At 42.2% G+C, this 144,179-nt stretch overlaps 3 protein-coding genes across 4 annotated transcripts; 1 reads left to right on the top strand and 2 right to left on the bottom strand.

Annotated features, from left to right (window-relative positions):
- Positions 1-42,219: 42,219 nt before the first annotated feature.
- Positions 42,220-47,305, top strand: sub1b (SUB1 regulator of transcription b). 2 transcript variants are annotated; one of them, XM_079270664.1, is made up of 5 exons: positions 42,220-42,305; positions 43,463-43,532; positions 44,402-44,521; positions 44,925-45,033; positions 46,766-47,305. In XM_079270664.1, the coding sequence occupies exons 2-5, from the start codon at positions 43,464-43,466 to the stop codon at positions 46,843-46,845; spliced, it is 378 nt and encodes a 125-aa protein (XP_079126790.1). In that variant the 5' UTR covers positions 42,220-42,305; position 43,463; the 3' UTR covers positions 46,846-47,305. The 2 variants fall into 2 exon arrangements, with proteins under 2 accessions (XP_079126790.1, XP_079126791.1); XM_079270665.1 differs by having other exon boundaries at positions 42,226-42,305; positions 43,460-43,532.
- Positions 47,306-65,481: 18,176 nt separating this feature from the next.
- On the bottom strand, positions 65,482-92,075 carry npr3 (natriuretic peptide receptor 3). Its single transcript, XM_079269972.1, has 8 exons — positions 91,143-92,075; positions 74,160-74,282; positions 73,108-73,283; positions 72,817-72,952; positions 69,773-69,867; positions 69,571-69,688; positions 69,375-69,459; positions 65,482-68,388 (listed from the first exon to the last, which is right to left on the bottom strand). Exons 1-8 carry the CDS (start codon positions 91,894-91,896, stop codon positions 68,277-68,279), a joined length of 1,599 nt encoding a protein of 532 aa, XP_079126098.1. The 5' UTR covers positions 91,897-92,075; the 3' UTR covers positions 65,482-68,276.
- Positions 92,076-95,911: 3,836 nt separating this feature from the next.
- On the bottom strand, positions 95,912-134,031 carry pdzd2 (PDZ domain containing 2; the record flags this gene model as incomplete). Its single annotated transcript, XM_079270605.1, has 25 exons — positions 95,912-96,342; positions 96,567-96,701; positions 96,810-97,080; positions 97,871-97,972; positions 98,082-98,199; positions 98,955-101,610; positions 105,232-105,376; positions 105,583-106,523; positions 107,953-108,118; positions 108,248-108,351; positions 108,504-108,591; positions 109,405-109,537; positions 110,434-110,551; positions 111,915-112,137; positions 113,028-113,101; positions 113,183-113,297; positions 113,748-113,867; positions 114,441-114,589; positions 114,767-114,866; positions 115,872-116,021; positions 117,732-117,864; positions 119,303-119,448; positions 127,386-127,896; positions 131,273-131,751; positions 133,912-134,031. The coding sequence occupies 25 exons, from the start codon at positions 134,029-134,031 to the stop codon at positions 96,149-96,151; spliced, it is 7,491 nt and encodes a 2,496-aa protein (XP_079126731.1). The 3' UTR covers positions 95,912-96,148.
- Positions 134,032-144,179: the final 10,148 nt, after the last annotated feature.

Genomic DNA, 144,179 nt, shown 5'->3' with positions numbered 1-144,179 from the left:
CCTGAACGCAGCACCTTGGACCGCTCGGCCATCCTGACTGAAAAAACCCTAAGTTTGCTTTGTTTTGCCATCTAATGAGCCTTTAAGTGCATTAATATGTTCCGCAAACACGACGTCTTGAATCAGTATTCATTGCCGTTGACCCCACTAACACAGCCCCTTGTGTTTTTTTAACACACAAATGGTTGGACACAGCCCCCATCTGACGTCGAAAAGCTGTGGGTGGATGGGGTTTCCAAAGCTGGTCGACCATCCAACAAGCACCTCTGATGGAGTATACGGGTCCCTTGATGACTCTAACGGTAAGAACCTGAGTTGAAATGTCAGTCAAACTTCTTTTTTTATGGGGATTACAAGACACAATACAAAGTGTGCATCCATGGTTCAAGTGGAAACCATTTTACTCCCTGACAACAGTACTTCATTCTTCGATCACTCCGGTGAAGGTCAAGACACTCCTCTCTGGTCACACTTGTACCTGAAGCAAGATGGCAACACCACTCCAACTTTTGCTGAGATGTGGAAATGTTGCATTTTTTGACCTTTACTCTAGCTTAAAATCAGGTTCCACTGAGATTTGAACTCAGATCACTGGATTCAGAGTCCAGAGTGCTGACCATTACTCAGTACGGAACCAGTGAAAAGCAATTGCTGTCAGAAGTGGGATTCGAACCCCCGCCTCCAGTGGAGACTGCGACCTAAACGCAGCGCCTCGGACCGCTCGGCCATCCTGACTGAAAAAACCCTAAATTTGCTTTGTTTTGCCATCTAATGAGCCTTTAAGTGCATTAATATGTTCCGCAAACACGACGTCTTGAATCAGTATTCATTGCCGTTGACCCCACTAACACAGCCCCTTGTGTTTTTTTAACACACAAATGGTTGGACACAGCCCCCATCTGACGTCGAAAAGCTGTGGGTGGATGGGGTTTCCAAAGCTGGTCGACCATCCAACAAGCACCTCTGATGGAGTATACGGGTCCCTTGATGACTCTAACGGTAAGAACCTGAGTTGAAATGTCAGTCAAACTTCTTTTTTTATGGGGATTACAAGACACAATACAAAGTGTGCATCCATGGTTCAAGTGGAAACCATTTTACTCCCTGACAACAGTACTTCATTCTTCGATCACTCCGGTGAAGGTCAAGACACTCCTCTCTGGTCACACTTGTACCTGAAGCAAGATGGCCACACCACTCCAACTTTTGCTGAGATGTGGAAAGGTTGCATTTTTTGACCTTTACTCTAGCTTAAAATCAGGTTCCACTGAGATTTGAACTCAGATCACTGGATTCAGAGTCCAGAGTGCTGACCATTACTCAGTACGGAACCAGTGAAAAGCAATTGCTGTCAGAAGTGGGATTCGAACCCACGCCACCAGTGGAGACTGCGACCTAAACGCAGCGCCTCTGACCGCTCGGCCATCCTGACTGAAAAAACCCTAAATTTGCTTTGTTTTGCCATCTAATGAGCCTTTAAGTGCATTAATATGTTCCGCAAACACGACGTCTTGAATCAGTATTCATTGCCGTTGACCCCACTAACACAGCCCCTTGTGTTTTTTTAACACACAAATGGTTGGACACAGCCCCCATCTGACGTCGAAAAGCTGTGGGTGGATGGGGTTTCCAAAGCTGGTCGACCATCCAACAAGCACCTCTGATGGAGTATACGGGTCCCTTGATGACTCTAACGGTAAGAACCTGAGTTGAAATGTCAGTCAAACTTCTTTTTTTATGGGGATTACAAGACACAATACAAAGTGTGCATCCATGGTTCAAGTGGAAACCATTTTACTCCCTGACAACAGTACTTCATTCTTCGATCACTCCGGTGAAGGTCAAGACACTCCTCTCTGGTCACACTTGTACCTGAAGCAAGATGGCAACACCACTCCAACTTTTGCTGAGATGTGGAAATGTTGCATTTTTTGACCTTTACTCTAGCTTAAAATCAGGTTCCACTGAGATTTGAACTCAGATCACTGGATTCAGAGTCCAGAGTGCTGACCATTACTCAGTACGGAACCAGTGAAAAGCAATTGCTGTCAGAAGTGGGATTCGAACCCCCGCCTCCAGTGGAGACTGCGACCTAAACGCAGCGCCTCGGACCGCTCGGCCATCCTGACTGAAAAAACCCTAAATTTGCTTTGTTTTGCCATCTAATGAGCCTTTAAGTGCATTAATATGTTCCGCAAACACGACGTCTTGAATCAGTATTCATTGCCGTTGACCCCACTAACACAGCCCCTTGTGTTTTTTTAACACACAAATGGTTGGACACAGCCCCCATCTGACGTCGAAAAGCTGTGGGTGGATGGGGTTTCCAAAGCTGGTCGACCATCCAACAAGCACCTCTGATGGAGTATACGGGTCCCTTGATGACTGTAACGGTAAGAACCTGAGTTGAAATGTCAGTCAAACTTCTTTTTTTATGGGGATTACAAGACACAATACAAAGTGTGCATCCATGGTTCAAGTGGAAACCATTTTACTCCCTGACAACAGTACTTCATTCTTCGATCACTCCGGTGAAGGTCAAGACACTCCTCTCTGGTCACACTTGTACCTGAAGCAAGATGGCCACACCACTCCAACTTTTGCTGAGATGTGGAAAGGTTGCATTTTTTGACCTTTACTCTAGCTTAAAATCAGGTTCCACTGAGATTTGAACTCAGATCACTGGATTCAGAGTCCAGAGTGCTGACCATTACTCAGTACGGAACCAGTGAAAAGCAATTGCTGTCAGAAGTGGGATTCGAACCCACGCCACCAGTGGAGACTGCGACCTAAACGCAGCGCCTCTGACCGCTCGGCCATCCTGACTGAAAAAACCCTAAATTTGCTTTGTTTTGCCATCTAATGAGCCTTTAAGTGCATTAATATGTTCCGCAAACACGACGTCTTGAATCAGTATTCATTGCCGTTGACCCCACTAACACAGCCCCTTGTGTTTTTTTAACACACAAATGGTTGGACACAGCCCCCATCTGACGTCGAAAAGCTGTGGGTGGATGGGGTTTCCAAAGCTGGTCGACCATCCAACAAGCACCTCTGATGGAGTATACCCTTGATGACTCTAACGGCAAGAACCTGAGTTGAAATGTCAGTCAAACTTCTTTTTTTATGGGGATTACAAGACACAATACAAAGTGTGCATCCATGGTTCAAGTGGAAACCATTTTACTCCCTGACAACAGTACTTCATTCTTAGATCACTCCTCTCTGGTCTCACTTGTACCTGAAGCAAGATGGACACACCACTCCAACTTTTGCTGAGATGTGGAAAGGTTGCATTTTTTTACCTTTACTCTAGCTTAAAATCAGGTTCCACTGAGATTTGAACTCAGATCACTGGAGTCAAAGTCCAGAGTGCTGACCATTACACCATGGAACCGCTATGCCCTACATTAATACACAGTTTTGGTAGACATTTTCTTATTTGGCATCCGCAAGTACGTTATCTGTGCAGGGAATAGGACATTGAAGGCATTCAACGGTACCAATGATAAAGAAGCTAACAAGACACAGAAACCGTTTCAGGCTAACTTCAAAATGTTCATAAGCTCAGCAGAGGATTTGGGAACTGACAAGTAAAGAAATTGTATTGAGAGACTTCCAACAAAGAATGAATTCAGCAACATATAGGCCAACAGTATTTTGTCAAATGCCTGCTCCTTAACACACAAAGCATTGCTAAGATTTCTTTCACAATATCATGTTACAGTCAACGGAACCAGTGAAAAGAAATTGCTGTCAGAAGTGGGATTCGAACCCACGCCTCCAGTGGAGACTGCGACCTGAACGCAGCGCCTTGGACCGCTCGACCATCCTGACTGAAAAAACCCTAAGTTTGCTTTGTTTTGCCATCTAATGAGCCTTTAAGTGCATTAATATGTTCCGCAAACACGACGTCTTGAATCAGTATTCATTGCCGTTGACCCCACTAACACAGCCCCTTGTGTTTTTTTAACACACAAATGGTTGGACACAGCCCCCATCTGACGTCGAAAAGCTGTGGGTGGATGGGGTTTCCAAAGCTGGTCGACCATCCAACAAGCACCTCTGATGGAGTATACGGGTCCCTTGATGACTCTAACGGCAAGAACCTGAGTTGAAATATCAGTCAAACTTCTTTTTTTATGGCGATTACAAGACACAATACAAAGTGTGCATGCATGGTTCAGTATAAACCATTTTACTCCCTGACAACAGTACTTCATTCTTAGATCACTCCTATCTGGTCTCACTTGTACCTGAAGCAAGATGGCCACACCACTCCAACTTTTGCTGAGATGTGGAAAGGTTGCATTTTTTGACCTTTACTCTAGCTTAAAATCAGGTTCCACTGAGATTTGAACTCAGATCACTGGATTCAGAGCCCAGAGTGCTGACCATTACTCAGTACGGAACCAGTGAAAAGCAATTGCTGTCAGAAGTGGGATTCGAACCCACGCCTCCAGTGGAGACTGCGACCTGAACGCAGCGCCTTGGACCGCTCGGCCATCCTGACTGAAAAAACCCTAAGTTTGCTTTGTTTTGCCATCTAATGAGCCTTTAAGTGCATTAATATGTTCCGCAAACACGACGTCTTGAATCAGTATTCATTGCCGTTGACCCCACTAACACGCCCCTTGCGAAAGCAGGAAGTGACTGGTGACAGGGATTTGTTTGGCACACGGCTCCTGCAGGAACTGTTTTTTTTTCTCTTTTTCCGGGGTTTTTTCTCAATGCCCTGAGAGGTTGTGTTGGTTGGACAAGGAGGGGGGTTTTTAGTACCCCCAGCAGTTTAAACTGTTTGGGGGGAAATCTTGGGTTGTGTTCCCGGGTGGATCTTACCTATCCCCCGGGTTGGAGGAAGGGGTGCTTTTTTTCCTGCAAAAATGTCTGACCAACAAAATGAACTGGCATGGAACGGACATCCTAAGATGACAGCTGACGAAGAGGGAGGGATGATGGCGAGTCTAAAAGAACTGGAGAAGAGGGTGAGAGTCGCTGAAGAAAGGAAAATAAACCAGAACTTGACAGTGAGTGTGGAGATAGAAGGAGAGGAAAATATCGGAGCCATGGAGATGATGAAATGTGTGCGGGAGCTGTGCGGAGGGCTGTTGGCGTGCCGGGTCATTGGAGAGAAGAAGTATGAAATGTCAATGAGCCATCCAAGAGGGAAGGAGAGGCTCCTCGATGGATTCAAGATCAGAGGGACCAGGGTCCACGCACGGGAACTCTGCAACGATGAGCTGGTGGTATCCTTCCTGAATATCCCGTTCTACACAGAGGACCGGGAAATCTTGGAGAAGCTGCAGGGCTGGGGAGTGTCGGCGGTGTCCCCGATCCGGAGAAGGATGTGGCCGGGAACGAAGATTGCTGACGGAACAAGGTTCCTGAAAGTCAAGTTTACTAACCAGGTTCAGTCCCTCCCATATTCAACTAAGTTTAGTACTGCCCTAGGTGCTGAGTATTTTAGGGTAATTCATGATAAGCAAGTAAAAGTATGCAGAATGTGTATTCAACCTGGTCACATACTAAGGGACTGTCCGGAGTTCCAGTGCTATAAGTGTGGGGTACAAGGGCATTTTTCCAGAGAGTGTGTGGGAAGGATAAAAAAATGCGGTCTGTGTTTTAATAGTTTGGCGGAGTGTATATGCAACAAAAGCGTTAATGAAGAGGAGGAATCAAATGCTGACCTATCTGGGCCGGAATTGGCAACGGGGGGGGAGAGCGAGAAAGGGAGAGCGAGTAGTGAGAGTGATGACGGTGATTTGGAGGAGGGCAGCAGGGAGGAAATGGCCGTGGAAGAGGCGGAAGGGCCGTCCATAGGGGTGGAAAGGGAGGGCATAGGCAGGGGGCTTGAAATACCGGGTCCAAGCCCGGGTGGAGAAGGGCTAGTGGTGGGAGAGCCTGTCAGCAAAGATGGAGGGATTATTGGGGTCAAAGTGCTCGAAAAAAGGGCGGACCCCCAACCTCCTCGCAATGCGGATGAAGCTGTAAAACCTGTGACCGTATTGGATAATGTGCCCCCGCAGGTACCTCTAGAATCACAAAGCAATATTCCAAATGAGCTCCCCCTGTCTACGGAAGGTTCGGACGTTGATATGTCCACAGCCCAAATCCTGGAAATTAGGAAAAGGGCGAGTGATGGGCAAAGGAAAGGCAAGACGAAAAGAGCAAAGGGAAAAGCAAAACAATTCTTATATTCCTCATAATGTGCACTACGGTTGCTTTCAAGATCGTTTCTCTCAATACGAATGGGCTTCGAAACACGGATAAAGCTCTCTCTATTTCAAATGACATTAAAGCAGATATAATATGTCTGCAGGAAACGAGATGGGACAGCAACTGTAAAATACAGGATCTAAAACAGTGGGGAGGGAAGATATACGCAAATCACGGGACCAGTAAATCGTGTGGAGTGGCGGCTGTTTTTAAAGTAAACATTTTCAGCAACATACAAGTTGTGCACAAAGATGAGGAGGGAAGGCATATTATAATTGATTTTTGCTTTCAAAAGAACTGCTACAGACTGATAAATGTTTATGCACCAAATAGTGAGGGTGATAGAAGGGATTTCTTTGCAAAATTGCATGGATGGTGCAATGAAAACACCATCCTCGTGGGTGACTTCAATGTGGCTTTGGGGAAAGAGGATGTCTCGAAAAATAACAAATTTCGGAATGATACAAGCAGACAAGCTTTAAAGAGGGTTATGGAAAGGAATAACTTAATTGATATTTCTAGTTTTTTCAATAAGGGGAAAACCTTGTTTTCAAGAAGGCAGACGGTTAAAGGAATCTTGAAGCAGTCAAGAATTGACCTCTGCTTAGTAGCGTCAAATGTAGTGAAACGGATCACGGAATTTAAATATGTTTTTAACCCCTGGAGCGATCACGCATACATGGCGCTGGGGGTGGGAGACTCAAAGCATAAAAAAGGAGGAGGGGTGTGGTGCCTGAACACCAGCATCTTAGAGGACACGGCTCTGACGGGGAAAATTGGGAACCTGCTAAACAATATGGGAACAGACCTGAACTTTGTAGACGATGTATGTGAATATTGGGAAGATGGGAAAGAAAGAATAAAAAGATTGTGTTTTCAGTACAGCAAAATAAAAAACTGGGAAATAAGGAGAGAAGAAAGGGAAATAAATGAACTTTTACAAAAGGAGGCTCTTAGTTGTGAATAGGACCCAAATCACAGCAGTGGGAATTTTAAAATGTATGAGGAAAAAATTAAGGAAATTGAAAAAAGAAAGTGCAGAGGAGCCATGGTAAGGAGTAGGGCAAAGCAAGTTTTGGAAGGGGAGAGATGTACGGCTTATTTTCTCGGATTGGAAAAAAGGAATCAAAAAAGAACATACATTGAAGAAATTGAAAATCAGAAGGGAGAAGTTGTGGACACACCAGAAGGGGTAATGAGGGAAATACAGTTGTTTTACCAAAAACTTTTTTCAAGGGAGGAAAATCTCATAACCGACGGAAATAAAGAAGTATTGAACAGTATAAAAACAACAATAAATGAAGAGGAAGCAAAATGGTGCGATTTGCCCATCTCGGGGGAAGAAATTGAAATTGCAATGGATGGACTAAATAAAAATAGAAGCCCAGGGGCGGATGGCCTCCCAGTAGAATTTTACTCAGCTTTTAAAAAGCCCTTAATGCCGATCTTAGCGAAGCTTTTTGAGAGCATGGATAAGGAGCATAAAGCTCCGGACTCCTTCGCGGATGGCTTAGTGACAATAATATATAAAAATAAAGGAAGCAAAACACATTTAAAAAATTACAGGCCGATCAGTTTACTAAATACGGATTATAAAATATTTACTAAAATACTTGCGAATAGATTAAAAGAGGTCATAGGCAAAGTAATTGGACAAACACAAACATATAGTATACCAGGAAGGGACATAGCGGACACAATACATACCATAAAGGATACTGTGGGGACTATGAACAGGGAAGGAGGAATTCTGCTGGGGGTGGATCTGGAAAAGGCTTTTGACAGGGTTGGTCATACTTTTTTGTGGGAGGTTTTAAAACGTTTTGGATTTGGGGAAAAGTATAGGGAATGGATAAAATTGGTTTACCAAGGCGCAAGGAGTAAAATAAAGTGCAATGGGGGGTTGACGGAGAGCATCCAAATAAATAGATCGGTGAGACAGGGCTGCCCATTGTCGCCACTCTTGTACAGCCTAGTAGCAGAGCCTTTGGCATGCGTAATACTGGGGGATAAAACTATTGAGGGTATAAAAACACCGGGGGGGAAGGAAATAAAAATAGTACAGTACGCTGATGATATAAATATATTTGTCAAGACAACGGAAAGCCTGGGTAAAGCACTGGAATATATAAATAGGTATGAGAGGGCTTCAGGAGCAAGAGTAAATAAAGACAAATCAGAAATAATGAGTTTCAAAATAAGTGACGCACCCAGTGACGCCTGGGGTTTCATTAAGGTAAAAGAGGACAGGAAAATCCTGGGGGTTTACATTGGAAGGGAGGAAAAAAAATCAAGTGACAAGACGTGGAAAGAAGTCCTGGGGAAAATACAAAGAGTTTTTAATCTATGGGCTGCCAGGGGTCTCAACCTGAAGGGAAAGGTAATAGTAACAAATGCCCTAATACTGTCCAAAATTAATCATATTTTGGGGTCCTGCGAGTTGCCAGAATGGGCTCTAAATTCGTTAAATAGCGCAATCTCCTCCTTCCTGTGGGGGGGAAGGGGGAATTCGATCGCTCGCAAGACATTAATCGCAAATAAAAGGGAGGGGGGATTAGCTCTGATGGATGTTTGTGCAAAAAGGGACGCACTAAGGATTAAATTGATAGGGAGATACTTGGATTTGACGAGGCAGCTGCCCTGGAAGGATTACCTGACGGGCCTCCTGGCAGAGTACGGTGAGAGAGGCTTGTACAATCTGTGCGCTTTCTCTCGCAGGAATGTCCGGGAGGGTCTGACGGGGTTCTACAGGGAAGTGCTGGAGGCATGGGACAAGATTCTGCCCTACCTCAGACCTGACTGTAAAAATAAAGAGCAGGTGATGAGATTACCTTTTCTTTCAACACCTTTCTTTACCTCGAAAGGTCATCCCCTGGTGTGTGGAAAGCTGAAGGAAGCGGGTTTAACGTCAATAGGAACAATTTGTAACAAGGATGGGGAATTTGATAGGGCGAAAACTATAGAGGGTCTAAAGAAAGCAAAACTGGTGATTAGGAATACACAATTAAAAGAAATAGGTGGGAAAATTGAGGTTTGTATTAAACAAGAGTGGAGGTCTGTAATGGGGCAAAACTGCACGACGCAGGGCGATGGGGTAGATTTTCTACTGTGCTTTGAGGGCAAAACAAAAGCAATATCGCAAGTAAAAACGAAAACCCTGTATGACATCCTTATACGGAAAATCAAGAAAAAACCGGCATCTGAGCAGGTCTGGAAAAGGTTGTTCCCAAGCAAACAGATACAGGTCATATGGGCAAATCTGGATTTGCAGCACATCCCCCCAGCAGTTTTTAACACAGATTTTAAAATAAGGCACAGGAGGATTTTTACCAGCATAGTCCTGCATCAAATGCATAAGGATAAGTTTGAGAGGGTTTGTACGGTCTGTGGGGTGGGAGATGAAGATTTTGAGCACTTGGTGCTTTACTGCCCTGCGCTAGCTGAATTCAAAGAATACATAAAAACCCTACTTAACAAGCACTATGGAGCACAGTTAGAAGTAGGCAGTGAATGGGACTGGACCTGGTTATTTGGCTTTCCGAAGAAGATGAAGGAGATGGACTGTTGTGCGATGAACTCGTTACTAGCTTTTGCTAGGCACGTGATCCTACTCAGGAGAAACAGAGCTCTTTTTGAGCGGAAGGGCATGGACCTGGAAGCAGTCTTTAGAAGCTGCGTCAAAGCACACTTTAGGCTGTTGTTTGAATATAAAAAGGATTCCTTCCTCGGGCTTTTTACACCCAATAATACACTATGTAAAGTAACTGAGGATGATTCTCTGGTTTTTGGCTTTTGAGGGGGGTTTTTTTTCTCCATGTGTGTGGGGTTGGGGTTTTTTTTGTCCCATCAACAGGGGTTTTTTATGTTTATTATAAATGTCATGAGGAGAATGTATATTTGTATATATGGAAAGAGTGGTCGGTTGGGAGGTTAAGTGGTATTATTGATAATAAAAAGACAAAAAAAAAAAAAAACACAGCCCCTTGTGTTTTTTTAACACACAAATGGTTGGACACAGCCCCCATCTGACGTCGAAAAGCTGTGGGTGGATGGGGTTTCCAAAGCTGGTCGACCATCCAACAAGCACCTCTGATGGAGTATACGGGTCCCTTGATGACTCTAACGGTAAGAACCTGAGTTGAAATGTCAGTCAAACTTCTTTTTTTATGGGGATTACAAGACACAATACAAAGTGTGCATCCATGGTTCAAGTGGAAACCATTTTACTCCCTGACAACAGAACTTCATTCTTAGATCACTCCTCTCTGGTCACACTTGTACCTGAAGCAAGATGGCCACACCACTCCAACTTTTGCTGAGATGTGGAAAGGTTGCATTTTTTGACCTTTACTCTAGCTTAAAATCAGGTTCCACTGAGATTTGAACTCAGATCACTGGAGTCAAAGTCCAGAGTGCTGACCATTACACCATGGAACCGCTATGCCCTACATTAATACACAGTTTTGGTAGACAGTTTCTTATTTGGCATCCGCAAGTACGTTATCTGTGCAGGGAATAGGACATTGAAGGCATTCAACGGTACCAATGATAAAGAAGCTAACAAGACACAGAAACCGTTTCAGGCTAACTTCAAAATGTTCATAAGCTCAGCAGAGGATTTGGGAACTGACAAGTAAAGAAATTGTTTTGAGAGACTTCCAACAAACAATGAATTCAGCAACATATAGGCCAACAGTATTTTGTCAAATGCCTGCTCCTTAACACACAAAGCATTGCACTGACCACATGAAAAGAGCTGGTCATTGCTGGGACCAAACACACTCCTCGCCACACTCCTCGACGGTTCCACAACCATCTTCTGTCTCCCCTACATGATAACGGAAATAATTGATATCTTCTGGGTCCAGGCTACAAGGCTAATGACACCAATGACTCTCTCCAGGAAAAGTCGGGGCCCTGTATGCAGCTAGCCGCTTCAATTCCTGTCCTGCAAGTTTATAGAAAAAGAAAGGTGAGGCTGCGAAGAAACAATAGTAAACATGCTAACTTATCAAACTTAGCATACATTCCTCGTCAGCCTGTCCAAATAAATTGGGCAAAGAAAGCTTTAACCACATTAAACTTAGCTTTATTAAATGTCAGGTCTCTGTCAGGAAAAACATTTTTAATCAATGATTTTATTGTTGGGCACAAACTGGACAATTTGTTTTTAACTGAAACTTGGTTAAATCAAGATAACAGTGCAGCTGTTCTTATTGAATCAACACCTCCCAACTTCAGTTTCATGAGCGAAACAAGAGCGCATAAGAAAGGAGGTGGAGTTGCTATTTTATTTAATGATTCTCTTCAATGCAAGCAGATGTCCTTTGGTCATTTTGGTTCTTTTGAATATGTGGCTCTGAATTCCACTCAATCTCTATTCCTAAACATTTACAGACCACCTAAATACTGTGCAACCTTCTTTGATGAGTTTACTGAACTGCTGTCTGTAATCTGTATTGATTTTGACTGTGTTGTTATTGTTGGTGATTTCAATATCCATGTTGATAATCCCCAGGACAGAGATTATATAGAACTATGTGGTGTCCTTGATAACTATGATCTGACTCAGCATGTGACAGGACCCACCCACAATAAGGGGCACACTCTGGACCTAATCATCACCAAAGGTGTAAACATTTCCAAGGTTGCTGTGACTGATGTTGCACTCTCTGATCATTTCTGTGTTTTCTTTGAGAGTGCAATCTCCTTGCACACAAATGTCCAAACCAAGGTTGTGACAAAGCGTTACATCTCTGAAAACACCAGTGAACTATTTATTCAGAAGTTCTCCTCCACACCAGCCCTCTCTTGCCTCTCAGTCAATGAGCTTGTAGATGGCTTCAATTTGAAAGTTAAAAATATTATTGATGCCATTGCACCCACTAAAGTGAAGGTTGTCTCGGGTAAGCAAAGATCTCCTTGGAGAAATGCTACGCTGGTCAAAATAGAGAAACGAGAGTGTCGGAAAGCTGAGCGCAGGTGGCGAAAAACTAATCTCCAGGTTCACTGTGACATCTATAAAGAGAGACTTCGCAATTATAATTTGGAACTTAGAAATGCAAGGCAGTCATTCTTCTCTGACATCATAACCAAAAACAAGAACAATACACGCGCCTTATTTGCAACCGTCGACAGGCTAACAAACCCTCCAGTGTCGGTAGCTGCTGAGCTCCAATCCACCTGGGCATGCAATCAATTTGCCTCCTTTTTTACTGACAAAATTCAGAAAATTAGACAAGCAGTCAGTGCCTCCACACCAACTACAGGATATGTGTTGTCCCGATCTCTGAATAACATCCATTCAAATATCATGACACAATTTCACTCAATCGACCGTAGAAGCCTAGAAGACATTATACAACATCTGAAGTCATCCTCCTGCTGCTTGGATATTCTACCAACACACTTTTTCAAAAATATTTCAAACTGCATGACCACTGATCTCTTACAAATTGTAAACACATCCCTTCTCTCAGGTGTCTTCCCACAAGCCCTAAAAACAGCAGTTATTAAACCGCTCCTAAAGAAGGCTAGTTTAGACTCCGCAACGATGAAAAATTATAGGCCAATATCAAACCTCCCATTTTTAAGTAAAATAATTGAAAAAGCGGTTTTCCAACAGCTGACCAACTTCTTGGCCGTAAATAACTGCTTTGATGTTTTCCAGTCAGGCTTTCGACAGCACCACAGCACTGAAACTGCTCTTGTTAAGGTTTTCAACGACATCCACTTAAACATAGACAATGGCAGAAGTTCAGTCTTAGTGTTACTGGATCTCAGTGCTGCATTCGACACGGTCGACCATGCCATACTCCTAGAAAGACTAAACATCTGGGTGGGACTCTCTGGCACAGCACTTAACTGGTTTGAATCCTACTTGAAGGACAGAGAATACTTTGTGTCTGTAGCTGATTACACATCAGAGCTGACTAAAATGACATGTGGTGTTCCCCAAGGTTCAATACTGGGGCCTCTTCTGTTCAACATCTACATGCTTCCACTAGCTCAGATTATGGAACGCAACAAAGTGTGTTATCATAACTATGCAGACGACACACAAATCTACATAACGATGTCACCAGGGGACTATAATCCCATACAAGGGCTGGGTAACTGCATTGAACAAATAAACATCTGGATGTGCCAGAATTTTCTTCAATTAAACAAAGATAAAACAGAAGTAATTGTTTTTGGTACCAAGGATGAACAATTGAAAATCACCGCTCAGCTTCAGTCACTGATGTTAAAACCCACAAACCAAGCCAGAAATCTAGGTGTAGTTATGGATTCAGACCTCAACCTGAACAGCCATATCAAGACAATTACAAAATCAGCCTACTATCACCTGAAGAATATATCAAGGATTAGAGGACTTATGTCTCAACAGGATTTGGAAAAACTTGTCCACGCATTTATCTTCAGCAGACTGGTCTACTGTAACGGTGTGTTTACAGGTCTCTGTAAAAAGTCCGTCAGAAAGCTGCAGCTGATTCAGAACGCTGCAGCTCGAGTCCTCACTAAGACCAGGAGGGTGGATCATATCACCCCAGTTCTGATGTCTTTGCACTGGCTTCCTGTCCAACAAAGAATTGACTTTAAAATCCTACTGTTGGTTTACAAAGCACTGAATGGTTTAGGGCCAAAATACATCTCTGATCTGCTGCTGCCTTACGAACCATCCCGACCCCTCAGGTCGTCTGGGACCGGTCTACTATCTGTTCCCAGAGTCAGAACTAAACATGGAGAAGCAGCGTTCAGTTTTGCTGCTCCACATATCTGGAACAAAGTCCCAGAAAGCTGCAGGTCTGCTGAGACCCTCAGCTCATTTAAATCAAGATTGAAGACTTTTCTGTTTGCTGCTGCCTTTAATTGAACCACATTCAATTAATATATTAATCAATTTCCTGCATTTCTGCATTTTACTATTGCATTTTATTTCTTACACTGTTCTTAATTGCTGTTAAATCTCCTTTTCGCCTTATGTTTTGATGCTTTTAATGGTTTTAAAAGGACTGCACAATATATCGCCATTTCCTCCGGGACCGAGTTCGTGCAAGGCGTACACTATAAAACGCAGATCGGCAGAGATCTTTTCCTGACGTGGTTTGTGTGCGAGTAATTGCAGAATTGCGGCAGTGTATGGTTGATTGCGTGCAGCGTAATGTCTCAGGGAGACATGTGAAAATTACCTTATCAAGACATCAAGTCTCCGGACACCAGGATTGTGGGTAGCGTCCAGTGAAAAAACATGATATCTCTGCTTAGAGTATCCTCGACGGAGTTTCTGTACGAGAGCGCAAATCTTGAGTTAACCGATGAATCGTTGATAACGGACGAAGTTTAAAAGAAAGTAGCAGAGGACAGGTCCAGAGCAGAGGCCTTGGCTACTTCAATTATTGTTTCAATGTATGTTTTAAATCTCCTCTACTTTTTGTGAAAATTACCTTATCAAGACATCAAGTCTCCGGACACCAGGATTGTGGGTAGCGTCCAGTGAAAAAACATGATATCTCTGCTTAGAGTATCCTTGACGGAGTTTCTGTACGAGAGCGCAAATCTTGAGTTAACCGATGAATCGTTGATAACGGGCGAAGTTTAAAAGAAAGTAGAAGAGGACAGGTCCAGAGCAGAGGCCTTGGCTACTTCAATTATTGTTTCAATGTATGTTTTAAATCTCCTCTACTTTTTATGACTGAATTTGATTTCTTACACTGTTTCTTTAATTGTTTTTAAATCTCCTTTTCTTTTGCCTTATGTTTTAATGCTTTTAATGGTTTTATGTGAAGCACTTTGAATTACCTTGTTGTTGAAATGTGCTATACAAATAAACTTGCCTTGCCTTGCCTTAAGATTTCTTTCACAATATCATGTTACAGTCAACGGAACCAGTGAAAAGCAATTGCTGTCAGAAGTGGGATTCGAACCCACGCCTCCAGTGGAGACTGCGACCTGAACGCAGCGCCTTGGACCGCTCGGCCATCCTGACTGAAAAAACACTAAATTTGCTTTGTTTTGCCATCTAATGAGCCTTTAAGTGCATTAATATGTTCCGCAAACACGAAGTCTTGAATCAGTATTCATTGCCGTTGACCCCACTAACACAGCCCCTTGTGTTTTTTTAACACACAAATGGTTGGACACAGCCCCCATCTGACGTCGAAAAGCTGTGGGTGGATGGGGTTTCCAAAGCTGGTCGACCATCCAACAAGCACCTCTGATGGAGTATACGGGTCCCATGATGACTCTAACGTTTGACTGAGTTGAAATGTCAGTCAAACTTCTTTTTTTATGGGGATTACAAGACACAATACAAAGTGTGCATCCATGGTTCAAGTGGAAACCATTTTACTCCCTGACAACAGTACTTCATTCTTCGATCACTCCGGTGAAGGTCAAGACACTCCTCTCTGGTCACACTTGTACCTGAAGCAAGATGGCCACACCACTCCAACTTTTGCTGAGATGTGGAAAGGTTGCATTTTTTTACCTTTACTCTAGCTTAAAATCAGGTTCCGCTGAGATTTGAACTCAGATCACTGGAGTCAAAGTCCAGAGTGCTGACCATTACACCATGGAACCTCTATGCCCTACATTAATACACAGTTTTGGTAGACAGTTTCTTATTTGGCAGCCGCAAGTACGTTATCTGTGCAGGGAATAGGACATTGAAGGCATTCAACGGTACCAATGACAAAGAAGCTAACAAGACACAGAAACCGTTTCAGGCTAACTTCAAAATGTTCATAAGCTCAGCAGAGGATTTGGGAACTGACAAGTAAAGAAATTGTTTTGAGAGACTTCCAACAAACAATGAATTCAGCAACATATAGGCCAACAGTATTTTGTCAAATGGCTGCTCCTTAACACACAAAGCATTGCTAAGATTTCTTTCACAATATCATGTTACAGTCAACAGAACCAGTGAAAGTAATTGCTGTCAGAAGTGGGATTCGAACCCACGCCTACAGTGGAGACTGCGACCTGAACGCAGCGCCTTGGACCGCTCGACCATCCTGACTGAAAAAACCCAAAATTTGCTTTGTTTTGCCATCTAATGAGCCTTTAAGTGCATTAATATGTTCCGCAAACACGACGTCTTGAATCAGTATTCATTGCCGTTGACCCCACTAACACAGCCCCTTGTGTTTTTTTAACACACAAATGGTTGGACACAGCCCCCATCTGACGTCGAAAAGCTGTGGGTGGATGGGGTTTCCAAAGCTGGTTGACCATCCAACAAGCACCTCTGATGGAGTATACGGGTCCCTTGATGACTCTAACGGCAAGAACCTGAGTTGAAATGTCAGTCAAACTTCTTTTTTTATGGGGATTACAAGACACAATACAAAGTGTGCATCCATGGTTCAAGTGGAAACCATTTTACTCCCTGACAACAGTACTTCATTCTTCGATCACTCCGGTGAAGGTCAAGACACTCCTCTCTGGTCACACTTGTACCTGAAGCAAGATGGCCACACCACTCCAACTTTTGCTGAGATGTGGAAAGGTTGCATTTTTTGACCTTTACTCTAGCTTAAAATCAGGTTCCACTGAGATTTCAACTCAGATCACTGGAGTCAAAGTCCAGAGTGCTGACCATTACACCATGGAACCGCTATGCCCTACATTAATACACAGTTTTGGTAGACAGTTTCTTATTTGGCAGCCGCAAGTACGTTATCTGTGCAGGGAATAGGACATTGAAGGCATTCAACGGTACCAATGACAAAGAAGCTAACAAGACACAGAAACCGTTTCAGGCTAACTTCAAAATGTTCATAAGCTCAGCAGAGGATTTGGGAACTGACAAGTAAAGAAATTGTTTTGAGAGACTTCCAACAAACAATGAATTCAGCAACATATAGGCCAACAGTATTTTGTCAAATGCCTGCTCCTTAACACACAAAGCATTGCTAAGATTTCTTTCACAATATCATGTTACAGTCAACAGAACCAGTGAAAAGCAATTGCTGTCAGAAGTGGGATTCGAACCCACGCCTCCAGTGGAGACTGCGACCTAAACGCAGCGCCTCGGACCGCTCGGCCATCCTGACTGAAAAAACCCTAAATTTGCTTTGTTTTGCCATCTAATGAGCCTTTAAGTGCATTAATATGTTCCGCAAACACGACGTCTTGAATCAGTATTCATTGCCGTTGACCCCACTAACACAGCCCCTTGTGTTTTTTTAACACACAAATGGTTGGACACAGCCCCCATCTGACGTCGAAAAGCTGTGGGTGGATGGGGTTTCCAAAGCTGGTCGACCATCCAACAAGCACCTCTGATGGAGTATACGGGTCCCTTGATGACTCTAACGGCAAGAACCTGAGTTGAAATGTCAGTCAAACTTCTTTTTTTATGGGGATTACAAGACACAATACAAAGTGTGCATCCATGGTTCAAGTGGAAACCATTTTACTCCCTGACAACAGAACTTCATTCTTAGATCACTCCTCTCTGGTCTCACTTGTACCTGAAGCAAGATGGCCACACCACTCCAACTTTTGCTGAGATGTGGAAAGGTTGCATTTTTTGACCTTTACTCTAGCTTAAAATCAGGTTCCACTGAGATTTGAACTCTGATCACTGGATTCAGAGTCCAGAGTGCTGACCATTACACCATGGAACCTCAATGCCTTATATAGATACACAGTTTTGGTAGACAGTTTCTTATTTGGCAGCCGCAAGTACGTTATCTGTGCAGGGAATAGGACATTGAAGGCATTCAACGGTACCAATGACAAAGAAGCTAACAAGACACAGAAACCGTTTCAGGCTAACTTCAAAATGTTCATAAGCTCAGCAGAGGATTTGGGAACTGACAAGTAAAGAAATTGTTTTGAGAGACTTCCAACAAACAATGAATTCAGCAACATATAGGCCAACAGTATTTTGTCAAATGCCTGCTCCTTAACACACAAAGCATTGCTAAGATTTCTTTCACAATATCATGTTACAGTCAACGGAACCAGTGAAAAGTAATTGCTGTCAGAAGTGGGATTCGAACCCACGCCTCCAGTGGAGACTGCGACCTGAACGCAGCGCCTTGGACCGCTCGGCCATCCTGACTGAAAAAACCCTAAGTTTGCTTTGTTTTGCCATCTAATGAGCCTTTAAGTGCATTAATATGTTCCGCAAACACGACGTCTTGAATCAGTATTCATTGCCGTTGACCCCACTAACACAGCCCCTTGTGTTTTTTTAACCGCCACACCACTCCAACTTTTGCTGAGATGTGGAAAGGTTGCATTTTTTGACCTTTACTCTAGCTTAAAATCAGGTTCCACTGAGATTTGAACTCAGAGTCCAGAGTGCTGACCATTACACCATGGAACCTCCATGACCTATAAAGATACACAGTTTTGGTAGACAGTTTCTTATTTGACATCCGCCAGTACGTTATCTGTGCAGGTAATAGGACATTGAAGGCATACAACGGTACCAATGACAAAGAAGCTAACAAGACACAGAAACCGTTTCAGGCTAACTTCAAAATGTTCGTAAGCTCAGCAGAGGATTTGGGAACTGACAAGTAAAGAATTTGTTTTGAGAGACTTCCAACAAACAATGAATTCAGCAACATATAGGCCAACAGTATTTTGTCAAATGCCTGCTCCTTAACTCCTTAACGAAAAGCTGTGGGTGGATGGGGTTTCGAAAGCTGGTCGACCATCCAACAAGCACCTCTGATGGAGTATACGGGTCCCTTGATGACTCTAACGGCAAGAACCTGAGTTGAAATGTCAGTCAAACTTCTTTTTTTATGGCGATTACAAGACACAATACAAAGTGTGCATGCATGGTTCAGTATAAACCATTTTACTCCCTGACAACAGTACTTCATTCTTAGATCACTCCTCTCTGGTCTCACTTGTACCTGAAGCAAGATGGCCACACCACTCCAACTTTTGCTGAGATGTGGAAAGGTTGCATTTTTTGACCTTTACTCTAGCTTAAAATCAGGTTCCACTGAGATTTGAACTCAGATCACTGGATACGCAAATCACGGGACCAGTAAATCGTGTGGAGTGGCGGCTGTTTTTAAAGTAAACATTTTCAGCAACATACAAGTTGTGCACAAAGATGAGGAGGGAAGGCATATTATAATTGATTTTTGCTTTCAAAAGAACTGCTACAGACTGATAAATGTTTATGCACCAAATAGTGAGGGTGATAGAAGGGATTTCTTTGCAAAATTGCATGGATGGTGCAATGAAAACACCATCCTCGTGGGTGACTTCAATGTGGCTTTGGGGAAAGAGGATGTCTCGAAAAATAACAAATTTCGGAATGATACAAGCAGACAAGCTTTAAAGAGGGTTATGGAAAGGAATAACTTAATTGATATTTCTAGTTTTTTCAATAAGGGGAAAACCTTGTTTTCAAGACGGCAGACGGTTAAAGGAATCTTGAAGCAGTCAAGAATTGACCTCTGCTTAGTAGCGTCAAATGTAGTGAAACGGATCACGGAATTTAAATATGTTTTTAACCCCTGGAGCGATCACGCATACATGGCGCTGGGGGTGGGAGACTCAAAGCATAAAAAAGGAGGAGGGGTGTGGTGCCTGAACACTAGCATCTTAGAGGACACGGCTCTGAGGGGGAAAATTGGGAACCTGCTAAACAATATGGGAACAGACCTGAACTTTGTAGACGATGTATGTGAATATTGGGAAGATGGGAAAGAAAGAATAAAAAGATTGTGTTTTAAGTACAGCAAAATAAAAAACTGGGAAATAAGGAGAGAAGAAAGGGAAATAAATGAACTTTTACAAAAGGAGGCTCTTATTTGTGAAGAGGACCCAAATCACAGCAGTGGGAATTTTAAAATGTATGAGGAAAAAATTAAGGAAATTGAAAAAAGAAAGTGCAGAGGAGCCATGGTAAGGAGTAGGGCAAAGCAAGTTTTGGAAGGGGAGAGATGTACGGCTTATTTTCTCGGATTGGAAAAAAGGAATCAAAAAAGAACATACATTGAAGAAATTGAAAATCAGAAGGGAGAAGTTGTGGACACACCAGAAGGGGTAATGAGGGAAATACAGTGGTTTTACCAAAAACTTTTTTCAAGGGAGGAAAATCTCATAACCGACGGAAATAAAGAAGTATTGAACAGTATAAAAACAACAATAAATGAAGAGGAAGCAAAATGGTGCGATTTGCCCATCTCGGGGGAAGAAATTGAAATGGCAATGGATGGACTAAATAAAAATAGAAGCCCAGGGGCGGATGGCCTCCCAGTAGAATTTTACTCAGCTTTTAAAAAGCCCTTAATGCCGATCTTAGCGAAGCTTTTTGAGAGCATGGATAAGGAGCATAAAGCTCCGGACTCCTTCGCGGATGGCTTAGTGACAATAATATATAAAAATAAAGGAAGCAAAACACATTTAAAAAATTACAGGCCGATCAGTTTACTAAATACGGATTATAAAATATTTACTAAAATACTTGCGAATAGATTAAAAGAGGTCATAGGCAAAGTAATTGGACAAACACAAACATATAGTATACCAGGAAGGGACATAGCGGACACAATACATACCATAAAGGATACTGTGGGGACTATGAACAGGGAAGGAGGAATTCTGCTGGGGGTGGATCTGGAAAAGGCTTTTGACAGGGTTGGTCATACTTTTTTGTGGGAGGTTTTAAAACGTTTTGGATTTGGGGAAAAGTATAGGGAATGGATAAAATTGGTTTACCAAGGCGCAAGGAGTAAAATAAAGTGCAATGGGGGGTTGACGGAGAGCATCCAAATAAATAGATCGGTGAGACAGGGCTGCACATTGTCGCCACTCTTGTACAGCCTAGTAGCAGAGCCTTTGGCATGCTTAATACTGGGGGATAAAACTATTGAGGGTATAAAAACACCGGGGGGGAAGGAAATAAAAATAGTACAGTACGCTGATGATATAAATATATTTGTCAAGACAACGGAAAGCCTGGGTAAAGCACTGGAATATATAAATAGGTATGAGAGGGCTTCAGGAGCAAGAGTAAATAAAGACAAATCAGAAATAATGAGTTTCAAAATAAGTGACGCACCCAGTGACGCCTGGGGTTTCATTAAGGTAAAAGAGGACAGGAAAATCCTGGGGGTTTACATTGGAAGGGAGGAAAAAAAATCAAGTGACAAGACGTGGAAAGAAGTCCTGGGGAAAATACAAAGAGTTTTTAATCTATGGGCTGCCAGGGGTCTCAACCTGAAGGGAAAGGTAATAGTAACAAATGCCCTAATACTGTCCAAAATTAATCATATTTTGGGGTCCTGCGAGTTGCCAGAATGGGCTCTAAATTCGTTAAATAGCGCAATCTCCTCCTTCCTGTGGGGGGGAAGGGGGAATTCGATCGCTCGCAAGACATTAATTGCAAATAAAAGGGAGGGGGGATTAGCTCTGATGGATGTTTGTGCAAAAAGGGACGCACTAAGGATTAAATTGATAGGGAGATACTTGGATTTGACGAGGCAGCTGCCCTGGAAGGATTACCTGACGGGCCTCCTGGCAGAGTACGGTGAGAGAGGCTTGTACAATCTGTGCGCTTTCTCTCGCAGGAATGTCCGGGAGGGTCTGACGGGGTTCTACAGGGAAGTGCTGGAGGCATGGGACAAGATTCTGCCCTACCTCAGACCTGACTGTAAAAATAAAGAGCAGGTGATGAGATTACCTTTTCTTTCAACACCTTTCTTTACCTCGAAAGGTCGTCCCCTGGTGTGTGGAAAGCTGAAGGAAGCGGGTTTAACGTCAATAGGAACAATTTGTAACAAGGATGGGGAATTTGATAGGGCGAAAACTATAGAGGGTCTAAAGAAAGCAAAACTGGTGATTAGGAATACACAATTAAAAGGAATAGGTGGGAAAATTGAGGTTTGTATTAAACAAGAGTGGAGGTCTGTAATGGGGCAAAACTGCACGACGCAGGGCGATGGGGTAGATTTTCTTCTGTGCTTTGAGGGCAAGACAAAAGCAATATCGCAAGTAAAAACGAAAACCCTGTATGACATCCTTATACGGAAAATCAAGAAAAAACCGGCATCTGAGCAGGTCTGGAAAAGGTTGTTCCCAAGCAAACAGATACAGGTCATATGGGCAAATCTGGATTTGCAGCACATCCCCCCAGCAGTTTTTAACACAGATTTTAAAATAAGGCACAGGAGGATTTTTACCAGCATAGTCCTGCATCAAATGCATAAGGATAAGTTTGAGAGGGTTTGTACGGTCTGTGGGGTGGGAGATGAGGATTTTGAGCACTTGGTGCTTTACTGCCCTGCGCTAGCTGAATTCAAAGAATACATAAAAACCCTACTTAACAAGCACTATGGAGCACAGTTAGAAGTAGGCAGTGAATGGGACTGGACCTGGTTATTTGGCTTTCCGAAGAAGATGAAGGAGATGGACTGTTGTGCGATGAACTCGTTACTAGCTTTTGCTAGGCACGTGATCCTACTCAGCAGAAACAGAGCTCTTTTTGAGCGGAAGGGCATGGACCTGGAAGCAGTCTTTAGAAGCTGCGTCAAAGCACACTTTAGGCTGTTGTTTGAATATAAAAAGGATTCCTTCCTCGGGCTTTTTACACCCAATAATACACTATGTAAAGTAACTGAGGAGGATTCTCTGGTTTTTGGCTTTTGAGGGGGGTTTTTTTTTCTCCATGTGTGTGGGGTTGGGGTTTTTTTTGTCCCATCAACAGGGTTTTTTTATGTTTATTATAAATGTCATGAGGAGAATGTATATTTGTATATATGGAAAGAGTGGTCGGTTGGGAGGTTAAGTGGTATTTTTGATAATAAAAAGACAAAATAAAAAAAAAAACACAGGTGCTTGTGTTTTTTTAACACACAAATGGTTGGACACAGCCCCCATCTGACGTCGAAAAGCTGTGGGTGGATGGGGTTTCGAAAGCTGGTCGACCATCCAACAAGCACCTCTGATGGAGTATACGGGTCCCTTGATGACTCTAACGGCAAGAACCTGAGTTGAAATGTCAGTCAAACTTCTTTTTTTATGGCGATTACAAGACACAATACAAAGTGTGCATGCATGGTTCAGTATAAACCATTTTACTCCCTGACAACAGTACTTCATTCTTAGATCACTCCTCTCTGGTCTCACTTGTACCTGAAGCAAGATGGCCACACCACTCCAACTTTTGCTGAGATGTGGAAAGGTTGCATTTTTTGACCTTTACTCTAGCTTAAAATCAGGTTCCACTGAGATTTGAACTCAGATCACTGGATTCAGAGTCCAGAGTGCTGACCATTACTCAGTACGGAACCAGTGAAAAGCAATTGCTGTCAGAAGTGGGATTCGAACCCACGCCTCCAGTGGAGACTGCGACCTGAACGCAGCGCCTTGGACCGCTCGGCCATCCTGACTGAAAAAACCCTAAGTTTGCTTTGTTTTGCCATCTAATGAGCCTTTAAGTGCATTAATATGTTCCGCAAACACGACGTCTTGAATCAGTATTCATTGCCGTTGACCCCACTAACACAGCCCCTTGTGTTTTTTTAACACACAAATGGTTGGACACAGCCCCCATCTGACGTCGAAAAGCTGTGGGTGGATGGGGTTTCCAAAGCTGGTCGACCATCCAACAAGCACCTCTGATGGAGTATACGGGTCCCTTGATGACTCTAACGGTAAGAACCTGAGTTGAAATGTCAGTCAAACTTCTTTTTTTATGGGGATTACAAGACACAATACAAAGTGTGCATCCATGGTTCAAGTGGAAACCATTTTACTCCCTGACAACAGTACTTCATTCTTCGATCACTCCGGTGAAGGTCAAGACACTCCTCTCTGGTCACACTTGCACCTGAAGCAAGATGGCCACACCACTCCAACTTTTGCTGAGATGTGGAAAGGTTGCATTTTTTGACCTTTACTCTAGCTTAAAATCAGGTTCCACTGAGATTTGAACTCAGATCACTGGATTCAGAGTCCAGAGTGCTGACCATTACACCATGGAACCTCAATGCCTTATATAGATACACAGTTTTGGTAGACAGTTTCTTATTTGACATCCGCCAGTACGTTATCTGTGCAGGTAATAGGACATTGAAGGCATACAACGGTACCAATGACAAAGAAGCTAACAAGACACAGAAACCGTTTCAGGCTAACTTCAAAATGTTCGGAAGCTCAGCAGAGGATTTGGGAACTGACAAGTAAAGAATTTGTTTTGAGAGACTTCCAACAAACAATGAATTCAGCAACATATAGGCCAACAGTATTTTGTCAAATGCCTGCTCCTTAACTCCTTAACGAAAAGCTGTGGGTGGATGGGGTTTCCAAAGCTGGTCGACCATCCAACAAGCACCTCTGATGGAGTATACGGGTCCCTTGATGACTCTAACGGCAAGAACCTGAGTTGAAATGTCAGTCAAACTTCTTTTTTTATTGCGATTACAAGACACAATACAAAGTGTGCATCCATGGTTCAAGTGGAAACCATTTTACTCCCTGAAAACAGTACTTCATTCTTCGATCACTCCTCTCTGGTCTCACTTGTACCTGAAGCAATATGGCCACACCACTCCAACTTTTGCTGAGATGTGGAAAGGTTGCATTTTTTGACCTTTACTCTAGCTTAAAATCAGGTTCCACTGAGATTTGAACTCAGATCACTGGATTCAGAGTCCAGAGTGCTGACCATTACACCATGGAACCTCCATGACCTATAAAGATACACAGTTTTGGTAGACAGTTTCTTATTTGGCATCCGCAAGTACGTTATCTGTGCAGGGAATAGGACATTGAAGGCATTCAACGGTACCAATGACAAAGAAGCTAACAAGACACAGAAACCGTTTCAATGAATTCAGCAACATATAGGCCAACAGTATTTTGTCAAATGCCTGCTCCTTAACACACAAAGCATTGCTAAGATTTATTTCACAATATCATGTTACAGTCAACGGAACCAGTGAAAAGCAATTGCTGTCAGAAGTGGGATTCGAACCCACGCCTCCAGTGGAGACTGCGACCTGAACGCAGCGCCTTGGACCGCTCGGCCATCCTGACTGAAAAAACCCTAAGTTTGCTTTGTTTTGCCATCTAATGAGCCTTTAAGTGCATTAATATGTTCCGCAAACACGACGTCTTGAATCAGTATTCATTGCCGTTGACCCCACTAACACAGCCCCTTGTGTTTTTTTAACACACAAATGGTTGGACACAGCCCCCATCTGACGTCGAAAAGCTGTGGGTGGATGGGGTTTCCAAAGCTGGTCGACCATCCAACAAGCACCTCTGATGGAGTATACGGGTCCCTTGATGACTCTAACGGTAAGAACCTGAGTTGAAATGTCAGTCAAACTTCTTTTTTTATGGGGATTACAAGACACAATACAAAGTGTGCATCCATGGTTCAAGTGGAAACCATTTTACTCCCTGACAACAGTACTTCATTCTTCGATCACTCCGGTGAAGGTCAAGACACTCCTCTCTGGTCACACTTGTACCTGAAGCAAGATGGCCACACCACTCCAACTTTTGCTGAGATGTGGAAAGGTTGCATTTTTTGACCTTTACTCTAGCTTAAAATCAGGTTTCACTGAGATTTGAACTCAGATCACTGGATTCAGAGTCCAGAGTGCTGACCATTACACCATGGAACCTCAATGCCTTATATAGATACACAGTTTTGGTAGACAGTTTCTTATTTGACATCCGCCAGTACGTTATCTGTGCAGGTAATAGGACATTGAAGGCATACAACGGTACCAATGACAAAGAAGCTAACAAGACACAGAAACCGTTTCAGGCTAACTTCAAAATGTTCGTAAGCTCAGCGGAGGATTTGGGAACTGACAAGTAAAGAATTTGTTTTGAGAGACTTCCAACAAACAATGAATTCAGCAACATATAGGCCAACAGTATTTTGTCAAATGCCTGCTCCTTAACTCCTTAACGAAAAGCTGTGGGTGGATGGCGTTTCCAAAGCTGGTCGACCATCCAACAAGCACCTCTGATGGAGTATACGGGTCCCTTGATGACTCTAACGGCAAGAACCTGAGTTGAAATGTCAGTCAAACTTCTTTTTTTATTGCGATTACAAGACACAATACAAAGTGTGCATCCATGGTTCAAGTGGAAACCATTTTACTCCCTGAAAACAGTACTTCATTCTTCGATCACTCCTCTCTGGTCTCACTTGTACCTGAAGCAATATGGCCACACCACTCCAACTTTTGCTGAGATGTGGAAAGGTTGCATTTTTTGACCTTTACTCTAGCTTAAAATCAGGTTCCACTGAGATTTGAACTCAGATCACTGGATTCAGAGTCCAGAGTGCTGACCATTACACCATGGAACCTCCATGACCTATAAAGATACACAGTTTTGGTAGACAGTTTCTTATTTGGCATCCGCAAGTACGTTATCTGTGCAGGGAATAGGACATTGAAGGCATTCAACGGTACCAATGACAAAGAAGCTAACAAGACACAGAAACCGTTTCAATGAATTCAGCAACATATAGGCCAACAGTATTTTGTCAAATGCCTGCTCCTTAACACACAAAGCATTGCTAAGATTTATTTCACAATATCATGTTACAGTCAACGGAACCAGTGAAAAGCAATTGCTGTCAGAAGTGGGATTCAAACCCCGCCTCCAGTGGAGACTGCGACCTGAATGCAGCGCCTTGGACCGCTCGGCCATCCTGACTGAAAAAACCCTAAGTTTGCTTTGTTTTGCCATCTAATGAGCCTTTAAGTGCATTAATATGTTCCGCAAACACGACGTCTTGAATCAGTATTCATTGCCGTTGACCCCACTAACACAGCCCCTTGTGTTTTTTTAACACACAAATGGTTGGACACAGCCCCCATCTGACGTCGAAAAGCTGTGGGTGGATGGGGTTTCCAAAGCTGGTCGACCATCCAACAAGCACCTCTGATGGAGTATACGGGTCCCTTGATGACTCTAACGGTAAGAACCTGAGTTGAAATGTCAGTCAAACTTCTTTTTTTATGGCGATTACAAGACACAATACAAAGTGTGCATCCATGGTTCAAGTGTAAACCATTTTACTCCCTGAAAACAGTACTTCATTCTTAGATCACTCCGGTGAAGGTCAAGACACTCCTCTCTGGTCACACTTGTACCTGAAGCAAGATGGCCACACCACTCCAACTTTTGCTGAGATGTGGAAAGGTTGCATTTTTTTACCTTTACTCTAGCTTAAAATCAGGTTCCACTGAGATTTGAACTCAGATCACTGGATTCAGAGTCCAGAGTGCTGACCATTACACCATGGAACCTCAATGCCTTATATTGATACACAGTTTTGGTAGACAGTTTCTTATTTGACATCCGCCAGTACGTTATCTGTGCAGGTAATAGGACATTGAAGGCATACAACGGTACCAATGACAAAGAAGCTAACAAGACACAGAAACCGTTTCAGGCTAACTTCAAAATGTTCGTAAGCTCAGCGGAGGATTTGGGAACTGACAAGTAAAGAATTTGTTTTGAGAGACTTCCAACAAACAATGAATTCAGCAACATATAGGCCAACAGTATTTTGTCAAATGCCTGCTCCTTAACTCCTTAACGAAAAGCTGTAGGTGGATGGGGTTTCCAAAGCTGGTCGACCATCCAACAAGCACCTCTGATGGAGTATACGGGTCCCTTGATGACTCTAACGGCAAGAACCTGAGTTGAAATGTCAGTCAAACTTCTTTTTTTATGGCGATTACAAGACACAATACAAAGTGTGCATCCATGGTTCAAGTGGAAACCATTTTACTCCCTGAAAACAGTACTTCATTCTTCGATCACTCCTCTCTGGTCTCACTTGTACCTGAAGCAATATGGCCACACCACTCCAACTTTTGCTGAGATGTGGAAAGGTTGCATTTTTTGACCTTTACTCTAGCTTAAAATCAGGTTCCACTGAGATTTGAACTCAGATCACTGGATTCAGAGTCCAGAGTGCTGACCATTACACCATGGAACCTCCATGACCTATAAAGATACACAGTTTTGGTAGACAGTTTCTTATTTGGCATCCGCAAGTACGTTATCTGTGCAGGGAATAGGACATTGAAGGCATTCAACGGTACCAATGACAAAGAAGCTAACAAGACACAGAAACCGTTTCAGGCTAACTTCAAAATGTTCGTAAGCTCAGCAGAGGATTTGGGAACTGACAAGTAAAGAATTTGTTTTGAGAGACTTCCAACAAACAATGAATTCAGCAACATATAGGCCAACAGTATTTTGTCAAATGCCTGCTCCTTAACTCCTTAACGAAAAGCTGTGGGTGGATGGGGTTTCCAAAGCTGGTCGACCATCCAACAAGCACCTCTGATGGAGTATACGGGTCCCTTGTTGACTCTAACGGCAAGAACCTGAGTTGAAATGTCAGTCAAACTTCTTTTTTTATGGCGATTACAAGACACAATACAAAGTGTGCATCCATGGTTCAAGTGGAAACCATTTTACTTCCTGAAAACAGTACTTCATTCTTCGATCACTCCTCTCTGGTCTCACTTGTACCTGAAGCAATATGGCCACACCACTCCAACTTTTGCTGAGATGTGGAAAGGTTGCATTTTTTGACCTTTACTCTAGCTTAACATCAGGTTCCACTGAGATTTGAACTCAGATCACTGGATTCAGAGTCCAGAGTGCTGACCATTACACCATGGAACCTCCATGACCTATAAAGATACACAGTTTTGGTAGACAGTTTCTTATTTGGCATCCGCAAGTACGTTATCTGTGCAGGGAATAGGACATTGAAGGCATTCAATGGTACCAATGACAAAGAAGCTAACAAGACACAGAAACCGTTTCAATGAATTCAGCAACATATAGGCCAACAGTATTTTGTCAAATGCCTGCTCCTTAACACACAAAGCATTGCTAAGATTTCTTTCACAATATCATGTTACAGTCAACGGAACCAGTGAAAAGAAACTGCTGTCAGAAGTGGGATTCGAACCCACGACTCCAGTGGAGACTGCGACCTGAACGCAGCGCCTTGGACCGCTCGGCCATCCTGACTGAAAAAACCCTAAATTTGCTTTGTTTTGCCATCTAATGAGCCTTTAAGTGCATTAATATGTTCCGCAAACACGACGTCTTGAATCAGTATTCATTGCCGTTGACCCCACTAACACAGCCCCTTGTGTTTTTTTAACACACAAATGGTTGGACACAGCCCCCATCTGACGTCGAAAAGCTGTGGGTGGATGGGGTTTCCAAAGCTGGTCGACCATCCAACAAGCACCTCTGATGGAGTATACGGGTCCCTTGATAACTCTAACGGTAAGAACCTGAGTTGAAATGTCAGTCAAACTTCTTTTTTAGGGCGATTACAAGACACAATACAAAGTGTGCATCCATGGTTCAAGTGGAAACCATTTTACTCCCTGACAACAGTACTTCATTCTTAGATCACTCCTCTCTGGTCTCACTTGTACCTGAAGCAAGATGGCCACACCACTCCAACTTTTGCTGAGATGTGGAAAGGTTGCATTTTTTTACCTTTACTCCATTTGAAGTTAGCCTGAAACAGTTTCTGTGTCTTGTTAGCTTCTTTGTCATTGGTACCGTTGAATGCCTTCAATGTCCTATTCCCTGCACAGATAACGTACTTGCGGATGCCAAATAAGAAACTGTCTACCAAAACTGTGTATCTATATAAGGCGTAGAGGTTCCATGGTGTACTGGTCAGCACTCTGGACTCTGAATCCAGTGATCTGAGTTCAAATCTCAGTGGAACCTGATTTTACGCTTGAGTAAAGGTAAAAAAATGCAACCCTTCCACATCTCAGCAAAAGTTGGAGTGGTGTGGCCATCTTGCTTCAGGTACAAGTGAGACCAGAGAGGAGTGATCTAAGAATGAAGTAAAATGGTTTCTACTTGAACCATGGATGCACACTTTGTATTGTGTCTTGTAATCGCCATAAAAAAAGAAGTTTGACTGACATTTCAACTCAGGTTCTTGCCGTTAGAGTCATCAAGGGACCCGTATACTCCATCAGAGGTGCTTGTTGGATGCTTGTTGGATGGTCGACCAGCTTTGGAAACCCCATCCACCCACAGCTTTTCGACGTCAGATGGGGGCTGTGTCCAACCATTTGTGTGTTAAAAAAACACAAGGGGCTGTGTTAGTGGGGTCAACGGCAATGAATACTGATTCAAGACGTCGTGTTTGCGGAACATATTAATGCACTTAAAGGCTCATTAGATGGCAAAACAAATCAAAATTAGGGTATTTTCAGTCAGGATGGCCGAGCGGTCCAAGGCGCTGGGTTCAGGTCGCAGTCTCCACTGGAGGCGTGGGTTCGAATCCCACTTCTCACAGCAATTGCGTTTCACTGGTTCCGTTGACTGTAACATGATATTGTGAAAGAAATCTTAGCAATGCTTTGTGTGTTAAGGACCAGGCATTTGACAAAATACTGTTGGCCTATATGTTGCTGAATTCATTGTTTGTTGGAAGTCTCTCAAAACAATTTCTTTACTTGTCAGTTCCCAAATCCTCTGCTGAGCTTACGAACATTTTGAAGTTAGCCTGAAACGGTTTCTGTGTCTTGTTAGCTTCTTTGTCATTGGTACCGTTGAATGCCTTCAATGTCCTATTCCCTGCACAGATAACGTACTTGCGGATGCCAAATAAGAAACTGTCTACCAAAACTGTGTATCTATATAAGACGTAGAGGTTCCATGGTGTAATGGTCAGCACTCTGGACTCTGAATCCAGTGATCTGAGTTCAAATCTCAGTGGAACCTGATTTTAAGCTTGAGTAAAGGTCAAAAAATGCAACCCTTCCACATCTCAGCAAAAGTTGGAGTGGTGTGGCCATCTTGCTTCAGGTACAAGTGAGACCAGAGAGGAGTGATCTAAGAATGAAGTAAAATGGTTTCTACTTGAACCATGGATGCACACTTTGTATTGTGTCTTGTAATCGCCATAAAAAAAGAAGTTTGACTGACATTTCAACTCAGGTTCTTGCCGTTAGAGTCATCAAGGGACCCGTATACTCCATCAGAGGTGCTTGTTGGATGGTCGACCAGCTTTGGAAACCCCATCCACCCACAGCTTTTCGACGTCAGATGGGGGCTGTGTCCAACCATTTGTGTGTTAAAAAAACACAAGGGGCTGTGTTAGTGGGGTCAACGGCAATGAATACTGATTCAAGACATCGTGTTTGCGGAACATATTAATGCACTTAAAGGCTCATTAGATGGCAAAACAAAGCAAATTTAGGGTTTTTTCAGTCAGGATGGCCGAGCGGTCCAAGGCGCTGCGTTCAGGTCGCAGTCTCCACTGGAGGCGTGGGTTCGAATCCCACTTCTCACAGAAATTGCTTTTCACTGGTTCCGTTGACTGTAACATGATATTGTGAAAGAAATCTTAGCAATGCTTTGTGTGTTAAGGAGCAGGCATTTGACAAAATACTATTGGCCTATATGTTGCTGAATTCATTGTTTGTTGGAAGTCTCTCAAAACAATTTCTTTACTTGTCAGTTCCCAAATCCTCTGCTGAGCTTACGAACATTTTGAAGTTAGCCTGAAACGGTTTCTGTGTCTTGTTAGCTTCTTTGTCATTGGTACCGTTGAATGCCTTCAATGTCCTATTCCCTGCACAGATAACGTACTTGCGGATGCCAAATAAGAAACTGTCTACCAAAACTGTGTATCTTTATAGAACATAGAGGTTCCATGGTGTAATGGTCAGCACTCTGGACTCTGAATCCAGTGATCTGAGTTCAAATCTCAGTGGAACCTGATTTTAAGCTTGAGTAAAGGTCAAAAAATGCAACCCTTCCACATCTCAGCAAAAGTTGGAGTGGTGTGGCCATCTTGCTTCAGGTACAAGTGAGACCAGAGAGGAGTGATCTAAGAATGAAGTAAAATGGTTTCTACTTGAACCATGGATGCTGTTAGATCCTGGTATACTTCTGGCCCGATACGGGGCTACTTACTGACTCAGCTCTCTATTAAAAGATTGTCGAGCTGGTGTTCTTGCGAGGGAACTCGCCTGGCTCGCTAACTGCTGTTACTCCCAACGTCTACCCTGCTTCCTCCGGTCAGAGCGCACTCGGCCGAGAGACCAGTCCTGGCCCCGGGCGCTCCCACCAGTCGCGTCGGTTATGGCAGCTTCCCTCTTATGGATCCGTGCTCTTTGTAAATGCCAGGTTAGGTTTTAACGGCTAGGATTACTTCTTGCTAAAACCGTAAGGGGTTGTTAAGTGGATTCGGTCTCTAGGATAACCTTTCAGAACTCAGTTGTTAGACATACAATGGCTTTAACTTTTTACTACCACGAGGAACTTTTTACTACTTGAGCAAATGAATGCACTTGAGAAATTTACTTTAAATGCAGATTAGATATTTATTGCAGGTTATATTTAGTTAGTTTGCAAGGGTTAAAGCTACAGCTCACATAAAATGTCACTACACTTGATTCGTTACTTTAATTTTCTTCTCAGGTTATACTCATTAGTTTTAGTTGCCGAGATGGCTCGGTTGGAGCTGGATGTTCAATGGTGCGATGAAAAGGTTCTTTTGGAGTTGTTAGGAGCGAAGGTCTGGCCAGACCCTCGGTCCTCCTGCTCGGCAGCAGAGTCCGTTCAACAGTCCTCAAAACTCAGTACAAAGTCTTTCTCGGGCTGCTGCGTCTTCTCCGTTGTCCAGTTGGTAAAGGCGAGCAGGGGGGAGAGGTGATTCTCCGTCTTTCAATTTTTGTCCACGAACGGCGGTCTTTTTTCCGTGAACAGAGACGAAGTCCTCGGACGCGGCTGTCGAACGAGGTCCAGTGTTTCTCCATGGATGGCTCGGTCGGCGTCCCATCGTGAATTCCCGTCTTGCTGTTTGCAAGTTACTTCTTTTATAACCCTTTTGGGCTGCCTCTCGCGTCTCTCCCCCCTCTTCCTCAACACATCCTCCCTCAGCCCGTGATTAACATGACATCATTGATCTGGTGCCTGTGCTTCGAAAATGACCTAACTTTTGTGTGTGTGTGCATGAGGAAATCACCCCAACTTCCCTGTCTGGGTGTTCAACATCTGTTGCACTTCCCCTTTCTCTTTTTGCCAACTCATCCTGACAAAACACTTTTCTTACATCGCAGCTCCGGTCACACAGAACATTTGTTAATCAGTTTTTACATTTGTTAAATCGGTTTGGTTAGTACACATTTGCTTATAAAATGATTATTGATCTCATCCTTCATCATTATTGTGCTTTGTGTCTTTTCTTCTCAACCATCATTATTTCCCCATCCCTTGAAGCCAACACCCTGCTTACTTCCTCTTTCTCCGTACTTTCTACACTCAGACTGCACTATACTCAGATACACTTAAACACTTATTATCAGGTTTACATTTGTTAAATCACTCTATGTATTAAACATTCGTTACATATTGATTAAACATTTTGTTATATAATGATCATACACTTTATCTTTCGATTACACTTTAACTATTGATTTCTGAGTATATGCTTTATGCTTTTTATATCCTGACCTTCCCCTGATCGTGTATGCATGTTTTCGAGGCAGCTCTCGTGAGCTCAACTCTTCTCGACATCCCCTTCTTGAGGTCACAGGCTGCCTCGCCTGAGCTAGTAGGAATCTCACAGGAAGGTTTCGTCGGCCGGTGCAGTGATGACGAGCACGTCGTCCTCTGGTGAAGACGGTCCTGATGCCTGCTCCCAGCTGTCGATCACCACTAGGTGATGAAGGTTAACCTTGTTAACTTCTCCACACGGCATGTACCGCATATGCATGCATCCATAACCTTCACCGGTTTATGGCGCATGCGGTTAAACTGTTTTCTTTTTCCTGTGACCCGGAGTGGTTTCTGGTCTCCGGGTCCCTGCCATGCAACGGCTAGGGTGGTCGGCAGCAGGCAGACCACACAGTCATTCTTAATTTCTCTCCATTGCAACACTTCTTTTTTCTCCGGAGAGAAATCACTTCTTGCATAACCCAACTTCCTCAGGGCTCTTCCTGCCTAGAGCCCCGTAGTACTCCTTCTCATGGTAACCACCCCTTTGACATTGGCCACTCTGACGTAGGGTGGTAAATCTTGTATGTTGGTGGCCATTCTTGAGTTCCTGGTTTTCTCCTAATGCAGAACTGGCTTCAGCTGCCCTACTCCTTGGATTCCTCTTTTCTTAATGGTGAGTCCTCCCCTCCCTTTGTCCTCTCCTTCCTGCGTTGTATCGACCACACAACTCACAGTTTTTTTTAGGATTCTGCGGACTTCTTTTTCAGGAATCCAGAGTCGCTGCTTTTCCAGTTCCCTTTGCGTTGGAACGGTGCCTGCATATCCTAGTGCACCATGCACTGCCTGCACCACCTCCTCCACGCTCTCTTCTGGGACTACCCTTCCTTTGGGCAATTCTTCCCACTTCTCGATCCCAACAAAGACAATTTGTGTCATCTGGACGAAACGATCCACTTCTTCGTTTCCTTGCCAGTGAATTTCTTCTCGCGTGTGGGCCCTCTGGTGCACCACTTCGAGCTCCATGCTGAGCTGTAATTCGGCTATTTTTCTCCATAGGTCTTGATGAGCCACTTTTTTACTTTTAGCGCTCTCAAACCCATTTTCCTCCCATATGGACAGGTCTTCGTTAAGGGCCTGAGCACAGTAATAACTATCAGTTATGACTAGCTCTTTTCACCCTTCTCTTTGCACTGCTGTTCTACTTCTCCTTTAACCGACGCCCTACTTTCTTCTTGATGTAGGTCGGTTAGGTGTTGTTGGATGGCAGCGTCCCAGGTGGTCCATCCTCTTCCGTACAGGATGACCTGATGTGGGACGTTGCCTCTGTCGTCTTTATCCAGCGTCGGTCCTCCCGATGACGCTCTGCGTGCTCCAGCGTCGTCCTCCTCCTGGTCCTCGCTGCCGTCTGCTGCCGGGTCCTGGGTCGATGTCGCTGGCACGTCCTGCTGAGTCGTCGCCGTCTGCGGGCTGCCTCCGTCGACATCGGGTCCTCGCTGCCGTCCGGTGGCGATTCCTTCATCAGGGCCGCTGGCTCGTCCCGCTGGGTCGCCTCCGTCTGTCGGCCGGTCCCTGGAACATCTGGTCCGTTCTGCTGCACTTGCATCTTGGACTTTGTCTTTGTTGTCTCGAGTCGCCTTCCTCCCAAAGCCTCTCGTCGCGCGTTGAGGAAGGGATGGGATCAGGCTCTGGCCCCTCTACAGGTCGGGCGAGTCTGGTCGAAGCTCCCCGTCGCCTGCGGCTTCTCCTGTGCTGGCTTGTAAATACCACACACAGCTTCGATGCGTGGATGTCTCGCCATCGGACTTCTTCGTGGCTTGGGCAGCTTTACTTTCTACCCAACGCCTCACCTCAGGTCTTTTCGTACACGAACGACAGCCTCTCTTGGCTGCCGGGGTTCTTCTCTTGGACTCAACATACTCCTTTTCCGTTGAGCCCCACGTTATGGGCGCCACGTGTTAGATCCTGGTATACTTCTGGCCCGATACGGGGCTACTTACTGACTCAGCTCTCTATTAAAAGATTGTCGAGCTGGTGTTCTTGCGAGGGAACTCGCCTGGCTCGCTAACTGCCGTTACTCCCAACGTCTACCCTGCTTCCTCCGGTCAGAGCGCACTCGGCCGAGAGACCAGTCCTGGCCCCGGGCGCTCCCACCAGTCGCGTCGGTTATGGCAGCTTCCCTCTTATGGATCCGTGCTCTTGGTAAATGCCAGGTTAGGTTTTAACGGCTAGGATTACTTCTTGCTAAAACCGTAAGGGGTTGTTAAGTGGATTCGGTCTCTAGGATAACCTTTCAGAACTCAGTTGTTAGACATACAATGGCTTTAACGTTTTACTACCACGAGGAACTTTTTACTACTTGAGCAAATGAATGCACTTGAGAAATTTACTTTAAATGCAGATTAGATATTTATTGCAGGTTATATTTAGTTAGTTTGCAAGGGTTAAAGCTACAGCTCACATAAAATGTCACTATACTTGATTCGTTACTTTAATTTTCTTCTCAGGTTATACTCATTAGTTTTAGTTGCCGAGACGGCTCGGTTGGAGCTGGATGTTCAATGGTGCGATGAAAAGGTTCTTTTGGAGTTGTTAGGAGCGAAGGTCTGGCCAGACCCTCGGTCCTCCTGCTCGGCAGCAGAGTCCGTTCAACAGTCCTCAAAACTCAGTACAAAGTCTTTCTCGGGCTGCTGCGTCTTCTCCGTTGTCCAGTTGGTAAAGGCGAGCAGGGGGGAGAGGTGATTCTCCGTCTTTCAATTTTTGTCCACGAACGGCGGTCTTTTTTCCGTGAACAGAGACGAAGTCCTCGGACGCGGCTGTCGAACGAGGTCCAGTGTTTCTCAATGGATGGCTCGGTCGGCGTCCCATCGTGAATTCCCGTCTTGCTGTTTGCAAGTTACTTCTTTTATAACCCTTTTGGGCTGCCTCTCGCGTCTCTCCCCCCTCTTCCTCAACACGTCCTCCCTCAGCCCGTGATTAACATGACATCATTGATCTGGTGCCTGTGCTTCGAAAATGACCTAACTTTTGTGTGTGTGTGCATGAGGAAATCACCCCAACTTCCCTGTCTGGGTGTTCAACATCTGTTGCACTTCCCCTTTCTCTTTTTGCCAACTCATCCTGATAAAACACTTTTCTTACATCGCAGCTCCGGTCACACAGAACATTTGTTAATCAGTTTTTACATTTGTTAAATCGGTTTGGTTAGTACACATTTGCTTATAAAATGATTATTGATCTCATCCTTCATCATTATTGTGCTTTGTGTCTTTTCTTCTCAACCATCATTATTTCCCCATCCCTTGAAGCCAACACCCTGCTTACTTCCTCTTTCTCCGTACTTTCTACACTCAGACTGCACTATACTCAGATACACTTAAACACTTATTATCAGGTTTACATTTGTTAAATCACTCTATGTATTAAACATTCGTTACATATTGATTAAACATTTTGTTATATAATGATCATACACTTTATCTTTCGATTACACTTTAACTATTGATTTCTGAGTATATGCTTTATGCTTTTTATATCCTGACCTTCCCCTGATCGTGTATGCATGTTTTCGAGGCAGCTCTCGTGAGCTCAACTCTTCTCGACAATGCACACTTTGTATTGTGTCTTGTAATCGCCATAAAAAAAGAAGTTTGACTGACATTTCAACTCAGGTTCTTGCCGTTAGAGTCATCAAGGGACCCGTATACTCCATCAGAGGTGCTTGTTGGATGGTCGACCAGCTTTGGAAACCCCATCCACCCACAGCTTTTCGACGTCAGATGGGGGCTGTGTCCAACCATTTGTGTGTTAAAAAAACACAAGGGGCTGTGTTAGTGGGGTCAACGGCAATGAATACTGATTCAAGACGTCGTGTTTGCGGAACATATTAATGCACTTAAAGGCTCATTAGATGGCAAAACAAAGCAAATTTAGTTTTTTTTCAGTCAGGATGGCCGAGCGGTCCAAGGCGCTGCGTTCAGGTCGCAGTCTCCACTGGAGGCGTGGGTTCGAATCCCACTTCTCACAGCAATTGCTTTTCACTGGTTCCGTTGACTGTAACATGATATTGTGAAAGAAATCTTAGCAATGCTTTGTGTGTTAAGGAGCAGGCATTTGACAAAATACTGTTGGCCTATATGTTGCTGAATTCATTGTTTGTTGGAAGTCTCTCAAAACAATTTCTTTACTTGTCAGTTCCCAAATCCTCTGCTGAGCTTACGAACATTTTGAAGTTAGCCTGAAACGGTTTCTGTGTCTTGTTAGCTTCTTTGTCATTGGTACCGTTGAATGCCTTCAATGTCCTATTCCCTGCACAGATAACGTACTTGCGGATGCCAAATAAGAAACTGTCTACCAAAACTGTGTATCTATATAAGGCGTAGAGGTTCCATGGTGTAATGGTCAGCAATCTGGACTCTGAATCCAGTGATCTGAGTTCAAATCTCAGTGGAACCTGATTTTAAGCTTGAGTAAAGGTAAAAAAAATGCAACCCTTCCACATCTCAGCAAAAGTTGGAGTGGTGTGGCCATCTTGCTTCAGGTACAAGTGAGACCAGAGAGGAGTGATCTAAGAATGAAGTAAAATGGTTTCTACTTGAACCATGGATGCACACTTTGTATTGTGTCTTGTAATCGCCATAAAAAAAGAAGTTTGACTGACATTTCAACTTAGGTTCTTGCCGTTAGAGTCATCAAGGGACCCGTATACTCCATCAGAGGTGCTTGTTGGATGGTCGACCAGCTTTGGAAACCCCATCCACCCACAGCTTTTCGACGTCAGATGGGGGCTGTGTCCAACCATTTGTGTGTTAAAAAAACACAAGGGGCTGTGTTAGTGGGGTCAACGGTAATGAATACTGATTCAAGACGTCGTGTTTGCGGAACATATTAATGCACTTAAAGGCTCATTAGATGGCAAAACAAAGCAAATTTAGGGTTTTTCATTCAGGATGGCCGAGCGGTCCAAGGCGCTGCGTTCAGGTCGCAGTCTCCACTGGAGGCGTGGGTTCGAATCCCACTTCTGACAGCAATTGCTTTTCACTGGTTCCGTTGACTGTAACATGATATTGTGAAAGAAATCTTAGCAATGCTTTGTGTGTTAAGGAGCAGGCATTTGACAAAATACTGTTGGCCTATATGTTGCTGAATTCATTGTTTGTTGGAAGTCGCTCAAAACAATTTCTTTACTTGTCAGTTCCCAAATCCTCTGCTGAGCTTACGAACATTTTGAAGTTAGCCTGAAATGGTTTCTGTGTCTTGTTAGCTTCTTTGTCATTGGTACCGTTGAATGCCTTCAATGTCCTATTCCCTGCACAGATAACGTACTTGCGGATGCCAAATAAGAAACTGTCTACCAAAACTGTGTATCTTTATAGGGCATAGAGGTTCCATGGTGTAATGGTCAGCACTCTGGACTCTGAATCCAGTGATCTGAGTTCAAATCTCAGTGGAACCTGATTTTAAGCTAGAGTAAAGGTCAAAAAATGCAACCCTTCCACATCTCAGCAAAAGTTGGAGTGGTGTGGCCATCTTGCTTCAGGTACAAGTGTGACCAGAGAGGAGTGTCTTGACCTTCACCGGAGTGATCGAAGAATGAAGTACTGTTGTCAGGGAGTAAAATGGTTTCCACTTGAACCATGGATGCACACTTTGTATTGTGTCTCGTAATCGACATAAAAAAAGAAGTTTGACTGACATTTCAACTCAGGTTCTTGCCGTTAGAGTCATCAAGGGACCCGTATACTCCATCAGAGGTGCTTGTTGGATGGTCGACCAGCTTTGGAAACCTCATCCACCCACAGCTTTTCGATGTCAGATGGGGGCTGTGTCCAACCATTTGTGTGTTAAAAAAACACAAGGGGCTGTGTTAGTGGGGTCAACGGCAATGAATACTGATTCAAGACGTCGTGTTTGAGGAACATATTAATGCACTTAAAGGCTCATTAGATGGCAAAACAAAGCAAATTTAGGGTTTTTTCATTCAGGATGGCGAGCGGTCCAAGGCGCTGCGTTCAGGTCGCAGTCTCCACTGGAGGCGTGGGTTCGAATCCCACTTCTGACAGCAATTGCTTTTCACTGGTTCCGTTGACTGTAACATGATATTGTGAAATAAATCTTAGCAATGCTTTGTGTGTTAAGGAGCAGGCATTTGACAAAATACTGTTGGCCTATATGTTGCTGAATTCATTGTTTGTTGGAAGTCTCTCAAAACAATTTCTTTACTTGTCAGTTCCCAAATCCTCTGCTGAGCTTACGAACATTTTGAAGTTAGCCTGAAACGGTTTCTGTGTCTTGTTAGCTTCTTTGTCATTGGTACCGTTGAATGCCTTCAATGTCCTATTCCCTGCACAGATAACGTACTTGCGGATGCCAAATAAGAAACTGTCTACCAAAACTGTGTATCTTTATCGGGCATAGAGGTTCCATGGTGTAATGGTCAGCACTCTGGACTCTGAATCCAGTGATCAGAGTTCAAATCTCAGTGGAACCTGATTTTAAGCTTGAGTAAAGGTCAAAAAATGCAACCCTTCCACATCTCAGCAAAAGTTGGAGTGGTGTGGCCATCTTGCTTCAGGTACAAGTGAGACCAGAGAGGAGTGATCTAAGAATGAAGTACTGTTGTCAGGGAGTAAAATGGTTTCTACTTGAACCATGGATGCACACTTTGTCTTGTAATCGCGATAAAAAAAGAAGTTTGACTGACATTTCAACTCAGGTTCTTGCCGTTAGAGTCATCAAGGGACCTGTATACTCCATCAGAGGTGCTTGTTGGATGGTCGACCAGCTTTGGAAACCCCATCCACCCACAGCTTTTCGACGTCAGATGGGGGCTGTGTCCAACCATTTGTGTGTTAAAAAAACACAAGGGGCTGTGTTAGTGGGGTCAACGGCAATGAATACTGATTCAAGACGTCATGTTTGCGGAACATATTAATGCACTTAAAGGCTCATTAGATGGCAAAACAAAGCAAATTTAGGGTTTTTTCAGTCAGGATGGCCGAGCGGTCCAAGGCGCTGCGTTCAGGTCGCAGTCTCCACTGGAGGCGTGTGTTCGAATCCCACTTCTGACTGCAATTGCTTTTCACTGGTTCCGTTGACTGTAACATGATATTGTACCAAATATTGTACCAAATCTCAGTGGAACCTGATTTTAAGGTAGAGTAAAGGTCAAAAAATGCAACCTTTCCACATCTCAGCAAAGGTTGGACTGGGATCTGCGTTTAGGTCGCAGTCTCCAATGGATGCGTGGTTTTGAATCCCACTTCTGACAGCCATTCTTTTTCACTGGTTCTGTTGACTGTAACATGATATTGTGAAAGAAATCTTAGCAATGCTTTGTGTGTTAAGGAACAGGCATTTGACAAAATACTGCAACAGCAGCATTTGTAAGCCTCAACATTATCAACCAGTGTAATCTTACCATGTCTTTGCATACAGTTGGCCTATATGTTGCTGGATTAATTGTTTGTAGGAAGTCTCTCAAAACAATTTCTTTGTGTCCAAGCATTTGTGTGTTAAAGAAACACAAGGGGCTGTGTTCGTGGGGTCAACGGCAATTAATACAGATTCAAGACGGCGTGTTGGCGGAACAGGTTAATGCACTTAAAGGCTCATCAGATGGCAAAACAAAGCAAACTATTTTAGAGTACTCACAGACCTGATTTTACAACTCTGGAAACTCATCATTGCAGCAACTGTTTCATGTTTTTTCGATACCATATACATTGCATTTAGATCACCTTCTGTAACAGGTTTCACCATATCATTTTAATGTTGTTTCTTTTTTTTAATAAGTTCCATTAAGTTTGATGTATGGCTTTGATTCATGTTTAGAAAGTCACAGATGCAGTATAATGATTCTTAAAATTTTATAAAGAAGAATTCTTCAAATACAGACACGTTTCTCTGTTACCAGCTATTCCCCCTTTTGACTTTATTTGCATTCATGTACAATTTTATTCTTGTAGTGTTAGAATTATTTTTATAAAAAGTATTCTGACTTTATTCTCGAAATCTCAGAGAACACATATGTGGGATTTGAATGTGCATGCACACAAGCAGAAATGTTGCTGATCAACACATATGAGGGAATACAGTCCATGGGTTTATTATTTGATGTTATTTAATTAATGTGTGATTGAAGTAAACTTCATCCGTCTTTAAAGGATTTACTTCCTTAAACAAAGAAAAAACAAGGGGACGGAGGAGTAAATCCTATCTACATGTGTGCTTACTCAGCGGAGTAAAAAAAAGTTGATCTTCAGGTGAACAAATATTTGAAAGCAAAACCTTCAAAAAATTCCTGAGAGCCTTACTACATTATATTCCATTCTACTTTTATATTTCGAATTGTTACCTGGTGCCTGCATTTTGTTTTCCATGACATTAATAAATATATTTACAACAAATTGGTGCATTAAACAATCACGCAGAAAGCCGCAAATGAAATTTCTCTAGGGAGGAACCCCATCCCATGTGCCCCAAAACATACGCCCGTGGCATGTAGGCTGCTTCCGAAGGAGACGATTGTATTTCACGCATGCAAGCAGACCTCGCGAAGGGAAGTCAGTCGGCTTTCCGTTTCCTGTCTAGAGATCTGCTCAACTACATCACATCATGTAAGCATTAACATTTTAATAAAAAAACATGCTAAAACGTGTCGCTGCCAAGATGTTCGGTTTAATACAAGAGCAGGACCGTGTTTTACCGCATGTTAGCTCGTTGTGCCACCAGCTAAAGAAAGTTAGAAACGAGACGGCGTACACAGACAACGGGGCTCTGCTAACGTTAGCTCCCGTGGCTAAACTATCCGATAGCATCTAGCTCGCTAGATAATGTCAATGCGTGTAGCTGCACACGCACCATCTTATCGCAGCGGTTTCACCAACGTGCATCTTAGCGAGCAGCTAACGTTAGATGAGATGTTATTGCAGGTTGAAGTCACAGGTAGAAAAATATCCGCGAAATGCAGCTCGACGCGCTCTAACGCCTCAACACATTATCAATTCCCTGAACACACATAACCTGCGCAGCGTAATTAACGGCACCCTCACAGATACGGAACTAATGGCTAATGGCGCACATCGCTCCTTCAGCAGCGCGTCTCCACAATCCTCAGAGAGAGACCATTCCGCCGCCTGCACGATAACATCCATTATTTCTTCAGCTTCTGCTCACAGTTTGAGTTATTTGTGACAAGTAAATATGTGTGTTTCCTGTGACAATGGATATGTTTATTTCCTGTTTAATAATTGATACGTTATGTTAAGTTTGGGAACCGCCATTATGAAGTCGGAGACGTACCTCGCGAGCTTAGTAAATGTTTTAATGTAATTTTGCAGTTGACTTTTCTGTCTGATTTTAATAAGTAAATAATGTATTTACAAATATATTAATGAAATAAATACATATTTTGTAAAAACCAGTTGATGTTGCTGTGTGATGTCTGTCCCACAGAATACCGTCTTCTATTACAGAACCTGCTCCTGTGATATTACATTGATACAAATTGCATTCCCCAAAAAAAGCCTGCCGTTTGAATACGCTTGTCTAAATGGCATTTTTACTCACAAGCCCATATGTGGAGTTTTGATACCATACTGGCTGCAGGTGGAAAGATACCTGTAATATCGGTATACTCTGTCTTAAGTTACACACACTGAAGAATATCGTTACCGTTTAAGGATAACCCGACCATGCCTATGTCACTGTAGGTAGTCTCTTTATATGTCACGTCCAGAAACAGTGGTCTGATTTGTCATCCCTGTTTCAGCAGAATGCCAAAATCAAAGGAAGTGCTGTCTTCCACGTCTGGGAGTGACTCTGATAGTGAAGTAGAGACCAAGGTTTGTGCTTTAATAATAACTTCTGATCTGTCTGCTGTATCCTTCGAACATATCTTAGCATTAAGAAAAATTAACCACTTCAAGCAGGTAGTATTCCGAGATTGAGTGGGAATGTTCGGCGCACCTCAAGGCTAGATGGCATTGTTGTAGTTGAGGAAGTCACGACGAAGACCGGACCGGTGAAAGGATAAGATGTGGAACACACAGACATTAGGCCTCACGTTGATCTGAAAGGTATACATTCCCACAGAAAACAAATGAAGATTCCTCTTCATCTGCCTCATTTATTGCCATGCTGTCAGCGGTAACATAAATAACTCATGTTTTTAATTTATTACATTTGAAGCAGGAAGTTCTACATCCAACCACAGTAATACTTGTCAACAAACGAATTAGACAATGCGAGAGTGGTTTGGTTACAGTTTAGGTCTCTACAATCCAGAAGTGTCTTTGTGTGAGACTGAGACGAGACCTGGTCAAAATGCGGTCGATACTGAGGCCTTCAAGTACTACAACCCTGCTAGGTGGCATGAAACTTAGCTGGTAGTACAGAAAGTGAGCAACTGCTTTAGAGAGTATCTGGTTCTTTGATTCAAAGGTCTGTGGACATAAAAACTGAACGGAGAGAAGTCAACTATAAGTAGGGATGCCCATAGCAAGGAATATATTTAAATAAATATATAAAATGTTTGGCATAGTACAGAACGTATTCATTCAATCAGCAGATACCAACTTCACTATTCTCTAATATTCCACTCTATCTATACAAGTCAGGCCCTGGACTATAGATCGCCTACATTTACGACCCATAGCAAGTGCAGAATGTGGGGCAAGAATTTTAAACGTTTTTTTGATTTTGATTTTTTCAGGCAAAGAGAAAGAAGTCAACTGTGCCCGAGAAACCAGCCAAGAAACCGAAGAGTGGAGAGAGTTCCAAGCCAGGTGGCTCATCCAAGGCCAACAGTAATGGCGACGACAACATGTTCCAGGTGAGAGTTACAGGCACACTGTAGTTAAAGCTGTTCAGATGGAGAATTATTATCTACTGTGTACTTTTATTTCATGTTCAACAGATCCATTTTATATGCAGGTAATTTATGTAAAATTCATATTTATCAAGGTTAATTGTTAAAATAGACTAAAAGATCAAGTTTTGTTTTAATTCAGTTGTAATTCACGACTACCCAAGTGTATGAACAGCACAATGTTTGAGGTATTTTCCCGCTGCCAAAAATGTTCTAGGTTAATACCTTGAATATTATACCTTACGTGTGGACGGAGGTATTGTTGTGTGCTTTTTGAACGGTACCGTAACAGCCTTAAAATGTACTTCTCCCCAAAAAATGTTTTGTGCAGAAAAAGTCCAGTTGACTATTGGTTTGCTTCTTACAGATTGGAAAGATGAGGTATGTCAGCGTGAGGGACTTCAAAGGGAAAGTCCTGGTTGACATCCGAGAGTACTGGATGAACCAAGATGGAGAGATGAAGCCGGGGAAAAAGGGTAATCGCATCTCCAAAGCATGCATATGCTAATGATACGTTTTCAGTGATCTACATTCAGTACCGCACTTCCCGGGCTACAGAGCGCACCGGTATATAGACCGCGCCAGCTGATGTAAAAAAAATAATAATAATTTGTACATAGGTAAGCCGCACTGGTCTATAAGCCGCAGGTGTCCCCGTTGAACAGCAAGATGCTTTCAACAGTACTAAAGTTGTCTTCTATGAACATCATAACATGTCGCTAGCTTCTAAGCTAATTTTAGCATTACGGCCAATGGGGAAATGCTAACCGCGATTAGCATAAGCAAATATATAATATATCTTTGTACATCTTTTCATGCAGACATACTTGCATTACAGACTAAGGTCTCTCACAGCTACCAAACGAAAAGCAATGAGGCAATAACTGTTGTTGCTCATAGCTCTGAATAGCTGTTGTGCTAGCAGCAACTGGCCAAGCCAGTTAGCCGTAAATGCTATTCAGAGCTATGAGCAACGTATGGTAGACACGCTGCATGAGAAGATCAGCTTTTTCTCAACTCTGCCAGTGGATCCTAACAGCGCGGAACACTGTGAAAGAATCCACCATCACCAACGGCTTCCGAAAGGCTGGGATACTATGAGATTAAGGGAACAGCGCAATGCGTGTTTTTGTGTGTGTTTTTGAGTGAGAGAAATAAATGATCTTGGTTTGCAATATAACTCTGCTGTCCGGAGTCTACATTTGGGTCCTTGAACACACCACATCATGTACCGGTACCTTCATGGCTGAATGACAACGAATGGCTGAGATAAAGCAGACTATCATCATACCATACCTATGATCGCTGTATGGCGCTCTCTCTGCCGTCTCACCATGGAGCATATGGACCATTTTTCTCCGTGACAAATGCTTTCAGCAACACGCTGAATGCTACACTTTTCAGCGTGTTGTTGAAAGCATTTGTCACGGAGAAAAATGCTCCATATGCTCCATGGTGAGACGGCAGAGAGAGCGCCATACAGCGATCATAGTTCGTCGATTGTTGGCCACAATTGTGGCAAATCTAGATATCTTCCAGATATGATCTTAGTTCATGTATACTTGTGTTTACAATGGCTGGTATGATGATAGTCTGCTTTATCTCAGCCATTCGTTGTTATTCAGCCATGAAGGTACCGGTACATGATGTGGTGTGTTCAAGGACCCAAATGCAAAAAGAAGTCTGGTTGTCTATAGAAAATGGAAGTCTATGAGAAAATGACTCTACTTCTCTCTTGATTTATTCCCTCAGTAAACATTGTAAACATGAGTTTATGGTCTCAATCTCTAGTTTCAAGTCTTCTTCAATACAGCATGATGTTCATTTCGTAAATGATGGTCCATTTAGACTCAAACAGACCATAAAGCAGGGGATGCTTTAGGGCGGGGCTACACAGTGATTGACAGGTCGCTGCCACTACCAGAGCCGTATATATGCTGTATATACGGCATCTCAACGTCACGCCACCGCCGTCCAAATATGGTAACTTCTGTTCATTGGTTGCAAAAAAGCCAAGATGGCGACGGCCAAATCTGCAAACTCGAGGCTTCATAACGGCAGTCCACAAACTAATGGGTGACGTCACGATGACTTTGTCTACTACAGTCTATGGTTGATACCTAAAAGGAATTGACCACCGATACCCAGCCCTATTTGCAGTTGCGGTGTAGGACACAGTTTGAACCTGTTGTTTGACATTTCTTGTAGGTATCTCCCTCAATCCTGAACAATGGAGCCAACTGAAGGACCAGATTTCAGACATTGATGACGCCATTAAGAGAATATAAGCATTCCCTTTAATGTTACCTGTCATACCAATTTTGTTCAATTAGCTTATGAGTTTTGTAAAGCGCCTTGAATTGTTTTCTACTGGACTTGTTTAGTTTGTGGTTGTATTGATCTAGTGTCGTCCGCATACTGTGTTGTTCTGTGTGAAACTTAATAACTTAAAGGTGTGTGAGGATCATTCCAGTCGGTGGGTAGAATACAGTGGTGTTTTGGTATTGAACGATAAAAATAGAAAACGAGGCACTAGCTTAATATTGTTGTCAATGTGTGTAAATTTGTGTTCCCGGCTTGACTGACATGTACATTGTTTTGTTTGATCTGACCTTTGTAATACATAGCACCCAACATCAGTGATTTTCATTTGTGAAAGCCGAGTCCACTCTGTCATGTTGTACCTGCAAGCGATTGGATTCATGGTAAACCACGGGATTAGGTTTTGAAAATAAATGATACTATTCAACAAAATTGGCAAATGTGATTATTGAAAGCACTGTATTGGACTTGTATGACCTATAAACCAGTTCTGTCAGGTGCGGGTCTTTGATGCCGTGTAGCGGCCGCCAGATGGCAGCAGTGTAGAGGTGGTGACGGGGGTGAGTTGCATCCCTCCGAATGCTGATCTGAAGATGTCTTCCTGTTGGAGCACGGGAAATATTTGCTGGGCTTCTTCTATGACTTCCTAGAGAGCTCTTCTGTCTGCTGCCAGGCAGTTGGCATGCCATACTGTAATACAGTGACAGCACACCCTATAAAGCAATGGTGGAAGGACATCAGCCTTGTTTTTTTTACAGTAGCAGTGGAGTTGGGAGACAACAAAAACAAAGCACCTGCTGCCTTTTTATAGTGCTTCCGCCTGATTGGTGAGTTTACAACTAAGCACATAAGTACGTACACCTGACGGTTGTGTTTGATCGATCGGTCCACAGGAAATGATGTTGTAAAGCAGGGCCTTGACATGGCGAAGAAGTCGCAATGTACAGAAGTTTGGTTTAGTGTTTTGCTCATGTGAGGCTGAGAATGCTCTTAGTGGTGCAGATCTGGGCTGAGGTTTTGCTCCTTGAGCATCAGTTTCAATAAATGTGCTTCATGTGTCATTTTAGTGTGTTAGCGAGTGTGTTCTTTATGAAGCAGTTACATCCTAGTGCAGTTTGTTAGGCTCATCCAAGACAGGTCCTTATTTGCTATAAAGTTATAACACGGTTGTTAAACAAAGTTGAAGTTGTATTTTTGAAAGTGGTATTGTCATAGTGGATCGTTGCACTAATGTCCCTATAGAACCTTAAATTGACATTTAGGAAGTTAGTATACAAGGAAAGAAAGTACCTTTCCATTAATTGAACTCTGACTTGGGAAGTAAATCACAAATTTGAGTAAAAAGAAAACGCTTTTTAAAATTGTCATCATGCATGGCATTGTGGGACGACAGGGTTCATCAACACCACACTGAATGTAACTTACTTATTGTACTTTTTCAAACCACAGGAAGTACTATGTAGTAAATTCAGCACAGAGATGAAGGGAGGTAGAACAAATGCTGTTATAATAAGCTTATACAGAAGCTTCTTTCCAGCAGCTTATAATTCTAGAGGGATGTTCCAGCCATAAATCAAGCCAAACTGTAATTGTCCTGTTGCAGCATTGTTTTGTTGTCATACAGCTACATTATATACATCAAAAGCTCCTGCTCTGAGAACATGCTCAGGGTTAGAAGCCTTTTCTCACAGACGAAACTGTTGTGGAATTGCCAGCGAGCCTTTTCTGTAGCGAGACCATTTCCCTGAACCGTCGGGGCGCCCCGGCTCTTGGTAAAGTTCACATCATCTTGATGCCTGCTGAGAAGAAAAGGGGGTGATGGTAACTGTTTGAACAGAATTGACTGTTTACTGGTGTCCTGTCTAGTATAAGGACAGCGGAGTGGAGTACTTGTTGACATTTCCCAGGCACTTTCTACTGTGTGGCTGCGCTTCCAACAAGGAGTGACAACTAACAAAGCCCGGCCTTGAAAAACATGCTCCTCAAACATTTCATCCCCTTGTTGACTCATGCATGCCTGCACGTTTCACTCTTTGCCCTCTTTTGGCACACGTGCTCTACGGTCGAAGGCAACGATGCACTTCCTTAAACCTTAAAGGGCACTTTATTACATTTTCTCCACTGGATGGGCACCCTAGAGCAGGGGTTCTTAACCTTTTTGACCTCGGGGCCCAACTTTTCAAGTAAGGCAAGGCAAGGCAAGTTTATTTGTATAGCACATTTCAACAACAAGGTAATTCAAAGTGCTTCACATAAAACCATTAAAAGCATCAAAACAAGGCAAAAGAAAAGGAGATTTAAAAACAATTAAGAACATTCATTAAAATATTAAAAAACAGTGTAAGAAATAAAATGCAGTAGTAAAATGCAGAAATGCAGGAAATTGATTAATATATTAATTGAATGTGGTTCAATTAAAGGCAGCAGCAAACAGAAAAGTCTTCAATCTTGATTTAAATGAGCTGAGGGTCTCAGCAGACCTGCAGCTTTCTGGGACTTTGTTCCAGATATGTGGAGCAGAAAAACTGAACGCTGCTTCTCCATGTTTAGTTCTGACTCTGGGAACAGAAAGTAGACCGGTCCCAGACGACCTGAGGGGTCGGGATGGTTCATAAGGTAGCAGCAGATCAGCGATGTATTTTGGCCCTAAACCATTCAGTGCTTTGTAAACCAACAGCAGGATTTTAAAGTAAATTCTTTGTTGGACAGGAAGCCAGTGCAAAGACATCAGAACTGGAGTGATGTGGTCTTAGTGAGGACTCGAGCTGCAGCGTTCTGAATCAGCTGCAGCTTTCTAACGGACTTTTTACAGAGACCTGTAAACACACTGTTACAGTAGTCCAGTCTGCTGAAGATAAAACATCAGTGATTAAAGCTGAGCGGTGATTTTCAATTGTTCGTCCTTGGTACCAAAAACAATTACTTCTGTTTTATCTTTGTTTAATTGAAGAAAATTCTGGCACATCCAGTTGTTGATTTGTTCAATGCAGTTACCCAGCCCTTGTATGGGATTATGGTCCCCTGGTGACAGTTATGTAGATTTGTGTGTCATCTGCATAATTATTATAACACACTTTGTTGTTTTCCATAATCTGAGCTAGTGGAAGCATGTAGATGTTGAACAGAAGAGGCCCCAGTATTGAACCTTGGGGAACACCACATGTCATTTTAGTCAGCTCTGATGTGTAATCAGCTACAGACACAAAGTATTCTCGGTCCTTCAAGTAGGATTCAAACCAGTTAAGTGCTGTGCCAGAGAGTCCCACCCAGATGTTTAGTCTTTCTAGGAGTATGGCATGGTCGACGGTGTCGAATGCAGCACTGAGATCCAGTAACACTAAGACTGAACTTCTGCCATTGTCTATGTTTAAGTGGATGTCGTTGAAAACCTTAACAAGAGCAGTTTCAGTGCTGTGGTGCTGTCGAAAGCCTGACTGGAAAACATCAAAGCAGTTATTTATGGCCAAGAAGTTGGTCAGCTGTTGGAAAACCGCTTTTTCAATTATTTTACTCAAAAATGGGAGGTTTGATATTGGCCTATAATTTTTCATCGTTGCGGAGTCTGAACTAGCCTTCTTTAGGAGTGGTTTAATAACTGCAGTTTTTAGGGCTTGTGGGAAGACACCTGAGAGAAGGGATGTGTTTACAATTTGTAAAAGATCAGTGGTCATGCAGTTTGAAATATTTTTGAAAAAGTGTGTTGGTAGAATATCCAAGCAGCAGGAGGATGACTTCAGATGTAGTATGATGTCTTCTAGGCTTCTACGGTCGATTGAATGAAATTGTGTCATGATATTTGAATGGATGTTATTCAGAGATCGGGACAACACATATCCTGTGGTTGGTGTGGAGGCACTGACTGCTTGTCTAATTTTCTGAATTTTGTCAGTAAAAAAGGAGGCAAATTGATTGCATGCCCAAGTGGATTGGAGCTCAGCAGCTACCGACACTGGAGGGTTTGTTAGCCTGTCGACGGCAGCAAATAAGGCATTGTTCTTGTTTTTGGTTATGATGTCAGAGAAGAATGACTGCCTTGCATTACAAAGTACAAAGTGCAAAGTGTCCCGGGGCCCACTCTGACTATATGCATCAAAAGTGTCAGAAAACCTGTAGGTCATACAGAAACAGAGCAGTGGGCCTTTGGAGTCAGTAAAAATTGAAGATTTTTGTCCGCATAAAATAAAAAAGTATCTTTCAGTATAAATAACTGCCTGTAGCTGTATCTGTACAGGTAAATGACAGTATAGGGCTGTAACTACACTATCAGTGAACAACTGCCTCAAATTTGAAGAAGATTGGACAAAGTATGACGATTCTACATTGTTTCTTCCATGAAGAGATCCAGGCGGAGCTCTAAAAGGACATTTGGAGACCCAAATGGACACATGGTAACCAAATGATATGCTGACACACTAAAGGTGTTTCTCCCTTTATATTTTGATATTATATTATTTTCCTTTTATTTTTAGCCTTTGCAAATTGCACAAACTATGTATATATGGTCGAAGACATGGTGTGTGAGTAGCGGACTTGCTGTGCGTAATGGCTGCGACCGAGCGCACGAACGAGAATGAGAATAGCTCAGTTACGCAAACGTTGGTTGACGGCTCATATAAGAGGAAGATAAGGTTTGTACTATAAGTACTAGCGTTTTCTGAAGGCAGTAGCTCCATGGTAACATCTGCTAGCACGTTGTCGGGTCTGTAATGTGTCTTTTTCCGTCGAAATGCTGCAAGATACGACTTGCAGCGGTTATGGTGACTTTGGACAGTGTGTGTGTGGGCTCCTTTTGTGGAGAAACCATAAGAAATTAAAGAAGGTCGATGATTTCTTTGCAAAGATGAGGATTTTGGGCATGCTGGGATACCAAACACGGACGTGTTTTGTGACGTATTTGCGCAAACAAGCCGTAGGAACGGAAGGGGAGGGGATCGAGGATGCCGGTGTTCAACAGGCAAAACCCTTGTTAAATAAATGAGATGATAAAATGTGATGATCACAAAGACATTTATTATCATGTGTATGTAAACCTGCATACACAACAAGAAGCCCAACAGGCTTTCCCACGAGCGTTGGATGTTTCGTCGCTACGTGTTGCTTTAGTTTCGAAGGCTTCAGTGCTTCGTTTGATAGCATCAGTTCACATTCCACACACTAAGCCATATATATAATATATAATACCAGTTTCAGCTCACTAGTTTTAGCAGCTGCTTTCTTATGAGCTGTTATCTCCAAACACACTTTTGACAGGATGCTACGTCTCTTGCTTTTGCATTACTCGGGGGTACAAATGATAAGAGTAAAGTTAATATCATTTAATATGCGACCTATTTCCACTCATCTTCTTTGTTTGCACTTGTTAATGTAGTTCTAAATGCCCCGTGAATTCAATGTTTTCTCTACAGATACGTCCTCTATCTGCAGTAGACGTTCCCATTTATGGTTGTGTTTTCTTCTGACACTTATCATTCACTTATGTCATGCTTAACCCATAAAATGCAACCAAATATGCATACCTTTCATTGATAGGTCTTATGAACATGTATGAACATACTCTGCTTTGATTGGCTCCTAGAAATGGTATGGATCAGCTCATCATTACTACTGACAGAATTCCACCTTTAGCATATCATATTTGTGTTCAAGTCAAGAGCCCCAACACAAAAAAGCACCAAAAACACTACTTGCTAAAGTATTATTATTGGTGTGCACTGTTATAAGAGAAGAAAACAGGCAATTTCACCTGTAACTACATTATAGTAAATATTTGATATTATTGAGTTGCTTTACTGTTAGTCAGTCTTTATTTTCCACGTTGGGAAAACAGTTTTTTGGCTTCACAATATAAAACAAGGATGAGGACAAACATCAGGGGCACAGTATCAACAAACAACATGATTTAAAACGCATAAATACAATAGAGAAAAAGTACAAATAACATGGGAGGAGGAAGAGATTAAGATTAAGGCTGTGCACTCAGCATTCTAATTGCATTTGGCAAGAAAGACTTACTGTGCACATTGTTCTTAGCTCTTACTTATGTGTATTTATATGTTTGCTTATTCCTGACTAAAATAATCTATGAAATGCGAGCAATATATTGCAAATATAAAATATTGTAAATTGTCATTTACCTATGCCTTGTGATATATTCTGTTGCCAATCTCTGTTATATAATGCTGATGTTTATAAGGTTACAGGAAAGGCTGCCTATTCTAGTGATGATGGTATAACTGGTTATTGCTCAGTACTATGTGTCATTTTCATCAGTACTTATACTGTACTGATTATTTGCTGGAAAAAACCCTGTTGTGTGTACATGTTAGGATTTCCTCTGGGTAATGGTGAAGTCCAGTATTTACAAAACACAAAAGAGACTCTCAACTCGCGTTGTCAATAGAAGCGCCGAATCATTTACAAAAACAAAGCGAGACGAGATCCTCCTGATAACTGTCACTGTGTCTGTTGGAAGACATGGGGGATGGAAGCACAACATCTCACATTCCTCATCCCCACTCTCTGTGAATTTTCCTCAACATCCCTGTGGTGACTTGGCTGCCATCTTACTGCTAAACCAGATGAGGAAAACCAATTTTATTCTCATTTATGTATCTACACTGCAGAAGGGAGAGAGACATGGACAGAGGAACAACTGTTATTGTTCTCACAATCTGCAATGATTGTGCATCTTGACTACATTTAGGTGATGAAAGTGAGTGAAAAACAATCTCTGGCACAAGAGTTACTTTCACATGCACCTTGTTATATAAAGGTGTCGGTGTAAAGGTGCACTGGACTCACTTTGTGTAACATTTGTGACCCGTAACATTTCTGTAATACCTCACATTAGCTAAAGTCTGAACTGAATGCTGTCATGAAAAAATGAATAAGTTTGATGAACCAGTAAACACTGAATGGACCTTTGTTTAGGAGATTCTACTTATTTTGTTATCTAGTTAATTGTTTTTGAAATCTCCTTTTCTTTTGCCTTGTGTTTTGATGCTTTTAATGGTTTTATGTGAAGCACTTTGAATTACCTTGTTGTTGAAATGTGCTATACAAATAAACTTGCCTTGCCTAGTTGTTTGCGGGGCAAAACGGAAAAGACCAAAAACTTGTACAACCACAAGACTAATCTGATCAGATGTCTGTTGGATACGATTATGAACTTCCAACTGGTCGCAAGGAAATAGATAAAACATAATAGTCCTTGTTATTTTATGTTTGTCCAATGTCTGACTTTAAACAATAGCCGACAGAATTCTCTGACAAATGATAGAATAACGAGTAAAGAAATATAGTGGATTCCCTGTCAATCTTAAAGTGTGAAATCTTCTTTGGCCCAAAAATATATGAAAATGGCTAAAAGAACATCCAGTTCTCCCAGCAACAAATCAGTTCCCTCGGACGAAACATGTAGACTGAAGAAAAACGAAACTGTATACTGTGGCATGTTGCCAGTTCTTGAAAAAGACAGAAACCAAAGTTTTCAGACAACTACAGAACGCATTCCTTCGGCCCAAAACATCAAAGACACCCTTCTCCACCCGTTTCGACCGTTATCGCCAGACAGCACATTGATATTGGAAAGGTCTACAGAGTGCTACCTTACAGTCAATGATCCAACATTTCAATTATTTTTCTAGAATATCTTGTATCTTTAGAGCAGATTATTGGTGTATAACAGAAAGTAAACTCCAGTGCATTACAAGCAAGACATGCTCATCCTACACGGCGGTAGAGTGGCGTTGTCCAGCAATTAAAAGATTGGTGATTCGAAACTCGGCTTCTCCAGTCAGCCTGTCCAAGTGTTCTTGGGCTAGTTACTGAACGCCAAATTGTTTCCCGAAGGCTGTTTCCGGTGTGTGAGAGTGTGTGGAATGCAGTGTAAAATGCTTTGGTTGGTTAGACGACTAAAAAGGTGCTATAGAAATGCAAGTCAATTTACCACGACAGGAAGTGGGAGTCTCAAGAGTTTTGTCGGATTTATCCGTTGCCCACCTGTGGGCTCAGCGTACTTTGGCTCAGTTGCGCTGCGACCAATAGTGATTGACAAGCTATGAAAGGCAATTTGACAAAGGAATGTGTAATCTAATTGAGGGGAATGGCATGTCAAGAAGCAAAAAGTGGTTTAAAGCCTCTAGGTTTGGGAGAGTATCTGTATATCACAATGAACCGAGACAGCTGGACTCTCGTCTGTGTTTCATAAATCCACCAAGAGGCTTCCCCCCATGTGGTTTGAAAGGTATACGTTTGATAAATGCCGGGCCTATGCTTTGGGTTCTGCTTTGTGTATGTACATCTGTACAATATGCTATCTACAACAGCATGTTGTAACTGTGGTTTCTTCAGAATTTGCCTTTGCAGATCCAATCCAATTCTTTCACAAATAGGCATATTGAACTATTTTACCAATAAAAACTGCACCTGAGAAAGTCACGTGTCACTGAAAGCTCCATTTCAAATACAGTAAGGAAAAGAAAGAGAGAACGTAAACCATTGACTCTAAGATTGCAGATGACAACATAGATAATGCATCCATGCAGGAAAGACATTAAACATAAGCAGACCCGTTGTAGCATCAGGTTGGAATGCATGTCTAAAGGGGGCAGTTGAACTGTTAATGAGAAACCCTGTTGATTTATAGCAGCTGTTGCTGCTTTTAGTTATAGCAGCTCCAATCACCCTTACAAGAAGTGAGGCAGGCAAACAAAGGCCGGTCAAACTTTTTTCTTTGTGAGCACAGCTAATTGACATTCCTGTTGTCAAAGTAACAAGTCGAGAGGAAACTGCTAAGCTAGTAAGCATAATACACAGTTTCCTTGGCAACCGTTGGTGTGGAGGCAGCTGCAGGCAATTCTCGACAATGGCCATGTGACAACTCTCCTCAAACTGGTTATGAGCTGTTTTTATACTTAAGACTGAGTAGCTCCACGCGTGCGATGTGTTGATATCTATAAACCAATGTCAGAGTGTTCTTGGAATTCAAGCCGCTGTTTATACACCTGCTGCTGAGACAACAGTACTTCCAAAACCATGTAAATATGTTATATATAATAGGTCAAGTGTAGACTCCCGTTCCTAATATCAGACGGAGGTTTTGTCTGAGAGATGTTTTCAGTATTAACGATCTGCATATTATTAGGTAATTGCATTAAATTGTGGCATACTGCACTGCATTGAATTGTAGTGCAATCAAAGAATGGACTGCATCAGTATAATATAGAACCTTCATATGACACTTGTGTATTTGGACATATTTGCTAACATCTCCCTAGATTGCTTGTTGTCATGACTTTGATACTCATTTCACAATGAGAAAAATTTGTAAAAAACAAATTGTTATCAATGGAGGAGGCTGAGTGCATACGCTCTGCTTCCAGCACACTTTAGGTGATATGTGGGTATGTCCTGCCACCTTGGGCAGCCTAGACGTCTCAGATTTGGGTTGGTACTTACTGCACAGCTATCCCAGTACTGTGACCGTTTCAAGTGCCACACATCTGTATTGAACTTAGTTTGGAATACCTTCATGTGTAGCTTTACATTTAGGGTTGTGATCTTACTGGAAAAAAAATGGAAAATAAATGAGGCAGTCTGTTTGCGAACTGCAGCTTACATGTTTTCCATGGCCTACTGCAGACAGCATCCCCCTGGCACTTTTTTGAAACCAATGTTGACATGTCTTAAAACTTGCATTCTCTCTTATGGCCATCAGGGGGTGACTCCTGTGGATGCAAAAAGAAGTCTGATTGTATAGAAGTCTATGAGAAAATGACTCTACTTCTCTCTTGATTTATTCCCTCAGTAAACATTGTAAACATGAGTTTATGTCTCAATCTCTAGTTTCAAGTCTTCTTCAATACAGCATGATGTTCATTTAGTACATTATGGTCCATTTAGAGTCAAAAGTAGAGCGGAGGAGGTGTGGCTGCCAATCCGAACTGTCTGTGGTCTGTTTGTAAGAAGGTTCAATATCCAGATTGTGGTACTCTTGCCCAGAGTTGCCCAGATGTTGTCTTGGAATATAAACAGCTAAATTCCTGCAGGGTTCCTTTTAGTTACTGTATCAGAAACATTCCTTTGAAATCCCAGTATTTAACTAACTTTTTTATTATTTTGTGATGGACAAATCATTTTGACATTAACTTAAGACATATGATTGATGAAGTTAGCTCAAAGATGTGTAAAAACACCATGATATGCAGAAGAGAAGTATAACAACCATAAAGCATGTGCGGGACTAATGAGACAGGAAGTATAAAGTAAAGGAGGAAGGAAGCCATTTCTTCCGAAGCTGAGAGGGGATGCATTCCATTGCAAATTGTCAACTTGGCCATGTATAGTGTGAGAATTCTATCTGATAAAAGTTTTTTTGACGTCATCCAAGTCAACAGATGATGGCCAGATGGATAATGTCCAAATCAACATCATAGACTTTCTGATAGGGTAATAGGGGAATGGCCAAATGAGCTTTCTTTGTTGAGGCTAACACTGAGTGGCTCCTTCTGTGATGTTGATACCAATCAAACTTCAGGCATCACTCCAAACATTCCCGCCTGGATGCCACTGTTTTACAGCCTCACATGCAACAGCATAATGTCAACACGGAGTTTTATCTTCCCCTTGCACAATCTAAACACCCCGTGGAGTCAGTAAATTAATGACTACCAGTGCTCACAGAGAAACGTTAGATTAACCATAAATCACCATGAATTCCCTTAGATTTAGTTAGTGCTATATGATCTGGTCATACCATGATACGTGAGGCTGGCTGCAGTCCTAGTTCATCCAGTAATGTTACATTCTTGAAGGCTGGGGACCATAAAGAAAATACAATAAGTTTTATCTTAGCTAAGCTCTTAAAAAACTGTATATAGAGTCTCCAATGGAAAATAACACGGCGATATTGTAAAAAATACAATGTGGTTGTCTGCTGTTTGAACCGGTGGTTGAGCTCTAAAACCAAAACAGCGCAAACAGAGATTTTATGATGAACGTCATGAATGGACACTTAAGCAGTGGAGTGACAGGAAATCCATTTTTTAAAACCTCATGTTACTCAAAACACTCACAACGCATTTCTCAAGATGACGGGAAATGTAATTTCTGCCTGAATTAAATGATATAGCAAAGTTTGGTTTATGAGTATCTGCCACTTTTTACATCTACCTCACTACAAATTCAGGGGGACCCCACTTTTTTACCTCTACATTTAACAGACAACTAGTTCCTAGTTTCTTTTTACAAAACAACAGTTCAAGGCCCCAAAGAGGTCAAATTATTAACTATGTTGTAATTGTATTATGTTGTTCATTCTTTACATATTACATCTATTGCACTTCTGTCCATCCAGGGAGAGGGCTCCCTCCTTCGGTGCGCTCACTGAGATAGCAGCTAAGGAGGGAGCTAATTTAAGTACATTTTCCTGAAAATACTTCTCTACTTTCTACTGTAAAGGCCATGAAACGTCTCAAACACAGCAAAATGAAAAGAAAAAGGAAAATACAGGCAGAGGGCAGGGTCTCCGCAGATACAGCACCACCACATACTTCTTCTAGTGGGTCATATGTGATGATTGAGTGGATTCTTTTTGTATTTTTGAGTCTATACAGATTTCATTAAACTAATTATTTTTTTCTTTTTGCAAAATGAACCAAAACATCGACAAATCTAAAAAAGTCTTGAGCTGGAAATGATCCAATCCCAAAGTCCTAAGCAGAGGATTCTGGGCTGGATCAGTTGCATATTCAGAGATAGAGCAAACACTCGTGCCTTTGATTGAATACAATACTAATTATGTGGATGTTTCCTTTTTGAAATGGCATCAAATTTGGTAAAGAAGTGTTATTTAATAAGTTATGAGTTTGAGGTTTGAACGTTAAGACTGGCGACCTACTAGTGATTAACGAAGCATTGACATCGTCCCCCCTTTATTTTTAGATGTTTCGTGTTGCACCCAAATAGCTTCCTCCAAAATTAACAAAACTTATAAATGAGAACTTATGAGTAAACCTCCCTTAGGTAGCCTGTGAGCATGACTCCACTCCAGGTGACCCCTCCAAGAGGTTGTAAGTGGTGCAGATGTTTGGCAGATTCCGCTTCCTGCTTTTGTGAAGATTGCTACAGTTGGACATTACGGACCCTTTCTCTAACTGCTCTCCCTCACCAGCACTTAACCATGGAGTATTTCTCCACATCAAACTACCGGCACAGCTGTGGATTGTTAGGGGGGTGGGTATAAATAAACAAGTAAATTGTGGGATACACTCAACATTCTCAGGAAACATCCATTACCACGGATACTGATAGACGCCTTGCTTCTGTTCCTGTCAGGTCCTGAACTCAGCTGTTGTGTAATATGTTGTTTTTGCTGTTTAACTGCAAATGGAGAACGTCTCCAAAACACGAAAGCTATTTTATAAACGTTTTAAATGCATGCGTGCAAAATAAATTTGACTCTTGTTACAAAAGTGGTTGTAAAACAGCAGAGAAATGAAGAGGCAACAAGCAGGATCGGTGCAAAAGTAAGTTAGGATGAAGTTTGAAGATGAATGAATGCGAACCAAACCGAGGCCAACCCTGTCGCAAGAAACAATGTTTTGCCATTGAAAGCTTCTACAAACCGCGGATACGCTGAACGTCACCGTTTCTGCACCAAAAACACGTTTTATGAATACATTTCATATCAGCCTCTTATCACACTTGCGTAAACAAACAATGACGTGTGACACTGTGTAACGACTGGTTAGGTTTAGGCAACAACACTACTTGGTCGAAGTGCGAAAAAAGATTATGGATTGTGTGAAAATAACAACGTAACACCATAACCTCAACATAACTACGAGCAACAAGCTTAATCCCAAATTGTATTTTTGGTTTCACAGGGGACACAAACTTCTGTTGGATGAAAGTCCTGTGTTTGTTTGATCCATCAACTTTCAAGAGAAAAACAAAACGTCCACATTCAATGTTGGTTTTACATAAATGTACAACACCAACATTTTTTGAATGGCAAACGAGTTGGAGAGGCAGTATAGGAGAAGCATTAAAGCAATAAAGGAAGGAATATCATGTTTTTCTGTTTGGCATTCTCTTGCCAAAACCTGCATCCACACCTGTGGACGGTCTCAATCAGTTGGTTCAACCCAGAAGAGTGAGATGAGAAGTGAAGAAGTCGGAAAAGAGCAGAAGGATGGGTTACGGTTGACAAGAGCAGAGCAACAGATGGGGAGTCCAATCTATCAGAAATATACTTTGTATATTTCTCAAACTATCTCTTTGTAATCATATGTTATCGGAATGCCAAAATATTTGTTACCCTTTTGAAGACCAGCAACATTTCCCCTGATAAAGTACATGGGCACTAGCTAGACTAACTAGCATGGCTCTGATGGATCCTAACCAGAGTACCCTTTGTTTTTTTGTAAATGAAAGATACACCCGCAGTATGCATGGAATGTGTCACGGAGCCAGCTTCAAGTGTGTCATTACGCTGTGAGCCTCAAGCAATAACGGACAAAAAAAATCTTCAAATGTTCTGTAAACATTGGAAGGCCAACCAACTCGAGGCAGTTATGAAGAGGCATGTTCTCCTCTATTTTTAGCGCTGCCTCCAGGAAGTCCCTGTCACCATCAGAGATTGTTTTTCTGAGAAAAAACAGATTTAAAATTCTAAATAGGGGCTGAAAAACAAGCGATTGGTCTTTGGTGTATGCAAAAAAAATCTTAACATTGTGAGAAAGTGCATCTTTCTTCAAGGAATGAGTGCAGTCACTTAAATGACAGAAAGGCGCATGTATCACATGATCATTATGTGTGCATTAGTGGTCAGCTGCAGTGACTTTCTCTCTGTGATGTTCTCAGAAAAGGTTCAGATGCATCAGAAGAAGTCGCTAATCGGGCTCTTATCGTGCAACACATGTACAAACATGGTGTTTTATTATGGAATTATCATAGATGACAAACATAAACAGATAGACAGAGTCTACAGAAACATAAACAGAGTCTGTGTGCCTCCAACATTCAGTGCCTTGTTTATAGCCTCAGTGGCATCGGATATCCTCCCTTTGCTAAACCGATGAGCATTCATATCATGTACGGGACTGCGGACCACACAACAGGTGTTAAGATCACACATGATGGGGTTGCTCCTGCTTCTGGAGCCCATGATGGTCTTTATCTCCTACCACGTTTCCTTGAGGTCACTCTCCAGTATCTCCTGATGTTTAAAGCTTTCAGTCTTGATCTGGCGATGCTGTATGGCACATATGTCAAACTCAAGGCCCGCGGGCCGAATCCGGCAGCAAAATAAAAATAAATCTTTTTTTTTTTTTCTTTTTTTTTTTTTCTGGAAAAATAATTAAAAGTTAGACTTGAAAATAAAAGTATCCCCATGGTCGAAATTATGAGATAGAAAGTTGAAATTATTAGACAGCATTTTGTCTGTGTACCGACATTAAATCTATCACAACAGGTGGACAGGAGAGGCAACAGCCCGAAAAGATCGACAAATAATCCCAAAATGTCCACGAAGAGAAAAATTGATGCAGAGGGAAGAAAATGTAATGAAAGATGGGAAAGCGAATAATGTTTGTGCTTCAAGGAGAAAAACGGGTCTGTCTTCTGTGTTATGAGGCGTGTCGGTGATGAAGGATACAATTCACGTCGGCATTTTGACACCAAACACGGAGCTAAATTTAGCCTCCAAGAAAAACATCAAACTGTCCAATAATTAAAAGGCAGACTGCAATCACAGCAGAATATATTTACACAGCTACAGCCCAGTGCATGCTAAAGGTATGTGAGCAGAGCTCCGACCAGATACAGACTTTTACAAATGTTAGTTTGTGAAGAAACACCATCGCAGACCGAGTTCATGAACTAGCAGCAATCTAATAACACAGCTAGCTAAGAGACGAGCAGGTACTTGTATTTTTAATTAACTGCTGATGAAAGCACAGCCAACACGGATACATCATCTATCCATGTTCATCAGACCTGACTCTCAGTGAGCAGCTCTTGGATGAAGCTGCCATGCACAGGACGACGACAGGGAGGAACATTAGTGATGCAGAGAGGTGACAAAAACAGCTTTGAACAAAGTTAATGTCATAACTTGTGTTTGATATTTGTCTTTGTTATTTTCTTTAATAGTTTGATATTTGATAGAGTAATGTGGGTTTCTTAACCCTCAATTAAAATGATTTATGTTATAATAACAGAAATGTGTTTAAATATAATTTTTATTTATATAACTGCATGTACAATATTTTTACACTTGAATAAACAATAATCAAATGCAGAGAGAGTTATTTCACAACATGTTAGGGAGAAGTTAGTTTTACAGTCTTACAGTTACAACCGGCCCTTTGAGGGCGACCGTGATGCTGATGTGGCCCAGAGTGGAAATGAGTTTGACACCCCTGCTGTATGCCTTCTTGTCACCTGAATGAAAGGTTTCTTTTTTGGCTCTTGATAGGGCTCTCGCCTCTCCATTCATCCAGGAGTTTTGAATTGGGGAAGAATTGAATTAGGGTTCAAGCCCCAAACATGAAGGACCCCATTTTATTTTTGTGTCGGTTTTGCTGCTATTTGTTGCCTGTCGCAGCGGCTCAAATTCCTGTGAGCTGGAGCGAGCCAGAAACAATAAATTCTACATTTTTTTTGAAGAAAAAAGTAAACATTGGTCTGATTGGCATAAAACTTTATTGGATCATTATTGGACAACGCTTGTTAAATATGTCTTTTCGTTTAATGCTATTGACCAATGAACTTCAAATGGACGCAGCCCAGCACATAACTAGACCAAAGTCAACAACTGTTTGGCTAATCTTCACACAACTCATGTACTATGTCCAAGAGTACCTGAAATATACCCTGAACATATTATTCAATTTGGCCACTAGGAAGCACAACAAAATACAGAGAATGAGTGTGCCACCGCCCAAATCAGCCTATAAATCAGAAACCGTTTGTCCAATCAACACAAGACTCACAGGATATGCTTCATAATAACGTTCAACCATGTGTGTCAAATTATTTAGAAATCACTCAATAGGTTGCGCCACAAATACCAAAACATGAACATTGGCCTGGCGCATATTTGGTGCGTATAAATCAATGACAGTTTGTCCAAATATCACTGAATATTTAGGATTGGCAGAACTTTTGAGTGTATAATTACTGAAAGGCTGCATGCATGGTCATGATAACAAGTGTCAGATTGGTCTCATGCCTTCTTCAGACAGAATTAACCCAACTGAAGTGACTGTGCTCAGCTCTGTGAAGCCTGGAGTTCAGCGGTTTCCCTTCTGTGCGGCTATATTTTTGTCTTCGTGATCACCAACACATTTTCCCACACATGATGTATCTGAAAGTAGATTGGTTTGGTTCTCGTGGATGGCCGCATCTCTGAGTACGTGCCAAAGTAATGACCCATAACATGCCTTGCTGTATAGAGCGTAGGGTCTGAAAAGCATTTTTGGTAAATCAGTCTCTCAAATTAAAAGATTGAAGTTTTACTTTAACAGATTGTGCTATTACCTTTAACATTACTGTTACGTTACATCCAGTTATTTAATTTCACACTATCAAACTCACACATCACTGTACACTCCACATTGGAAACATCATCACCTTCATCTCATTTGACCACCCAAACACTCTCACCATGGACTTGGATCCTTTGACCAAGAAAAAGGCATTTAAGGGATTTGAAAATGCCGTAGCTCTACCATGTCTATAGTGTCTAAAACGCTAAATATATATATCCTTATATCCCAGTGCAGGACTGAATTGGTTAGCTTTCCACAAAGCGAAACAGAATCACCATTTACAGAGTGCAGTCCTCCAATATTCACCTAGTGATTAAAACTACTGTGCTAGAACTTTGGATGTGGTCATTTAATGTACTTCTGCAATTTGACTACTTTTCAACATTGCCTCTTTTTCCACAGGGACAACAGGACAAGTGCAGGATTAATGTCAGCTGCTTGGCATTTCATTCTTCCTCTAGATCTTCACTAACGGAATGATTTTGATTTCATTTGTGTTTGCCAACATTTTACCTGCTTCAGTGATAGGACTTCTTAATGACCACAATTTATGCTGTGTATGAACACACATAAAGACATTTGCACATGTTTGCTGTGCTAACCCAGATATGTGTGGTTGTATGTATATGTGTGTGTGTGTGTGTGTGTGTATAGTATATATATTGTGTATATATAAATTCCAGAGGCGGAGCCAGACATTGTAAACATTCTGGGGTCCTGCCCAAACTTATGGGGGATCCGGAGGGCCTTAATCCTGCTTACGTCATCTATATGCACTTTGTTTTCAAGGCAGTTGATAATTGAATGCCTTAAAATATGTACTTCAATTGGAAAAAACATGATCTTTGCCAAAGTAAAAAAACAAACATCTTGTAGAACCTACATCCTAATTCTGAAACCAGAACAAAACAAATGTTGAAGATGACTCATTTTCACTCCTGCCATCTTACAGAAGAGGCAAACATTGTCTGATGTTACTATTTTTAAATCACAAAACATACGTAAGTAGGGTAGGATTTAAACAAATTGACTCATCTCGAAACTTATTTTTGTTGCATTATGCTGGAGTACAATGAATGTTGAGCTGACATTTTAATCCATGCCAATAGTCTGAGCTGCTCTGATTGCAAATCAACGATCCCCAACAATCCAAAGTAAATGCCGAAAGACTATTATGTCAACAGAAAGATTACACAAGATTTATTTAGGAAATAGCATAGTAGTAGTAGTAGTAGTAGTAGTAGTAGTAGTAACAGTAGTAGTAATAGTAGTAGTAGCAGTAACTGTAGTAGTAGTAGAAGTAGTAAAAGTGGCGGACACAGAGTAACAGAACTTTTGCGGCCCAGTCACAGAGACTGAGGGGAAATTAAACTTCGTTAAAGGTATTTAAAAAACCTGAACCCCCCCCCCCCCCCCCCCCTGATTTATTCCATTTACAAAATATGTAAAATTTCTTAGTGAACTTCGTGGAATGGGCCGGCTTACTTATACATAGCCTAACGTTTTCTTCTTTTGACTGCTACACAAATGAAAAAACAAAACCCCTCAATATTAAGGAAGTATCACAGCTTTGCGCAAATCATTTGAAGCTGGACAGGAAACAGACTAAATGTAACGATTACAAATTTTTATGTAAATTCTTTGCAAAGATTTTGTAGAATAAAAGAAATCCTAATGATAAAAATAGATGTTCTAATCAAAGCACTTCAATTATAATAACATTAAATGCCACATTTGACACTGGCTACTCTACAAATCAAACAGTCTGATAACATACCAATAATATAACTGGTATCATGTGACACAAATACTGTGAACTCATTGCAGCTGAAGTGTGGAGTTGAAGAGATGATGGAAAAATCTGGATATGAAGAAACCAAATACGATGAAGTTTAATAAAATCACTATCAATTAAATATTGAGACATATTTGAAAATATTGATGTTAAATAACATAGGCAAGGCAAGTTTATTTGTATAGCACATTTCAACAACAAGGTAATTCAAAGTGCTTCACATAAAACCATTAAAAGCATCAAAACACAAGGCAAAAGAAAAGGAGATTTAAAAACAATTAAAAAACAGTGTAAGAAATAAAATGCAGTAGTAAAATGCAGAAATGCAGGAAATTGATTAATATATTAATTGAACGTGGTTCAATTAAAGGCAGCAGCAAACAGAAAGGTCTGAACATAGAATAATTTAAATACATTAGGTCACCGTTAAAGCCACTATACCCGAAGAGATACTAAAAGTTATAATAGTAATATTATACAGAGCTTTAAACAAACCCAGCGACCGTGGTGCTCCAGAATAAAAGTGAATACAAGAAATGGGTTTTCTCTCAGAGCACACAAAGTGAACCAGCAGGCTGGTTTACCAATTATTTACCAAGTTGACCGTCTTTATTTTGCATCTATACAAATAATGTCTTTAAATCCTGCATGAACAATGCAACCTTAATGACCAGCTAAAGAAACTGAAGGGTCACTAATGTAATGACTGAAACTTTTTTTTCACGCAGTCATCACTGTTTATGGAAAGCATATCACGCTGCCTTCACAACACAGAAACATAGTCATCTATCATGACTATCACGATTAATTATGATTTCAGTTTCACTTTCTGATGAGGAATACTTTATAAAAGGAGTCATAATATGTCTTTGGTAATGTTGATAAATCATTTAGTAATGAATGTGCCAGTAATGAGCCATTATTAATAGACCTTCCTTCAGCAGGAAGTGAGCTCTATAATTCTCTTTTTGTTCCACTTCTATTTTTTCGATTTAATTGGTTGTGGTAACATTGTGCTCAAGGTCGCAGAACAGTTATATTCCTTAAAAAAACGCTCAACAGGGGATCAAACTTGAGCACTTAGCAGATCAGAAAATCAAAACTGATAGAACCAAAGGCCAGTGCTACAAAAATAAAACCCAAGTTGTAATATATATTTTCATAGTTTTCCTTTAATTCAATGGGAGAACAGTTAGCCGTTTAGCCAAAATGACCACAACTCAACCCAAGTTGTTCTTACTACCGGCTTATTACTGCTCTATGTTTGTGAATGATTTATTAAGCATTAATAAAGCATACTTCGTAAAGAATGCCAAATCAGAAAGTACTGCCGAAACACTTTTTTTGAAATTTTTTAATTCATGAAATAGATGCATTTAAAAAGGAAAGAGGACATACTGTAACTGAGCCAATCTCAAAGTGCAGATGTACTCCAGATGATATGTGATCCAGTGTTTCTCATTTAAAGAGCAATGTGCTCAGTTAGGAATGAGACATTTGATTTGTACGGAGGCATGGATCTCAGCAACGGTAATGGTGAACGGAAAACCTTAACAATATCAGTAGCTTAATATCAGTAGCTTATAGCCTATAGAAAAGAGCCCTCGCCTATATCACTTTTTAGTCGGTTAGCTGCAGCTGTATCATTTCTTAGACGTTTCGCCATTTTTGTTTACCAACCTTTAACATGACACCTCCGTTTGTCCAGAGAGGCTAAACTAGACCTCACCCGGCTCACTAGTGCACGTAGTGTTCAATAGTCTGTTCTGAATCATTCTAACCACCATCTGAATATTAGAACAAACAAACAAATTATTTTAGAAAAATCCTTATAAAGCAGCTGTATACGACGTTCACAGTCTAGGCACCACAAGCAAACATGGAGGTGGCTGAGCTGGAATGGCGGCGGCGCTAACGGTGCAAACAGCACTAGCGACGGCAGCAGTGCTGACTGCGCTAACAGTGTTAACCTGAGGGGGGAAACGGAGGGCGGGGGTTACACTTCTGCTTGCCCCATCGCATAGACTGTATATAAGTGGACGTGGTCATCGTGACGTCACCCATTGGTTTGTGGACTGCCGTTTTGCAGCCTCGAGTTTGGCGATTTGTCCGTCGCCATATTGGGTTACAGCCGTGATCATGTTGTTCTTTTTTTTGCAACAAATGAACGGAAGTTACCATATTTGGACTCTGGATTAGTGACGTCGAGACTTCGTACACGTTTCTGGTAGCAACCCGTCAATCACAAAGTAGCCGCGCCCTAAAGCATACTCTGCTTTGTGGTCTATTTTACACTAAATGGGACCATCATTTTACTCAATGAACATCAAGCTGTATTGAAGAAAACTTAAAACTAGTGTTTACTGAGGGAATAAATCAAATGAGAAGTAGAGTAATTTTCTCATTGACTTCTATACAATCTGACTTATTTCTGCACCCTGAGGAGTGGCCCCCTGCTGGTCAGGAGAGAGGATGCAAGTTTTAAGACACTTCCACATCGGCTTCACTAGCCAGAACGAAGGTTGCTGCCTGGGTTAAGACAGCGTTGTCAGCGGTTACCAGCGTATGAGTGCTGTGCTGAGCGGCAGTGGAAAGCTAGTCAGTGGGGCGGGAGGGAAGGACTCACGTTCTCCAACGTGCACACACTGTCTGCCACGTTACCAAACACAAGACCAGAGAAGCTCAGAGTGTGACTTAATTCTCTGTTCAGGACCCCACTACTTAATGTTATCTTTACACAGCAAATATATGTTTGCTGCTATATTTATGCTCTAAATATTGTATATAGACCCTTTAAAAGAACATTATGGCTAAAGCTTTCTATACACCAATACAATCAGATACCCTTTGCACGGAGGACAATCCAAGTAAGTGGTGCTTTGTGACTGTTACAACTGTCCTGAGTTACAATAAGTCAAAACATTAAAGGATACAAATACAAAAAATGTCTCATGTTTAACAGCATGGTTCCAATGACAACCATTGCAAAGTCTTTGGTCACATTCAGATGTGTGATTCTTGGGGGGGGGGGGGGGGCTGACGCCGATTAAGCTGCGGAGAAGTTCGATCTGATGGAGTCCTCTCGTAACTGACGGTGCTTCCCATTGTCGCACTCTTCATTGTGCGTGCGGCGCTCAATGGTAATCCTGTAGTTTTTTCTGCAAAGAGAGAAAAAATTGTGTTTTTCAACATGTTTTTTTTTCTGTAGGTTTCACCGCCATTCTTTTCAGTTATCATAAAGTCCTACTCACCAAAATCAATGAGAGTTAGGGAAGCAGCGGATAAAACTGTCTTATTACTTATTTGGTGTTTTAAAAGTCAATTACATTTCGCAAAGGGACTATTTTTCAGCTTCAACCTACAGTACATGTACTGTACTTACATAAACAGTATTTCTTCTAAGCAATAAACATACACATATATTTGAAAGACATTTGGGCGTGCTCGCTTTTAATGCCAATTCCAAATGAGCAGTTTAGATAATATTGTTTATCTAAAAGTCTGTTTCCAGCCTTTGTGATTGACTTGTGTTGCTTGCAATGCCGGACTGCAGTCTCACTGCATCCCCTTCCTCAGCTACGAGGTTGGTGATTCAAATGAAATCAAACCAACACTATAGATATCCAAACTACAAAAACAAGTCCTAAATTGTCAAAAGCCATGTCAAAGTAATTTATTTATTTATTTCCAATTCCTTATTTAATACGTTTAAAAAGTACAATGGCCCTAAAGTGCATCACACAACTGCAAAACATATAATACTATGACAATTCAAAATGCACAACAGCCAAACAGAAAACACAATGGCAAAAGAGCGCAAAGGCAAATACTTCCATTTGTTGTACAATCCGGACTTCAATGCACACACTGACCCGAGAGGGGCAGCAATGTGCCACAAGACCATGCATCCGATCCGTAATGAGGAATCATTGTTCAATACGAACCTACATTTTCCAGTTTGAGTCGCACCACATGCCATTGTGTTTTCTCTTTTGCACCTCGGGACCACCGTACAGAGTCTCGAGGCCTTTAAGTGAGAGGGCAGGTGGACATGTTGGATTGACGGCTGAGCCAGCTGACAGTATTTAGCAGATAGTACTCGAATGCAACAATATTAGCAAACATAAATATCACCTATTGTTACCTGAAAAAGTAGAAGGCTATAAGCATGGCTGTTCCCAGAACAGCTCCTACTATGACTCCAGTCAAAGCTGATACTCCTAGTCCACCTGTTTGGAAGAGCAGTTATTGGTAAAAACATGGACTCCGTCATACATACTGTACAAGAAACATACCAAGTCACATTTCACAGGTCTCTCTGAACTGTGGTGTTCATTTACATGATTTGTCCGCTATCTCTGTGTGTGCTATATGTCTTCCTTTCAGCGTGAAATGGTCCGTGTTGAAGGCAGGCAGCAGCTGAAAAGTTCCATTTTCACCAAAGTAGTTGGCCACCACCTGTAAGTGAGTATACCATATTACCATCCAGCACATTTATCTTCTTCTTCCTGTTAGGGAAGGTGTCACGATGCTTCTTCTCACCTCAAAGGTTCCTGCTTCAACATTCGTCATCGCCATCAAAGAGAAATCTCCATTTCTGTCACCATTGACGTCCATTGATACCTGGCCAGCGATCCCTGTCCACCACCGTGAAAACAATGAGAACATCACTTAGCTACAACCCCCAAGAACATATTGGAACATGTTTCTGCAAGTGTAGAAGAAGATTTCATTCACATACCATTTCGGGGGCCTATAATCTAACATTTCATTCACAGACAAATACTATATTTTCTCAAATAAGGCCAATAGTCTCAAGTTATAGTCAGGGGCATTGTCGCCATGAACAAGTAAAAGCCGGACAAAAATACAGGCCAGGGGATTCAAAAAGTAGATAAACTCCTGGTGCCCATATAAAGTGCATATTTAATGTACATTTTCATCCTTTTAATTTAGCAAATTCAACAATATAATCACGCAATTTTCAACACTTTGTTCTTAATCACTCATCTTAATTGTTATTGTCCCATTTTCATATTGTGTGTGTGTTTTACAGTTACTTAAGGTGCTGTTTCTGAACTCTTAATAGAGCTCCACATCTACATCACACAACTAGCTGATTTTAAATAGTTCATCTTCTGCGCAAAAACACATTTTGTCCATGAAATACCAACTCCACATTTGAAAATGCAAAAAAAAAAAATCTATGAAAACATGGCGAACCCAACTCAATATCAAATAATTCTTAAAAACGAAACAAAGGCATAGAAGGTGAAAAAAGCAATAAAATGCACAGTCCTGTTCTAGTCTATACAATATTTAGCATTTGGATACACGTTATCGCCCACATACAATCTGTTGGCCTTAACCACCGTGGCAGCCTTTTTTTTTTTACACAACTTACAGTAAAAAAGCTATTTCTCAATGTTGAAATGATCCGTTCATTCTTGCTGTGTGCAAGCATTTGTAAATAAGACAAAAAGATCCGTCATTTTGGTATTAGGTAAGCTTGTGTGTGAAGAAAATGTAGCCTTTATTGAAATGTGTTAATTGAGAGCATATTCCGTGAAAACATGAATCACTGTATTTTGTAGTAACGTACAGGTGTCACAAAATGGCAATAGCTTCATTTCAAGTACGGTATCTTAAACGTGCAAGTTCACCAACTTTTCCAAAACACGTGACTGTAAATATTTCTTAATAAAAAGCCTCGTTAGGAAATGAAGGGTTCAGTCAACTGAAATGCGTCTTTGAATTTGGAACTTTTTAGTTTCAATTAAGAGCATAGTGTTGTAACAAATACTTATCAGGGCAAACGTGAGCAGATCAGAAAAGTTAAACATATGAAAGTTACTCTCAAGTACTCAAGAAGGTGTTAGACAATTCCTCTCCTGGAAGTGAGGCAAGGAGGGAGACAAGTGGCCAACTACTCTATTGCGTTTAGAGCTGTGGCTGCTGGGAGTAAGGGGAATGCTCCGTCCCTCTGCGATGCCTTCTTTATTGAGGCACTCTCTGATGTTATCAAAGATAAACTGGTGGCACGGGAGAGAGCACCAGTGAGTCACACCATCCATCCAGAAACGCCCTCTCCTCCGTTCCTCATTTACTGTACATAAGAACAGGACGAAATCACCGTGAAAACACCGTCCCCCATTGGTTTGTGGATTGCCGTTTTGAAGCCTTGAGTTCGGCATTTTGGCTGTCGCCATCTTGGCTTTTTGGAACCAGGAGTGAGAGCCAAGTACAGCCGAATGCTGAATAAGACAGGCGACCAAAAAGGTTACATTAACTTTTATGAACTGAGAACACACTGAAAAAGTTGTAAGACGAAAACATGGACAACTCCCAGAAGCGGACAACGCCGTGGTATAGCGACCTGTCAATCACAAGGTAACCCTATAGCATACTCTGCTTCACCATCTATTTAACTATAAATGGGACCATACTTTACAAAATTAATATCATGCTGTATTGAAGAAAACTTGATATTAGTGATTGAGACCATAAACTCAATGTTTGCAATAAATTAAGGCGAGAAGTAGGGTTGCTGGGGATATACCGGTAGCCCTTGATCAAGGCCAGAACACTTAACCACCGGAAAAGGTCCCATCCATCGATATGTATTGATTTTATTTTGCAGTGGAGCCATTTGGTTTGTCTTAGATCTACTCTGCCTATTATTCCAAGTGATTCTGCCAAGTACTGAGTTCCCTGACCTCTCTAAGGTGCCTGTGGAATACTTGGACATCAAGGAGGTGTTCAACAAGGCTCGGGCCATCACTGCCTCCCCTGGTTCTACATCCCCCAAGGTTTGGCTGTCCTCCCTCTCCGCCCTCAAGACCAAGGCTATGGAAAAATCCAGTCAACAAGGCATTGGCTTCTCTTTACGTCGCAAAGGCAACGCTGTCTACGTGGACATTACATGCATGCAAGCTGCAGCAGCTTAGAGACGTAGCTGTTGCACACAGGTGAAGCGAGGCAGTGTGGCCCAGGATTCATTCTGCACAGGCTTGGTTCATCTTGAACAAGCCTTCTGGCCGTGTCCAAAACCACCTTATTCACTAAATACTTGTTTACTCTATAGTGAGCAAAACATTGACATTTCAGACATTCATGAAACATCATCATTTTGCACCATGACTTTACAGTGGCCAGTGAGTTTTCTGTATTCGCAGCAGTTTCCATGGGACACACGATTGCTTTTGTCAGGAGAACAGGAGCGTTCCATTGTTAACTTAACGACAGTGGCATGATACTTTGTGTCACGTGAGGTGTTAAACTTTGTGATATGACTGTATTGATATTCTATATTAAAAACAGTTTAAGCCTTTTGGGCTGGACAATCAGCTGGTATTTACCTACATGCTGCAGTGATGGTTTTTAAGGAAAACAAACAGCTTGAAACAGCAAACATGCCACTGTCTTTTTGAGGTAACTCTCTCTAAACTCTGCAATTCTGTATAATATTTCTAGGATATTTAAAATAACACTACTTGTGTTTTGCATTCGATCTTTACCACAATAGTAACATAATGATGGTGAAGTGGCAGTCATCACTGGCTCAGTGTGTGCCGTGTGTGTTTTACCTTCAAAGGTTCTGTTCCACATGCGTGAGGTGATCTCTGTTCCGTTCTTCTTACTATAACCATTTTTCATGGCTTCATCCAAGGCGATGGCATACAGCAACATGGCATCATGGAATCCCTCGACAAACATGTTGACCTGAAATGGAACATAATAGCTTTATTGTAATTACAGTGCGTGAAGCACAACAGTCACAATGGCTTCTGACATTTTATTTTACAACGTACGCTTTGGAGAATTGATAACTTCAATACAGTAGCGCAGACCTAGCATTAATAAACAGACATACGTACACTTCCACAGTCTTTGCAGTCATGATACCCAGCTTTTTCGATGGACTGTTTCATTTCCATGGAGAAGTTCTCAAACTCGGGCTTGACTGTCCTGAGCAGTGTCAACGTGTTCAGAGAAGCATAGGCTTGCCTCGCGTCATTGTCGTATTTATCTCCTCTCTTCCACGAACCATTGCCTAGAGTTTCAATTATAAAGGACAGAACAAGGAACATTTCAAAATGAATACAGACGATAAGACAGTGCTGAGGCCTTTAGGTGAAAAACACCATTTTTGGTCCAATGTGTAGGATTTAGGGAGATATATTAGCAGTAATTGAATAGAATGGCAGAGAGGAAAGTAGGGTGATGTGGTGCTTCTTTTCACCTGCAGATACAAATACAGCAAGATGCAGAACTTGGGACAATGAAGAGCTGGCTTTAGAGAGACTTTCACATTTTTACGTTACGTGAAGGCCACCGCAGTGTGTGAGCAGAGGGGTATTCCGTTGGTTGCAATATACAACCTCATTGCTAGATGGCACTGAAACCTTTACGAAAACTTAACTCTAAACCCCCAGTTTCTCTCCGACATTAATTATGATTATGCAGTGCAGAAATTAAATTAAGTGACATGTTCATTGGCGTTACATCAACTAGAGTGCCCTTTAAATATGGAGACTCAAAGTAGAAGTGTGGTTTAGGGAGGTCAGTGGGCATGTAGGACATCAGATAATCGAGAACATGTAAGCAATCAGTTGCTTGACAAAGAGCAACATTATTAATAACATTCCTACGAATTACTATTACACTGTATTCTGATTTTGGTCACCACCAACTCTTTAGAGAAATTCCATCAGTCATCATTAATGTCCCAGATGTCACAGTCACAGGTTTTCTTTTGTATTTTTTCACATTCTCACCAAAACAGCAGAAAATATGTCACTGTCCAAATATTTATGCCCTGAACTGTAGATAAATAGAAAATGTATGCATACATTAAAACCAGAAGATGTAAAATAAACTTCAGTTTGTGTGACAAACACATTTAAAAGTAACTTGACGTTAACTTTACCGTAAGAAGAGGCGTTGAAGAGTTCAACGTTAAAGAACATATAACTGCCGTTGGTCAACCGCCGTCTGTGTGCAGCCAGCATGATCTCTCGGATTTTGTCCGCTCTCATGCACATGATCACCACTGCAGGAAAACAACAGAGACAAATGCAGTAGTCGAGTCATTAGTCATTATAAAATATAAATTGTAATAATGTCATCCTAAAAAAACAAAAAAACAACGGAATTATTTTCATTTCATTACCGATAACGGGGGAGGTTATCACACTTGGGAAAATCCTTCACTCAGATAAAGATCAATAGTCAGAAACATTGGGTAACTCCTGACTGATTCATAAAGAAGCAAACACAATCAACCAACGCTATCAACCGGCGCAATCAACCGACGCAATCAACCGAAGCTATCAACCGACGCTATCAACCATCACAATCAACCAACACAATCAACCAACACAATCAACCATCACAATCAACCAACACAATCAACCATCACAATCAACCAACACAATCAACCAACACAATCAACCAACACAATCAACCAACACAATCAACCATCACAATCAACCAACACAATCAACCAACACAATCAACCAACACAATCAACCATCACAATCAACCAACACAATCAACCATCACAATCAACCATCACAATCAACCAACACAATCAACCAACACAATCAACCAACACAATCAACCATCACAATCAACCAACACAATCAACCAACACAATCAACCATCACAATCAACCAACACAATCAACCAACACAATCAACCAACACAATCAAGGCAAGGCAAGTTTATTTGTATAGCACATTTCAACAACAAGGTAATTCAAAGTGCTTCACATAAAACCATTAAAAGCATCAAAACATAAGGCAAAAGAAAAGGAGATTTAAAAACAATTAAGAACATTCATTAAAACATTAAAAAAAACAGTGCAAGAAATAAAATGCAGTAGTAAAATGCAGAAATGCAGGAAATTGATTAATATATGAATTGAATGTGGTTCAATTAAAGGCAGCAGCAAACAGAAAAGTCTTCAATCTTGATTTAAATGAGCTGAGGGTCTCAGCAGACCTGCAGCTTTCTGGGACTTTGTTCCAGATATGTGAAGCAGAAAAACTGAACGCTGCTTCTCCATGTTTAGTTCTGACTCTGGGAACAGATAGTAGACCGGTCCCAGACGACCTGAGGGGTCGGGATGGTTCATAAGGTAGCAGCAGATCAGAGATGTATTTTGGCCCTAAACCATTCAGTGCTTTGTAAACCAACAGCAGGATTTTAAAGTCAATTCTTTGTTGGACAGGAAGCCAGTGCAAAGACATCAGAACTGGAGTGATGTGGTCTTAGTGAGGACTCGAGCTGCAGCGTTCTGAATCAGCTGCAGCTTTCTGACGGACTTTTTACAGAGACCTGTAAACACACCGTTACAGTAGTCCAGTCTGCTGAAGATAAATGCGTGGACAAGTTTTTCCAAATCCTGTTGAGACATAAGTCCTCTAATCCTTGATATATTCTTCAGGTGATAGTAGGCTGATTTTGTAATTGTCTTGATATGGCTGTTCAGATTGAGGTCTGAATCCATAACTACACCTAGATTTCTGGCTTGGTTTGTGGGTTTTAACATCAGTGATTGAAGCTGAGCGGTGATTTTCAATTGTTCGTCCTTGGTACCAAAAACAATTACTTCTGTTTTATCTTTGTTTAATTGAAGAAAATTCTGGCACATCCAGTTGTTGATTTGTTCAATGCAGTTACCCAGCCCTTGTATGGGATTATAGTCCCCTGGTGACATAGTTATGTAGATTTGTGTGTCGTCTGCATAATTATGATAACACACTTTGTTGTTTTCCATAATCTGAGCTCGTGGAAGCATGTAGATGTTGAACAGAAGAGGCCCCAGTATTGAACCTTGGGGAACACCACATGTCAACCAACACAATCAACCATCACAATCAACCAACACAATCAACCAACACAATCAACCATCACAATCAACCATCACAATCAACCAACACAATCAACCATCACAATCAACCATCACAATCAACCAACACAATCAACCATCACAATCAACCATCACAATCAACCAACACAATCAACCATCACAATCAACCATCACAATCAACCAACACAATCAACCAACACAATCAACCATCACAATCAACCATCACAATCAACCAACACAATCAACCAACACAATCAACCATCACAATCAACCATCACAATCAACCAACACAATCAACCAACACAATCAACCAACACAATCAACCAACACAGTCTGAACACGGATTAACTGCTGAATTAATTCCAGATCAAATGAAAAAACAATTTGCAAAACATATGAGACATTGTAGATTACTTTAAGCGACCTAATAAACAATATACATTTTTATGTTTAATTCCGTTTTCATGAGCATCTATAATTCATCACAAAATAATTAACCTTGATATATTTTGGAATTTTGGTTTCAATTTGTAATATAAATTAAAAATAATGATAGATGTGCTTAGGACACATTTTTAAATTAAATGCAAATTCTTCCAATTGTAACAGAGATGACTGCTAAGGGGGAGGTGGGGTAATTTGAACATACCGTGTGCTGGTAAGGGATTTTAATCCTCTCAGGAGCAAACGTGTGGGTACTAATATTACGAAAGTTAAGAAAGAAGGAAGAGCTGATGTCCATATCAAATCACACAAACATAACATAACAATACTACGCAAAATAAATTCTCTTATTTGATTCCAGTACATCCACCCACCACATCAACAAAAACACCAAGTTTCAATCTATTTGAAATAATAACCAAGCTGATCCATCCGACCTAACAATGTTATCCCCGGGTATGAACGACAACAATTCAAAGAACTACACATCCCAACCCTGCCATTCATCAGCACCTCCATAAAACATGATAACTTTGTCATTTGAATTGTCTTTGAATGCAGAGCTCAAGCTTTGTGCCTAATGATGTGCGATTCTATTCGGTAACACACATTAATACAAAAACCATACCATTGACAAAAGGTTTAAAGTGATGTTTACTTATTTTCAGGTTTAATTCTTGCGTCTCCAACATGCCTGTTGATCAATATCCAAAAATGAAAACCGGACACGTACCCAATGAACACATAAATGAATACTCATAGATTCACACCAGCCCTCATAAATAAAGACGCTCCTCTTTCTCTAACGCTGCATCAAAGTGATCGACTGAAGTGCAGAGCACGCGTCACCAGGAGTCAATCTCTTCTGGTGGAACAAGGAAGATGAGCTCAGAAAGATGAGTAGGGGGGATAAATATTCAAAGCTCATTTAAGGATGGCTAACCTTTAAGGTGGACTGCTAGTACTACAGCTACTCTCGTTGTAGTGACGAGACACATTTGGCTTTCTAGCGTCCCCTGGTCCTGGAAACAGTTTCCCAGCGCTTTTCAGACGAGAACACTGAAGCGAGTCAGCGAATAGAAGGAGTTACAGCACTAACACCCTCCATAGTTGGAATTCTTCCTTCACAGTATTTCGCCATGTGCTTCCAAAAAACTCTGTCAGGCAGCAGGAGCGCTGCCAACTGTGTCACCAGTGATGAAAATCCAGCAGCGCTGAAGCTTTCTCTCACTCTGAGCTCAATTTGTTTTTGAACATGTAAATCATTGAAAGTGCAAAAACAAAAAGGCTTTGCCGAATAAATATCACATGAAAAAAAAGCTTCACTGGGTTGATATTAAACTTTTCCTTTGGTGATTAAAAATAAATAAACCGACAAACAAGCAGCTACACAAACAAGGCCCGCAGTTGAAAAAACGGCAGCGTCCCGTGTTAATAAGGAAGATTCAGAGTCCTGCTGGAACATTCCTCACAACTCTGTCACTTAAACACACCTCCTGAAATATCCCTCGAGTCAGTGGGACAAACTTCACCTCAGTCCTGCCAGCACTATAGCACCCTTTAATTACACTGGGCTCCACACACACTACCGACCCTTGTGTGTGCTCGGCAGGCCGTTCCGTCGGGGCAGCGCTCGCAGCCAGCAATATTTCAAAACTTCTGGATTTTTCCTTTTTTGCGCTAGGGCACTGATGCTAGTTACAAATGAACTCAGGAATGGGGCAGCACATGGCACGCTCACTGAGTGCACGCAGTGTCCCCGTGTTAGCCTGTGAAACTTCTGAAGACGGAGCGTATGCAAATAGGGGGGGCTGTTGTGCTCCTAAAAGAAAAAAACAAGGATACATGTCGGATCCGTCTGTCAGAGAGCTGAACAGGATGGAGAAAAGAGGCAAGCCGCCCTGCTGCTGTTGTTGTTGTTTACAGTATTGTCCTTTCAGAGCCTTGAGACGTTTGTGGTCGTACAGAAAAGCCAGCCATTGCCGCACAACCACACTGGAGTCCGAGGGGAGTTCTCTCCAAACACAAAGGCTTCATACAGACTCAGGATGGGAGTGCATGTCTCGGGTGGATTAGCATCAGAAAAACAAGCCAATCCTGAGAGAGGCGCTTCATTTATTTATTTCCCTCCTTAACAGTTTGTTGCACATTGTAGTATTGTGCAGCTGACGGTGGGGAAATGTGGAGCAGATTGGTTCATACGAGGAAAGCATGCAAATGTTGTCGTTTGGTTGGTTGTTTTTTCATGTCAGTCATACATCCCTGTGCATTGTTATATGGGAGCATGATAATGATGATGAGGGAGTTTGTATCATTAGTAAACAATAATCATTCATCTACAAATCTTACAATACTCATTGTTATTAAAGTATTAACGAAGCAGAGAAATCAGAATCGTACCTGAACTATCTATGGTCGGGATCAACTTATAATATGGTCGTCAAAACAATTAATATTAATCAATCTTTGAAAATAAGATTTGTCATGAATTCTGATACTGAACTCGTTAACCATGGCTATGAACCAAATGAAGGCTTCTGGTAGGGCTGGGCGATAAATCGATTTAATCGATTAATTCGAATGTGTGCTTTAAGGCGATGTGTTTTATTGAAAATCGAGAAAATCGCCCCCACCCCTTTTTCCCGTAGTAGAGTGCGCGCGCATTGTTTACAAACTAAAACAATGGCGGCCAGCAGCTTCACTGCTTCACCAACTGTACTCCGCATGAGAAGAAGAGTGCCCGGTGGAAAGCCATCACGGATGCAGTCGCGATGTATATCGCAAAAGATATGGTGCCCATATACACCGTGGAAAAGCCGGGGTTTATTCACCGTCTCAAAGCTTTGGACCCCAGGTACGTGCTACCAAGCCGTAAACATTTTTCTGACGTTGCCTTGCCTCGGCTGTACAATAGTACACGCCAAAGGATCTCTGCGGAGCTGGAGGGGATGTCATTCTACTCCGCAACAACTGACCTGTGGTCCAGCAGGTTGACCCAGACACCGATCCACTTGACTGGTGGAAGCGTCACCAACTTAACTTTCCAAGGCTAAGTACTTTAGCAAAGAAATACCTCTCTGTGCCAGCTACAAGTGCCCCCTCTGAGAGGCTTTTCAGTGTGTGGGGGGGGGGGCATTGTTACATGCCACCGTGCATGCCTGAAGCCAGAGGTAGTAGACAGGCTTGTCTTCCTGGCAAAAAATATTTAGAAAAAACATGCACTACTGTTTAATACTGTTGGTTATGTTGTGAATGCACTTGATTTTGTTTACATGCACTTATTTACTGTGCAAAATATGTTATGTTGATGTTAGATCAGATGTTGCACTTTTGAAAATGTGAATGTTAAAGGGTCACATACATTTTATTTCATGCTGTGTTTGTATCAGTGTATTCAGTTAGAAAAGCTTACTGTAAAAAGTTACATTTGCACAGTTGTTTACAATGGAAGGCTACTATTTAATGCCATTTAATGTTATGTTTAATTTAATTTTATATTTAAATGATTCAGGCAAACAAAAGAGTGACCAAATACTTTTTGTATACTACAGGCACCTTTCTACAATGTTCAGGTTTTGTTTGCACTTTATTTTTATCAACCTACTTGGGAAAATCATCACAAAATAAAAGAAAAAATTGTTTTCAACAGCTTCTGTCATCTGCAAAAAATTTTGGGGGAAAAAAATCGATTTAAATCGTGAATCGGATTTTTTGTAAAAAAATCGGAGATTTTTTTTTTAGGCCATATCGCCCAGCCCTAGCTTCTGGTTTGTTTTTTGCTTGTGGTTAGTGTCCAACATGTGGACTTGTGATAATCCACCCGAGGTGTCCTGACTTAAAGAAAATACTGATCTTGTGGATGGAAAGTATTCTTTGCTGTTTGTTGTATATTTGTATTACTGATTGGATACAAGTGGATGCTGGTGGTTGTGTTAACTCTGGCCAATCACATCAGTTCCTCTTCTTCCCTCGAAAGTGTTCCCCACTGTGACACTAATGACGGCTAGAGCCATATGAATATACAGCAGCCCTGGTATGAATATATGGCTCCACAAGTCTGCTTTTTTCATGCTGAAGTCTTTACATACTGAAAACTTGGCAATGATGCACAGTTTTACTGACAGGTCTGGTTAAAGGTGCCATAAACCTCTGAAACACAAGCATTGATTTTATTTATGTAGATTTTGTTTCTACCGTTTATGCCATTTTTCACAATCTGGTCAAGAAAATTCTATTTGTTTGCCTTTTTGGAGGATTTTGTGTCAATGCTGCCAAATGGCAACTTGGGTTCCTAAGGCTTCCAAGTATTACCACTTTAATTACAACAAAGTCCAAAGATTATCAGACATTGGTGATTCAATGACATCGAAAGATGCTTAAATCTTAAGATTTGATTTGATTGACACAAACCTGTTTGATAGAGAGCAATAAACAGCAAATTATTTTCACCAGTAAAATTCCAATATATCCGCAGCTTTTGAAATACGCAACAGCCGTTTCAAAGTCACTTCAATCACCTATCAATCTTGACAATGTCTACAGGCCTCAATGTATTGAGCTGCTGCCCTGTGATCGGCTGATTATATGTTTAAAGTGAAGTTGTAGAGGTATTAATAATAAAAGACGCCCGTCAGTGTATATTGTCTGTTAACCCTTAACCCCATATACACATGTACAGTTTATATACACTACATATCAAAGTATAAATATTAAAGATTCATTTACTCATGAGTCAGTGATTGGGCCTTTTGTGTGGATGAATGAAGCCCATTGAGGCCCAGTGCTGCGTTTTTGCAACATTGAAACATGTCTTATACACTTTAAATCTAAAGTCAAACTACGTTGGAAGTTCATTTTAAGAAGAGACTGAGCAGAAAATGTACATTTCCTTTGTACACAGAAAAGTATTTTGAAGTGACTCTATGCATGCAAAAAGCGGAAACTAACATGTCGTCCAAAACAAGCGCTGGAGGGGTACGTAGAGCGGCATAGTGTGAAGCGTGTGTTCTGTACAGCAAACGACACCCTCTATCCTTAGACCAGGGATTCCCAAAGTGTGGTGCCTCTAGGGGGTGCGCGAGAGGAAAAATGTAATGGTGGTCTCATGGTGCATGGTCTCATGATTTCACCCGGGGGATATTCTGGAGGTATTGTGACCGGGTGATATGCCTCGTTGCTGGGGAGGTATGAGCCGAGAGTGGCGGGGTGTTATGGAGGTATATATTACAACTTGTGTTGTTCCCGTGCGTGGATGAGCGCATTTCTGCCGGAGACAGGCGGCGTGTTGTGGTAGTATTCTGACCGCGTAATAGGGAGAAGGAGAGGCGGTGGTGGAGAGGGACAAAAATGTTAAAGCGCTGGTGGAATGTATGATTGGAGAGAGAGAAGCAAAAAAGTTGGACGTGATCCCGCGTCCAACAACAGTATCGCCGCATCGATGCTTTGTCCGAAGACATCCTGGCTACATTAGTCGGTCGCGTGAAGAAGAGTGAGTTTTACTCTCTGCAAGTAGACGAGTCTACAGATGTGGCCAATCTGGCCAATCTTCTGGTGTACGTCCGTTACCAAGGCACTGTGCAGGAAGAGTTTTTGTCTTTTTTGTGTTTTTTTATCTTGTAAACAAACGCCACGCGCGAGCAAACTGTTCTCTCATTGGTCCGATTTGTATGCGGCTATAAAGGCTCTGTTGCTTTTTTTTTTTTTAAGGTGTGTGGGGTGGGGGGTGGGGGATTGGGGGTGTGTGAACCCAGTCGGGATGTAGAAGGGGATGCGTGGCCTAAAAAGTTTGGGAACCGCTGCCTTAGACACTCAATTCGATAAGAAAAAACTCCACCTAAAAAACCCTTTAACAGGGAAAAATGTGCTTTAAAAACAGCACTTTTCAATAACAAATAACAGTTTATAGTCCCACTGGTGTCCGATTTATCTGAAACGGACTCTGCTCTATCGCATCATGCCACAGGTCTACCTGTAACGCAATTATACATGCACAGCCTCAGGCACTGCTTTTACCAGACCTGTTGGACACAATCTGATGATGTACCAACATTGTGTTTTCCATTGAGGATGCATCGACAGGAACAGAAGTATCTTCAACCCTAAATAATGATTCTGCTTTATTACAACTTGGGTCATATTTTTGTGGTTTTGGCCATCATTCATAGAGGTTATGAGGTTACGATAACCTTATACTGTTCAAGTTAATTACAGAGATCATCTGGGAACACGGTGATGTCTCACACACAGAGCGTGGAAACAAACCAACAGTTCATCAAGGTTATCCAAATCATTTCATTCGGAGGTAAAAAACTAAAAGTGTGAAAGTGAGCACACCTGAAATATCTGTTATGAAACAGAAAACTGTGTGCACACAATGACCGGAAGTACAAAGGTAAGTAGGTTGAAGTTGAAGCAGGATGTGAGTCTAAAAGAAGTGAATAGTTGTTTACAACAGACAGTGTGAGGAATGATTTTTACCGTTTGCCTTGTTGGCTCAAACTGAATTAAATTAGAACCACACAAGGACCTGTCTAGTGCTCAGTTCTAGCTGGTTCTGTTTAGGATCTAATTTCAGGTTAATGAAATATCTCACGTAAGGAGCAGCCTCACTTTAAGCCAACACTGAACGTCATTGCCTCATTAATTGCCAGACCCTGGTGGCAGATTATATCAGTTGCAGATACTTAACATGAAAGCTATAAATGATCGGTTAACGCTCTCTCTACAGGCCAGATGGTCAAAGATCATGAGTTAAAGAGAGCCAACATTACTTCAAAGTCAAAAGAAGACTATGCCTTTTTGTGGTACAACAAGCAGTGAGTCGTCTCTGATCCTGCTGCATCACGTCAATTTCAGCAGTTGGAATCTCAGAGTGAAAGCAAAACCACGTAATGTGCGTATTGGATTTCTGTCAGAGAGTTTGACCAGAAGATCAAGACCACTGTCATATCCGTCCGTCAAATATGAAGCTACGTTCAGCAGCTGGTTAGATTAGCTTAGCACAAAGACTGCAAAAAGGAGGCAATCAAAGGTGATGCCCAGCAAGTTTAAAGCACCCATTTGGTGACATATAGGGTGCCCTGCTAGTGGATAAAATGTGATGAAGTGCCCTCTAGGGTGCACTGCTAGTGGAGAAAACAAGATGAGGTTCCCTCTAGGGTGCACTGCTAGTGGAGAAAACAAGATGAGGTTCCCTCTAGGGTGCACTGCTAGTGGAGAAAACAAGATGAGGATCCCACTCGGGTGCACTGCTAGTGGAGACAACGAAACGAGATGAGGTGCCCCGTAGGGTGCCTAACCAGTGCCGAAAACATAATCAAGGCCCCTCTATGGTTCCTAGGGTTGGGTACCGAAAACCGGTGCCGGTATGGTACCTATACGACCGGTATCTACCGGACCGAAATGCAACGCAGATTTCGGTGCTTCCTTTCGGTGCCTGAGCCGATTGAAATACTTTTTTTACACTACTCTGATGACTCCGTCCTAGGTTAGCTCGTCCTAGGACCGATGCTAACGATAGCATCGGTCCTCCGCTCCTCACTCATAGTATTATTACAACCGGACAAGCCGTGGGCGCTTAGAAACAAACCCCTCCATCATTCTGACAAAGCTTCGGCCATGATTTATTGAAAAAAAACAAAGAACGAGATCTGTCATACGGCTGGCAGGCTACTGACTTCCTCCATCGACATCCGGTTCTTAGCGCTGCTGCTCATAAGCACAACAACACAGGCACGCGAAACTTTCTTCTTCGACGTGTAGTGGCGGTTGGCAAATGACGAATTGCCGCATTAGCGCCACCAACTGGTTACATAAAATAAGTCAGGAGAGGTCTTATTTTGCAAGAGAAGGCAAATATGCTCATATTTCTGCAAAATAATTGCTGAAGTTTGAAGCTGTAGTGTGTGTACAGAGTGTGTGTGTTTTGTTTTATCTATATTTATTTAAGTATACTGTAAACTGTTAACAGTTAATATATTGTTCATAGTTTGAAGTTAAAAAGTTTGAAGCTGTAGTTGAAGCCAAGTGTTTTGTATTTATTTATATTTATAGTATACTTTAACAGTTAATATATTGTTCAATTTGAAGAAAAAAGTATCGGTTCAGGCACCGTTTAGGCACCGGTATCATTTTAAAAGTATTGTTTTAGCACCGGTATCGGAAAAAACCCAAACGATACCCAACCCTAATGGTTCCCCATACAGTGTCGAAAATGAGATGCAGTGCACTAACGAGTGGGGATGGGTACCAAAACTGGGCACCGTTGCTAAATTATTAATGACCTGAAGAATGAATAACCTCCGATATATTTGCTTCCTGAAGATAACTGTGACAACCACGCCCGTTACTGCAAGTGCAATAAAACCTCAGCGACTAAACAGCCAATACTTTATCAATATATCTGTTCAACAAGCGTAAACATGATGTGAACATGTAGAATCGGCTCTGTCTGCAGTCTCTCATCCACCGCTGCATGTTTACAAAACCATAACGCGCGAGCTCGGCGATTAGCAAAACAAGCTGCTCTTCATTCTTCATATGAATGTTATTTATTTAACACTTTAGATTTCTTTCCAGTAAACTATTAATGACTTTATAGAGTGACTTTGCTGATGTAAACATTACTGACATGGCTGTCCGTAGAGTGTATTCTTCAATCAACTTTCGGTTCATATATCTATTCAACCAGCCCTTTTTTTACTTTGCGCTGCTGCACATACATGAACCATAATATCATTGCTTGTACAGTTAAAATGGGATCCTATACTTTAACTCTAGCACCTTTATTTTACACATGTAAAAAATAGTCAACTTTTTAGGTTCAATTAAATTAGAAAGGAGGATGCACAGTATTAATTTGCCTCAGTAATCCAACAATACGTCTGTATGCATTGATGTCCCATTAATGCTCATTACTAACTTTACTTCTTCCCCAGAGTATTTGTGCTTTCTCGCCTCACAGGTTCCCATGACCTCAGTTTTATCTGGACACTGGTTCTTCAACCAGCCATGGCCCTGCTGACACCTACTACGATCTTCATTATTAACATTATTAACCCTATTACCGATACCATTAATGCACAGTACTGATTTTGTCTCTTCCCCGGAGTCCTTGTGCTTCCTCTCCTCACAGGTTTCCATGGAGCATGGTTTCATCTGGACCCTGGTCCTTCCTCCTACCATGGCCCTGCTGTAATTACATTGAATGTGTTGTAATTCACTATCCTGTTCTACACATGACATCATTGCACTTCTGTCCATCCTGGGAGAGGGATCCCTCCTCTATTGCTCTCCCACAGGTTTCTTCCTCTTTCCTCCCTGTTAAAGGGGTTTTTGGGGAGTTTTTCCTGTTCTGATGTGAGGGTCCCGGGACAAGAGGATGTCACATGTGTACATATTGTAAAGCCCTCTGAGGCAAATTTGTAATTTGTGATTTTGGGCTGTACAAAAATAAATTGAATTAAATTGAATTGAACATCTCCCGCATAAACCAGCCGATGTGTGTGTGTGTGTGTGTGTGTGTGTGTGTGTGTGTGTGTGTGTGTGTGTGTGTGTGTGTGTGTGTGTGTGTGTGTGTGAGGGCTTATTCTGTAGTGGACTGTTTTAGTTGCTTGTGATTGAGTGAATCTCTAGGAGAGAGTGGGAAAAAACATCGCATGCGTAGTCTTTAACTCGTTAAACACCTTCTTATTTGGCAACTTCCTTCATAGTATAATATAATTGTTTTATCACAAGGTTACAGCATGTGCAGCACGTCTAAAATGTAGATTCAACTATTGTAATTTTCTTGGCTGATTCCAGTTTGTGTTTGTTATATTCTAAGTCTGACCTGCTGATTCCAATTTTCTTCAAAGAACTATAATTTACAGCGACGTTTTAGACAAACTGTTCATCACCCTCCCAAATATTCTACCATCCCGAAGTCGCCGTAAACTGTGAATAATTCTAAATGATATCCTTTTGCTTTGTTATTGTCATCAATAGTGTTTATTTGCTCAACAACACACATTTCAAAAATATTAGGAAATAAATGATTGTATTATAATTTAAATATTTTCTTTCATTTAAAAAATAAGACAGACAGACAGACGGCCGGATAGATAGATACTTTATTCATCCCCAGGGGGAAATGTGTCTGTAGCAGCAGCAAATTAAGTTATACAGTAATTATACATTGTAAACTGCAAATAACAAATAACTGATTAAACTGACTAATTCAACAAATTCAACGACCATAATCATAGTATTGTAACAATTTGTTGTTCTATATTACTCATATAAAGTGTTATTCTGTAATTAATGATACTATGTTAAACTGGCCAGGCCTAGCCTCGTTTACATCCCATGATAATTATGAACATGCCCACAGGGTGTGTGTGTGTGTGTGTGTGTGTGTGTGTGTGTGTGTCGTCGTGGCGCTGTCCCGGGTGCTGAAACGCAGCGGAGGAGATTGTTAGACGGACAGTCTCCCAACGTATCAATGATTGATGAACACACAAGGAGAGGAATAAAAAATAACTTATAGCGACATCAATTCATGTTGTTGTGCCAAATATTAGGAATATAATTCAAATACTGAATCTTAGCAAAATGAATACATGAAATTATAATAACCATATCAGAAACAGGATTTCTGACACTTAGTCGAGACAGGTTTTGGAGGAGAAAGTCTTTGAAAGAAGACTGGAATGAAGGAACACTTTCGAAGCCCGAAAGCATTATGATTATGAAAACATTGAAAACATTTTTTTGAGGAACAACTAGACTCATGCAAAGGTCCTGGTCGCTCACCAGAATTCTGGATCTGACCGGTCCCCTTAGCATACAATAGCTTAAAACCCATATTCTGATGGTCTTCTGTGCCAAATAAGGAAAAGCTCTGGACGGCAGTATGCTGCAGGGACTCGCTACAGACGGGGGAAATAAATAGCCTCACAGCTGTATGCGTCCGCTCAACCAGCTGCACTTTAAATCCACGTCTGTCCAAAATGTCATCACTTCATTATTTTATCCTTTTATTAGACATTTAGTTAGATATGGCCATAAACGTCTTTTGTAAGGTCGCACTGAGCTTTGACCACCAGATTTCGATAAGTTTACCCGTTGAGTCCAAAGTGCCAAAGCTGAATAAATTCCCTGCAGGCGTTGCTGAGACGTTGCGTTCTTAAGAATGGGACGGACGGACGTCCAAATGGACAACCTGAAAACAGAACGCTCTGGGAAGCATGAAAGCAACACAGTGATGAGTGCAGATTGTTACTGTTTTCAATGGCTTGACAGTACAACAGCAGCTATGCAACAACACTGCTGTTGAAGGATACTGCCACTGGCAGGCCAAGGACATTGTTTACAAGATCACTTTGGCAGCCGCATTATGCTCACGCACATTGTTCCGTGTTCGTGTTAACCCAGGGTTTCTGGTCTTGGAAGCAGCCGGTGGTTTATGTAGATCGTGTACTGGAAACATGAACGTGACGGCATGATTGACTCCAGTGAGCAGCGAAGTCACATCTAATCTAAAGCGCCGGGGCACTGGAGGCTGTGGGCAAAACTGGGAAATGCAACAGCATCGAGAATATGAAATCTTCAAATCATGTTATATTGTCGGTGAGCAATTATACGGAGGTGGACCCGCCTATCCCCTCTAACACGGCTCGGCTTTTGCTGAAACCCTTCAAACCTCTCAGTTAAGCACCTGTCGTGCCGGGAATACTAATTTCCCGCCATCAGGTGCACTTTGTGGCCCTGCAGCATTTAGCATGAGAAATATATGCTAATTTATACAACAGCCACTTCTGTGATATGAGGTGATGTAACCAGGAAGTGTTATGACCAGAGGATTGTGGCTGAAACAACCCTTGGCATACATATGCTCTCATTTGGTTTGACTTTTAATGTAGAAACATATAACAGTCCTACTACTGCTACTATTTCATGTCAGGTAGTTCAATGTATTCAAAAGCAATTCTCTATTCATGGAAAAAAGCTATTTTGTTAGCCTGGGTCTCACTTGTTTCCCTAAAGAGAATACGCCGATGTGTTTTGAAGGTGATTCCGATATATTTCACATATTTGTTGGGGATTCTCATTGGAAAAGTCATTGTTTTCTACCTAAGAAGAATTTACTTTGGTTCAGTTACTCATAAATATCTCATTAGCCCATGTAAAAAGGCAGCCACCTGTCCTGAACCTGTGCAGAATAAGACACAGGCACAGTTAAAGCTCTTTAGGCCACATATGGAGAGGGGGGGGCGTCCCCATTTTGGTCACTGCCAATTCCAAAGTCCTCTGAACATTTTCAAGCGACTAACCCATGTGGTTCATCTCTTCAGTGCGTGGTCGGGAAGTGCGTTGGTATCAGCACGGCATCAGTATCCGCAGATAAAGGCTTTAAAATGAGATTATAAATTGACATTTCCTCCCATGTTACAGGCCAATAAGATGACATGAATACACGCTTTGCATTTAAGCAGCTAGCAGACTTTTCATTAGGTTGTGCTCACACCAAACCAGGCGGCAACCTCCGGTTCTGAAAAGGGAAGCCAATTTCTACTGACCACCAGGGGGCGACTCCTCTGGTTGTATCGAAGTCTATGAGAAAATGACTACTCCTCTCTTGGTTTATTACCTCAGTAAACATTCTACAACATGTACAAAGCAGCAATAACGGTTACTTTGGTCAGGGTTAATTCAACTTTGTTGGTTTTAACACGCAAAAGTGACGCAAATAAACACAAATGTAACAGCTGTCAAATTTGCGGGACGAACACAAGGCAAGAATTTGCTTCTCATTTTGGTGTGAACACAGCATTACTCAGCTCTGCTCTCACTTGGTTTAAGTCACTGCCTCTTCTGACGGAACACTACGAGAAAAGAGCAGCTCATGTTGGCAGCGAGCGCGACAAGTTAGCATAATGCTAAGTGTTGGAATGCTGCATCTCACGCCTGCAGAGCTCCGCCTCCGCCCTCACGGAGACACAGAGAAAAGCATAGGAAGCAAACTAGCGCGACAGTGAAGGACAGAAACACGCTGCAAAGACACTGAAATAAAATCAAATATATTTCAATTCATTTGAGCTTATTTTTTATTAAAAAAACTCCAGTTTTTCACCAAGAAAGGCTCAAAATTGGATAATATGAAAGACAACATGGTTTTATATGATTTCCTTTAGAAACTTCCTCTAAAACAGCAGATTTTTCATTTGACTGACTAGAACTGTAAAAGAAACACTCAAAATTGGATGAAAGAAAAGAAAGTTTAACATGATTTCCTTTACAAAACTATGCAAGTTCAATATTACGCATCCCGAGTGTGTCGACATGAGAGGATGCTCCATGCCAGCAGCACACGAGGAGTTATGGAACTCTGTGTCCTCAGTGGCACCGACATGAGGGCCGGATGAAGGGGCTTAACAAATCATTCATTCATTACACATGAATGTCTTCATATTTACATTACAGTTTTATCCTTTTGTAATTACTGTCTACCACAAATGTATTTCATGCTATATTTGATCCTTATAGTTTCACTTGAAATTATTTTGTCTTAGATTCACATTTTTACATGCGTGATTTTCATTTACATATTTAATGAACACTGTATAACTGCACATGACAATAAAGAACTTGAAACATTGCATATTTTGTGAATCAGAAACTCTTCTGACAGCTAATTCATCATTTGTGTGATTTCTGTTCACAGGTCCACGTCTCTGTGAACAGGTGTCGTCTTTTCTGCCAGATGTCACCATGAAACTTCCCCAGTTCATTACTTGTATGAAAACAATTATTTTTTGGATTACAAGTTTTTAACAAATGTTATGTTTTGATATGCAAATGACGCATTATCTTCCCAAATGTGCTAATTTGCACACATCTCCAGAACAGAAACGTGAACACCGGACAAAGCCAGGATCACAATTCTTGGTGAATTTTGTTGACGTATAGTCAAATGTCTTCACAGAGGCAATTTTGTATATTTCTGATACGGTCAACAGCCATACAAAAGCATGTCTCCATAGTTTTAGGAATACAATGTTATATATATATATATATATATATATATATATATATATATATATATATATATATATATATATAAATATATAATTCGACTGATGTATGAACAAACCCCTCTGTAAAAAGCTTCAGAATGTAGAGAGGTGTATGTAAGAGCTACTGAAGAGATTTATGGATCAGTCATATAAATAAATAACGAATACACATTATTATGAACCTTCTCCAGCTGATGACTGACATTAATAAAATACATTTTTGTATTACACGTTTTCTGAAATGTTATGTTTAAATATACAAATGAGGCATTATGGTAACTGTTGGTGAGTTTATGAGAAATCTACAGATCTAAATAGACAAATCAGTCAAATAAACACCTTTTGGATGTTTTCTTTCCACTAGTCTGAAAGAAGACATGTTCTGGAAGCTAAATAGCACAACATCTCAAAAATGGTTGCCTGTAGTGTCTCGTGTTGTCAAACATGTGATCAGAACATGGAACTTACTTTACAGGTGTCTTTTTTAAGCCACGTCTCCATCAACCACGTGACCTTAGACTTCAGAGAGCACCCTTACCTTCGGTGTCCTGGATGTTCTGGAGGACGTCCTCGGTGTCCACGCGCTCCTCCTGGGAGAACGCGTACGTCTTGATGTTGAAGTCGGCCATCAGGTGGTAGACCCCCTCCAGCGTGAAGTAGCAGTTCCGCTCCGCCTTGTCGTCCTCGTACACCAGCAGCGCACTCCTCCACGTGAAGTTCTCGAACATCGCGGCGAACGTCTCCGCCATCTTCACGTGGGACGGCGCGATGCGGGTCAAGTGAGAGTACTCGCCGTGCTTGTCGCCAAAGCCGGCGGCCAGGGCACCTGCCGAGATCACCGGGATGTCCCAGCGGGACGCCAGCCTGACCACCGCCGCCGCCTCGTACTCGCACACCGGCCCCAGGATCAGGTCCGGCTTGCGCGCGCACGACCTGTCCACCAGCCCGAACAGGGCATCGTTTACGCAGTCGGAGTCCTCGAACTGGACGTTGAAGCGGAAGCCCGAGTACCGTTCCCCGTCCGCCCTCAGCCGCCGCTGCGCGTAAAAGATCGCGGGCGCGACCCGCGCGTGCGAGAACGGGTAGGAGTTGTTTTGCGGCAGGAACACCAACACCTCCACGTCCTCGGTGAATGTCACCACCGGGCTCAGGAGCGTGAAAAAGTACACGCACAGTGCGCTGGAATGTGGCATGATGCGACTCTCCCGAGTCCCCCCCCCAGACACACTCCACAATAAATTGTTCCTCCAAATGTTTCTTTTCCCCCCAAGTTGCCTCCACTGTTTGCGCATGCAGCCGCAGACAGAGCGCGCTCCGTCGTGAGTACCTGGCTCGGGGCTAATAGTGAATAACTGTGTTTGTCTTTTGAGAGACGCGAATCTGCCGGACTGTGTGTGTTTTATTCTGCATTTAGTGTCCTCCGAAAGGGCTCCTAAATATATATATATATATCTATATGTAATTTTTTGTTTTGCCCCCACCCCTCTTTACAGCTGGTCCCGCCGGGCTCGGAGATCCTTCCAGCTCCGCCAGCAGCCGCCGCACACGCTGCAGGGCTCCAGCCTGGAGTATTTGAACCGTCGTTTTTTTGCAGGATTTTATTCCTGCGTCATCGCAGCGCTGCCCCCGCCCCCTTCTTAAAGCGACAACCCGCCGCACGAGCTCACAACGAGCCGCTTCACCGCGGGCCCGGCGGAGTTCATGGGGTTAATGGGGAATTGTGTTTCGTGCGGCTTGACGCAACAAACAAAATACAAGACTTTTCTTGTGCGTGTTTTTTTTTTTCTGATTTTATTTATTATTTTTATTATATGGCCCCCGCAGCCAGGGTCAAAAATTCACCGTTTAACCGTAGAATAACCATAGTTTAATTAAAAGATGATTGTTTCAAGCTGGCGAGTGTTTGATTCTCTAAAAGGACACAGATTTAGGACGTTTTGAAATAATTCATGTCGATCTACGGTTTGCTGCATGCAAACAGCAAATATGAACACAGAGAAAATATAACATTGTCAGATATTGTTGTTTAAATCAAATCACCAACCAGCTTCATGTTTCATGCAAAGGTGAAACACTTCAAATGCTCCACAGCTGGTTTGTGGACTAGCAATACAAAGTTGAATACACCAATAAATTCAACACATGCGTATAAAACATAGGTATTTTGCTGCACACCGAAAAAGTCACCACTTTCAAACTGACATTTAATAAAGTATTTTCTGTAAGAGAAAGTGTGAGCAGCCTGTTAGGTGTGTGTGGCTCACTTGTCATTGAGGGGGACAAATCAGGTGTGTGTAACCTGTTTATAATTTCAGTTCATGTTGTCAATAATGTAGAGTGAATACTCAATTCTGATTGGATGCAGGGTGTCCATTATCAGGAATTAATGCACAATGCGCTGGCTACATTAAATGGAAAATATCTCTGTATACTTACAACACTGAGTGCAGCCTTAGTCCTTCAGTGAGTTACACTGCCACCACCGGGAGCCTGCCGGCTTCCATTCGTAGTCCGATTAGTATTGACCAATCATGTTTGAGCAGGTTTTGGTTGAATGCAGCAGGTAAATGGTCCGCGTGTTGACCGGAAAAAAAGAGGTGGGGGGCGCATTGGCTTAAAGGGTCGCAGTAAACATGTGGTTAACACTGTGTATTAACACAAAAACATTTGCTTCGGTTCAGGCAACAAAACCACTTAGTCAGACGCCAAGGCGCGTATCAAAATATTTGACGCCCTGGAAATGAGAACGGGCTGTTTTTATGTCCAATGATGAAGGTGCTTTGGAGAAATCTTTCTCCAAGCATGGAGCATTTAGCAGCTAATGAGCCAGATATTCTTCTCAGGAGTTGGTGGAGACCAAAAACAGATACAACAAAATAGCTAAAAGGAGAGTGAATATTGGCCTTCTGCATTTATACAGTGCACACGAATACAACTCCAAATGAACGGCAGTCTGCTGGACGCTGAAATAGGCAAACTGTTTGCTCACAACAACAACTTGTTATGCTGCCCCCAAGCGGCCAGAAAATCCCTTCACGCAGCTTTAAGTCTTTTCAGCGTAGAGCGGAGCTAACTTGAACTTTGCAAATTGTTCTCTCGCGGTTTGAATCTACAACAATGCATTGGGTTGTCTTGAGTTTTCGGAGTATTCAGAGTAAGTAAATCAACTTTGTTAGTCTTGTGCCGGCAGTACTCGCAAAACACAGCGATGTGTCTCCGCAGCACAGAGGTTCAAACAGTGACTGACCCCTGTGCAGTTCCACAATGACAAAACTAACATTATCCACAGCTCAACCTCCCTCCCTGCCCGAGCAGCAGCACTCGCACTTATCATGGCTCATTAGCATGTGTCACTAATGACTCACCCACCGAGCCCCGCAGAAGACACATTTTTTTGTTTGCTGGCGAGCCAAGTGGAATTTGTTGACCTGCGTGCCCAATGTTTTCCACCGCTCTCATTACACTTTAAAAATCATTCAACTCATCACATGTAAAAAAGGCAAATCGTTATGCTGCTGCATGCGAAGCTCAGTTCTGTGCTATCTTTACACAAAGTGTCCAAAATGATTGAGCAAATTGTGGTCGTTAAAGCTGAACTCAACACCTTGTCGCGTAACGGCATCTTTCAGCCGCGGGTTTAGGGCTCCGTCTGTGTTTTACATGCCTCCGTGCAGACGGGGGCCACTCATTTTCTTGTTTTTGGCATAATGACTACATCGTTTTGATATTTAGTGCAGTGTGCATGAACACTATATGGCCCAAAGTAGATCAGCAGCTCCGCAGAGAAATATCGTTCCCACTTTGGTGTGGAAGAACTAGACAGAGCCCAGACTTCAACCACCATCTGACAACCTTTGGGGTGAACTGGAACGCCGACCGTGAACCAGACCTGGTCAGTGTTAGACCTCGTTGATGTCTCTTGTGTCTGGATTGGCGATGATCCCTGCAGCCAGGTTCCAACGTTTTGATGGAAAACCAGTTATACGCAGCACATGGGAAGCACATACTCGACATATACTTTTTAATCATTATTTTTAATTGTTATGGTCATCATTTGCTTTGTGTTATACTTTCAGTATCAGAATTAATAATTGAGGTGAAACAAGTTGTCACTTAAGAATCAATTACTTCAATTTTGATAATTGATGACCTTTATGGTCATCCAGCACATAAAAACGCCCAACATTTCTTTTCTTGTTATGGCCGCTAATATGTGAGATCCCTGGCAATGTCCAGGCGTCCAGCATTAAACTTTCCACCGACACGAGGGGACATCATTTTTCTCCGTGGGGTTGAGGAATGGTAGTGACACCATCCTGGGATGAGCTGCAAACCACTGGAATCTGACTCTCCTCACCTGCCACAAGTCTTTCAATGGACGTCATGGAGGAATGAAAATAGGCGCACAGTGTTGTTTGGCCCAATTAGGAGTTTTCTTTTTTTTAATTATTTCTATGTAGATATAGAATGTAGAATGTTGCAGTGTTATTTACGTTCTTTTTTTTAAATAGCATGTAATCATGTGCAGAACTGAGGTACAATACACAGAGCTTTGGTGGTGGTCGACTTTGAGTGAGAAACACCTTCATGGATTTCGAAAGACATCGTGAGTGCATTCTGTGTTGAAGCAATGACAGTTGTTCTTTAGTTTGTGAACATTAAAAACTGTAACATTTAAAAGCAGGCGTGCTGGTTCCACTGCAGGAACAGTAACACACTGAAGTTCAGAAGCTCAGTGGTTCCTCACCCGTTTGTGTGCTTTTACTGACATCAGGTGGTCATCTCTTACACTTGCACACTGTCATTGTAACCATTTCAGAAGGTGTGTGGTCTGCTGTAACATGGCTGATATTGTGTTCAACCTGCTGTTTATTAGAAATATAATGATGCGATGATAGAGTTAAAAGCCTCATGTGGAGAAAGTAGTTCCAGAGGATTAACATGTTCAGTGTGTGCTTAAGTGTAAGAAGGATGAGCTTTAACCAATGTAAGACACATTCTCTCATAAAATCGCTTGGATTGAGTAAAAATTGAAACATAGATAAAACATTCCTTTTCAATCTATCAATGTGAATGTTGATATTTGCAATCCTATACATCCACATTCTCTAAGTCTTTGTAAGTAGAGAAACAGAGTTAAAGGTTTGAAATGTTGTTGAGGACATCCAATTGTTTGTAAGACAGTTACATTTCCGAAGCAGAGAGTTCAAAGATGTTCGAGTTAGCATGAACGGTATAACCACAACCTGCCATGGATATTTTCACATACTGACTTTATTTAAAAAAGAAAAGCTTTCTTTAGTATTCCAAAGTGAATCTATTGTAAACAAACTGCACCTCCCATCCGAAGTAAATCACGATTCAGCAATGTCCACCACAATAGTTGGTGGTCCATCCAATGTGGCCTATTTCTACGTACAAACACATGTAACGAGACAAAACACAAAATGTCAAATGAAGTCCATTCGAAAAGCTGGAAAAAGCTGGAAATTGCTCCAGCTCGTCCACAGCCTGTATCAGAGGGCTGTTTCACATTGCTCCGTCTCAGGAGCTTCCTGCTTCCTTGTTCATTACAGTCAGGATCCTCGGCTTGCGGATGAGGAGGTGGTTGGGCCCTTCGTCAGTGGCTTTGATGAGTTTCCAGGCATCGTGGTGCATGAGGCCCTCCAGAGAACAGCCGTTGATGGACAGAACTTCATCGCCAACTTTGATGAACCCGGACAGCTCTGCGGCGCCTCCTATTGTAGAAGTACAGCGACTCAAGTTAAAGATGCACCGCCTGATTCCTCTCAGCTCGAAGTAAGTCTGATCACGCACACACCCAAGACTAAATAACAAATCATTTTACCAGTACTACCTGTGCCATGACACTATACTCACATGTGTTTAAGGATGACCAAATGAAACGAGTATTGAGCTTTAACATGGACTTTTCTGAGAGACTTATAGAAAACCGGGTCACCTTTAAAGATGCGTTTCACAATGAGAGGCGTGTCTCCGTGGGACGAGGACTTCCCCCCTTCCAGACTGAAACCCAGGCCGGCAGAGGACTTGTGGAGCTCCACCGTTAAAGCACCGTCTGGACCCACACCCACCACTGGAAGGTAAATAATTAAGGTTGATGAGGTTAAACATAATATGGAAACAGTGAAGGAGGGGAGGAACTACTTTACCCTCATGGAGACGTGCGTCACAGAAGCCTTACCTGCTCCAACGCCCGAGGACGTCTTCCTGGCGGAACACGTCCTCTTTGGCCGGCCGGCCGAGTCATGTGTGTCAGAGGGGCCCATTCCACTGTCCTCGTCCCTCCAGATGACTACTAAGGACTGACTGGACAGCCTGGCTTGATGGAGGCAGGAGACCACCTCTCCGTGGCTTTTCCCCCCCAGACTGCTGCCGTTTATGGATAAAATGCAGTCGCCTCTCTGGATTGTGCCCTCGAGGCTCGCTGTCCCTTTGGTGAAGACCCGATGGACCTGAACACAAAGTTAAAGATTATAGCATTAATATTATAATAATAATCTTTATTTGTATAGCACTTTTCATATAAATCAAAACATTCAAATGAATCAAAACATTACGTTTCTCCATAAAAATCTGTGTGGCTAACATTAGCACAGTACATTAGCACATCATTAGCTTGCGTAAGCTACCTGGCTTTAAAGGAACACTGTTGGTCCTTAATTAAATGGTCTTCTGACTTGATCACCAGGTGATGTTTCACATTCACACTGTGACCCGTAGGCCTCAGCTTCTATCTTTATCTTTTTGATGAGTTTTCACGGATGAATCACTTTGACATCCTGATATATCCTTCAAATGCATATTGTAGATCCTTCTTTGTTTATCCCAAACATGTATAATATTTATTCAGGCAGTACACTTAGTGACAGTGTGGGCTCCATGGTAACACGGAGTAGCAGTGGAAGGCGGGGCTTACTGATGGGTCAAATACGTTTTGTTTTTCGGCTCGGTGTTTGTCGTTACTATTGTTGTATGGATGTCATGTGTTTTTACATTGAAATATTGTAAATACATTATGTGGTCCCCAGGAAGAGTAACTGCTGTGCTGTGACAGTATCTAACGGGGGTCAAAACAAACTAACACACCTCATCAAGATATTTTTCTCAAGACAAACCTGAGCACAGCAGAGACAGAAAGACTCCTCCTACAGTATGAGAACATTCCCGACTTTTTTACCCCCCAGTGGTAGTATCAAAAGAGACGATGGCAGCTTGTACTGCATTGGAACACACTGTACTTACAGTTATTGCCTTCTGCTCAAGATCGACTCCACCAGCAACACTAAAGCCAAGCCCCGAGCCTTCCTCTTTGCTCAGGACTACGAGGTGAGTATTACCGTTGACCTGCAGCGAGTTCAGACGCAGAGTCAATGTGACAAACAAATGTATACAGAAAGTAGGACTGACACAGGCTAGTCTACGAAATGTGGAAGTTCTAAAAGTATGGCGTCACCTCTGAGAGGGCCTCGGCCTCCTGAAGCAGGGCCGACACGTACGACTGAAGCGTCGGGGCGGAGAGCAGGGTTTGCAGCTTACGCTGACTCACGGGAGAAGAAGCCAGCACCTTTAAACTGCAGACAAAAGGAGCCAATGAGTTGTTTCCCCGATTACAATTTCAAACAACATCAAACACAATTTTAATACAAAGAAACACAAGAAAGTAAATTATCAATTTCTAGTTTTATTGGAAAAAATGTTGTCAGGTTTGGCTAATATTGGCCAAGAAAATGTAATTTTTTCAATTTACCATTATTTCTACAATATATTCCTTACAAATGCTAATCATGAGATCAATCAGTGTTGTCTCTATTATTGTGGCCCTTGGTCTGTGTGTGTGTTATACATCTGTGTATATTCAACCTCTTCTTTGGATACAGACTTTTAAAAAACAGCTCAAAACCCACCTTTTTAGGAGTAAAAACCCATGTCCTAGACCTGCTCTTAAAATATGTTTTAAATTTTTATTTAATTATTTTTTATTTATCAATTTTTTATTTTTCTCTGTGTATGTCATTTATTGACCCTAGGGTCACAGTGTGTTTTTAATGCTTTTAAATTTCTGCTCTGTTAAGCACTTTGTGATGTTATGTCTGTGAAAAGCGCTCTATAAATACATTTCATTCATTCATTCATACATGGACATTCATTCTTACTCTGTAAAGTATTATGTACTTTATTGTATATATGAAAGCGACGTGTACTTGAACTGTAACATTGATGCCTTATTGGCAATGTCACCATTGTGAAAGAGATTTCTTATCTCAGTTGTTTTCATCTGGTTTAATAAAGGTTCAACTCAACAAATCAAATGATTGAACTCCCCCACCTGATTGCCCAGCCAGGCTGTTGTCCGTGGGTTCCTGGGGTTCCCCGAGGAGTCTCTTCAGTGGATCCAACATCACCTCCGCTGTCCCTGTTCACATCAGCTTTTGTCAGGATTGCAGAAGGTGGAAAACTCTTAGTCGCTGTAGCTTTCTTGAGTATGGTGGCATGGCTGCCAGGCTCAGTTGTATCCGCGGTCGTACCGTGGTCTCTGGTAAAGTCCTCGGTGCATAGTTTTTCCAATTCAGGCATGCTGAGAGCCCTGAGCTGCCGCAACCTGCTGCGGGGAAGTTTGTCGTGTTTCCTGCGCAGCACCTGAGGGGTCTGTGGTGCCGTCCAATCTGGAGCTTTGAGACCGCGAGACTCGGGACCGCCTTCCATCGGGGGAGCTGCGTTGTAGCTCGAACGTGGGAGCCCAAGGTTGATCAGTGTAATGCTGGATGGAGATTTACGGAGGAGAGGTGAGCAGGGCACGGTGGGGATCAGATTCTCCACATAAGAACTCAAACTCCTTTGCCGTGCCCGGCAGTCGATAGAATTGACCAAGCCCATGTAACTGGCGATCCTTTGGTTAAGCGAGGCTCTATACGCCAGAGCGTAAGACTGAATGTCACTGCTTTTAGCCACCGGTTTGTCAAAGTTAGCCAGGTTTTCAAAGGACTTTATCTTGTGTCGGACAGAGAAAGGATTGTAGCCTGCTGACAAGGAGGTGTCTGTGGTGAGGCTTCGCCTTTCCATCGTCTTTATGTACAGTCTGGACGTGCTGGACTTTAGGGTCTCACTTGTCTCTACAATAGTGCTGGGTTTTGAGCCATTACTTGTGGTTGAATCAGTTTCTTTAGCAGAACCCAGGGAATTAAACACTGTGTTACTGACCGTGACGTTTGTTTTTTCTACCGTGGAGTTGGCACGAGACAGCATGGGGGCTAATCCTGAATCTGTGCCTCTTTGAGTGGGTTTAGATTCTTCTGAATTTACGGTTTCTTTGTGTGCCATAACTGCTGGTGAAGAACCAGAAAAGGAAGACAGTCGAACTTCTATAAATGTTCTCTGAGTGGCAGTGGTGTGGGATTGGCTCTGTGATTTGCCTGGCGCTTTGGAGCTTAAATGGATCTCTTTGGCCAGTTGCACTGTTTGTGGTGTGCTACCTGAAGGCCCGTGCTCAGCTGTAGCTTGCAGTCTGTCACTTACTTTGGGCCAATCAAGGCATTGGGTATTGGTCTTCAAAGAGCTGGACGTGGTTGCCGTTGATGTGGATTTTGGTGACTGGTTCAAGGAAGCCTTGGTGTTTAAGGATACTGGACTTTCCCTGCCGGTCAGCTCCTCCTTTGGTTTGTTGTTACTTTTAATACTAAGGCCCTTCAATTTGGGAGCATTAGTGTTTGGTCTGATTTGAGATTCAACCTGGAGTTTGAAGTTACTACTCCACACGGGACAGTCTATACTATCAAGAAGTTTTAGCCCAGAGTTCTTCTTAAGCACGGAGATAGCTTGGGGGTTTAAATTACTTCTATACTCCAAGGCTTTTTCTTTGCTTGTCATTGACGCTGACACTCTCGTATCCGATCGGCCGATGCTTGAACCTGCGGTCTCTGTCTCCATTGAAGGTAAATGGGGAGTTTGTGTGTTCAAGTGCCTCAATAAAGCTGAGGTTAGCGAGGCATCTGCATGCAAATTTGTAGTCGTAGTACCCTTAGTGGCACTGTGGGTATTTGGTGGATAGGGGCTGCTGCAAGTGCTTTGGGGACTGGATGTCACACATGCTTTAACTTTGTCACAGGGTTCAATGGCACTATCAGTGTGGCACTGTAAAGAATTCCCAGGTATTGTACTGTTGGAAGATTGGCATGGCTGCACTGGAGAGGAGACCCCTAATAAATGAGATAGCTGCGACTGTTGTGTTGTTGTAACAGAGTCTTCATTGTTTGTCAGTAAGACATCAGCGGAGAGCTGCGAGGTCTCATCAAGGATTGTGTTTTGACTGCTGGCATGCTGAAAAGATGGGGACTCATTCGGTGACTGGCTTAAATGAGAGACTTCACCAGCAGCAGGTTGCTTGGCATCACACAAACAGAACTCCACCTCCTCCTCATCTGACGGCTCATGAAAACTACCACCACTGCCGGCCATCGTATTGACCAGTACACTGCTGTCACTGGAGGAGTTACTGTTTGAGTCACTGTCATCTCCTATGGGGTACATAGACTTAGAACCAGCATCAGGCCTTTGGGGATGTGATCCATTGAAAACAGCAGAGCTGTTTGTCTCCATAGTGGGCACGGCACCTTTTTCTTTTCCTGCATCCGAGATGAAACAGTCCAGGGGATCGGACTGTACTGGAACCTGAATGCAAGCTTTCTCACACTGGGTTACTCTATGCTGGCTTGAATGGCAGGATACAGGCTCATGAGACAATGTTTTGTCGGGGGATTGATTGTGTGTATGTGTAACACTGCAGAGGCTTACTTCTGATAAAATATCATCTATATTGGTGATGGGTAATTGAAAGTCTGTTTGGGTTGTGTGGTTGAAATTTCTCGAATTTGCACCTATTACTTGTTCTTCATCAGATGTGTCCTGAACAGATCTGGGTGGGTTCAGTGTAGTGGCTCCGTCACTGCTCCCTGATGACATTATCAAACTGGACAGTCGATCTACAGCTGGGACCAAAAATAAAAGGTAAGCTGTTTCGTTAGGACTGAATGAGAAGCGCTGAGTTAATCATTTGAAGTAACGAAGGTTAGGGTTTAACCCTAGTTCTATCAGCACAGGCAGAGCCCTCTACCGGACTCTATGGGTAATACTCTACTCCAATCACAAAGAAGCATTTGTCTACTCTAAATTTGCATACGTGTAGCCGGTTAATCAGGACATGCCTATCCGAATATGTGCGGACCCCCCAGTACATCAGGCTGACTGGCTACGGGTTATTTGCCGCAGCCCACCTACTTCTTTATAACCCAGGCTGCAACAGCAGAGAAGTAGGGGGCCAGAGTCAACACAGGTAGTCCGCAAATGAAGTGAGGCATGGCCTAAGCCTACAGGGGTCATAATACAAGCAGTACACACCCTGCACATACCATTCCCTGGTCCTTCAGAAAGCACAGGAGCGTAGCTGTCTCATGCCAGAGGGCAAATCGCCGTTCGCTGAAGAGAAAAAGGATGGCACACAGTGTTGTGTGCTGCTTTATATACCGTGGGGTTCACATGTTCGGTGAGGCATGTGCTGATTGGCCAGCTTATGCCCAGTGGGGGAGAATATTACTCACAGAGTCCAGTAGAGGGCGGAGCCTGTGCGAATTAGAATATATGAAGGTTTTGTCAAAATGGTAAATGGAAAAGCGCTGTACACTTGGCCTCTCATTCACCCTTTCACACACACAGCCGGGCTACAAAAAGACACACTCCTGAAAAACTAACAATGTTCTTTTATCTTGCAACACAGTGAAGTTAAATAATGAAATAAAATAACTTAAGAAGAATGTCCAGGCTGATGGTTTTGTCCATCTGGATGTTTTCTGGTGTTGTGTGAGAGCAAGTCTTTCACTGCAATATGCAGAGCATTTAGAATCCCCAAAACACTCTTTTTTCTGTACCAGTTACATAGTTGTGTTTCAACTCCAGGTTAGTCAGGAAAAATGTATTTTAATTTGAACGTCATCATGATGAATCAGTTTACCAAAGTCTCGGAACAGGCCATAAGGTCTGGGAGGTACCTTGATAATAATGAGGCAAACTTAAAATATCTGAAACGGAAGCAACAGAAGGGTCAGAGAGAGGGCTGATTGCAATTTAAAAAAATTCTAAACAGATTCATATTTCTAAAAAAGAAAAACAACAAAATTCACCAGTAGAAATACCTCAAATATGACAGCTTTGGCATAACATATTGCTTTCCTGAGAATCAGAGACTTATTATAACAAAGAAAAGTTATTTAAATGATTATGTAATTGAAATTGTCATTCTAAACAATACCTGATGGGTCATTGAACTATCCAATTACAGGCCTGCAAGCATATTGTAGAACACAGAAACTACATACTACACGTTGCATCAGAGGCGTTAGATTACGTCAGCAAAGACTAAAAGTCGTTGTGTGAATGTCTATGGTTGGGTAGACAGAAATGTATTGATTGATTAATTCAGAAAATGTAGGGACTAGAGATGTTCAGATACCATTTTTTCATTGCTGATACCGATTTCGATGCAGAGTACCGATCCAATAACAGTATATATACATATAAATATACCCAGACATACCAAGAACAGGATATATGCATATAAATATACACAGAGATATATATACATTTGAATCAATGTATACTACTAAACCTGTATGGCTGAATGAATGAATGCCATCGAACTTTCTTGTATAATCTAGAATATTGCCAGATTGTTGACACTCTGCTTCCTTTGGGCTAACATTACACTCTCAGCCAGCATCTGCCCGATCGGTACTGTGCGCCATCATCATCATGGATTTGTGACGCAGCTGTAGTTTTTTCTGAGACTGATGATGGAAGTAGCTAACGAGTGAGTCATCTCGTTTCTTTCTCATCTCTGTTGAGAGTTGCACATCTGCAGTACCGATCGGGGAGGATTTATGCATCGAGTCGTGTTCCCATGGTGCGTAGATGAGTTGATAAATGTTATCGAACGTGATATTGGATCGGTGCCCTATCCAGCATTTTAGGCTCTATCGGAGGCATTTCCTATTCTGGTCTCGGTATCAGAACAACTTTAGAGACATTGCTGTGGTTGTTGCAGGGTGTCACATGAGTATGTATTCTGTTGCTGTCTCTTAACAGATCAAGATTGAGGAAGATGTAAAGAGGATGAAAGGAATCATCTGGTCACCACCTACAGAATTAAACATTTACAGATGTCCTAAACTTGAAAAATTAAAGTCAGGGGATTGATTTTTATTTCTTTTATCACATAAATCGGTAATTGAATCCCTAATACATTAAATGCAACCCTTCCACGGCAATCCGATGTCCGAAAATGTACAAAAAGATTGTGATCTAATAAAAAGCACCTCCCTCTGAAGTAATTTGGTAACAAAACTCTTTTGGTGACCAAGAAACAGTGATCCACAGCAATGTCTCCGCTCCACTAAACTAAGGTTAACACTACTGTACTATACAAGTCTCATTTGTCAATTCAGGCATTCAGGGAGTTAGGCTACAGGGTAAATATAGTACTGCTACTAAAAGGTAAAAATATACTGTATGAGATAGTCACCATGGATAGAAAGCCAGATGCTTGCAGGTTGCTTTGGGGAAGTAAGTGAGGGAGGGTTGATCCTACAGCTTAAGTCGGCATAAAAGGGACAGAAATGGTGCTCTATTGAAAGGCAAACTGAGAGGCATTCTGGTACTACTGCTCGTAAACACTAATGTGAAGAAGCGTAATACACATATAATACATATATAATATACACCACCACATCAGGTGAACGTTGAGCGAAAGAGTAAGAAAAGATTGAAATTAAAATCCATCCATCAGCTAGAACGCTTGGACTTAAGGGTCGATCCCACTTTCATTGATAAAGTCATGAGTTTAAAGGCTGAGCAGATGCCAAAACAATGCACAGGAGTTAATATTACTGTGTGGTGACATTTTACAAAGATATCAGTTTCTTGACTCAAAAAGATCGCAAAGTTAACAGTAGAATTCTACTAGAATATGGCCGATGTCAAGAAAAGATCCGGTATATTTCAACCTGGTGGACGAGCTGAATGAGCCTCCGACAGCTTTTCAAATACACACAATTTTTACGGGAAATATTTCAAACGCTTGTCTTTGAGTCCGACCGAAAGCAGCACTACGGTGAACTCCACAGGGATCAACATCCGGGTTAATGTAGATCCTTATGCAGTTGTCCCACGTGGTTATTCTGAGATGCTACTTCCTGTGTTTACTTTCTCACGGACTAAGAGACGAGCGTTGATGATTCATGTAAAATCATGGGTTGTTGTTTTTTTGGAAAGTTCTAATTTCCAAGAATCTCGCCGGATTCACTCATCAGGAAATACGCCAGGTTGAATTATTCCAGAATCTTATGTTTGGTGTGTGCGGCCACTACTGATTGGCTGAAGAAGTGCATTTGGACAAGATGGACTTTCCTACCTTTCTTACCTCTGTCTCTGCATCAGCAACTTAAAGCTGCTTAAAAAAACTAAATGTGGAGTCCTGAGGTGAAAGCACAACAGTAGCACACTGACGCTGGATGACCTATAACCTCCAGAAAAAAGTGATCCTAAAAACGAGGTCTTACCTGAAACCGGTCTCTTAATTTCCAAGGCCAGTGTAATGGGAAGACTGTGCATGAGCTCACAGATTTCCTGGTAAGTAGAGGAGCGCACCGACGTTTCCCCAATTTTGACAATCTCATCTCCAGGACACAGGTTTCCCGTTGTTTCCTGGGTGCACGATGAAGCAAAAGAGATCAAACTCAGCTTGTGACTGAGCGACAGAACCACCAGTGCTCTGGCAAAGAAAATACGATTATATGTCAAATTATTTGGAATAATCTTGAAATAATTCAAACAGCGAAGTTTGGCGTAAAGCCGGCAGCATCCATTCACTAACATTGGAGCGGTATGAAGATGAGACCAGTCACACTTACCCTTTCTGCTGCACCTCCAGGCATTAGCCCAACGACGACGACTTTCAGAGGGGATGACATGATCTCCAGGTCGAGGCCGAACGACTCGTCCTCGCTTCTCCGCAGCGTCACGGCGTCGATGGTGCAGACACCCACAAGCTCACTGGCATCTCCCTTTTTGCAGAGCTGATGGGGTACCGAGCCACCGCCGATCTTGGGGTTTCTTCCACACTGGGTGGCTTGGGAAGGGGGCTGGGACGGGCCCAAGACTGGAGAGGACTCATCCTCTGCTCTGGACTTCTGCTGCTGGGGCAAGTTTGGCGCTTCGATGCTCATCATACTTTTGACCCGCGTCACTGCTTTATGCTCGAGCTTGGGCGAGCGCTTCGACTCCAACTGTCCGTCCTCTGGATTTGTGGAGTTATCACTATTGATGGCCAAATTGCTGGGCCCGGAGTCCAAACCTCTTGCCCCCCCTGCTTTGCGGATGGCCATGAGGGGCGACTCGGAAGCCGGTGACTCTGACTTATTGGCAATACCTTCCTCACACTGTGAGAAACTACCACAGAGTGGTGTTTTCCCATCATGGCTTCCGCACCTCTGCAAATCCCCGTCTTCACTGTTTCCATTTATATCCAACGACGATGTAGCACTCACAACTGCTGAATCACATTTGGGAATTTCGGATGCTTGGGCACCGCTGAAGTTAACAGAGTCCGGTTTTGTTGGCCTGCGGAGGAGCCCGGTGTTCCTGGCGTGGCCGTCCTCCTCGTCGCTGAGCTCGTCCTCAAAGCACATCAGCCGTCGCTGGCGGAGAAGCGGGCTTCGCACGGAGGCGGGGCTAGAGACGGCGACGGGCTGGCAAACTGCCTCCCCGCGGGGATTGGGGGGAACGGGGGTCTTGTCTTGCGAAGCGCTGAGCACGGGGCCACTCTCCACTTCTGTTAGAGAAGGGGTGAATGCTGAGAATAAGTCATTTTCGTTGCCAAATAAAAACAGACAAAGAGGAAGATCTGGTGATGGTGTCACAATGCATTAAAACTTTTTTTACACTATGGGCCGTCTCCCGGATGGGGTTCTATTTCATCCTTACTGACCGCCAGAGGCAGTGCTTAACACTCGATATCTTCCGTCTTGACGGAACACACGAGGCACATATAGCGTACGTTCAACTACGCAAAAGCCCAAAATGCTACCTTCTGATTGAAAACAATTACAAAAAGCTGCTGAAACATCCTCCGTATGTTGTAGAGCCTCAGTATAGACCTTTTACTTCTGGTCAATTGGGAGGAACAGTACAAAACTACAATTACCGCCTCACACTTGCATGCCTTCACCAGCCAGTCAAGTTGCAGTTTAAATCCATGTAATCGTTCTACCATGTCAACCATTTTTGTGTCATTTTCACAACTAGCATACGAGTTATTGAGTTATGGCCAAAAACGTGTTTTGTGAGGACGCAGTGACCTTTGACCGCCACATTCTAATCAGTTCAACTTTGAGTTAAAGTGGATGTTTGCGGCAAATTTGAGGAAATTTGCTTTAGGCATTCCCGTTGGACGGACGGAAATTTTGACACCAAACACGGAGCTAAATTTAGCCTCCAAGAAAAACATCAAATTGTCCAAGAATTAAAAGGCAGACTGCAATCACAGCAGAATATATTTACACAGCTACAGCCCAGTGCATGCTGAAGGTATGTGAGCAGAGCTCTGACCAGATACAGACTTTTACAAATGTCAGTTTGTGAAGAAACACCATCGCAGACGAGTTGATGAACTAGCAGCAATCTAACAACACAGCTAGCTAAGAGACGAGCAGGTACTTGTGTTTGTAATGAACTGTTGATGAAAGCACAGACAACACGGATACATCATCTATCCATGTTTATCAGACCTGACTCTCAGTGAGCAGCTCTTGGATGTAGCTGCCATGCACAGGACGACGACAGGGAGGAACATTAGTGATGCAGAGAGGTGACACAAACAGCTTTGAACAACGTTAATGTCATAACTTGTATTTGATATTTGTCTTTGTTATTTTCTTTAATAGTTTGATCTTTGATAGTCATGTGGGTTTCTTAACCCTCAATTAAAATGATTTATGTTATAATAACAGAAATGTGTTTAAATATCATTTTTCATTTATATAACTGCATGTACAATATTTTTACACTTGACTAAACAATCATCAAATGCAGAGAGAGTTATTTAACAATATGTTAGGGAGAAGTTAGTTATACAGTCTTACATTTACAACCGGCCCTTTGAGGGCGACCGTGATGCTGATGTGGCCCAGAGTGGAAATGAGTTTGACACCCCTGCTCTAGAGCTATGGTTTAACCCGAAAAAACCTCTCCATGGTATTTAAATGGGTGAAATGTTTTTTTACCAAGTGGCCGTGATGAGTTGTCCTCCATGGAAGTGCTGCAGCTCCGCTGGTGGAGCACCTCGTCGCTGTTGGAGCCCATCAGCACGGACTCGGAGGAGAAGGAGTGGCCGGAAACGTCCTGGGAGAAGTACTGAGACAACTCTGTTTCTGAGCTCAGAGACCCCTGCTACGCCAAAATGAAAGAAGAACAAATCAAGGGAAGGAAGATGAAAAACAGAGCGAGATCAATACTAACACCACACTACCCGTGTCTACGAACGAAGAAGTAAGACATGCATGTCGAATGCAAACGTACTCTACTGGCCGGCTCAAGGAATCTCTTCATGGTCCAGCTGAGAGACGGGGAGCCGTCTCCCTGCCTGTCCTTCAGCGTTGGGTAGGGGCTCTTACAGGACGCACCTGCACATCATACAACCGGGACAGTTAGCATCCGAGCCAGGCTGTTGCTAACTGCCTTTAGCACTTAGTTCAACTGCGGTGCTGGTATTGTAACACCTGTAAAATGACAGGAGAGCAGGAGTACATGGACGACAAAGGGAACGATATCGGACCTTGGGGGTGAGACGAAGGTCTGTTTTTGCTCATTTTGTCGCGGTGTGTGGATCGAGCTATGATGTGATCCATCTCCTGTTCCGATACCTGAGAAAAGACAATGAGATGCAATGTTAAATAAAAATGTACATCATGAAAGATGTAAAAAGGGCATAAAATGAAAGCATGCCTTCATATGTATGAGTATCAATATTCCAACGAACAAACGTAAACTAAATATGATTGTACCACCACCCCCACTATGAAGCGTGGCGGCAGCTTCCTGCTGGGAGGCTGGTTCTCAGTAGCAGGAGCTGGAAGGCTTGTGAAGATCAACGGTCAAACAAGCGTCAACCTCCGGGTCTGAGAAAGAAGCCTATCAGGAAGTGTCTTAAACTTGCATTCTCTCTACTGACCAGCAGGGGGCGACTCCTCTGGTTGTATTGAAGTCTGTGAGAAAATGACTCTACTTCTCTCTTGATTTATTACCTCAGTAAACATTGTAAACATGAGTTTATGGTCTCAATCTCTAGTTTCAAGTCTTCTTCAACACAGCATGATGTTCATTTAGTAAATTATCTTGTGATTGACTATTGACCGCTACAAACAAACCTGTTGTTAGCAAACCAAAACCAACATCCAAACTAATATAGTTAACATGAATGACGGATGCACCTTGCTCACAAAGCTACCGGCAGCAAGCTCATCACAAACAACTGCATCACGGTTTGCATTTTGACAGTCCTACAGCAAGTGAATGGGAATGATCTACCCTTTACTCTTTAGTATCAACCGGATTTCTTTGGCATGCTCCAAGTTCCCTGTGGGACACTTCCTGGTGTGTTTTTGAATAGAAAAAGAGTTCAGGCTGTTGAATATCTTAAAAGAGATCTATATTAATAGAGACACTCATCCTCTTACCTTGGGGTTAGGGTGCCTGCTGATAATGAGACTGACAGGTCCAGGGCCACATTCACTGAGGATGGCATAGGCCTCGCTGAGAGCAGCATGACGGAGACTGACCGAGTCCACCTCCAGTATCTGATCCCCACGACTACACGGAGGAGCACAGGCATCGGCAAAACACCGTCAAAGACCTCTTTGTACATACCCGAACGGAAAGCAAACGTACCCACGTACAATCACATGGAAACATTATATGCATGACAAATTATGGATAAATACATCTGCTACGGAAGCCCTGAGAGGCAACTGATTCTGGTGTTCCATTTTCCGAGTCTGATCTAAATAGTTTTCTCTCCCGTATTTATGACTTGAGAATGTGGAATTTTCCTTAAAAGTTCCTTAAATATGTATTTTCATCATTCTTAAAGGGACAGTTCATCCTCAAATCAAAAATACACATTTGTCCTCTTACCTGTAGTACAGTACAATGAGTTGCCTCGTGTGTAGATATCGTCCTGAGAGATGTCTGCCCTCTCTTGTAATGTAATCTAAAAAGCTATGGCAAAAAGAAAATAGTTCCTCCATGAACCTTCTCACAACAAGGTCATTGGACTATCCTGAGTAAGCTTGAGAAGTATTAACAATTTCTGGAACGAGACATTGCTGTTGAGGTTTTCAAATGTATTTTTAGCACCGCAACCCAATTGCCATCTAGTTCCATTATATTGCCGAGAAGGCAGACATCTCGACGGCTGATATCTCCAAAACAAGGCACCTCTCACCAATACAATGTCAATTGATAAATGGCACTACAGGAAGGACACAATATAGTTTTTTGTCACTTTTGGGGTGAATTGTCCCTTTAAGTAATAAACCACAGGTGAGAAAACTATTTAGATGAAACTTAGAAAATGGAGCACCAGTCCAATTTTTAACACCTCGGGGCTTCGATACTTTCAAACCAACGAGCTAATATGAAAGTATGCTGCTCATTTGCATTTCAGTTTCCAGTTCAAAGATGACCCTGGAGTTTTATTTTTGTACCTAAGCCTGCTGTCCATCTTGGCCACAGATCCCAGTGCCAGGCTATGGATGTAGATGCCAGGAGCAGCGTTCTCCAGGGTCAGACAGCAAACTCCAATCCCGAGACCAACACTGGGCTCTAAAAAACCAGAGAAAACATCCATTAACAGAACAGAAGGTTCCGCAAAAAAGACCTCCTTGTAAAGCATGACTGCTAGCCCAGAAATGTCATTCGTACGGACACAAAGCAGTCAAGGATATAGTGTACAAAAGTATGAGGACATACTGTCCCGTTGCTTTAGTATCATTCTGGTCCGGGTCCATGTTTCCTGGTTTGAGCCCATTGGTTCCAATGAAGGGAACTCTTAATGCTACAATGATATTCGACACAAATAATGTCCTTGCAACGTTTTGCCAACAGCTTATGTTTGTCCCTTCTCTGTTTCAAATAAATAAAGAAACGATTTCCCAGTTTGGTGTGGGAGAACTTGACTGAACCCCATTCAACACCTTTGGGTTGAGCTGAACGGAACAAAAAGAAGTATAAATGTTAGAGGTGGAAGAAAATATAGATACACTTGAGTGTTGCAATGTTACGTTTTGTGTTACTGCATCAACTCTCAAAAAACACTATGGATTTGTAATTGATAGTTCACATGCAAAAGATCACACAAAAAGTAGTGTCATGATGTTGTATGTTACAGGGACAAGGATGAATCAAATGCAGAGCCAGCTGGTATGGTCATTCCCAAAGACTGGGTCAGGACCCACAGGAGGGCTGCAGGACATTTTATTTGGGCTGCCAAATAAATCAGCAGAATTTCTCCCAGTTTTTCATTTAAAATGTACGTCTGCAGTTCCCCTTTGAGCCACATGAGGGAGCCTGAGTGTTAGTATTGTTCGAGCCTACGGTACTTATAACAGGGACTCGAATGAAACTTTCTTTTTGTTCTATTGATGAGAGGAAAAAAAACAAGAGCCCGTTAACTCCCCCTACATGCACGTATTGGGTCTCATGCATCAAGCATGTAACACATCAATAACATGCATTAAATAAAGTTGTTAATTATCAAACGTGTATTTTCTAAATGGCTGGTTTCCATAGAACGGTCAGGAACATTCATTTACGCACAAATTATCGTTAAGACCTATTGTGAATTGGGTCATGATGGTCTGTCGTTTTGAATAAGTGGGTCCCTGGAAAGAAAAAGTTTGGGAAACACTGCTTAATACTATGACAGTTTTCATAAATTCAAATTACAAAAAATCACAATATATCGCCATATATGGAATCGTAAGCCCTGAATCATATTTCTCGTAACGCCAACACACAGCCCTAATATGTATGTAAAATAAAAATAAAAATATTAATAATTATTTGTGTCAAGTTGCAAATTTACTCTGATCTTGGTTTCAGAAAAAGACGCCTGCAGGATATCTCAAAACAGGAAGTGGAATGAAAACCAAGGGTTGTCTCTGGGTTCTCCGTCAGGTCAGCCAACCTTTATGAAGTGTGACCTCCATGATGATGCAGTCTTTGGGACCAGGACCGGGGCCCTTGTGGCCGTCAGCCTCCTCAGCCCCCGAGGGGACGGGAGTCCCCCCGCTGGTGTTGGAGTTGGGCGAGCTGGAGCGGCTGAGGAGGGTGGGGGTCGGACAGGGGGTCAGGGTGGGACTGCGCAGGCGGGTTCGGATCGTCAGCGTCACCACACCTTTTTTCAATTGCTGTTGGAAGAACATGACATGGGGTTGGATGCCCATGTCTGTAATGCATCGGCAACATACTTACAATGCATTACAATCTGCTAATAACGCTGTATAATTAAAGCTATAAGCACTTATAAATATCCATAATGCTTTATTACAATAATCATGACACATTATAACACATTTGACAATGACTTTTAAGGTCAATGGCGTAACATAATATTATTTCTATCCATCTTTTTGTATGTATCATGGTGTATTATTATGTCCATAGATGTAAACAACATAATATTTTTATTCTGTATTATAATGTGAGTTAGTCTGAGTGGTTATTCATGCATTAAGTTTAAATCTATGCAAGAATAACACACATATCATTGAATTTTCACTTTACTTTGGACAAACAATGACTAGAGGACAATCACATTGTAACAGTGATTATAATGCATTTATGAAATAATAATAACATATAACAACTATGGGAATTATAATACACTGTCATCATTAGGTGATCATTAGGTGATACTTGACCATATAAGTTATTATACATTGCTTTATAATTTGTTCAGAATATTGTTATACAGCATTATGAACGTTTAAGAATGTTTATATAATGCTAGAAGCAGATTGTAACGCATTATAAGTATGTTTATGATGCATTAGAGACGTGGAAATGTTACCAAAAAGACGAATTCAAAACTACTAGTTTTCCCAAAAACAGAACAACCCAAGCAGTTCTTGGTCTCTTTACAAACATTTTAATTTAGTCAGAGACATTCTTTTGTCTGAAGGAAAAACGAATGTCGTCACAGATATTTTTAGAAATTAAAGTTGATCTTTGTTCAGCTTTTCGCAACTGACCGAACTGTTTTCAACAACACAGAACATATTTCAACTACGCGGTCCACCTTGAAGGTCTGGATGGCCTGTTGGTGCGTGAGTCCTTGGAGAGACTCCCCGTTCACTTCCAGGATCTCATCCCCTGCAGAGGGAAGCCCACGGTTAGAAATAGCATGGGCGTAAATGAAGATCACGGAATCGATAAATGGAAAGCAACGGTTACCCTCTTTCAGTCGTCCGTCGGCTGCTGCCGCTCCGTGAGGGAAAATGGTTTTGACAAAAATCCCCATCTGACCGCGAGCCGAGTCCTGCCCGCCAACAATACTGAATCCTAGGCCCTATGAAAGGTAGATCTCATGTCAGAAAGGACGACAACGACACAGTCGTCATTTGTTTTTCGAAGAATATTGTGTTTTAATGGTGGTGACACAAGAGCTCATAGTACCCTGTTACCCCACTAGAGAGCTGTGCTCCCAGAATGCTCAAAAAGTAGGATGGGAGGCAGAGCCTTTAGCTACCAAGCTCCTCTCATGTGGAACCAGCTTCCACATGACTGTGGTTGTGCCTTCTGCCGTGGACCAAATGACACCCACTGCTACTGCTATGATTATTATTCTACGATATCAACTGCTGCTGTTATTATTAGTAGCAGTTATTCAGCTTACTACTCTTATTATATGAATCATTTATGTCATATGCATTGAATGTGTTGTAAGACTATCATGTAGCACTTGGAGTGCATTCTCTGAGCTTTATTCATGCGCACGTGTCAAAAGGAGTGCACTCACCTTGCCCTGGCCTTTCATCAGCACTATGCTGGAGATAATGGATGGCTGAGCCAGTCGCCATGGAGACTCCACTTGAATGGTACTCAGGGAGCGGGCTGATTTCTTAATGACCTGATACTCCTGAATATTAAGAGATTAATATGAAAAGAGCAAAACACAGTCAGACAAATTCATCTCGTGAGAACAACAGTTATTGATAGTGTTGATGAGACTTTTTATTCGAATGGTGTTTTTTTTGCATTCATCCCTCAAACTTCAGGACGACATGTGATGACTTCACTCTGAGTCTGTGGTTCTAAATGTCATTGCACTTCCGGTTCTCGCATTTCAAAGTCAATGGGTTTTTGGTTAGATGCCTGAAATAAGGTCTGTGGTTCAACACGAGCTTGAGAGATGTTAACGTTTTGTTCTACGACAGGTAGATACTCCACTCGTGAATTCAGAGGCCTTTAAAAAAAGGCGGTTGCTGACAAGTGGCTCAATGAGACGACTAAACGTCACCACACATACGATCTTCTTTTGATTTCCATCTTGTTGGTTATCCTGGCCTCAACCTATCCACCATGGAAATCTGATTTCATGATCTGCATATGACCATCTTATGTCATGATAAAATATATATGTTTCAGGCCATGCTCTTTATGTACATCTCAACACCAGTCAGTCGAAGAACAAGGTGAGACATTCGCTGACCTGTCTCACTCCAGCGGTGTCCAGCTGTTGAGGTAAGGAGTGTTTGCGGTGACCGGGTGGAGGCTTCTCCGCCACTTCACAGCTGCTCACACCGTTCTCCACAAGCAGCTCATCGTCCTCACCCACTGACTCCAGGCGACTGCTCCCCCCTGAGCCACCAAAGGAGAATCATTTATAGTGAATATCAGGGTCAAGAAGATACCAAACTCTGGGAGCACTGGTTGGAGCGCCAATATGGAAATATCATTTATTAATTATATCCATCCATCTATCAACATGAAAAGATGTACAAGTGTAATTTAAATGTGTTTCTATGGAGTACAAACCCTGGGATCGACTGCCGAGCTTCATCGGCGTGGGGCTGCATGAGGGTCCTTTGGGTGCCTCTCCATGACTTTGTCCTTCAAGTTTCTCCAAGTTAGTCAACTGTAACAGGGTAAAAACACACAGAGATGTTCAGTTCTTAAACAAATAGGCACTGCCTGAGTTCTGTCTGTTCATAAACCATTTCACAAATACATTACCTTTTTTTCGATAACATTTTAAGTTCCATATATAGTTGTATAGTATTAGTGTGCTATTCCAAATGGACACTCTGTCGCTGCTCTGTAGTACTGAAAGCAGTCATTCAGGTGGTCCATCAGGGTGGATCCTGACACCTCCATCTAGAGGATATCTCGATGTTTTCAAACAGGAGTACAGCCGAGGAAGCTTAATTATGAATGCTGCTATGGCAAAGGAATGACCCACTCTACACCCTCCTGTTGGCTAGTGCCAAGGGGCAACCTTCGCTTCTGAAAAGTGCCATAAACTTGCACTCTTTCCAGCAGGGGGCAACAGTAGAAGTCAATGAGAAAATGACTACTTCTCACTTGATTTATTTCCTTCAGTAAACATTGCAAACATGAGTTCATGGTCTCAATCTCTAGTTTCAAGTCTTCTTGTAACATTGTGGTCGCCTAAAAATCATCAACGCCAGGGGGTCACAGCGGGCTGGTGTCTTCACAGCGGCGGCTGAAGTGGAGGGGCCGTTAGACCCAGCCAGCAGTTCGGCTCATTTTCGGAAACTGGTGTAGCATTAAAGCATGGTGGAATTAGCAAGCTAACCAGCTAGGTTTACGAGTGAAAATTAACTGCAACATTATGGTCGCCTTAAAATGTCTTATTCAGCAGTTGGTTTATATTTAGCTCCACCCTCTCGTGTCACTTCTGGTTAAAAAAAACCAAGATGGCGAGGCCAAATAGCAGAACCAGAGGTTTCAAAACTGGGGTCCACAAACCAAAGGGTGACGTCACAGAGTAGGTCCACTTACATTTTATACAGTCTATCGTTAGTACTTGACGTCTTCATTGGTGGGGTTGGTTAGGTTTAGACAGACTTAGTTAAGTGCTACACAAACACACAAACATATAGTACATATCTGTGTGTACCAGGTAGGGGTTGAGCGAATTGGGGCTGCAGTCAGTCTGTCGGGAGCGAGAGGGAGCAGTCTGAGATAGGGAGGACAAAGAATTGCAGGTGCTAACCAGGTCCGGCAGACTGGTGGAAGGGAAGCGCTCAAAACCCACGTCTGACTCCTCCTGCAGAGACAGAAAAGTAATTTAAGATGGCATTGATGAGACGTCATTTTAATCTATGCAAATTTAGTATGTTAGATATGTAGCTCTGGGAGAGGACAAATGGATGCGTAGTAGGTTTCCATTTCAAACAGGAAGAATGAAAAAAAACATCATCACAGCAGGAGTCTCTCTTTGTTCATACAACCAATGGTGGACCTTTACCTGGAACTTGGCCAAAGTTGTCCATATTATGGAGCTAGGCCTGTCACGATAATATATTATAGATTTGTCTTACGATATATGGACATGACTCCGATCACTTCTACATTATCGACTTATCGTACGATATATGGACATGACTCCGATCACTTCTACGTTACTGACTTATCGTACGATATTTGGATGATGACTCCGATCACTTCTACGTTATCGACTTAGCGTACAATATGTGGACATGAATCCGATCACTTCTACGTTATTGACTTATCGTACGCTATTTGGACATGACTCCGATCACTTCTACGTTATTGACTTATCGTACGATATGTGGACATGACTCCGATCACTTATACGTTATCGGATTATCGTACGATATATGGACATGACGTCTTTATATCGTACAACATATGTACATGCCTTCAATCATTTTTTATGTTATTGACTTATTGTACGACATATGGACGTGTTCACGATCATTTTTACGTTATCTATTTAACGTACGATATATGATGCCTTCAATCATTTTTATGTTATTGAGGTATCATACAATATACGTACAAGACCATGATCATTTTTGCATTATCTGCTTATCGTATGATATATGGACATGCCTTTAATATTTGTGACGTTATTGACTTACTGTACAACTTATGGACATGACTTCAATCATATTTACACTATCGACTAATTGTACGATATACGGACATTCCTTGAATAATTTTCATGTTTTTGAGTTATTCTACCATATATGGACATGACCTGAATAACGTTTATGCTATAGTCTTATGGTACGATATATGGACCTGATTTACATACACACGTTTGTTTACATAAGAAACATTTGAGGCAACATGATCCCAGTATAAACGGCAGGATTTCCCTACCATTGTTAAGACTTGGACATTGCGCAGCCATTGTACATTAATGCGCTTGCATGATGATGCTATTATGTTATCATTATGTCAAGGGCATAAAAAAGTCTTAGAATGACTATAATTTCCTTCATTGTCATCATTTCAGGGACCATAAATCGTCCAACAAAAAACGTTTTCTTGACAGACCGATATGGCTCTTGTCTTCCCACATGCATTGGGAAAAAAGGAAAATTGTGGAGTAAAGAGAAGTTTTATTTAGTTTTGTGCAGCTCTGTGCAACACAGTGCAGGATGATGGGGGTGTGGTTTGTTCTCACTGATCCCATTACTGTCTTGACCGCTGTCCAGGTTGCTGGATCTGGAGCTGTTTGGAGTGTTCCCTGAGATTCATACTGAAAACATGACGGCTGTGTGACCAGTTGCACAAGAGTAAAGTTGCCATCTTTCCAAAGGGAGGCCACAGTGCTTCTTTATTTTTTTTTTTACTGTATCTTACACTCAAAGCATGGTTGTTGTACTTTAGGGCTGCAGTAACATTTAGTGAGAAGAAGCCACATTTATTTTCAAAAGGCAGCTGTGTGTGTGTGTGTGTGTGTGTGTGTGTGTGTGTGTGTGTGTGTGTGTGTGTGTGTACCTACCCTGCTGGCCACCACCAGCTGGACCAGACCAGTGCTGGAGCGCAGGATAACGACAGCCTCCTGATGAGCGAGACCCACCAGAGACTGACCATTAATCATCAGCAACTCATCGCCAGCATGAAGACGACCGTCCCTGAAACACACACGCATATACACATTTAGACAGCAACACTCACTCATACTGTACATAAACACACACACACACACACACACACACATACACACACATTCGCAAACTCAAGGCTGAGGCTGCACTTCATTACTTCTTTATAATGCCCAAATAGAAAATGACCTTTATCTGAAACTGGATGAGCATTCAAATGGAAAAAGTGTCTGATGTTGTGGGATACGTGGTTTTTAAACAGGGCTATAAATATTGCAAAACCATCAAAAAATGACACCAATTATTTGGTCATATTAATAATTTGGACTGAAAATGTCTTCTTCTGCTTCTTGGTGAGGGATGAAAAAACTAAATTAATGAAATAATAATTAATAATAATATAAAAAATACAACTTTATATCAAACATTAAAAGGGTAAGTTTGGTGTCATGTAATTGCTCGGGGAAACTCCTCACCTTCAATGTGCGTGTGCTGAAAGCGCTTGTTTTTGCCACTGACAGCCTCACATTGTTATGACAACATTATGGAAAGAACCCTACATAAAAAATGAAACCTTTTCCTTTATCTTTCTATATGCTATTGTGTCATGTGACTTGTTGCTGGGAGACAATGGTGGAAACGTGAGTGAGAGTTGGAGAGAGTTTGCGGTGTTGGAGTACAGAAAGTGTAGCTTAGAGTTGTCGAAAAGATTTTCAATGCCATGGCCGAGAATTTAGCTGATTTCAACAACGCGGATGCGACGCTAGATTTTGTCCTTCAGCAAGGCTTGACACATTAAGTGCAAAACGAATTGAAAATAAGTGCGGATATTCCAATGTTTGCGTGTGTATTGACCAGTATTAGCATAATTAGTTAGTCATTTCTACAGTTAATAAGAGCTACCAGGAGATATTGTGTTTGGGGGTCTGCCCCCCAAAGCATTTGAAAGTTTTAGACTAAACGATGCAATTTCACAAATGACCATTATTAATGCCCAAAAAACCTTAAAAACTAAACTTACTGTAGTAGTTATTTTATTACACATATCACAGCCTTCATCTGAGCATCTAATTATTCTGGAAATGTTTTCCTGTAAAAATAATGTTCTGTAAATTAAAACAGCGGATTCAGAAATTTTTTAAATAATGTTTAATTTTAGGCTATTTGTTGGAAAAATAAAGTTGTGACGAACAGTTTACAAAATATTGCACAAATGGGTTGTGAACATTGTATTGGTAGAAAGCAGGAGCACTTCTAGTGGATGTACATCGATGACGAGGAGTTGTTTAAAGCGATTTTTATACAGCAGCACGTTTGGCGGCTGCTGTCGGCAGCACTGTCACTCAATACTGGACCATTTTTCCTCATGTAGTGTAAACCTCGATGGAGATGACGGAATATGAGCAGCTGCAAGAACATAGTGCCAAAGCAAGTTCCTTTGTCCTGACTTGATTTGGAGCTGCTGTACCTGTGGATGGCGCCCGCCTTCTCTATGTGAGCGATGATGATGCCGTGAGGGGAGCGCTTGGAGCCCCGCCCCCCTGTGATCTGTATGCCCAGGCCCTCCTCGCCCTTTACCATGTGCATCTTCCAGATGTAGCTGCCCTCTCCGGGCTGCAAAGGAGCACAGACAAACACACAGCAAATAATAAATCAAATCAGACATTAGGACCAATAGAAAACTGTCAATCCAAAGTTCATGAGTCTGATTCTCAGATAGTATTTCTTTTATGTGACGATGGTATTCAAGAGCGCTCAAAGCTGTGCCTGAACACATGTGTAGACACTGATGGAGGACGTCACGGTGACTACGTCCACTTTTTTGTCTACAGTCTGTGATCTTTGACTCATGAATTGGAGGCTGTGAAGTGTCGAATCGATCGACCAATTAAGCATCACAGAGCCAATGTAACTATAAGCCAATGTTGCCTTCAAATGCTCTCAGAACGTTTGCAATGAATTGCTTGTAGCACTTCATTAACAGTGACAAAAACTACCGAGCCTTGGTTTACTCTGTATTTAATCTGCAATGGTCGGTCTCCATCCACATGCAAAGACTAGTGGATGAAATGTTCCCCAGAGGATGAATCCCACTACAAGAGATCCCCCACCACGTGGTTCACATGACATGCTCTTGCATGGGTTGCCATGCATTTTGACACACACATATCACGTGTAGACATTAATCACCGCACCCAATTCATGTTGTTGTTATTGTTTGCGTATTAAAATGGGGCCTTTAGTACATCTTAACCTCTGCACTGCTCGCGGCTTCATCAGCTGTTCTGACGACGGGTTGACCTAAAAGGATTTACATCCTCCATGTAGGGCACACACACTATACTTCATTTACAATCCCTCTGATGTGCTGGGATGAAACGCCAGCTGTCCGTCTCGATCCTCTCACGTACACGTTAAATACCAGTTGTTGCAGGGTGGTGATCCCATTTATCCTCTCAGACATCTGTACACAGATCTGTGGACTGCTGAACATCTGGCTGCTGGAATTGAACCAGAGTACCAAAGTTTGACGACTTTGTTTCCTACTGACGGCACCTACGAGCCTCAAGACGCACCATCACAAGAAGAACGCACGTGTTGTATCAAAAGGAGAGGACTACAGAAGCGACGGCTTTACAACGTGCAGCAACTGTTGCTCTCACTGGAGACTACTGGACATCGCTGGGTCACCATCATCACCTCGGAGTTACAGCATTATATTGATGAACAGTAGAGCTGCATTCACATGCTGTCACTGTCATGAAGACAGAAGACAGACATTTAGATGAAACATGCTGAAACATGTTATTCCTGTTGCACAGCAGTGGAACGTTTCACATGCAGTCACACACGGAGCACAGATAGTGAAGAGATAGAACTGCTGCTGTGTAAAGGGAATACTGCTGCTCACGAGAACCTGATTTGTTTCAAGTGTTTGCAAACCAAATGTTATTGACCTTTTGTTCATATAGCAGTACTTTTCAAATAAAAGTGCGCAATACACTACTTTTGAATTCATTATTGAATTTTGCGTGTAACAATGCGATTAATCACAAAAGAATCATGCGATTAATCGCGATTAAAAATTGTAAACGTTGCCCAGCACTAATACATATATATATATGTATATATGTATAGATAGATAGATAGATAGATAGATAGATAGATAGATAGATAGATAGATAGATAGATAGATAGATAGATGTATATATGTATATATGTATAGATAGATAGATAGATAGATAGATAGATAGATAGATAGATAGATAGATAGATAGATAGATAGATAGATTCAATTCAATTCAATTCAATTCAATTTATTTTTGTATAGCCCAAAATCACAAATTACAAATTTGCCTCAGAGGGCTTTACAATATGTACACGTTTGACATCTTCTTGTCCCGGGACCCTCACATCAGAACAGGAAAAACTCCCCAAAAACCCCTTTAATGGGGAGGAAAGAGGAAGAAACCTGTGGGAGAGCAATAGAGGAGGGATCCCTCTCCCAGGATGGACAGGCGTGCAATGATGTCATGTGTAGAACAGGATAGTGAATTACAACACATTCAATGTAATTACAGCACATTCAATGTATGACACAACCACGACAGGAGGCAAGACCTGGTCCAGGTAAACCCGGATACACAGGAACCTGTGAGGCGAGAAAGCACAGAGACTCTGGTGAAGAAGCAGGTCAATAATGTGCATTAATGGTATCGGTAGTATGAAATAGTAATGTGAGTAATAATAAAAGTGATATTAGCAGTTGGAGTCAGCAGGGCCATGGTAGGAGGAAGGACCAGGGTCCAGATGAAACCATGCTCCATGGAAACCTGTGAGGAGAGGAAGCACAAGGACTCCGGGGAAGAGACAAAATGAGTACCGTGCATTAATTGTATCGGTAATAGGATTAATAATCAGTACTGTGCATTAATGGTGTCGGTAATAGGATTAATAATGTTAATCATGAAGATCGTAGTAGATGTCAGCAGGGCCATGGCTGGTTGAAGAACCAGTGTCCAGATAAAACTGCGGTCATCCTGTGAGGCGAGAAAGCACAAATACTCCGGGGAAGAAGTAAAGTTAGTAATGAGCATTAATGGGACATCAATGCATACAGACGGAGGTGAAGAAGAGGAGGAGAGAGGTGCTCAGTGTAGGAAGTCCCCCTGTAGTTTTTGCCTATACCAGTTTGTCCATGGGCCGGTCCAAGGCAAGCCAGAGCCAGCCCTAACTATAAAGCGCTAACTATAAGCACTGTCAAAGAGGAAAGTCTTAAGCCTACTCTTAAATGTGGTGAGTGTGTCTGCCCCCCGGACAGAAACGGGAAGCTGGTTCCACAGAAGAGGAGCTTGATAACTGAAGGCTCTGGCTCCCGTCCTACTTTTTAAGACTCTAGGAACCACAAGTAACCCTGAATCACTGGATCGCAACTCTCTAGTAGGGCAGTATGGTACTATAAGCTCTTTAAGATATGATGGAGCCTGACCAGTTCGGGCTTTGTAGGTCAGTAAAAGGATTTTAAATTCTATTCTAGATTTTACAGGGAGCCAGTGCAGAGAAGCTAATACAGGAGTAATATGATCTCTCCTCTTAGTTCTTGTTAGTACACGAGCTGCAGCATTCTGGATCAGCTGGAGAGATTTAAGAGACTTATTAGAGCAGCCTGAAAATAAGGAATTGCAGTAATCTAATCTAGAGGTAACAAATGCATGAACTAATTTCTCTGCATCGCTTTGAGATAGGATGTGCCTGATTTTTGAAATATTACGTAGGTGAAAAAAGGCAGTCCTAGAAATAAGTTTTATCTGAGAGTTGAAAGACAAATCCTGATCAAAGGTAACTCCAAGATTCTTGACGGTGCTGCTGGATGCCAGCGCAATGCCATCTAGAGAAACTATATCATTAGAGAACTGATTTCGGAGGTGTTCTGGGCCTAGTAGAATAACTTCAGTTTTGTCTGAGTTTAACATCAGGAAGTTGCAGGTCATCCAGGTTTTTATGTCTTTAAGACACGCTTGCAGTTTAGCAAGCTGGTTGGTTTCGTCCGGTTTGATCGATATATATAATTGAGTATCATCTGCATAACAATGAAAGGTTATAGAGTGTTTTCTGATAATATTGCCTAAAGGAAGCATATATAAGGTGAACAAGATTGGTCCAAGCACAGAACCTTGTGGAACTCCATAACTGACGTTGGTCCTCATTGAGGCTTCATCATTTACATAAACAAACTGAGATCGATCCGATAAATAGGATCCAAACCAGTTCAGTGCGGTTCCTTTGATGCCAATATAATGTTCCAGTCTCTGCAACAGGATGTAGTGGTCTATAGTGTCGAACGCAGCACTAAGGTCTAACAGAACAAGAACAGAGACGAGTCCTTTGTCTGATGCGATTAGAAGGTCGTTAGTTATTTTTACCAGAGCTGTCTCTGTGCTATGATGCTTTCTAAATCCTGACTGAAAATCCTCAAATAAACTATTGTTACACAGAAAGTCACATAACTGATTTGCAACTGCTTTCTCAAGGATCTTAGAGAGGAAGGGAAGGTTCGAGATCGGTCTATAGTTGGCCAACACCTCTGGATCCAGAGTGGGCTTCTTAAGAAGAGGTTTAATCACAGCTACTTTGAAGGACTGTGGTACATGACCTGTTACTAAAGACAGGTTGATGATATCTAATAAAGTTGTGCTAATTAATGGTAGCACTTCTTTAAGCAGCCTAGTCGGTATAGGGTCTAAGAGACAGGTGGACGGTTTAGATGTAAAAATTGTTGAAGTCAGTTTGTCAAGGTCGATGGGAGTAAAGCCATCTAAACATATATCAGGGTTTACAGCTGTTTCTAAGGTTACTCTATTTGTGGAAAGATCGGTCGAGGGCAGGAGATTATTAATGTTGTCTCTAATAATCATAATCTTATCATTAAAGAAGTTCATGAAGTCATTGCTACTGAGGTCTATAGGGATACTCGGCACAACAGAGCTGTGACTCTCTGTCAGCCTGGCTACAGTGCTGAAGAGGAACCTGGGGTTGTTCTTATTTTTCTCTATTAACAATGAGTAATAAGCTGATCTGGCATTACGGAGGGCCTTCTTATATGTCTTAAGACTGTCTCGCCAGAGTAACCGAGATTGTTCCAAGTTAGTGGAACGCCATGTTCTTTCAAGTTTTCGCGATGTTTGCTTTAATTTGCGGGTTTCAGGGTTATACCATGGAGCGAATCTCCTTTGTTTTACCAACTTCTTTTTTAAAGGAGCAATAGAGTCTAGTGTCCTTCTCAGTGAGCTTGTAGCACTGTCGACAAGATGATCAATCTGGGTCGGACTAAAGTTAGCACAGGAGTCCTCTGTCACATCGAAGCATGGTATTGAGTTAAATACAGACGGAATCGCTTCTTTAAATTGAGCTACGGCACCATCAGATAAACATCTAGTGTAGTAACTCTTGCTTAACGGTGTAAACTCAGTTAGTAAGAATTCAAAAGTTATTAGATAATGATCCGACAGAAGAGGGTTCTGTGGATAGACTATTAAATCGTCTATGTTAATGCCATAAGTCAGAACCAGGTCGAGAGTGTGGTTAAAACAGTGAGTGGGTTTCTGTACATTCTGACAGAAACCAATCGAATCTAATAATGAAATAAATGCAGTACTGAGGCAGTTGTTCTCGACATCCACATGAATATTAAAGTCACCTACAATAATTACTTTGTCTGTTTTAAGGACTAGACTTGATAAAAACTGAAAAAATTCCGATAGAAATTCAGAATACGGACCCGGGGCCCGGTACACTATCACAAATATAACTGGCTGTATTGTTTTCCAGGTTGGGTGTGAAAGACTAAGAACCAAGCTTTCAAATGAGTTATAGTCTAGTTTAGGTTTAGGGTGTAATAATAGGCTGGAGTCAAAGATGGCTGCTACTCCACCTCCTCGGCCAGTGCCTCGAGGAATGTGAGTATTGATATGACTTGGAGGAGTTGATTCATTTAGGCTGACATATTCATCATTACTCAGCCAGGTTTCAGTAAGACAAAATAAGTCAATATGATGATCTGATATCAGCTCATTTACTAGTAGAGCTTTAGATGACAAAGATCTGACATTTAAGAGTCCACATTTAATTATCCTATTTTGTTGTACTGTTGCGGTAGTTTTAACTTGGATTAAGTTATTTTGTTTAACTCCTCGATCGTTTATTTTTGATTCAATTAATTTAAGTGGCCGTGGGGCAGACACAGTCTCTATGTGGTGTTGCGTGAGTAACTGCTCTAATGGAAGCTCAGAGGAGTGTGTAAGACTGCAACTCTGCTTCCTGGTCTGATCTCTGAGTTGTCATGCACCAGGTCCATACAGAAACTGGGTCAGATTTGCAGATAGATAGATAGATAGATAGATAGATAGATAGATAGATAGATAGATAGATATATATATAGATACACACACACACACTCACGCAAACATTTTTGTTTCTTTAATTGTTTTTGTTCAATTTTGCGACAGTTGACTTGTTTGGAGTTGCTTTTTTTGCTTTGTTTTCTGTGAAGCTCATTTTAATTTCCTTGGCATTAGACGTGATATATAAAAACTTCACCACACTATGGTACGGCACATGATATTTTAATTAACTTTATTAAAAAACAATGATGGCGATTGAATATTCCCAAGTGTCAAACGAGGCTGCGGAGGCTTTGATGTATTATTCTCTTCAGATCAGCTTCATTACCAATTTGCCTCGAGGGTAGCGAAGTTACATAACACCAGGTTAAAAAAACAGAACAGTAAAGATTTGTCTTCAATAGAAATTTGTGGATTTTTTTAGAATTGCATTGATACATTTTGGGCACTACGGGGCAGAAAAACAAACACAAACCATGTTTACTGACAGTTATTTTCATACACGACTAGCTTTCACTGGGAAATCTGTTTTTGGAACTACATTTCTAAGGAAATGTAATGTTTCATGGATTATTTCCTAAAATATGTGCTCCTGACAGCTACAGCGTGATTAATGCTTTCAGTGTTGTGTTTGGACAACTCGAAGCACCAAAACCTTCATCATTCCTGAACCTTAATGAAGTAACCTAAATATTAGGTTTTCAACATTGTCATTCTTAAATATTATTACAAATATTTCAGTAATCAAGTATTCTAATGATTATTCCATCAATAAATTAAGCAATCAGATAAAAAATAGTTTTGCTTTACTGAGGAGCAATTGAAAATATACAAAAGAGAAAATAAGATGGAAATCAACATCTTTATTGCTTGAATTGCATACAATAATATTATCTGTCACAACTAAACCTGATAAGTGCATTTAAGTGTCATATTACATTCTGGGTTACAAGGTTCCAGACTAACAATGATTCCAACCGTCCTGAAGTCAGCTATTGATTGTAACTGTTAGCCTTGTACTTTGTTATTGTCATCTATCGTGGTTATTTTCTCACAATTGAATTCATGAGAAAATGAATGATTGTATTCTTAATTAAACATTTGCTTTGATTAAAATAATTATTAGCTTTAGCAGTTTGAATAAGCTGCTTACAGCTCATAATTACCTCTGCAATATCTACTTCATATTGCTGTGAAAACATCCTTTAAACAACTGGATTTATTCAAGACTACATTTGTACAACATTACATTTGAACACATTATGATAGCGTTACAATCCAATACTCATTTTTACTGAATAGAGCGTGAACGTGTCTCAATGTAACTTAATGGAACCTCCATTAAAGTTAGTTATTTAGCCAAGCAGGACGGTGCTGCCCTACGGCTGCTAGGAGCTAAGAGCTAACAGCTAGCAGCTAACATTAACTAGCTCTCCTCCTGACGATTTCAACACAGAGACTGATGACTGGTGCTTAAGTCCTGAGCTTTGTGTACCTACGATCCACCCTGACCATAGACTGTATATAAGAAGTGGACGTAGTCGTCTTGACGTCACCCTTTGGTTTGTGGACTGATGTTTTGAAGTCACGAGTTTGGTGCTTTGGCCATCGCCATCTTGGCTTTTTGCAACCAATGAGCGAAAAGTGACCATTCGTTTTTTATTTACATTCATATATATATATATTTTTTTTATGTCTGCTGGGTACCAAAGTGTAGTCACCCACCAGTGAAAACCTTACTACCCTCCTGACCAAAAGCCTCTGTGAGTGGGATCATTGCTGTGTTGGCCACCGATCTAGGGACTGAGTGGAAAAAGTTACATTTTTGTATTAATTGAAGTTATTTAAAGGCGGCAACCACCAAGTCAAGTCTGATAAATACATTGAATGATTTCCAAATTAAGTTTAGGTTCACATTGCGCTCCAGCCCATGAATATTTGATGATGATGCTGTAAATAGCTCTGACACATGACAGGCCTCAAAAACAATGAGCTGAACAAGGAATGAGCTAGTGTTTGAATACATTTTTTACTGACCTCATGTCTTTTATCCTTAAACTTTACAAAAATGAGATCCAGAATGAACTCTTCAAAATGAAAGGTGCGAGGATGAGCCCTCGCTCGTCTCCCTGTGGCTGTGCCATGTCTTACCTGGCTTAAAGGTTCACTGCTGAAAGAATCCATCTTGCATTCCAACAGCTGACTGTGACACCTGGCGGGCAGAGTGGCGGCGCCTCTGGCGCGCAGACGCTGGGGAGCAGCTCTCACCTGAGGAGAGGTGTCCAGGCTCTCCCCTGGCGGTGTGCCCGCAGAGTGGACGCAACCCGGGTCGTCTCCGGGAGGAGGACTGACCCCTGCGTCGGCGGGAACGGAGGAGCCGTTGCAGTCGTGGTAAGAGCTCCTGAGTTCGGAGTCGCCGCCGCCCCGGTTGTCCCGGTTGGAGGACGACCGCGATATGACACCGAACTTGCGCGTGCGTTTGCCGCTCGCCGAGCAGTCGGAGGCGGCTCTGCACTGCGGCGGGACTTCGCAGCGGTCGCCGATGACAGCGGTGCCGACGCTGCCGTTGGCGTTGCAGGGAGGGGGGGGAGCCTTCCGCTTGACTCGCCGCAGCATGATCAGGTAGATACAGCCTCCATTCCAGCACTGGTCAGCCAGGTAACTGTAAAAAAAAAAAGCATTGATGGATAATGCTGTCATCACATCCAATAACAGGGAGAAAACAACAACAACTTGAAGTGTCCTCACATTTCCACCTCTGAGGTGGTCTCTTCATGCAGCCCGGGCAGGTTTTGTATTAAAACTATGACGAGGAACTTTTATTTTGTGTTGATTTTGCCGGCCTGTGGACAAAATTGGTTGTGTTTTCGAGCACCTGGGTATGTCCGTGGTGGGCTGGTCACTGCTGGGGTCTAACCTGGAGGAGTTTCTGGTGAACCTACATGTTTTCGCCTGATTGGACCTTGTGCTACCGATGACCGATGAACATTTTCTTGCTGATGGTCTTATGTAGGTCATATAAAGGCATCAGTATTAAATTGAGACGGTTCCTCACAGGAACCTTTCAGCTCAACCCTGCATGGGTTGGATCGGAGAACGCTGCAACTTGAGCAATGACGACGAGGGCTCTGGCTTGCACAAGGGAGAGGTTTGCCTTCAGGGCTTTCTGCCAGGGAAAAAAAAGGTTGAGGCAACAAACCTACTTGTTTAGGTCTAGGAAAAGATCATGGTTTGGGGTTGAAATAAACCCTTTCTGGCAGAAAGCCCTGAAGGCAAACTTCTCCCACGTCTCTTATGACACGAGACCCGGGGTGGACTCAGTCTTTGTTCTCGGCTGAGACGCTTAAACTTAGTTATAGTCAGCTATAGTTTCTTCATAAAAACACACAATTCAAATGATAAGGAAATAAAAGTTTATAGTTTTATGGATTAAAACAAGTCTTTTCATTCGTGGTTTTAATGATGTAAGATAATCCGCTTAGAGTTAGTGTAAAGGGTTATAGTTCATCTCCAACATCTATTTGTTCTATTTACATAGAACATCTATTTACATTACTTGCCCAATTCTCATTTTCACTGAAAAGAGCCTGAACGCATCATAATGTAACCTTCCTCGTGTCAACCGATTGGTTGTTTACAAAGTAACATTATCAGATCGGCAACTAGAAAAGAATAAATGATGTCCTGATATCATATTTTACTGAATATTGACGGATAACGATCGTCAGTAAAACTTTATTTCACAAAGTGATGGTTAACGTTGAACTGTGTAATTAATCGGCGGTTCACATTTGTGCCGCACCGTGAGGGGTGATCAGTACGGACCACAAATCGACGATCAACGATCCGTTACACCACTATACAGCATTGTTTTTTTTATTATTTGTTATTGAATAAGAAGCATTTTTCAAAAGGTTTGGTGTGTTTGATGCATGTTTGTTATCCTGAGGGGTTAAAAAAACAAAAAAGAATAACCGAACAGTCAAATCTTTGGGTCCAACCCTATTAGTCACACATTACAGTCAGATTTGATTTCCAGTTACATTCTCTCTTTGAAGAGACACGCTCTTGACCAGTTGGAGACCAAAGCACAGACAAAGCGAGCAGCTGCTGCTTGTCTTCATCACTACCAGACTGTGTGTTGCATTTCTTGTGAGCGCAGAGAGATGCCGAAGACATTCACCATCACTAACGAGGACAAACTAACCGCAGCGAGGTCATCGTTTTGTCTGAACCGTCTGGTTCCCACGAAACGTAACACAGAGGAGGAAACCAGAAGGAAAGAAACTAATCTGTGTTCAAATTATATTTCTAAATGACACTCATATGAGGGTTAAAATAATCGACCACAGAAGCCATGAAGCTCAATGAGACCACCTCAGTACCCGGCCTGCTCTGGTCTGAGGGGCTGTCCTGTGGTTAGAATTAAACGTCCTCACCGAGCTGGTCCAAAACAGACCTGTGGGAAAGGTATCTGACTCGACATGGATACATTCGTTTTCAATAAGAAGCGACGTGATCAAATAGACCTGATTTAGTCTGGCGTAGACAGACCTATGTCCACAGCGCTGTGTCAGTGCTGAAGAGAGGTCTGGCACCACACATCACATACTGTCTACAATATGTGTTTGAAGGCTATATCAGGATGTCGAACTGATTCAGCAGAGAAAACGAGTTAAAAAGATAAAGATACACGTGCCCGACTCCACCTGCAAGTGGATCACAGACTTCCTGTCTGACAGGAAGCAGCACGTGAAGCTAGGAAAACACGTCTCAGCCTCCAGGACCATCAGCACCGGTTCCCCCCAAGGCTGCGTTCTTTCCCCTCTTCTCTTCTCCCTGTACACCAACAGCTGCACCTCCAGTCACCAGTCTGTCAAGCTCCTGAAGTTCGCGGATGACACCACCCTCATTGGACCTCTTGTTTGACCTCTTGGATCTCTGGTGGGGATGAGTCCGCCTACAGGTAGGAGACTGACCATCTGGTGACCTGGGGCGGTCTGAACAACCTAGAGCTCAACTCTCTAAAGACAGTGGAGATGGTTGTGGATTTCAGGAAGAACGTAGCCCCACCAGACCCTATCACTGCGTGTGACTCCCCCGTCGACGTGGTGGAGTCCTCCTGCTTCCTGGGCTCCATCATATCCCAGGACCTCAAGTGGGAGCTCAACATCAGCTCCATCACCAAGAAGGCTCAGCAGAGGATGTACTTCCTGAGGCAGCTGAAGAAATTCAACCTGCCAAAGACAATGATGGTGCACTTCTACACAGCCATCATTGAGTCCATCCTCTGCTCCTCCATCACGGTCTGGTACGCTGCAACCACAGCCAAGGACAAGGGCAGGCTGCAGCGCATCATTCACTCTGCTGAGAGGGTGATTGGCTGCAATCTGCTGTCCCTCCAGGACTTGTTCACTTTAAGAACCCTGAAGTGAGCAAGAAGGATTGTAGCTGACCCCTCTCACCCTGGACAAAAACTGTTTGTGCCCCTTCCATCTGGTAGGAGGCTGAGGTCCATCAGGACCAAGACCTCACGACACATGAACACATATATTTCACTTCATCTTATATTCCACTTTATTTTATATTTTAATTTATCTTATATTTTCTGTCAATTTAATTTGTTTCTACTTTGCATTGTTGATTGTTGTTGATTGTTGTTAAATGTTACGCACCTCCCGTCATGTCAAATTCATTGTATGTTCAACATACAATGGCAATAAACGGTTCTGATTCTGATTCTGATTCTAAAGCTACAGATCACAGTGTAAAAGTGAACGACCACATCGACAGTGAAATGAAGGAGCAACACTGTTCCAGTAAAGCCGGGTAGGTCTTTATTCACTGTTTCAACCCTTAAAAAAGCACAAGCAGCATGTGTATACAGTCAGTATACCTTCAGTAGCTAGCATAGCATAAGATGCTAGTTTATGATGTGCTAATGTATTCTGCTAAAGTTAGCTCGACAGGTCCATTTGCAATATCTTTCCCTTCATGTGATTGATTCATGGTTTCAGTTTTCATTGAGGCGGTCTTACCTGGCTCCACTGACATCTACTCCCACCATCAGCTGCCCGTTGAGTGACAGCAGTTCATCTCTCAGTTTGATCCCCCCGCAGCGGGCCGCAGGGCTCCTCTTCCTCACCTCCGTCACCCAGATGCAGCCCACGTCGATAATGGGGCCCTGGTCCCTCCTCCTCCTAGGGCCTCCCTTCTTTCTGCCGTCGGGGTCCCCGAAAATGGGGATGTTCCCGAAGCTGAGGCCGAACTCAGCGGCGTCGCCCTCGTCTTTGCTGAGCGACACGCCATGGACCTCGACGTCCAGCCCCTCCCTGCAGGAGGACGTGCTTCCCGGCGGAACTGTGTCACCCTCCATGAAGTTGAACTTGATGTACTCCATCAGCTTCTGAATGGCAGCCAGACACAGGGACATGTCCTCCACATCGACACTGTTGATGCTGCTGCTGCTGCACACACTGTCCCCTTCCCCATTCTGGTAGGTGTCCTGAACCACCTGCTGGACGAAGATAAAGAAGAAGAAGAGTAATCCATTAGTAGATGGAGAATGGATTTCCAACTTTTAACCATTTAACTTATGGAGTTTCCTCAATAAAATGCTATGAGTTTTCTGAATTTTCCTTCTGTAAACAGATATGTGTATGTCTTGTGCTGTTATTGTGAAAAGGTAAATGCGTTGATCTGAAACTTAAAGTTGTTGTTGCTCAATAAAGTTGCCCGTTTTGGTTCGGACCAGGCGGCAACCTCCTGTTCTGAAAAGTGAAACCAATGCGGGAGTGTCTAAAACCTTGCATTCTCTCTACTGGCCAGCGACTCCTCTGTTTGCAAAAAGAAGTCAGATTCTTGAAAATGACTCTACTTCTCTCTTGATTTATTACCTCAGTAAACATTGTAAACATGAGTTTATGGTCTCAATCTCTAGATTCAAGTCTTCTTCAATACAGCATGATGTTCATTTTGCAAAATAAGGTCCCATTTAGACCTGTGATTGACCAGAGCCATATACGGCATCTCTACCTCACTGCTCCACAGTCCAAATATGGTAACTTCTGTTCACTGGCTGCAAAAAGTCAAGATGGCAACGCCCAAGTCGCCGAACGTCAGCCCACAAACCAATGGGTGACATCACGATGACTACGTCCACTTCTTATAATCCGTCTTTGGTTCGGACAACGGAGCCTTACATTTTTGTGTCCATTTTGAATTTGTCCGTTCCACACAACGTGATTGGTCGATGCCTGAATTTGCAGTGCGAGACTCAGAAAAATCTTGTTTTTGTTGTTTTTATTGTTTATAAAAAAAATGAATTACTCACTTTTTTTGCCACTGAATATTTGTGTCCCGTGTGAAAGTACTCATGACAAAATTGCAAATTAATCGCGCGAAGAAGAAAAAAACGCCCCCGGATGTAAAGGCCTAACTTTTGGAATATCATAAAGTTGGTCATTTCCAGGTTGACAATCAGTGAAAGTTTTCTCTTTCACACACAACAAACTCTGACAAGACGTTAGAAAAAAAAGAAATAATAATAATATTGGACACAGCTGAGTGAAGGAATAAAAACCATACGCTTCAACTTGAAAGAGAAGGCTGGCGATGTTCTATGTTTTTCTCATCGCCAACAAATACTATGAAAAGAAGAAAACCAGCAATGTGTTTTATCTCTCAACACTTCCTCTGTTCCCTACTCTGTCTGCAGCTCTCTGCCTCATGCCCCTTGGTTCATACTAACGATCTGCGTCTTTAAAAACAGCTCACAAATACATGTACGATTGGACAAACAACATACATTTTATATACACGGACATTTTGGACTGAGATCAATTTATTTGAATGCAATTGTCGTAGTCGGTGGATTTGCTCACCAGGGCAGCGTAAACCTATGCAGCACTTTGGTGAACTCTGACACGCTCATTAGCACCGTACCAAGCCATCTAAGTGGTGTTGAGGGGGGGGGGGGGGGGGGGGGGGGCAGAGAGTCCCGTGGGAGAGGAAGCGATGACATTAGCAGCTTTATATAACTCCACTCTGCTGGAGCATAACTTGATCTGCAATCGGCCATCAGACAGGAATGGGCGGTACCGATGCATTTGCCTGAACTAACTGTGTTAACTTTCTGTCCTGTCAGCGAACGAGAGAGCAAGAAGCAGCCTTGTCACCAAGCTTCTTTTGTGTTCATTTGAGATCTTTAAACTTTCTGCCCTTAACTGATTGTGTGGCGCCTCGTAAGGCGCATTCCTTCATGATATCGATTGTTTTTGCCGTTGAATGTAGGCGATATCCACTTCAGGTTAATTTATCGTGACATGATGTTTACAAGTGGAAACAGCCAACGACAAACTATTTGATCAATAACTACATTCTCTACATTCATAGGCGCACAAACAAAATGAGAGCAGCCCACAGACATAATACATAAAAACATCTTGCAACATGTCTACATCACCGTGTTACATGACCGCTCTAGGCTACGGTGTCTCATCATGAGGGAAGACTTCTCATGTTATAACATGACATGTTTGATTTAACGAGTTGGTTGTGAAATACTGAGAGTTCCTTTCTTTTTTTAATAGCACATAAAAAGGACCATTAAAAGAAATCTAGATAATAATAGAATATGCAAGGGGGGAGGCCAAAAGCCTAAAATGGGACGAAGTACCTTGCAGCCGGAATTGTCTCGATTCAGGTTGTGGTACTGCTGTGATCTCGTGCTCTGAGCCCCATGCCACTTCTCCAGCAGTGGGAGGATGCTGAGGGCGTTGTCCTGAGTGATGGGCATCCTGGCATCCTGGGCCTGTCGGGGGGGGGGGGGGGGCCCTCACCAGCAGCCACTCTGATGCTTCCAACAGCCGGCGTAGGCACGGGAACCGTTGTGGGCCGAGAGCCCCAGATCCATCTCTAGAAGAGGGGGGGGGGGGGGCGTCGCAGAGAAACTTAACAAACTCTACTCTGAGATTTCCAGACGAGCCGGGGTTGAAAATGTCGGATTACTGTCGGCTGTGGGGTCTGCAGCATCAGGCCATGTCCTAAAGAGAACACAAGAACATGTCACATTTTTGTAGTCGGTAAAAAGGTAAATGAAAAGAAGTGTCACAGAAAGCTTGGCTTCCAGGCCAAAGTCTTTCCTTGAGTCAATGGCGTGTTATTCTGTTCATGGCATTATTTCTAGCCAGACCGAATGAAACAAACGATAAATGAGCGACTCTTCGATAACACGGAACCTTCCGGGCTCATGTGCACATCACACTTCTTATTTTTGATGAATGCTTGTCATTCTTCCTCTCCCGTTGTACCCGTCCAAAACACTAGGGAAACCTGGGGGCAACGTGACTGGTCTCTGAAATTGCTTTGTCTGAATAACCATGTTTTTATAAATAACTTTGATTTATCAATGTAAATTTTTTAGCACATTTAGAAATAAGAAAATAACTAGCTTCATAAAACCACCGCGGCCCACTAGATGGCACTCTGGGGCCCGGTGGTTGAGAATAGCTGCACTAAGGCATCTATTAGTATGGCACCTTCACATGTGATGTTGTGCAAACGAGTAATTTGTCAAAATGAATTGAGCCACGACAACCCTTTTTGAGTGCCTGTTCTTTTTAAAAACGGTTTATTAACGCTAAATCTAACCATGTCTAGTATTGTGCAACAGCTATAAATACACCAAAACAAACAATTGGCCGGTCTCCCTCCACTTTGAAATAAATAAAAACCAACAACTGCCTGGATGATAAAAATAAATAAAATCGATCTAAAAACATATGCTTAACTTTTAACGTCATACTTTGACAATGGCTGACAGTGATTGTATGAGTTGTTGTAAATGGTCTGAAACACACTATACCAGTAGAGTCCTTCGGGGGCCCCATTCACACAACGAAGGGCTCCTCTGTGACGTAAGGAATCTGGGTTGACCCTTCATCTCCACGCTTAACTACAGACGGAGAGCTGAGTGCAGCCACATCTGTGGCCAATATAGACAGAAACGAAGGCTTCCACCAGACCACACTTTAATGACTATGCAGAGCTCGGGCTTCAAATAAACTGTTGGGCTTTGTGGTCCATTCTGCCTCTACTATTCCTGTACACTCCCAGCTGAAGGCAGACGGGGCCTGCCCAGTTCTGGCCTGAGCTGAACCACGGACTGGAATAGGAGGTGTGGGTTAACAGGGAAGTCGAGGAGGTGAGGGTGTCGTGGGACCTCGGGGAGACAAAACTTTTCAATGTGTGATATCAGGAGGTGAAGATGAATATCAGTTACAGTCGCATAATTGATGATTGAGGGGAGGAAAGTTTGATGTCTTAAATGGAAGCTCCTCTTGTTTGGGTGAGAGATGTTATGCACATGGTCTGTTATTGGTTCTTTTTTCTGTCTGTATATTTGTTTTGTGTTATTTTGACATTACTTCTGATCTACTTGTACCTCACCCAGGCGGCAATCTACAGTTCTGAAAAATGAAGCCAATGCGGTGTGCAAACTGCTGAGGCTAAAGGTGTTTACACAACGGGGCCGTTATATTTCGTGCTATCAATTTGCACATCAATATATTTCTGCCATGAGTACTTTCAAAACAGATTTTTTTTTTTCGGAAACAGGACGATTTTTTTCAGAGCCTTCTGCTCTTACCTTTAACAATAAAAGCCATAAACACACATGTGTACCAGAGGGAACTTAAAATAACTAATTTCGGTAAAAGGAAATTCAATAAAATAGCTTACAGTAGCTTCAGACTAACAATTTAGCTCAGACAGACTGCCGGAAGGGGTTCTACATGGGTTATACTCGGGCAATACACACTAATTCGAAGCTTAAAAGCTGAATTCATAATGTTGACATTTTAATTATTCTTATTAAAAACGTACACAATCATTGTGTGCAATAGTACACAAGCTTCCACAATCTCTTTCCCTCTCTTTCTCAAACACACGCAGTTACAATTGATTGAAAACAGAAAGATGAAATCATTTTCAGCAGCAATCTAACAGGACCATGAATTACATGTATACGACCACAATGACACAAAATCTGACGTTATTTGTTTCTGATATGCTGCAATGCGGTGCTGCATAGAGAAAGCAGGAGAAATAGAGAGATGGAAACCACATTATGCTGTCCATATGAACTGTTCCTTCTTTAGCTTGCTCGGCATTACATGAGCAGACCCACGCTTGCCAAACTAAAACACCTGAGTGAAATACATCAAATCCACAGAGGCTGCTAATGTACAAAAACCCAGAATCGACGGATCAGATCAGCTATCGGATGGCAAAGATGCCAAGCATAAATGCAACCAATACACATTAGGGACGGATTGAAATTTGAGTGCACTGCATCAGAGGCATTCTGCTGAAAGATCCTAATGCAAGACGCATACTTGAGCTCCTCCTGTGTGTAACTACAAATTACACTGAATGTAACCACCTTTCTCCCTACAGCAGGAAGATTTAGACACATAGTCGTATAGAAGACGTAACTTAATGACAGAGCAGTGATAGATACAGTGATGGAACTGGATATCGTCTTAGAATATGGTAACATGGCATAAGTGTTGTCTTCTCCTGGTTTTAAAGGCTGCATTACAGTGAAGCGATGGACCTTTTTGAACCTGCCAAACCTAGTCATTACATCCACATTACTGATGATTATGTATCAAAAAAGCCATGGTGTAAATATTTTGTAAAAGCACCAATGGTCAACCCTACAGTATTATTGGGATATCCATATCGAGGTATTTGGTCTGAAATATCTGAATATTAGATTTTTCTCCACATGGCCCAAGCCATAATCTGCATGGGCCTGAGTGAGAGCTGAGTCGTCCATGTGTTAGCTGATGGACAGTTAATCGCTAGATAGCAAAACCGTTGCTGTTGTAACTAACTGACTGCTAAATTGCACAAGGGTTAGGGGTTTTTCAGCAGTTACCAAAACGCATCAGGTGCATTCTCTGGACTGGAGTAAAGTGGAGCCTGGTCTACATGAAGTCTGGGAACACAAAGACGCGGCAATCAGAGATGCAAAATTGTATGAATGAAAGTATCTCAAATTAGATCTGGACTCAAATCCCATTGAGTGGGTAAAGAAGGCCTTTTCATAAAGGCTTTCAATTGTAATCTTCAGACAGACCCAGCAGACGGAGAGAGACGGCGGCAGAATCAGTTCAACTGTTGACACGCATCAGCTAAACAACAACAGTATTAACATGGCATTTCCAGTAACGACCTAAATCCCTCTAAATGGAGCCCTTCCCCCTCCGCACATAATCCCCGGCCCACTGCCCGACACTTGTAACAGAATCGAAGACCTACAGTCCATATTGATACCGGTTTACAGCAGGACTCATCCAGTGTCTCATTTCATCCTCTGGAAGTGTTTTCCATCCATCCTTCCATTATCTGTGGGGGGCTGGAGCCAATCCCAACTGACATTGAGAGGCGAGAGGCGGGGTACACCATGGACAGAGGGGCTGACAAACAGAGATCAATCGCGCTCACATTCACACCTCGGGGTAATTTAGGGTGCTTTCACAGCTGTAGTTGGGTTCACTTGGTCCGGACCAGGGGTAAAATTATACCTTATGGCGATTGTCATAAGGGCACACGTGGGGAAATCAAATTCCAGTGACTGACAGAAGAGTATGCAGTACTTTTATGCCTCTGATGTGTATATTTATGTTATATGTTGTAACAGCTTTTGACATATTAATCAGGGGAAAATATCGTGGGAACAACTTCACACTGAACGCTGTGCTTCCTTGGCTTCTCACACACCTGCCATGACATACAGTGGTTGCATCACACACCCACGTCGTGGCCACTCACAGCGGTCAGAAACAGCAGTGAAATACACTCTGGTTGATTGAAAAAAACACCAGGGGCAGACTTTACCGATGTTTAGGTATGAAAAGTATTGAATTGACTAAGTTAGGTTAATTGATGACTCACAATTGCCCTTAGGCGTGAATGTTTGTCTGTCTCTATGTGTCAGCCCTGCTGTAGTCTGGCGACCTGTCCAGGGTTTACAATACATTAAAACACACGCTTTTTACTGTGCTGCATAGTTTTATTGTTAATAGTTAATAGTTTGACTTTGGAAACATTTTTCCATTGCTATTAAAGCAAGTCGTCCAGCTTCGTTGTTTCATTTGCACTTGCCATAGTGCATCGGACTAGCATGCCAATCTATTGTCCTTCAGACCTATGGAGTGCCTTCTAGAACTCCCAAAATTCGATGCTCCATCTCTTTATAATCATTAATGCCCAGACAACCATCCGTGGACTTAAATATCTCACTGTGTTTTTTAAAGTGTGCACACTTCACTGTTGGTTGAACAAATTTCTCCACTTTACAGTTTGACGACAAGGATTAGTTCCTTATTTATTGTTCTGTTTCAGGCTGACCTACATGTCTCACCCCTCCCCTCCCACCCTGCTCATACCCAAATCGCCATATGGCCAAGGATTACAAAAAGCCCCATTTCAGTACATCCCCAATGCCACATTGTTACAGAATAAAGGAGGAAACACCATTTACCCACTGTGGTTTACACACTTCAAGTCTCACCCACCAACAGGATAGTCTCCTTTTTAACACAAATAAATCATCATTACCAGCTAAGATAGTTTTCAACTGTGATTATTGCTATGAATGACATGAATGTTCTTTTTTTTCCAGAGCTGGTTGTTGTTAATCCCAATAAATTTACAAAATTGTAGTTTTAGCATATAAAACAATAACATATTCAGTAAATGTGAGCAGTTGGTATCAATTCTGTAGTATTCAGTCTCTCCACCTTTCCAAACAAATGCCACCTTATCGTGGTGGAGGAGTTTGTGTCCCTTGGTGGTGTGTTGTTGGGGGGGTTTGGGAAGCTCCTGGTAGGGTCCCCCAGGGCAAATGTGGCTTTCACCGAAGCAAAAACCCAAGATGTTCGGAAGCGCCTATGCAGAAGAACTTTCGGTAGACCACAATTTCGGAAAAACCGGAAGACAATTCAGGAAGAGAATTCAGGGTTTGGCTCATGCTGTGTTCAGCAGGGGAGGAGAACTGCTGACCCGGACTGGGGACGACACTTTGAGAAACTTCCGAACCCGACCAACACGTACTCTGGAGGAGGCAGGGTTTGAAGACTCTGGGGAGGTCTCACCCATATTCCTAACAGAAAGTTAACAAGCTGCTTGGCAGCAAGGCGCCAGGTGTGGATGAGATTCACCATGATATGCTAAAGGACATTGCTGGACTGTCTTGGCTGATACAACTCTTTAGTGTCTCGTGGAAGTCGGTGACAGTGCTTGTGAAATGGCAGACCTGGGGGGCGATTCCCATTTTTTAAAAAGAAGCACCAGAGGGGTTTGCTCCAATCACCCGGGTATCACACTGCTCAGCTTTCCTAGGAAAGCTTGTGCCAGGGTGCTGGTAAGGAGGATCCAACCAATTGTCAAGCCTCAGATCTTGGAGGAGCACTGGACTGCACGATTGTTAGAGGGGTCATGGGAGTTTGCCCATCCAGACTACATGTGTTTTGTGGACTTGGAGAAGGCTGACATTAGTGTCTCCCAGGGAGTCTTCTGGGGATTACTAAGTACGGGGTACAGGGCCATCTGTTACCTATATAGCCGGAGTGGGAGCTGTGTCCGCATTCTCTGCAAGAACTCAAACACGTTTTCAGTGAGTATTTAAATTAATTAATTGTATTAATTACCTAGACTGTGGCGGGCCGCCAAAGTATATTTTGTCCTGCCAAAGTTTCGGAATGAACGAATAAAATATATTTGCACTTCTCAAAAGGTGGGCTGGCCCTCTCTGAGTGCAGTTCCTCCACAGCTACCGGTTCTAGTTTGGCTCGGAAAGTGAAAGTGGCTCGCGGCTCCGGCCATAAGGGTGAAGCTAATTTTAACTACTTTATATACTTTAAAATAATAACTTATTGGTAGATTTATATTTAGCATTAAGAATCTGCAACATAATGAATTAATAGTATTGTCAAATAAATGTAGTGAAGTTAAAAGTACAATATTTCCCATTGACATGACTAGAAATATGTTACATAAAATAGAGATGCTCACGTAAAGTATACGTGACTCAAAATTGTAATCAAGTTTAGTACTCGAGTAGCCTAAATGTACTTAGTTACATTCTACCATTGCTAGAACAGAGCACATAGTTCTTCATAGATCTAGATCCCTTATAATTTTGCTCTCAAAGTGCACATGATTAATGCAACTAAGCTTAAAATGTACAGAATTTTCTTCTGGGGGAGCATGCCTCAGGACCCCTCTAGGGTCCGAGGGCGACTCACCATAGTCTCACAACTCCTGTGGGAAACACTAGGATCTCAAGGTGCAGCTGGGGGAAGGACAGTGTCCAGTTTGGGGACCTCAGAATTGCTTCTCGCAAATGATTTGGTTCTGTTGGCTCCATCAAACTGTGACCTTCGGCACACACTGGGGCTTTCCATTTACCAGTTGGTCTACATTCCAACCTTCAATCGTGAACTTTGGGTAGTGACCGCAAGAATGAGATGGCAGACTCAAGCAGCCAAAAAGATCTCCCGACATAGTGGTGGCCGGGCTCAACATTAGAGATAGGGTGAGGAGCTCGGACACATGGGGGGAGCTCAGGGTAGAGCCGCTGCTCCTTTGTGGCAAAAGGACTTGCTGGAGAGATTAGGCTCGTTCGAGATGAGCTGCGCCTCGCCTAGAAAATGGACGAGTGCAGGCGGAAACAGCAGGGGGTGTTGACTGCGGTCAAGTCAGACAGTTTTCAGATGCCTTCAAAGAATACACAGGAAGTCAAAGAAATCGTTTTATCCTGTTAGATCTGATCTGTAGGCTACTTGTAGTTTACAGACCTTGTTCAGATGTATTCATGTGTTTGTAAATATATATTGATGTGTGCATTGTATACTATCCTTTTGTTCTTTTTCATTCTGCATGTGAAACTCGTTGTGTTGTATAAATAAGCTTTATTATCAATCACACAAAATATGTTTTAGAGTAGACCTTTGTTGCACAACATGAGACTAATAGCCACCAATCGAGCATTACATTATTACAATTACACAGAAAATTTGGATTTTCTACAAAACGTGGTGTTTGTTGTCAAATCTAAGAGCCAATCAGCTCTTTAATCAGGCGACAGCCAGGCGTTTCCCATGATGCAGTGGGTCATGCAGTCTGCGGCCATCTCTAATGTGAGGTTATCGTTGACCACGTGAGCAAGTCAGACACAAATCTAACCAGCATGCATTGTGCGGCAAACGCCAGTAATCGGTTCTGCGCAGAACTGGCTCATCTCCAACGAGCCTATTATCACTAGGTTCCACATTGCACACTTTCTTTTTACTTTTAGTAAATACTGCAGGTGCCCTTCCAAAGTACGTACTGTTGCATGCAGTATCCATTCAATTGGGACATACAACTTCATCATAACATTGCACCTTGATCCTCTTGCTCGTATATCCGCTGCACAGAGGACTGTGGATCAGAGTGGCCAGATAAGCATGCTGGCTTGCATTTTGCAAAATGCGTCCGGATGCTGTCGGACTTCTTGGTATTTCTGGCATACTTTTTCTGAAAAACTTTGCTCAACTTGCTGCCCCAGTAACCCCGGCCCGGATAAGCAGTGGAAAACAGGAGGATGGACAGTCTGTGCAGCAGATAACCAGGAAAATAGATGTGGTTGAAGGTAGTGCTTCCTTTGAGGCCATAACACTTCATATAGAAAAGTTTTACATTGCATTAGGCTCAAAACGGCTTATCAGGTGTACAAACACCATTTTAGTAGTATGTGCCCCAGTTTTACCATCAATAAAACTGTAACACCTTTTTTAATATACCATATACAGTAGTTGCTGTTTTTTCTTAATATGTTGGAAAAAATTGAGCAGTATTAAAATACTCTCTAGCTACCTACTCAACAAAAATATTCGGCATCATATTCGACCAAATGTCAAGTAATCAGGCTTTTATTGTGTTATTTTGCAATAAAGTATGGTAATTCCCAAAACTTGCCATGCAGTGGAAGAAAAGTGACTGTTTAAGTAGCTAAATTGTGGAGTTTTAGCACAGAATAGTTTGGTTATTTAATTCTAAGTAAATGTGAAGAGTTGGTGAGCCCTTTATAGTTCACTCTTTCCATCTGCCTCAAAAAACACGAACAAAACACGAAAACACTCTGAATTTGTACTTGTTGGGAAAAGGTAACAGCTCAAATCAATTTAAATCAGGTAAATGAGGAAAAACTCACCATGAAAGCAGAAAAGAGCAATTAGCACTGCAGGTCAAACAGGCTGAGGTCAATCTGACGAGTTTCACCCGAGAGAGTCCGCATCAAGGTGAAGTTAGTTTAATTTATCGTTAATCAGCATTTTCATTCCTTTCCTTTCAAAAAGTTGTTCGTGGGGTGAAACTGATTCAGGGCTCTGTGGCTGGAGAGGGGATCTGGAACATGCCAGGGATTAGAGACATGTATTGTTTCAGGCTGCGGTGAGCTGCTGTCAGCAGTTTATGTGAGCGGTGTGCAGAGGGAGCAGAGCAGGCGGATTCGGGTCTGGGGTGGAGGATTTTCACCTCGTTGTGTTCCTGTAAATATCACCAATGTAGCGTGCATCTTGCAAACACCCACTGCCTGTGCATCTCCACACCAACTAGCATCTCTGGAGAACCAACACGTACAATCGTGGGTTGGTGGTGCAATGATTACAGAATGTTTAACCTCTGTTGAGGCCCGAGTTAGAAATGCAGGTCCCTGGTAAATACCTTTTCTATAAGGATCCTCTTTCCTGTTAACACAGTAGAATGCAAACTAACTCGTATGAATCAAGGCTGTGTATTGGCAAGAATTTGGCGATGTGATGCGTCTCGTGATATGTGGGTTATGATTCAATATATCGTGATATATTATATACAGCTCCTGGTAGGGTCTCCCAGGGCTAATGTGGCGGTCACTGAAGCAAAAACCCGGGTGTGTGTGTGGTGTTCGGCAAGTGACTTTACTGATAACACAAAGGAACACAAACTGACTTATAAGAATGGGGGTTGTAACATACTTGTCTTAACGTTTGTTTGTTTGTAAATTTTCATATTTTCAAATTATGTCACTGTTTATGGTCACGCACCAATCACCAAGCCAAATTCCTTGTATGTGTAATATACTTGGCAATAAACCATTTCTGATTCTGTGTATTGGCAAGAATCTGGAGATACGACATGCATCGTGATAGAGGGGTTACGGCTCAATATATCGTGATACATTGTGATACTGTAAGCAAGGCGATATACCGCAATTTTTCAAAATATGATGTTAAGGAACTGCCATTGTATGAAGACGCCTCTGTACGTAACGTAATCCTTGTTTGTTGCAAAGGCAACAACCATAACTCCCCCACTGGAGGCATATTAGGAAGGGTTATCCTAAGGAACAGGAGGAATGACTAACGGCAAGCAAAACCAGTTTCAATGTTTGTACGGACACCTGACTGTTGGTTTTAAATGGACATGAAAAAGAATGAATCAATCCTTTAAGTCGCACATTTAGCCCCGCCCTCGTCATTCAGGGCCAGTCCGATCCTGGCAGCTAAGACCTGTCAGCAGAACCCAACATGTAGCTAATGTTTTAATGTAATAACTCTTCTCCCTCGCTTTCCATTTCTGTCTGTCTGTCTCTCAAACACACACACACACACACGAAGGGTAACCCAGCTAAGGCCTGAAGTGAAAACACATTCAGTGACTGTGGAATACTGATGCCAAAATGTAACAAAGAGAAAACAAATCATGTATCATATCATTTACGCTACACAGCAACCATAACAACATTTGTCCCTCGCGACCTGATCCGTTCATCCCCGCTGCTCTGTACTCCATATGTGCAACTCAAAGATGAGAGAGAGGTATAGAATGTATATAAGAAGTGGTGGTGACGTC

This window comes from Melanostigma gelatinosum, assembly GCF_949748355.1.
Source record: "Melanostigma gelatinosum genome assembly, chromosome: 6".
Lineage (NCBI taxonomy): Eukaryota > Metazoa > Chordata > Actinopteri > Perciformes > Zoarcidae > Melanostigma > Melanostigma gelatinosum.
Note: the sequence above shows the minus strand (reverse complement) of the source record. Positions and strands in the feature narration are given on the sequence as shown.

What these genes read in the sequence shown, in the direction of transcription:
- npr3 (XM_079269972.1), bottom strand. Translation starts at nt 91,896, where the DNA reads ATGCGCAAACAGTGGAGGCAACTTGGGGGGAAAAGAAACATTTGGAGG. An exon ending in GTGGAACAGAACCTTTGAAG is followed by an intron (nt 69,868 to 72,816) that starts GTAAAACACACA and finishes GGTGGTGGACAG; the next exon opens with GGATCGCTGGCCAGGTATCA. An exon ending in TTGAAGCAGGAACCTTTGAG is followed by an intron (nt 69,689 to 69,772) that starts GTGAGAAGAAGC and finishes ACTCACTTACAG; the next exon opens with GTGGTGGCCAACTACTTTGG.
- sub1b (XM_079270664.1), top strand. Translation starts at nt 43,464, where the DNA reads ATGCCAAAATCAAAGGAAGTGCTGTCTTCCACGTCTGGGAGTGACTCT. An exon ending in ATAGTGAAGTAGAGACCAAG is followed by an intron (nt 43,533 to 44,401) that starts GTTTGTGCTTTA and finishes TGATTTTTTCAG; the next exon opens with GCAAAGAGAAAGAAGTCAAC. An exon ending in GCGACGACAACATGTTCCAG is followed by an intron (nt 44,522 to 44,924) that starts GTGAGAGTTACA and finishes TGCTTCTTACAG; the next exon opens with ATTGGAAAGATGAGGTATGT.